Source organism: Hydra vulgaris, chromosome 02 (assembly GCF_038396675.1).
Source record: "Hydra vulgaris chromosome 02, alternate assembly HydraT2T_AEP".
Taxonomy (NCBI): Eukaryota; Metazoa; Cnidaria; class Hydrozoa; order Anthoathecata; family Hydridae; genus Hydra; species Hydra vulgaris.
In genome coordinates this window covers 41,521,468-41,665,646 of record NC_088921.1, presented here as the reverse complement: position 1 = coordinate 41,665,646, position 144,179 = coordinate 41,521,468, and the positions used below count along the sequence as shown (strand labels likewise).

General features: G+C 28.2%; 6 protein-coding genes across 11 annotated transcripts in view; 5 read left to right on the top strand and 1 right to left on the bottom strand.

Annotated features, from left to right (window-relative positions):
- LOC100203771 (26S proteasome non-ATPase regulatory subunit 5) overlaps positions 1–351 on the top strand; it is a 16,307-nt gene extending 15,956 nt beyond the window's left edge. The window contains exon 3 of the mRNA XM_065790961.1: positions 115–351. Coding sequence (XP_065647033.1) covers positions 115–323 — 209 coding nt within the window. The 3' untranslated portion in view covers positions 324–351. The remainder of the gene's footprint in view (positions 1–114) is intronic.
- A 2,429-nt stretch (positions 352–2,780) lies between these two features.
- LOC136076952 (zinc finger MYM-type protein 1-like) lies at positions 2,781–9,371 on the top strand. Of its 3 annotated transcripts, XM_065790959.1 has the most exons (4): positions 2,797–3,083; positions 4,102–4,311; positions 4,386–6,713; positions 6,792–9,371. In XM_065790959.1, exons 3-4 carry the CDS (start codon positions 6,186–6,188, stop codon positions 8,259–8,261), a joined length of 1,998 nt encoding a protein of 665 aa, XP_065647031.1. In that variant the 5' UTR covers positions 2,797–3,083; positions 4,102–4,311; positions 4,386–6,185; the 3' UTR covers positions 8,262–9,371. The 3 variants fall into 3 exon arrangements, with proteins under 3 accessions (XP_065647030.1, XP_065647031.1, XP_065647032.1); XM_065790958.1 differs by having other exon boundaries at positions 2,781–4,311; XM_065790960.1 differs by lacking the exon at positions 6,792–9,371 and having other exon boundaries at positions 4,386–5,590.
- Positions 9,372–13,254: 3,883 nt separating this feature from the next.
- Positions 13,255–13,980, top strand: LOC136076066 (uncharacterized). The gene has a single exon (XM_065789531.1). The coding sequence runs from the start codon at positions 13,255–13,257 to the stop codon at positions 13,978–13,980; it is 726 nt and encodes a 241-aa protein (XP_065645603.1).
- Positions 13,981–24,661: 10,681 nt separating this feature from the next.
- Positions 24,662–34,512, top strand: LOC105845736 (uncharacterized). Of its 3 annotated transcripts, none has more exons than XM_065790956.1 (8): positions 24,662–25,043; positions 25,187–25,322; positions 25,756–25,911; positions 27,497–27,570; positions 29,123–29,209; positions 29,291–29,363; positions 29,439–29,724; positions 34,237–34,512. In XM_065790956.1, exons 1-8 carry the CDS (start codon positions 24,786–24,788, stop codon positions 34,460–34,462), a joined length of 1,296 nt encoding a protein of 431 aa, XP_065647028.1. In that variant the 5' UTR covers positions 24,662–24,785; the 3' UTR covers positions 34,463–34,512. The 3 variants fall into 3 exon arrangements, 2 of the variants coding, with proteins under 2 accessions (XP_065647028.1, XP_065647029.1); XR_010636713.1 differs by having other exon boundaries at positions 24,673–25,043; positions 29,439–29,787; XM_065790957.1 differs by having other exon boundaries at positions 24,673–25,043; positions 29,439–29,769.
- Positions 34,513–45,075: 10,563 nt separating this feature from the next.
- On the bottom strand, positions 45,076–78,376 carry LOC100201328 (dual specificity mitogen-activated protein kinase kinase 7). The gene is made up of 10 exons (XM_065790953.1): positions 78,176–78,376; positions 62,234–62,315; positions 59,775–59,841; positions 57,890–58,003; positions 57,324–57,443; positions 47,694–47,801; positions 46,601–46,780; positions 46,301–46,381; positions 45,536–45,721; positions 45,076–45,334 (listed from the first exon to the last, which is right to left on the bottom strand). The coding sequence occupies exons 1-10, from the start codon at positions 78,351–78,353 to the stop codon at positions 45,254–45,256; spliced, it is 1,197 nt and encodes a 398-aa protein (XP_065647025.1). The 5' UTR covers positions 78,354–78,376; the 3' UTR covers positions 45,076–45,253.
- Positions 78,377–78,434: 58 nt separating this feature from the next.
- On the top strand, positions 78,435–108,514 carry LOC100197762 (WD repeat-containing protein 5). Of its 2 annotated transcripts, none has more exons than XM_065790954.1 (12): positions 78,435–78,557; positions 81,525–81,621; positions 88,013–88,109; positions 101,748–101,821; positions 103,110–103,199; positions 103,315–103,404; positions 103,580–103,766; positions 104,224–104,299; positions 107,463–107,496; positions 107,706–107,780; positions 107,886–107,973; positions 108,052–108,514. In XM_065790954.1, the coding sequence occupies exons 2-12, from the start codon at positions 81,538–81,540 to the stop codon at positions 108,150–108,152; spliced, it is 996 nt and encodes a 331-aa protein (XP_065647026.1). In that variant the 5' UTR covers positions 78,435–78,557; positions 81,525–81,537; the 3' UTR covers positions 108,153–108,514. The 2 variants fall into 2 exon arrangements, with proteins under 2 accessions (XP_065647026.1, XP_065647027.1); XM_065790955.1 differs by lacking the exon at positions 78,435–78,557 and adding an exon at positions 79,832–79,855.
- The last annotated feature ends 35,665 nt before the right edge of the window (positions 108,515–144,179 follow it).

The following is a 144,179-nucleotide window of genomic DNA, read 5'->3' as shown; positions in this document are numbered from 1 at the left end:
TATAAATTATTTTTTATGTAATTAGTCATCAAATAAGTGAGAACTCTTTAGTTTTAACTTCTTATAAAAGAAAACTTCAAAACAGTATTGTATTTCAGTGTGTATTGGTAATAGGTTTTATGGAGTACCTTTTGAATCGAAAAACAGACCGTGAAAATGAAGGAAAGCAATTAAAGTACAATTTTGTTAAGAAAATAATTTCTTCTTCAACTGCCACGAAAAACATTGGTACAGTATTTCATGAACGTTTATTAAGATATGATAAAGAAGGACCTTTTTTTAACGATGAAAATGTTATTGTTTCTTATGATTTTATCAGCTGATGAATTCAAATCCAAGATTATTTTAAAATGTTTTATGACATAGATTGAGACTATGTATCTAATCTGCATTTAAGAAATCCTCTTTTTGATATAAAAAACATTTTATTTGTAATTATGATAATGAATATATAGTAAAGTAATTCCAGAGCGGGGAAAATAGCACAAAAATTATATTAAAAAAAAATCTTTACTATAAATGCTTAACGTACTTATTTACTTCGTTGTCAGCGGCAGCAGCCGTATTCACTACTCTCCGTTACGGAGCTTTTGTCTGAAATTTTATTACAATATTTCTAAGTAAAGAAATAACGAAAACTTTATTTAAATTTGTTTAAATTAAATTAATGCTAAAATAAAACATTTTTCTAAAAAAAAACAATATTTAAACGGTTTTTTTTATTAATGCCGTAAAACGTGGTGACTGATAATTTCGCCTATTAGTTGCAAAAGTATCAGCCTTAAAATGTAATTGCAAAATAAACAACCGATTCTTTCTGTTATATAATTATATTCTGCGTATATTTTTGAAATCATAATGGTTGCAAAGTAATTCTACCTCGTGCAAATGTTTAAAAAATTAACCTGACTCAAACAACAAAAATAACGACTTTTTCGTGTTACCGGAAAATGCTCAAAATCTTATGATTTTAACGGGTGAAGCGGAAGTTATCGGACAAAATAAAGACGTCAATAACTTATTTATAAATAAAAAAACAAACTACTATTATAATTTTTTTAAATAAAGCATTTATCTTTTAATAAAAATATATTATTTTTTATATGAAAAAACACCACCATCTGCAATTGATCTCGATTTTGCTCTGACGCTTTTCATGTGCGACTGTAAAAAGTTTAAATTAATTTCTTGTAGTTTTAGTTTAATGCGATCAATCAAAACTTGCTCTGTTGAAGCTTGCAAATCTCCCTCGTAAACCTTCTGTGCCAAATGTCCCCAAAAATTTTCAATTGGTCGTGCTTGAGGCACATTTGGGGAATTGGATTCTTTATCAACGTAATAGACATATTGGTCCATCTAATTTAGAGAATCTTTAGAATAATGAGAACTTGCTAAATCTGGCCAAAATAAATAGTTAAAGTCTCCATGATACTTGTGAATAAATGGAAAAAGTTTTCTAAACATTCATTAGTATAGATTCATGAATCTATATTAATTTTATATTAATCTATATTAATTTAAGCGATCAATTGATCGCTACAGCCTTGGAAGTGTGAAACAATGGCTTGGACATACCACGGTCAGATAAAGCTATCCACATTAATAATTTTTTTGGAAATTTCTCTTTTCCTATAAAACGAACACTTTCTGGGCATGTCTTTTTGTTGTTTGTGTAGTATCCAGAATTTCCAGGCATGTTGTCCCCTGCAAAACAAAAGTATTTTTCGTCATCGATGACTAGAAGCGATTTTGTGTTATAGAGTTGGTTAACTAGTTTCCTGCTTCTTTTCTTTGCCTTTATTTGTTGCTCTATAGTGTATTTTGGAGTATTTTCACGTTTTCTACATTTAATATTCATTTTTTTTAACTGACGACCAATTGTCGATTGATTTACACCGAATTTAATACCTATTTTTCTCTAACTGACCCCTTTTCGATTGTTAATTCGGCTTTCTTTTCTTAAGAAATTTAACCTCATTTTAAATAACTGTGTTTTAAATAATAAAGTTTATATGTTATAGAACGTTTATGCCTACGCATAAAACCACAAAAACTAATTATTATGCTCAAATAATGAAATTAGGATTTGTCCGATAACTTCCGCATCACCCGTTAACTGTTTGGGATAAATTGCTTTACAAAAATCCATATTCAGATGTTCAAGTGGTACATTCCAGTCATAATACTTATGGAATATACCACTCGTCAGTTTTTTTCATCAGTTATATACTCTTCACTATATCAGATACAGTTTGCAAATGTAAAAAATGTTGATAAAATGTACTAAGTGTATCAGCAGTATACTCACTGTAAACCGCAGAGACCACCAGGTTTTATGTCATGGCACTCAAACCAAATCCTTACTATGTAATAGTATTATCCAGATTGATTCAAAAAAAATTATATCTGAAATCAAAATGCGTTGCTATCGTACAATTTTAGACATAACTATATTCGAAAATTATAATAAATTTTTTTTATTTTTTTGCCGAATCTAAAACTTAAAAAAATGAATAAAAAAATTTTTTTATCACTGAAAACCGCTGAAAAAATTTTAATAAAGGAGGTTTTATAATTTAATTCATGATATTTATTTTTTAATATAATGCATCCAAATTTATACATCTTCAATAATTATATAATAAAAACTTTTATAAAAAATAAATTTAGTTTTTAATTTTTATTTTAACTAATACTAATGCAGTTATTAGATAAAATTTTACCTAATTTACCCCCTATTTTAACTAAACTATCATATTACCTTGATGAGAAAATAGTTCAGTTCGGTAGTTAAATAGTTTCAAATTTCGGAAGTTTCAATCGCTTAATCTAATTGCTATTAGTATTTTTTTTTTTGAATAACTATGAATTCTACTTGTTGTTGTTGCTGGGAAAAGTATGGCGAGAGATCTAAATTATTAAAAAATATAAATAAAAACTTAGAGGAACAAATTCAGCAGTTTATCTTTCCAGGATATTCGATGAACAATGAATGCTATCCATCAGTTTTTTGTTCTGGGTGCAGAAGAAATCTTTATAGACTTAAAAAGGGAAATTCGCCTCGTGGTGAATGGAGAGCAAAAGTAGCCGAGATATATTTAATGATTTTTAAGTCCTAATTTTTATTATTCTTACTTTCTTTTTAATAAAAGTTCCTTTATTTAGGTTGAGTGGAAAAAGTTTCTTTTTTAAGGTTGAAAAGTTCCTTTTGAGGTTTTGAGTCCCGATTGAGTAGAAAACTCTTTTTAGGAGTTCTTCCAGTGCCAGTGTCACTCATCAAGATGAGACAATCAATTTACCTAAATCTGAATCAAGCTTATATTCTTTTTTTGTTATGCATATCTTGCACCTGATTATCCTCATAACTGTAAACTCACTAGTACAATGGCTAATATTATTCCATAATAAAATAACATTAGCCACTGAGATTAAAAGTGGAAAAAGTTTCTTTTTTTATTTAGGTTGAGTGGAAAAAGTTTCTTTTTTTATTTAGGTTGAGTGGAAAAAGTTTCTTTTTTTATTTAGGTTGAGTGGAAAAAGTTTCTTTTTTTATTTAGGTTGAGTGGAAAAAGTTTCTTTTTTTATTTAGGTTGAGTGGAAAAAGTTTCTTTTTTTATTTAGGTTGAGTGGAAAAAGTTTCTTTTTTTATTTAGGTTGAGTGGAAAAAGTTTCTTTTTTTATTTAGGTTGAGTGGAAAAAGTTTCTTTTTTTATTTAGGTTGAGTGGAAAAAGTTTCTTTTTTTATTTAGGTTGAGTGGAAAAAGTTTCTTTTTTTATTTAGGTTGAGTGGAAAAAGTTTCTTTTTTTATTTAGGTTGAGTGGAAAAAGTTTCTTTTTTTATTTAGGTTGAGTGGAAAAAGTTTCTTTTTTTATTTAGGTTGAGTGGAAAAAGTTTCTTTTTTTATTTAGGTTGAGTGGAAAAAGTTTCTTTTTTTAATTAGGTTGAGTGGAAAAAGTTTCTTTTTTTATTTAGGTTGAGTGGAAAAAGTTTCTTTTTTTATTTAGGTTGAGTGGAAAAAGTTTCTTTTTTTATTTAGGTTGAGTGGAAAAAGTTTCTTTTTTTATTTAGGTTGAGTGGAAAAAGTTTCTTTTTTTATTTAGGTTGAGTGGAAAACTCTTTTGAGGAGTTCTTCCAGTGCCAATGTCACTCTTCAAGATGAGACAATCAATTTACCTAAATCTGAATCAAGCTTATGTTCTTTTTGTTATACATATCTTGCACCTGGTTATCCTTATAACTGTAAACCCACCAGTGCAGTGACTAATATTATTTCATTAGCATTCCTACTAGGTTCTCTTCAAGCTGAGCAGGTAAAAAAAGGCTTTTGGTGATATTACATAAATATTAACTAAAAAAGTTATATTTTAGTACAAATTATATTTAGGTTGCTTCTGGAATCATAAAAAGTAAAATGGCTTCAGAAAATTTGGTTGATGAATCTACTTTTTGTTTATCTACAGGAAGAAATCTTCTTAAAGTCATAATTGGCACACCAGAAAAAAAAGCAAAAACAAGTTCTATCCAACAGCTTTCCCTTGAAATAATTAAGCAGTTACAAGTTGTGCTAGAGCTGTCAAATAGAAAAACAAAAGAGATGGTTGCTACTCTTCGCAAAGGTTTAGGAAATAAACTATCCATAGAGCCCAATATTTTTGGTTGTCTTTCTGAATTAGAAGATTATATTTCTAATTACTACTATGTACAGAAGTGTGCATTTGTTGACGGTATAGGCCATGTAAATTCAAGAGTATATGTTCAAAATCATAGACGTAGAGTATGGGGTGCAACGGGGGCAGGCTGCCCCCCTTGAGTCAACTTTGCCCCCCTTGAAATTTCGTTTGCCCGCCTTGAAATTTTATCCATTCTTAAAATAAATATTATTTCAATTTATTATTTTTAAACAGAGAAAGAAATCAAGTTTTTTCCGAAATAAGCGAAGAAATTAACAATCCATTGCTATAAACGTACCCCCTTTTTTTAAATAAAAACTTGGAAAACTTATTGATCGAGGAAATCTTTTTTTTCAGCTAAAAAATGCGTTTTTTCGATAAACTTCAAATGGTCTTTTGATCTTAAATTAAAATTTTTTCGCAGGTATACATGCTTTAAACACGCTCCACCTAGTGTATTAAATTAATTTTTGTAACGACGTTTTTGTTTTTAAATGGATTTTATATAAGTTAAAAAGAAAGTACAAATTAAAAAATCTTTAAAGAAAGCCAGTCAGACAAGGTACCTTGGTGAACTTGACTTAACGGTAATGAAGCTTATTTTATGCAAATTTCAAAGTACCAGTGAATTCGCTTGACAATAACTTAAAGAAGTTATAAAGACTTCAAACACTTCCGTCACTGAAGTTTCGAATTTTAGTCTTTCTTATTTAAATTTTAAAAGAAAATTTAAATCGAATTTTTACTAAGTTAACATTTTCATACAAAGTATTATAAAAAAACTTTAAGAATAGCGGACAACAGCTGTTAAAAAAGTAACTTTTACTTTAAATAAAATTTTAATTAACAGTTCTTTACTTTTACTTGTGTAAATATTATGTGTGATTTTACAAATACAGCACTTTTTACATGAGTACAATTATTGCTATTGTTTTTTGCTTTCGCAATTCAATTATTGCTATAATTTTTTATTTACATTATTATTTGTGTCAATTACAAATTATTGTAGATTACTTATAAAAAATGATTAATTATTTCCATTAATTAAGAAATAATTAATTAAAGTTAAAAAACTAGAAATCTTTTGTGTGTGAAGAACTTACAGCATGGATAAGTTTATCATTCGAACTAAGAAGAATGATTCTAATAATGCCAATGTGCCTATTTCATCTGCCTTACAAGTATCATCGTTTTCCGACAATAAGTTAAAGTTACAAGCAAACAGTTCAGATTTTGTTGGTGATAATAGTGAGGACCAACAAAAAAGGTACCAGCCAACCTCCTTAATAACTTATAATAGATTTTAAATAACAACTTAAAATAAGAGATTTTTTCTTTACAGAATTCCCTACTCCTCTTTATCCAAATCAAATTCAACACAAGGTGCAAACGGAAAAAGGTTGGAAAAAAATATTCGTCGATATCTTTTTAGCTGGGAAGACGAATTCAAGTGGATTAACTATGACGCTGTTAAAGAAAAAGCCTTTTGTTCCTCGTGTGTCAAAGCTACTAATATGAAGCTTCCGCTGCCTACTGAATCAAGAGAAAAAAAATCCGCTCTGGGATTTGTTATAAATGGATTTAATAATTGGAAGAAAGCTCATGAGAAGTTTCGCCGTCATGAAGCTAGCCATTTTCACCGAGCTGCTAACGAAATGATTTTGACAAGCACGTCAGATTCTACAGTTTCCAGTAAACATTCCACTCAACATCTACAAGATATGAAGGACGCAAGAAAAGCACTTGATCATATTTTTTCTAGTTTGATTTTTCTCGGCTGTCAAGGTTTGGCCATCCGAGGCAAGACAAAGGAGTCTTCAAATCTATTCCAGCTCTTAGAACTGAGGTCTATGGATGTACCAGTCTTGAAAAAATGGATGAATCGACCAGAGAAGTACAAGTGGATATCACCAGATGTCACAAATGAAATTGTGTTGGATATTTCGTTAGTTATCCAACGTGAATTATCAAACACGATAAAAAAGAGGGATTTTTTTGGATTCATGATGGATGAATCGTCCGATATTACGGGAAAAGAGCAGGTATTATTAACCAAATCAATAATTAAATGAACCTTATTTTTTTTTTTTAATAATTTTTAAAAGCTTTAAATTTTATAGGTATCGATATCCTTCCGTACTGTGGACGATGAGTTCCAAATTAATGAGGATTTTTGTGGATTTTATGAGACAGCCACAACTAAAAGCAAGGATTTGTTTTTGATTATAAAAGACGTCCTTCTTCGCTCCAACTTAAGGCTCGAGAACTGTCGGGGACAGTGCTACGATGGAGCTGCTGCCATGTCTTCTGAAATAGCTGGCTTGCAAAAACTTGTTCTTCAACAAGAAAGCAGAGCCCTTTATGTTCATTGCAGAGCTCACAACTTAAATTTGGTAATACAAGATGAAATAAAAAACATCCCTGATATAGAAAACATCATGTCACTCGTTCAAAAGTTTATCGCTTTTACCAGAGGCTCACCAAAGAGGCTCGCTTGGTTTTCAAGCCTAAAAGATCAAAATGAAAGCGAAGACGGACACCAAAATGGAACATCATTTAGACCTTTTTGCCCAACCAGATGGATAATGCGCAAGCCATCACTAATATATATTACCAGTAATTACAGATCACTTTTGGTTTGGCTGGAAGACCTTACCACCAACCCTGACTTTACCAAATGCCGAGTGGAAGCAATGGCTTTTTTGTCTTCTTTTCAGGTTTTTGACACCTTTTTTAAGTTGGAATTTCTTCGAATCATTTTTACCATCCTAGAAGATTCAAGCATTCAACTTCAGGGAAGCCAACTAAACTTTAGTAAGGCTGAATCCATCATTCAGACCCTGAAACAAATATTGAGATCTTTGCGTACTGAGTCACGTTTTAAAACACTTTTCGATGCGGCAACTGAATCTGCTAAAATAATGGATTTAGACGAACCAGCTCTGCCCAGGAAAAGGAAAGTCCCTGCAAAAATTGAAGTTGGTTTCAGGGATACTTATTACCAGCCAAATGACCCAAAAGAGATGTACAAGAACTTATACTTTATCAGTCTAGATGCAGTTTTAGTTAGCCTAACCGATAAATTTGAATCAACTGAAACCACTCGCCATTTAACAAGAGTCGAAGAGTTTGTTATTGGATCAAATAATACTGAATGCAGTATTAACTACATAAAAAACTTCTGCAAGGACGATTTTACAAATTATCAAAGACTACAGCTTCACCGGGACCTTTTCATTGACGAAGCTATGAGAAAAAAAGTCCAGTTAGTAGATTTTCAATCAGCTCTAGATTTTATCCGTGCTAAGGAACAAATTGGATTGAGAAGCATTGTCTCGGAAATTGTCCGTTTTATAAAGATTATTTTGGTCCAGCCAGTGTCAACTTGTACAGCAGAACGATCATTTAGTAGTCTGCGTAGACTAAAAACTTTTCTTCGATCGACCATGAGCCAAGAAAGGCTGAACGCTGTTTCTCTAATGAATACCCATAAAGAAATTACCCGGAGTATTAAAATGGATTTTTTGTTAGATAGGTTTATTGAAAAAAACGAAACGCGCCGTAGAATGTTTTATTTGGAAACCAAGTAAATTCTCTACATATATTTCTATATTTCTTGATGCTAGTTAACCAAAATTTTGATAGAAAAAGTTGTTATTTTTTATCTCTATATAAATAACAATTAAAACTGGACAGTTAACGTAAATTGCTCAAAAAAATTGAACCTTCAACTTTTTGCCCCCCTTGAAAACTTGAGTACTCTACGCCCATGTTCAAAATACATCAGATTTTGTGCTAGACTTGTTAAAATTACGTGGTTTAGACCCAACTTTAGCCTTTATAAGAATTTCATTGGATCGCGGTGGCTCATTTTTTAAAGTGATTATCAATATCTTTGATTGTCATAAGAATAATGATGATTCAGATGAGTTTTTGAATAGTGGTGTACAACGATCACAGTTTCTAGCTATTGTTGAAGATATTCCTGAATCTAATTATAATTTGAGGCAAATTATAATTAGAATTATAGAAAAGTTAAATTTGCAGTGTGTCAGTTTTATGTTGTTTTTGACCTAAAATGTGAAAATGCGTTATTTGGCTTATCTGAGCATTCTGGGAAAAGAGCTTGTTTATGGTGTGAGGGAATATCCAAATTAGATTCAGGGACAAAACGAACTCTAGGGAGTATTGATTATTGTTACAATAAGTATTTAGAAAATAAATCAGTTAAATCATCCATGAAAGACTTCATGAACGGCATTAATCTTCGAATTTTGTATATTGATCTAGATCCAGATTTAATTGAGGAACTAGTTCCTCCGCACGAACTTTATTTATTAATTGGCTTTCTTTCACTGCTAGGAAATTTTTTGTTGGATGTCTAGCCAGGATTTGATGATTGACTGAAGTCAAAAATATCATTCAGAGAGGCTATCAAGGTAGAGGCTGGGATGGAAACAATTCAAACAAAATATTAGAAAACTTAGATTCCTTTGAAATAAAAATGTTAGAGTTGTTTACATGTTTGATTCCAATTGTTCAGTGTTTAAAAGATTATCGTAACGTAAAAAATAGTTGTTTTTTTAGCAAGTTACAACCTGGCTTCAAATAGGCAATAACAAATTTTAAAGAATTCATTGTTTTCTGCACAAGAGGTTGCATTAAATTTAAATAAAAAAATTAATACAACATGAAAAGTTTACATTCTATTGTGTCATGTACAACCATATGTGGAATAACATAACCAAGGATTAGGAAACTTTGCTGAACAATGTGGGGGAAGTATTCATGCAAAGTTTAAACCAACATGGACTAGATTTAGGAGACAAAAAGGGCATCCAGATCATGCCCAGTAAACACAGATTGGTTCAGAAGTGGTCAATATTTAGTCGAAATCGGTCGAAAAATAGATAAAACGTTTAGCGATCTATTATTGACTAAAAATCGACGCTTGATTTGAAAGGTATATTTCAAACTTTTATATATATACGTTTACTAAACGTCGATCTAAAGTTTAGAATATCGACTTACATTAGTCAATATTGTAAACCTTTAATCAACCTTTATTAAACGTAAACATTTATAGATTTAAATCTACGCTTTAAATCTTTTAATTTGTACGTTCATTAAACGTCAATCAAACGTTTACAATATTGACTAATATAAGTTGTTATTCTAAACGTTTGATCGACGTTTAATAAACGTTTATTATATTATAATATAGTTATATAGACATTGGTCAGAAGACTCACATAACAGCTTAAGTCACGCGGTTAAAATAGGCATAATTAAAACCAAATTAAAAAAATTAATAAATAATTTCTTTTTATTGGCTAAATAATTAATTTAGATGCGTTTTCAAGATTCACTACCTTACAACAACTGAAAGCAAAACGACTGATTAATAAATAATAAACGAGTGTCGGGAGCGCCATTTTAATTCACGGAAGTTAAAAATCTCTTATCGCGACAATCTACCTTCCTAAATGCCAACAAATTAATGGACTCAGATGTTTTAGAAATTATTGATTGCAACGTTGGCACAGTTAAAAAATATGAGTTGCTGGTCTCTCGTTATGAAAGTCCCGCTGCAATAACTTTTTTCGTAAGCTTTATAAACAGTTTAAATTCATTTTGTAAGCGCTAGTATGATTGTGTAACAGTAGGTTTTCATCTTTGCACTAATCAAGAGGTTTAATAAATAAATTTTTTATTTTTTTTATTTTAGATGCATTTTAGCTTAATTTAGTTACAATTGCTAAATAAAATTGGTGGAACAGAGCTGGTAAAGCATATAATATGACACGACGTTACGAAATTTTTTATGTCAAAAATAAACATGGATGGTACAGGAAATTTTCGAAACTTCCATTCAGAAAATCCTCTTTATGTAAAGTTGTTCAGTGTAATTCCAATTTTGATTTATGAATGTACATTTAAAATGATAACTATTTTACCCTAGCTTTTTCGGTTACAAATCAAGTTACGAAATCAGACGATCAGGATAAGAATGTAGAAGAAGATGTTGCACAAACAGGTGCATGATAAACAAGTGGTAGACAGTGTTCTAGGAAGATTTTTGATAACGCATAAACCAATGATCCAAAATATTTGTTTTGAGTTTATTAGTTTTATAAGTAATCTTTGACTTAATCTTAATGTAAACTTTTATTTTCCGCTAATGAGATTAAATTTAAAAAATATTTGATAGAAATTTTTCAATATAATATTTCCACTGCCAAAAGCTTGATCATTTAATTTTTTTAAAGTATCGAAACATAAACAAGTTTAGTGCACAAACATTTTTTTCTCTAAATCCCCACTATGTGAAAAGGTTTTATATAAGTTTATAACTTTATAAATAGTTTTCTAAAATAAAAGTATAGTATACGTAGTATAGTATAAAAGTTTATAAACATATTATAATAGTTATAAAAAATATAAAAAATAAGACCAGACCTTTTATAAATATATCTTGTTTATAAATTTCACGACCTATATAGCTTTTATTACTTATATAAAGTTTAAAAGTTATAACGTAATTTTAATTTATATAAGTTTTTAAACTTAAATAAATTGAAATTACGTTTACAAAATTAAAGAAAATAATAGACAAGTTTAATGTACGTTTACTTAGACTAAATCTAAACACTTTATATACGTTAATTAGACTAGATTTAAACGTAAATTAAATAAAATCTATACGCTTTATATACGTATAACAATCCTATAATAGACGTCTAAAAGACGTTAGAATATAGACGTTTTATGAACGTTTGTTCTAAACGTTAATCTGGATTTCATTCTAAACGGATAATCGACCAAATCTAAACGTTTTGTTGAAACGTTGTTTTGACGTTTAGTGAACGTTTGTGTGTTTACTGGGTGGCGACAGGCTACTATCAGCAGTGGTGGATTTTGGAGCAAAAAGAATTTAATTTTGATTTTATTTATGTGTATATTTGTACTAATATATATATGTATATATACAAAATAGATCATGTATTATTATGATATAATAATAATACAAATACTCTTATGCGTTTAAGAGTGCTCAATATTATTAAATAATAGAGCAATATTTATTTATTTATATAAAATGAATAAAAACAATTTTTGATGGAACTCTGAGTTTCATGCCTTTTGGCAATCATCAGACATTGTGTATTTCGTCACTTAAAACCCGTTTAAAAATTACAAATTAAAATTACGGTGGAACGAGTTCTGACGTTACAAAACAAAACAAAAACAAAAAAACGTCAAAGGTTTTGGTCCCCGGTGTCGAAAAAGGATACTAAAAATATCTTTGAATGCCGGTACTTTGATATTATTTCATATCTTTTAATAAGTAAGTTTTCTCCCTTATATGATAGTATATGAAATTTCTCGCGGAGACAAAGATTACAAACTTTTGATGTTTAGTTGTAGGGCCTAAATCGTGCTATTATTTTCCATTTAACAACAGGTTTTATAATTTTCGATTTAAGTTTCCATATTTCTTTGGAAAGTTCAGTGTCATACATACTATAGCATATTAATGTGAGCATTTGCTCACTTTTTTGCTTATCTAATTTGATACAGGTTTTTTTTAGAAAAAAAAGAAGGATAATCAATGAAAAGATTACTCTACATATAGAGTGCTTAATGTTCTTAAAGAACAGAGCAATAATAAATATATATATATATATATATATATATATATATATATATATATATATATATATATATATATATATATATATATATATATATATATGATGTATATATGTATATATATATACATCTTATATATATATATATATATATATATATATATGATGTATATATGTATATATATATACATCATATATATATATATATATATATGATGTATATATGTATATATATATACATCATATATATATATATATATATATATATATATATATATATATATATATATATATATATATATATATAAATGATATTTATAAATAAAAAATAAATAATGTATATTTTATATCTATGCATATTGTGTTTACATATTTATTAAAATATTAGTTACATTAAAAATGTAGCTGTATCTTGATGTATACTTATATATTTGTGGCTTATTAAAAGAAGTAGAAGAGATACTTTTAACGGGTGATGCGGAAGTTATTGGACAAATCCTAATTTCATTATTTGAGCATAATAATTAGTTTTTGTGGTTTTATGCGTAGGCATAAACGTTCTATAAAATATAAACTTTATTATTTGAAACACAGTTATTTAAAATGAGGTTAAATGCAGCTAAACGAGAATCTTTTCGAAAGCGACTAAAACTATTTTTTTGTAAATAAACCTAATACTAAAAAAAAAAAAATAGTAAATCATTTTGAAAAGGAAGGGTTTTCCCGAAGTACAATATATGATAACCTATAAAGACTTGAAACTGTTCAATCGTTTTCTGATAGAAAGCACCCTGGTCGTCCGACATCCTGGACTTGAGAAAAGAAAGCCGAATTAACGAGACTTGTCAACAATCGAAAAGGGGTCAGTCAGAGAAAAATAGGTATTAAATTCGGTGTAAATCAATCGACAATTGGTCGTCAGTTAAAAAAAATGAATATTAAATGTAGAAAACGTGAAAAGACTCCAAAATACACTATAGAGCAACAAATAAAGGCAAAGAAAAGAAGCAGGAAACTAGTTAACCAACTCTATAACACAAAATCGCTTCTAGTCATCGATGACGAAAAATACTTTTGTTTTGCAGGGGACAACATGCCTGGAAATTCTGGATACTACACAAACAACAAAAAGACATGCCCAGAAAGTGTTCGTTTTATAGGAAAAGAGAAATTTCCAAAAAAATTATTAATGTGGATAGCCATATCTGACCGTGGTATGTCCGAGCCATTGTTTCACACTTCCAAGGCTGTAGCGATCAATTCATCAATCTATATTAATGAATGTTTAAAAAAACGACTTCTTCCATTTATTCACAAGTATTATGGAGACTTTAACTATTTATTTTGGCCAGATTTAGCAAGTTTTTATTACTCTAAAGATTCTCTAAATTGGATGGACCAATATGTCTATTACGTTGATAAAGAATCCAATCTCCCAAATGTGCCTCAAGCACGACCAATTGAAAATTTTTGGGGACATTTGGCACAGAAGGTTTACGAGGGAGATTGGCAAGCTTCAACAAAGCAAGTTTTGATTGATCGCATTAAACTAAAACTACAAGAAATTAATTTAAACTTTTTACAGTCGCATATGAAAGGCCGCAGAGCAAAATTGAGATCAATTGCAGATGGTGGTGTTTTTTCATATAAAAAATAATATTTTTTATTATAAGATAAATGCTTTATTTAAAAAAAATATAATAGTAGTTTTTTTTTTATTTATAAATAAGTTATTAACGTTTTTATTTTGTCCGATAACTTCCGCATCACCCGTTAGTAGAAAAGATTTTTTTATTTTAACTTCTTTTATCAATCCACAAGTAAAAGTGTGTGTGTACACATATACATGTAAATAATATAAACATATACATGGTACATATAAATATGTAAGTATATATTTTTATGCATACATAAGAATATATGTATATTCATGTCTGTGTGTACATTTATTTAAGTATATGAATAGATGTATATAAATTCATATATAAATACATATACATGTATTGATATGGATGTACTGTTACAGATATTTATAACTATGCTGTTGTAGATGTGATTTATGTATGAAGTTAAATAAAGACATTTATGCCTATTTTATTCAGAGTACAATTTCCCTATTAAAAAATTTAAACAATTTGATGTAACAGATTAACTACAAACAAAAATTTTATAATATTAAAAGGAACGATTTTTAATTTTATAATTGGGCCGAAGACCCCCTCAGGCTTACCCTTTTGCCCCCGTTTTTGACCTTTAGCACTTTGTCCAGATTTTAAAAACTTACTTTTCAAAACCTACAGGACAAATACTATTATGTTCAAAAGGTTTTATATGAGTGCCACGACATAAAACCTGGCGGCCTCTTTGGTTCACAGTGTACTATCAGCAGATAGAATATTGCTGTCTAGTATATCAAACAATAGTTTTTATATTATATATATTATATTATATTTCTCTGTCTAGCATATTAACATTAAATTGTTTTTTTGTTGTTGTTTTTTTTGTCCATTTTGTGGGTATATTCGATAACGAAATTGTTTTCTAAATTGATAATTTTACCAGTAAAACGTTATAAATTTGCTTGTATATTGTGTTCTAATTTAGTAAAACTTCGAAAAAAAATCTTGTGAAGAGGGTTAAATTAATAATTCATAAGGAATTATTAGATTATCAAAGTCACCCCAACAAAGGGGTGATATTGATAGCATATTGTAATTTAAAGAAATAGTTCGATCAAAAAAGAAAAAAAAAGTTTAATGAAATCCTATAAAGGAAAAGTATAATGTTATATCGGGGGAGGGGGGAGTGAGGGAGGGTTCAATTTAAAAGTACATACATCGATTTACTAATTTATCAATTAACCCGCTAATCAATAGAAAAGATAAAATTCTGACCAAAAATCCTAATTTGCCAACATAAAAAGATGTATGGTATAGGCAGTAGAGGGTATAGTTTCCCTCTATGCACTCATATACATGGGCGCCCGCAGGATTTTTTTTTGTTCCAGATAGGACACTTTCACTCATTGTGCAAACTCCAAACCTAAGTATATTTATACCTATGCCAAATGAGGAGACCTTGCAAAAAATTGGGATGGCGGAAGCCTGGGAACAAAAAAGTCTTAAATCGCTTTCCCCTCCTCTTGCCCAAACGTGAGGGCACTAATGTAGTAAATTTTTAACTTTACTATCTAAAACTAAATTAAAATTCATCGACAGATTTTAAATTTTGTAAAAAAATATTGTAAATAACAAAAGACATAACCATGCAAATTTTCCGATCCCCCAAAATGAAGGGAGTGTAAATTTGGCCTCCTCATTTGGCACAGATATAAACATACTTAAGTTTGGAGTTTGCACAATATGTGAAAGTGTCCTACCTAGATCAACAAAAAATCCTGCGGGCGCCCACACACACATGCTACCCCTTATATTCTGGCCTTGAGTAAGGCGTATTTCAGGCAACCTATTTTTTGAGTCGACAAAAATAAGGTTTTAGCAGTGCCGTGGCTAATGGGTCCAAGGCCCCCTAAAGAAAACGTGTCATTAGGGTTTCAAAATCTTCCAAATTTTACCCCTAGGTTTTGCTAAAATAAAAAGCTCCTTAAATTAGCAAAAGGGCACAAAATTTACTGTTTCCCCACTCCCAATTAAGGGGTATGGGTAGCCTATCCATGGCACTGGATTTTAGGGCTTGTTTTCAATATTATCTCAAGTAAGACTTATTTTTACGGACTTACTAAAAAGGGGTGTCTGAAAAAAATGTCCACCTTAAGTATAGTTTATATTTATTTGATCATCATTAAAACAAATAAAAGTACAATAAAACTTAACCTGGAACGAACTCTGGTCTCCGCCGTGGAAGTTTACTTTATTAACCTTTCGGCCAAACAACCACAAAGTTACAATGGAATTTAACTTTATTTAAATTAATATTTATATTTGAAGACGCTTTTTAAATTAGGATCCTGTGCCGCAAACAAAGGACATTGGGATCGTTTAAAGTATCTAAGGTACCTCCTCCACCTTTTTTTTTTGATAAACTTTTTTATTGAAAAATAAAAAAGTTAAGGGGTATTTGAAAAACGTACGTACTTTTTAAGGGGGTGGGGACTTAAAAGTACGCGTGGCAACAGGGGTAGGTGGTGTCAAATTTCAAAATTTTTGGCGTACGTACTTTATGGACGACCCCAAAGGAAAAGAAAATCATCCAATTAAGTAGCAAAAATGTTTAAGATGCGCAATTTAAATGTTGCGTGATTAGATAAATTTCTTTTCCGTTTTGTTCCGCGAAAAATTTCTTGTTTAACTTTTTATGAAGAACATTCGTTATTAGCATTTTTTTTTTGAATTTAATTAGTTTTATAACTTCATGTTAGCTACAATTATAATACGTTTCCATGACATAAAAAGCGATTTAAAATTAAAACAGTTTCTTTTTAAATAATAACTTTGATGTTGAAAATACTAATATGTTGTTGCAAGAATATAATTTGCGATGACAAGATAATTCCTATTGTCTATTACTCTTGGATGTTTATTACACGGGATGGGATGTTTATTAATAATTGCTTAATAATATTTTATTATACGTTTGTTATTATTTACAGCGAACATTCGTTAAAATTTGGATTACGAAGTTTACTGAAAGATGAAGTTGACGGTACCGAATTGGAAATTTAAGTCACAAGTTTAAAATTTCATTTAACTTTCAGTTAAATTAGAAAGTTGTTAACTTTTATTAATTAAAAAAGTCCCAGTTTTAAATTATACGATACATAAATTAAGGTATTTTACAGAATCATCAAATTCGGTTTAAAGATCGTCTTCCAGATAAATTCGGGTTTTAAAAAATTAACTTCGCCTGTATAAAACTTATATAAGCATATTATATCCTATTGAAATTATGATGAAACAGTTGTTTAAAAAGGCGCATTTGACCGCAAGTCATACAAGAATTAATTTGTTTTATTCGCGTTTTTAAAAAATTGCCACAAAGAAGTTTTCTATTTCATCAATTTTTCATTTAAGAAGGTGACGCAGAAATAATTTGGTACCTACTAAATATTAATAATTACAAGTTGTCCTTTTTTTCATAGATGTGTAATACTAGTGATTATAATTAGTGATTATACTAGTAAAATTAAGATCACTTGATTATTTAATCGTTATTTTTATTAGCTTATATACTTTGAGGAATTATTTTACTAAATAGGTAGAAGTCACTGCTTTTATATTAAGAAATATAAAAACAGACAGAATTTTGTTTTTGTATGCAAAGTTTTCAGTTTCTCTTTTGTTATGTTTATTCGCGAACGTTTGAAAGAAGTTTTAAAACCTAAATTAAGATGGAAGTTGTAAAATTGTCCAAGTTGGTATTTGAACATAAATGTTTTAAATATCCATTAAAGCAAATTATATAGGGATTATATAAACAAATTGTATAAGAATCAGAAATAAAAGGGGACCAAAGTTGACGTCTGTTAGACAAATAAACTGATTAAATTTTTTATTTGATGCTTTTCCATTTTTAAAGTAAAATTTTATGTCAAATGTCAAATGCTTTTGATAAGCTTATGATTCTAATGACGGATCCAGGATTTTTTGGTGTTTGAGATAATTAACTTCCAGACATGGAGCAAATTCCAATCATTTGTATGTTTATTCTTATGTCAAATAATGAGGCTTTTGTAAAAAATTGCAATGATTGGAAGCTGGGAATCACAAAGCCCTTCAACTTATCCCCCAAATGTAAGGGGCAACAAGTTGATAAAAATTTTTTTGTACTATTGTTTTTTTTTAATTCCATGTTTTAATAAAATTGAGGTTAAGCATTTCACTTATTTTTGAAACTCTCGTACAAGAATTTTAACTTATTTGATAATTGTAAATTTACCTACTTTTTTCCATAAAGCTTTTTTTGTTTTTCTAAGGTTTCATTAACCTTCACACATGAATTTAATCTGAATTTAAACTTTTTTGCTTAAGATAATTTATTTTTTCATGAAAACTTAGAAAAGTTAGAGAATTGTCTGCGAATTGTTCTTTTACTTTTCCTACACAATGGGCTCTTTCAATTACTATGTCCTCCGCAATTCCTAATTGGTTTTTAAAGATACTTTCGACTATGTTAGCACAGTCACTCCATGTTTCACAGAAAATTCGGCTGCTCCGTCAATTCTTAGATTGTTTTGACATGGTCTATTTTCTAAATCTATAGTTGTTTTTTTTTAATATATCATTTTCATCATTAGACTTTTGGCTTATTTGTGCTAGTTTACTTGTGAATTTATCCGGGAGGCTGAATAAGTGCGAATTGGCATAAGTGTGAACTGGCATAAGTGCAAATTGGCATAATTGCACCAAAAGAATTTGCAAACATTGGCATAAACTGAATAAATGCGAAACTGCAACCATTGGCATAAGTGCGCAATTTCATGATCTGTGCATTATATTGTATATGAGTTAAAAAAATTTTATTAATTATATTTTTTGCCTAATTTTTGAGGTCCCTTTAAGCAGTTACAAAATTAAATACAAGTCATATATATGCAACATTTTATAGGGTCATCAAACACAAAAGGAAGTCAATTATTTACAATAATATTATTGAACAAGATGAATTTTAGTGGGAGATTGTTCTTATTGCGGCAGAAGTCATAGGAGTCATAGGAGGTCTTGGAAAACTTCGATCGCACGCTCGCAGCACTGGTTGCTTCGGGCGTTGTCGATTGGAGATTTTTATATTTTTCAGTGGTTTTGCGAGCATCTGAGACCTTTTGAATAATCATTCAGCACTGTAGATAGTTTATCAAAATCTTCAGCGCGAAACAATTGACTGCGAAATCAGTGGTAGACCCACGAGTAAGATTTTTACGCAGCCTGTCACGGGTTTCAGGCATCAGAATAAACGCAAGAAGGGCTAGAATGGTTTGAGAGTTCCAGCGTACATTGCTGATGTTTGGGGTTATTCATTTGCGAATCTCATTCATCTCAGTGTGGTGACGGATGACACAAGTGAGATGGTAAAGAAACGGCTGGAGAGACAAGAAAATTTTACAACTCTGCAGGAGTTTGTCGAAAGCATAACGTTATACAATATTCTGGAAAATTCCAAACAATTCTCTCGGGGCAGTACCGCTAGGTTTTTTAGGGGGCTCGTTTTTGTAAAACGAAGAAATTTAGATTAAAAAATAAATATTTTGCTAATTTTTTATAACCAAATTTGTGTGAAACAAAGTCCACTTGGTACAAAGAGGGGGGTTGATTGCACCCAACGATTCCCCCAGGGTACGAGCTTTTCTCTATAATAATATGTAGTATATAAATTATTTTACAAGTTGGTTTAATGACTTATATTATGTGTAAATATTGTTGAAACAAATATATATTACGCTAAAATGGCCTATATTATATTTAATTTGTGCGTGACCTTTTTCAATATTTTATTGAAATATAGGTCAATTTAGTCAATAAAAGGCAAAAGTTCATCTATTCCTGTTACAGGAAATGATTTTTAAAAATAAAAGTTAAAAAGTCATCACCCTAATATATATATATATATATATATATATATATATATATATATATATATATATATATATATATATATATATATATATATATATACATTATATATATTTGTGTGTTCGAACCCCCAAAGAAAGTGATTTTGAAGTTATAAGACATGTGCCAGAAAAAATCTGCGCGAGTTCTGATGTGGTGTTTATGGAAAACGTGCATCATTTTAATTAGCTAGTTGTTTTAAAATGTCATCGTATTAGTGTTATTCAAAATTTAAACAACTCTGTGATCAAACAATTAGTTTTAATTTAAATTTCATCAAATCAAGATAAGAAGCGAGAAAAATTTTGCATTTTCTCGTTAAAAATCCTGGTGAATCAAACAAAACAATTTCTAAAGAGTTGCAGATTGCTTTGAGATTATTGCAGAGCGTTATGAAACGATTTAAGGACACTGGTTCAATCAAAAGGAAATCAAGAAGTAAAAGAGAAAAATATTTTGTTAGACGAGATCTTGCTAAAAAAGTGAAAGATGCCTTAGACAGAAAACCGGAGATTTCTGTTCGAACTTTAGCGAATAAGTTTAAGACAAGTGCTTCCAATATAAAAAGATTGACGAGAAATTGTGGCTATAAATCTCATAAAAAGGAAAAAGTTCTTCGTGGTGAAAAAAAGTAAGAAAATTTCGTGGTTTGTTGTTCAAAGCTACTCTATAAAAAATTATTGTGCTGCATATTTCCGATCTCTTCCAGGACACCAATATTATTCAGCTCTTGCTGAATAATATTGGTGTCCTGGAAGAAACAAAAGTTTGCTTAAAAACTTTTAGTTTGGCAAACAATTTTTGAATGTGAAAAGAAAGCTGAAATGTGAAAGAAGCTCTTGGTTTGTGACTACGCGAACAATGAACACCAAAATATATATAAAAGAATGCCTCAAATAACGCCTTTTGCTGTTTTTAAAAACACACACGGGTAATCCGTTATTTTGGCTCAATTCAGCATCATGTCACTACTCTGGGACAACTTTAAACTGGCTTAGAAAATCTAAAGAAGATTTCGATGAAAAATACTGCAATCCACCGAATTGTCCCGAACTACGTCCTATCAAAATATATTGGGTTCTTGTCAAAAGAAAACTAATGTTCAATGTAAAAGAAGCCAAAAACATTAAAGAATTCAAAAATAAAATGGATTAGAGCTACCAAGAAAGTCCAGCCAAAGACTGTGCAAAAGCTGATGTCGAGCAAAGTGCGCGCGTTCTCATGCACAAAACTTCACAAACTTTCCTAAGTGATATTTAAGAATATTAATATACGTACTTTCAAAATATATATAACATTCAATATCGAAATACAATAGTTTAATAAATATCCTTTAAAATGTCCGCGCAGATTTTTTCTGGTACATGTCTCAGTCGGTTTTCTACAAATTTATTCGGCTCGGCAAGTCAGGTATTTGACACAATTCAGTCGGGTAAATTTTAGTTTTGAGGACTTTTTCTTTTTTTTAAGAAGCTAGTCGGTACTTTTTAAGGTGGTTGTCCTAAAAAAAAACATGAAAAAAAAAAAATCAAAGTTAAGTATATATATTTTTTAAATGACATTCTATACTCTTTCCAATGATATATTATTTGAGGGGTCTTTTGAAGTATAAAGATGAAAAATTTGGATTTTAGAATAAAAGTTTGTATTGTTTTTCTTTGTATTTAAGTTTTTAAGTAGTTAAATTCTGTAATAAATAAAATAAATTAAAAAAAAAAAAAATTATTGAAAATATTAAATGTAAAGAATAAAAAATTGTGACGAAAACGCGACATTCTTATAAAACCGCACACTTGAGAAAACATTGAAATTTTTAAATTTTAACTTTTTTTTTATTTTTTTTTTAACAGAACTTATATTTAGGTAACTATTTTAAAGTTTGTACATTTTTTGCAAAAAAAAATTTAGTTCCAACTACATATTTCTTTGGTAAACATATTTCTTTGGTAAACATATTTCTTTGCACAACCGTTCCCAACAAATCGAATTTTCGCATTGCAACATTTTTGTGTGTAACTGTACTCTACACTTTTTACATTTTGCAACTTTTAATCGTATGGCTACTGGTAATTGTTCTTCATTATTGTTCTGCTGTGGTTGCGCAGCATTGTTATGCTCAGGCATTTGAGTACTTGGCATAGAGTCTACGCTTTGCGTTAAGTTTAGCAACTTTCACGGCTTCCTTGGTTGCTTTTTCTTCATCTTTTTATTTGAGGAACTCGATCACATTTTCTTCGGTAATACATTTTCCGCCAAGTTTTGACATGTTGCACTGCTTCGATTTCTTAACATGCGATTGATTTCTTGGTCAACACATGCTTGATACCTATCAAAACTTAAAGCTAGTGTAGTTGAGGAAGATGGTAATTGGTGTGTAGTTGGAGTAGATGCTGCGGCGGCTGTTGAAGATGATGAAGATGTATCTGAGCAAGATTGTGTAGGTGCTGCGGAGATTGCCAGAGTTGATGAATGTAGATTAAACGTTTGTGTGATTGCTAACGCCTTATGATTTATATTGTTTTTATTAAAAGGAAATAAGCCAGTGTACCGGAAACCAGCGATTGCATGCAAGTGTGTAAAACGTTTACCACTCTCGTACAGCACTTTGAGCAACGGTGGAAAATTTTGTTTATCTAAATTTTTACATTTTGAGTCTTTGTAATACTTTGTAAGAATTTCTTTCCATGCTTGTTTGACATGACAATAGAAACCTCTATCCAATGGCTGTAGAATATGGGAAGAATGCTCTGGTAAACAAATCAAGATTATATTGTGTTTTTTGCACAGCAATACCGCCTCTAAAGCTATGTGAGTTGTATGCCCATCTAATACTAAAATTTGAATATCACCAGTTTGCTCAGTTTCGGGTATAAATACTTCTTTCAGCCATTCAATAAATGTATCGTGCTCCATTCAATCTGATTTTGAAATTGAATATCTGGTGCCAACTGGACCACCTTTTGCCCAGTCAAGACGAAAATTTATTTTGGCTTTGTATATCACAAATGATGATGCAAAATGCCCATCAGCGTTGCAGCGTTTACAGTGTGATGAATTTTAGCGTTTTGCAGTATAATAAATTTTTTCATTGTTGCCAGTAAGTTTAAATGCACGTCTTGTCTCTTTTCGACACACTACGGTTGCTTTGCCTTGATCACCCGAAAAACTTATTTCATCACAATTCCAAATATGCGACCCAGAAGTTATACCAGTCTGTTAATATTGCTTGGCGACGCATTCAAAACAACGATCAATTATTTTTGGCGTACAAGAAGCGGCTCTTTTAGATACTAAGTTATCCGCTTTTCTTGTTGAAATTTCTTTTGACCATCTTTTCAAAAAAGCATAAAGCCAGTCTTTACCAGGCTTGTCATTTTTGAATAAGTGCAATTGATCTTCACGTTTAAGGTAGCCACACACAAATTCTAGATTTTCATTTTGAGTTAAACCATAACCCCAGTCACCAAGTAGTTGGAACGCATGCACCATCAATCTTTCTGTTTCATTTGAGAGTACCGTTGTTATACCTGAGCCATGGAAGCCTTTGTTGTTGTTATTTTTGCGATCTTTGAGCGTTGACACTGGAACGCCATTTCTGAATGCAGCTTTTTTCAGTAATGTTTTATTTTCTTTCTTATCAGTTAATGCGGCTAGCATATCGTTTTCCTCGTATGCTTTTGTTTTTTTAGTTGACATGTTAAAGTGTGTGAGTTAAATTGAATTGAGTGAGTGATGATTATATTGAGAAATAATATAATAATTGGCTTTTAATGAATAAGAGTCTATTATATTAACAAAAAACATTATATTTCATTCATAATTAAACCGGAATTAACACTAAGTTAATTAGATAAATATAGGCGCTTAATCACTTGCGAAAAACTAAACTAAGTAATTAATCGAGTGTGCGGTTTTATCAGAAAAAAGAGTTTTTTTTACTTTTTTTATTTTTTATTTAACTTTTTGTTTTAGCTGCATAAAAATTATACTATTAGAATTAAAATTAAATTTCCAACAAGATAGTGCTATTATTATTTTTATATCAGTTTCGGTTCAAGCGCTATTTAGTTTGCAACGATAAAAAATATTTAAAAGATTTTGACTCCCTGTTAAAGTTGTAAAAAAAAAGAAAGAAATGGCGTTGAATCGGCACATAATTTTATTAATTCGAATAGAGGAGATTGTTCTTTATTTGAATCTATTTTTGTTGTTGTATGTTAGCTAAAAATCCTATCCTTTTTGGCTTGAAAAACATTGCATAGAACTATTTAGTTTTGACTTTATTTAAAGATAAAACTAAAAAAAAACTGCCTAAGTTAAAAAGGATTGTAATAAATTCAAATTGCTTGTCGATGGCTTAAAAAAACAATAACAAAATTTAACATTTTGCAATCTGCGCAATGGCGCTATCCAGTTCACGAAATGAGTTAAAAAAGTGCACATTTTGTGAAATGCGCTATTTCACGATTTGAGCGTAAAAGATATGTCAGTTCGCTACTTTATAACTATTAACATATAGATAAGTCAGTTCGCTACATTAATAAAAAATTGCTGAATTCTTTTTTTTATTTATCTCTTGTATAAATAAATTTATAAAAAGTAAAACACAATTATTAAAAAGACATTGTTATATTGCTTTTACTGTGAAAGTTGCGAGGAAAATTAATTACAAAACATTTGCACGTTTAAATTATTTTTTTAAGTTTTATTTGTTTAGTTTTGTTCTGTGTTTTATTTTACTTAATACGCCTTTCGGCGGCATTTTAAAAAACTATCTTGTCAAAGACGTATTTGACGTCATAATTAAGTAAATGGGTTAAATTTAATTCCATCTTGTAAAACTCTTATGGAAATCAAAAATTTATACTTTTCAAGTAATTATTTTTGAAAAACAAAAATGATTTCTTTGATCCGAATACAAGATGTTGAAGTAAATTTACAAGACTTGAAAAGGCTGTATTTACCTGGTAATTACATTGCAAGACAACGCCGGCAAAATTACGAAAACTCGCAAGCGGTTTTTCCGCTATGTCAAAAAGGAGATAACGATTATAAAACTCATTATTCTCTTCAGTTTTGCAATAAGCTAAAAGGCCGACCTTCAAGTCCAAGACCATGCTCGCCCACAAGACGCAACAACCCGCATCCATCAAAAGTAAGTGGACATTTAATTTTATTCAAATTTCAGTAATAAATATTTCGATTTAATAATAACTTATTAACACTTTTGTAGAGCTTTTTTCAACAGTGCAATATTTTGGGGTTTAAAATAAAAAGCTTACATTATTTCAATTTTAGGATTTTTTAAATTGGCGTATTCCTACAAGAGTCTATGATTTTGGAGATAAAAAAGAAGCAAATATCAAATTTTTAAAAATGAATATTGCGGACACACATCAGAGTTTTTATTCTGATTATAATGGTCGAACAGAAAGTAAGTGGTTCACATTATATATATCAAAAGGTTAAGGCTTAAACTTAAATAAATTAAAAAAAGTTCAGTATTCACATCTAATACATTAATACCACTTGAAAAATAACACATAAAAAACGGGTTAAGACCCAAAAAATATTTAGATTGGAAAACTCAATTAGTTTTAAGCTCAATTTTAGTCCATTTTTTTGCTGAAAATTTGACTCATTTTGGGCTTCTAATCAAACTCATTTAAATCGACTAAAACAAAGATTTACTCTGAAACTGCTAAGTGTTTTTGACTCGGATATTTTAGTTGCAAATCCTACCATTCAAAAACAGGTAGTGTTAATGTACGGACTACTCTTATATTAGTAAAGTGAATTAAATTAAAGTATTTATAAGTGCGTTAATATAACCCTGAATTAATAAAAAAATAGTACTTGAATTATAGAGGGAAATGACATTAATTCAACGATGGTTCTCGAGATTGGCAAAGCAAGTGACAGAGCTATTCAAAATACTACACAAATTAAAAAGTCTACGCAAGACTGTTATTTAAATTGCAACATTGGAAAGATTAACTTAAAAAAACACTTGTATCTGAAAGGTAAGTATTTCATTAGATCAAACGATTATAGTTGATAAGACTTTTATCTTTGAAAGAATATTCATAATAATTACATTATTTGAAGAATATTTATGAAAAAAGAAACTATTATGAAGATTATTAATAATCTGAAAAAGAAAAAATTTTAAAAATTATTATGAAGAATCTTCATCGAAAATTATAAAGTATCAATATATAAAATTAATAAGTTTGAACTTATAAAGTTATCTCAAGCCGTAAAAGAACAAAAAGTTCAATCAATGTTTATATATAGAAAATAGTATATATATAATACAGGCGTCATATTTTAAAACCTTATACAGAGGCTCAGAATAGGCGCAGAAATTGTGCAATCTGATTCTGCTGAAAAGAGAGCGAAAATTTTGTTGTAAATCTTTGCGCATTTGTTGAAAAATGAAGTAAAAATCAAAATAAGCAGATATGAAAAAAAGATTGAAGTAAAAGTTAACATGTTTTATTATCAATATATGATATTCATTTTTATTTTTATCAATATATGATATTCATTATTAAGCAGGACTTCAAACTTGAAAGGTTTTAGTAATGTTTATAATTTATACATAGGGTAAATATGATGAAGTTCTTAAAGCAATTAGGCATTATTTTATTAAGTTATTTTATTTTTTTTGCTAGCCAAATTATAGTATTGATGGGAACTTAATGTGAAAAAAATAATATGCAATTTATTTATATTACTAGATAAAATATCACAGCATAGTCGAAATTTCACCATCTGTTTGTTAAAACTTTGATAGTTTTTACATATTGTCTTTTTTATGCTTAGAGTTAAAAACTTTTTAGAAAATAAACAACTTTTTAAAATTTTTTACTTACAAGATAATTTTTTATACTTTGAAAATCACAGTTGTTTCGAGTTTTGAAGTTTTATAAAAGTAAATATACTTTAATGTACAAAATTCGATTAAAAAAGTTATAACTTTATTCAATTTTACTTGTATTATTCAATAAGCTTTTTGACATTTGTTTTGGTTTTTTAATTCAATTTCTTAACAAAGGTATGCATGCCTCTTTTTCAAAATCATTGAATCAGGTTGCACATATCTCACATAGCCTGTATGGTGCAAAACATCATACTTAATGTTTTGCACTATACAGGCTATACTCATCCACTTGAAAATAACAACAACTATGTATTTGCAACCATATTCTCCTTCAAGAAATAATGTGTAGGGAGTATATGAGTTTCACTAACTACACATGAAAATTGATAAAGTAGAACCTTAAAAAATATGGAAATTACTAAAACCAGCATCATTCCCCTTATTTGATTTTTTTCTGACTTAACATTAACCAACTAACATCTGACTACATTTTAATTAACTATTTTTCACTTAACATGAAAGCACAGGTAAAATGAAATTTAAATTTTGTGTAAATTTTCTATGCATTAGCAATTTAATCTGTTTAATCTGATTTTTTGTTTGAAATCTTTGGGTAAAAATATGAGTATTTTACATTACTCATTTTTATTTAACTCATGCCTTTGTTTTTATATATTCACATATATTTGAGTAACTGTTATATTATTTGTATATTGATTTAGTACCAAATCTAGGCAAGTCTTGGTCACCAGATCTTTCATTTAGAGAAAATCAAGAAAGAAAACATCCTGAAAAGGTATATTTTTGATGTATGTTTGAATACCAAACTTAATAAAAAATACATCCATTGTGCAAATAAAATTGAAAATATTAGAAAATTTGTTTTGTAAAAGTTTTTAAAAATTCCCTAAAAAACATGCGATTATTTCATTATCAGCCGTCATTATCAGTGCGTAAGAAACTTATTGTTTTCTATCTGCTGAATAGTTTTAAACTATATTTGTATTTTTCAAGGTTTAGAACCCCAAAGGGGTTCAGAACCCCCAAATTGAAGGGTTCTAGAACCCTTTGTAAACATAAGAGTTCTGGAACCCCTTTCTCAGAACCCAATTTTCTTAAAGGTTTCAGAACACTTTTTAGAACCCCACTTTCATGGTTCAAGAAATCCTGGGGGTCCAAACTATCTTTTTAAATAAGGTGTCTGTTATAAAGAAAAAAATTTTAACTTTGAAATGCTTTTGTTTTTAAGTTTCCAGTTCAAGTCAATTGTAAATTATTCTTTCTTCCTGCTATAACACTTTGTTATAATTAAGGTTCGAAAACCCAATTAAGAGGTGCTCTGGAACCCATTGGGGTTCCGAACCCTTTTTTATATGAGGGGTTCCAGAACTCTAATTTCAGAAACCCAGTTTAATGAGTTCAAAACTCTGTTTTGCAATAAGGTTCCAGAACCCTTATTGTAAAGGTTCCTGAACCCTGGGTTTCTAGAACTCTGAAATTAAGTCGGAGTTCTAGTCCTTGGTATTTTTACTAAAATACTATATTCATTTGTGTCAAAGGATTTGTTTTATTTATAAAAACACCTAATGTATATTTATTTTTATTAAACACTGGAAAAATATTATGAATAAGATGTAGAATGGCATGTTCAGTTAAATGACCTTTTTTTAAATCAGTTAAATGACCTGTTTTAAATGTGTTAAAAGTATTCTAACCAAGTATACCCTTTATGAAACTTTAGTAATCACTCCAATTAACTGACTGGTAAGAGTAGTTGGATTTTACCATATTTTGACAAAGTGTTTATATATTTCAATTGTAAAATATATGTTTTAGCATCTTTTCGGTTCTTACATTTGTGTTTATTGTATCATTTCAAATATTTTATAAAAGGTGACCATTTCATAATGAAGTACTGTAGAAATTTTTATTTGCTATATATGAATTGTTAGAAAAATAAAAATTAAGATTTTTCTTGCATAAGCAAGCATTAATGAGGTTATCGTTGAGTTGTGTATTTTAAGAAGTACTTTATATTAAAGATAAGAAACTGCAAAGCTAGGTTTTTCTGCAAAATTGAACAAATTTAGGTTTTAAATGAAGATATAGAATTTGAATTTGTAAAAAAGAGAAAAAACTCATTTTTTATAATCACATTACAAAGTTATCTTTTTACGAAAAGCCAAATAATTACATTACAAAGTTATCTTTTTACAAAAAGCCAAATAATTACATTACAAAGTTATCTTTTTACGATAAGCCAAATAAATATTGCTATTAGTATACTGCTAACTATTATAGATAACAAGCAATTAGTATTTTGTGTTAATTTTTATATCTTTGTATAGAAAACAACATCCAAAAGTAAGCAGCATGATCTTCAAAATTATCTTCAAGCATGTCAAGAGAAAGAAGAGGAGGAGTTAGTTAAGATGGTATTTTCAAAAATGTTATTAAGTTTTAAAAAAATGAATTTTTTCTTAAAGTTATTTAATTTATATTTCATATCCTTGTAGACGATAAAGAATACTTTAAAACCTGATACAGTTGAAGCAATTCAAAAATGGCTTGGTAATGCAGATGCAAAGGGTGAGTTATTTTGGCTATTTTTTATCATTATCTAATTATAACAATTTTTTAAATATAAAATTGAAACTGATTTAGATAAAGAGTTTGCATTAGAACTTATAAAAACTATCATTCTTGAATCAAGAAATAACACTGACTCCAAATACACAACAAAAAAATCTATGCTCTCAAATATGTATATGCATAATATCCACTCATCGTGTCACAATCACATTCAGGCTCGTTGGTGTGTTTCTCCAAATATTAAACAACATTTTAAAAAAGACCGATTACATAAAGAAAAATTTTCCAGACAATGCAATAACTGTCCGCGCCAACAATTGGAATTAATGCTTCAACAATTAGAGATTGATTTACAAGAGTAAGGAAAACTTTGGTGCTACACATTTTTCTCAAATCTTTTAAAGTATTTTATATTTTAAAGGTTATTTTTATATATAAATATTATTATCTATATATACTATTAACATAGTTTATAATAAAAGATGTCTTCAATCCAGTATAACTTTTACAAAAATTATAGTTGATGTAAATATAAGAATAACAGCTGGATAAGGTTTACCCATTTCAGCATTAAAATCAGCCACTGAAAATAGCTATATCTATTGTACATAGATTGACTTAGGGTTTGGTATCATGAAGTTTTAAATTAAAGATGATAAAAGTTCATTTATGTTTTTTTTGGACCTAATAAGACATACTTTACATAATTTTTTTTTACTAATATTAGGGACCGATTAAATTTTCAAGGGTCTTGGGCTCCTGTTAAAAAATTTTTTATTCAAAAATCTTTAAAATCCAGTGGTAATTTATTATATAGTACACATTAAGGTGCATGCTGCAGATGATTTTTATAATCTATATATATATATATATATATATATATATATATATATATATATATATATATATATATATATATATATATATATATATTATTATAATTATTATATAAAAGCGTAGCGGTTGTCTGTCTGTTTGTGAACATTTTCTTTTCTAAGGTAAACTCGAAATTATGTTACATAAAAAAAAAGTAAGAAATAAACTTTGTTTATAATCAATGTGAAAATGATCTTAACAAAAAAAAAAAACTAATTTAAAAAAGATTTATGGTCTCTTTAATGAGAAAAATAAACATTGTTAAATTAAAAAAAAATGCCATTGTAATGTATTTGATGTCTTTTGATGTCAAATTAATGTGTACAACTTTTGAATTGATAAAAAGTTGTGAAAATCAGGTAATTTAATTCATTATTAATTTTTGTTTTCTATTTAATTTTTTTTTCAGCTTTGCAACTTTTATTTTTATATCACTAAAATTAGCGTAATATATTTTATTTAAATTTGTTTAATACATATCGTATTAATATACTTTAGATATAGGTATGTAGCGGGCTACATGCTTAAGTAGTACCTATGTAGTAGTTATGAGTGGGCTATGTAGTAGCTATATAACAGGATATGTAATAGTTATATATATATTTTTTTTGTTATTCACCTCCTCAAGGTCGATAAAGCCACTACAGATGAGGAGGCTACTTAATAGTGGTTATTACCCTCTCTCAACTCTATAACTCCGAAACACGAACCTTGACGAACAAGGCCGCTGCGCAGAGAAACAAGTTGAGTGCGGTACTACCAGGGATGTTGTGGGGATCGAACTCGGAACCTCTCGCTTATGAAGCGAGCACTTTACCACTACACCACTACCGCATCCTTACTTACCTACTACACCACTACCGCATATATAATAGGTTTTGTTGTAGCATTTGTATAAAAGCTATGTAGTGGGTGAGTACCCCGCTGGCTATGTAATACCCATATATTGAGCTATTCATAACCTATATATCAGGCTATATAGTAGTTATATCCTAAAAAAAATAAAAAAATAGTTACTGCCAAATTAAAACTTGGACTAATTTTTCCTCACAATTGCGCGGGCTATCCTACAAATTAAATTAACAGGGATAACTTTTGACTTTAAAATTAAGCTAAAATTAAGTAATATACTTAACTTAAATGTTTCTTACTTTTGCAACTTTTGTTTTTTACATCACTAACACTAGTCTCAAATATTTTATAAAAATTTTTTAAAATATTAAATTTAATAATATAAATATTATAATATAATTTATTATATTTTATATAGGTAGACATGTAACAAATTGTATGTAGCAGGCAACATACTTATGTAGTAGCTAGGTTTTGGGACACAGGCTATGTAATAGCTATGTAGCTGGCTAGATAGTAGCTATGAGTGTGCTATTAAATAGCTATATAGCAGGTTAATGTTGTATCATAACTATGTAGTGGGCAGATAGCCTGTGGGCTATGTAGTACCTGTATATCAGGCTATTTTAAAGCTATGTAGCAAGCTACATGTATTGGCTATATAGATAGCTATTTAGTAATTATGTCCTAGAAAAAATAAAAATAAATTATAATTTAAAGCATCAACTGATTCTTTCCGCGATAGCAAGGGCAATCGCAGAAGAATTACGCAATATATATACACATATACATATGTACATATATACATACATACATACATACATACATACATACATACATACATACATACATACACATACATAGGTATCAAGGACTATTCTAGGAAAATAATTTTGGCATCAAAATTGAAATTTTGCAGAAACATTGCCAGACATTTTTTTGCAAAAAAAATGTTTTTGGCAATGTTTAATTAAATTTTCCTAATAATTAGAGCTTGGAAGCAAACCCTTCTTCCTTCTGGAAAAAAAAAAACCATCAACTCTAATGTATGGTTAATGGGTTGTTCATCAAAAAATTACTTCACCTCATTTCGTTTAAAATATGTTACTAGATTTATAAGTTCTTCAAATGGGCTCCTCAAATGATTCATTGCATAACTAAAAGTGTCACTTAGAGAACTAAAACATTTTCAAATTAAAAAACAAGAAAAAGAATAATTTACATAGGAACATTTAATGCACCTTGAAAGTTTGTGTTTTTTTATAAATTATGGTATTGTAAGTTTTTTATAAATTATAGTATAATAAGAAATTTACACTTATAACATCATAAGCAGCTTTCTCTCCCAATTTAAAGCATTAAAATAAATAAACCTTTTATTTTAATTTGTTAGTGTATAGTTTAATATATATATATATATATATATATATATATATATATATATATATATATATATATATATATATATATATATATATATATATAAAACATCAGTAGTTGCCCATAAATTTTATTTAGACTTAAATGCTGATTTTAATAATTGTTAAATAAATTTTTGAATTCAAAAAAAAAATTATTTTATATTATTACATTAAAATTTTTTCTAAACTTTAAAAAGTTGCTTTTAAACAATAATTTATTAAAAATACATTTTTTATATGCATTTTAATCTGAATTTAAACTTTAAATATTTGAAAACTTTAATAACGGGTGATGCGGAAGTTATCGGACAAAATAAAAACGTCAATAACTTATTTATAAATAATAAAAACAAACTACTATTATATTTTTTTAAAATAAAGCATTTATCTTTTAATAAAAATATATTTTTTATATGAAAAAACACCACCATCTGCAATTGATCTCAATTTTGCTCTGACGCCTTTCATATGCGACTGTAAAAAGTTTAAATCAATTTCTTGTAGTTTTAGTTTAATGCGATCAATTAAAACTTGCTCTGTTGAAGCTTGCCAACCTTCTGTGCCAAATGTCCCCAAAAATTTTCAATTGGTCGTGCTTGAGGCACATTTGGGGGATTGGATTCTTTATCAACGTAATAGACATATTGGTCCATCCAATTTAGAGAATCTTTAGAATAATGAGAACTTGCTAAATCTGGCCAAAATAAATAATTAAAGTCTCCATGATACTTGTGAATAAATGGAAAAAGTTTTCTAAACATTCATTAATATAGATTGATGAATTGATCGCTACAGTTTTGGAAGTGTGAAATGGCATACCACGGTCAGATATGGCTATCCAAATTAATAATTTTTTTGGAAATTTCTCTTTTTCTATAAAACGAACACTTTCTGGGCATGTCTTTATGTTTGTGTAGTATCCAGAATTTCCAGGCATGTTGTCCCCTGCAAAACAAAAGTATTTTTCGTCATCGATGACTAGAAGCGATTTTGTGTTGGTTTTTTGTTTTTGTTTTGTTTTGTTTTGTAGTTTTGTTTTGTTTTGTTTTGTAGAGTTGGTTAACTAGTTTCCTGCTTCTTTTCTTTGCCTTTATTTGTTGCTCTATAGTGTATTTTGGAGTCTTTTCACGTTTTCTACATTTAATATTCATTTTTTTTAACTGACGACAAATTGTCGATTGATTTACACCGAATTTAATACCTATTTTTCTCTGACTGACCCCTTTTCGATTGTTAATTCGGCTTTCTTTTCTCTAGTCCAGGATGTCGGACGACCAGGGTGCTTTCTATCAGAAAACGATTGAACAGTTTCAAGTCTTTTTAGGTTATCATATATTGTACTTCGAGCAAGTCCTTCCTTTTCAAAATGATTTATGATTTTTAGTTTTTTTATTTTAGGTTTATTTACAAAAAACATTTTGAGTTGCTTTTGAAAAGATTCTCGTTCAGCTGCATTTAACCTCATTTTAAATAATTGTGTTTCAAATAATAAAGTTTATATTTTATAGAACGTTTATACCTACGCATAAAACCACAAAAACTAATTATTATGCTGAAATAATGAAATTAGGATTTGTCCGATAACTTCCACATCACCCGTTATATAAAATTTTATGTATTTAATGTTTTTCCTACTTCACATAAAAACTAGCAATGTTAAGTTAAATACTGCTTTTAATAATTTTTTTAAATAATTTACTTTTTGTTTATTATATTAACAGGGAGAACTCTGCTATTAGCGAATTAATGAACCCATGTACCCTGCCAACCAATCAAACATCCGCTATTCAAGAATTTTTTCATTCAGAAAAAAATCAGCAATTCGATAAAAGTATCAAGCGACCAAAAAAAAAGACTTATGGATTTATACCTAATAAAGGTTCCATATTTATAAACGCTAAGCAAAAAAGGACAAAGCATTACACAATTCACCCCGAATGGCAATAAATCTGTAAATTTATTAAAAAAAAATTCGAGGCAAATTTTTTTCCTTTAAATTTTTTTGTTAAAAATACTGCAATAATACTTGACAATGTTTTAACAATGCTGCTGCACTAAAAAATATATATCAAGTTAATGATAATGTTGTTGCAGTCCCTGACAATCTTGTAACGCACTTGACGATGTCACTTCAATACCTGACTATGTTAATTTCAAACTTGTAAGTTTTTTCCTTACTCTCAGTCATTAATACAAGGAGGAGGAGGGGGTGGGGGTGGGGGTTTAGTCCAGATTTAATAAAGGGGGGGGGGGGGGGTATGTTACAATATAAGTATTTTTTATAAAAAATTTCAGTTTCAAAATCCAAGCTAATATTTTGTACAATACACGCCTAAAAATATTTAAATCTTGCGCGGCTTGCTGTCAAATGCGCTTTTTCTAACAGATGTTTTATAATAATTTCAATAGGATTTAATATGTTGATATAAGTTTTATACTTTGGTGAGAATTAATAAATACTTATAAGAATTTTAAAAATACTTAAAATTCCCACCCTACCCCTTTTATTAACCTCCTCCCCCTCCTCCGTTAATTAAATCTGGCACCCCCCTCTCTCTCTTTTTATTCCCCCTCCCCCATTTGTATTAAGGGCTCAAGAGTATTAAATGCGCAGTATTTTTTTTAGAAACTTGTTTGATTAGCCAACAATACCTCTAGATAATGTGGTAGAGGTTTGTTCAAATAATGCTTTTAGCATCTTCTTTATCACAAAAAATTTGTATTGCGCGATAAAAATTTCAATTTTTATCGCGCTTTTTATAATTTTTGGAAAACTTTCTAAACTATAAAAATTATATCAGCACATTAAATCCTAATGAAATTATGATAAAGCAGCTGATAGAAAATGTGCATTAGACCGCAAGCCATACTAGAATTAAGTAATTTTATTCGTTTTTTGTAAAAAAATAGTAGTTTGGATTTATAAATTGAAATTTAAAAAAAAATGGTAAAATATTGTAACATTTTTATAAAAAATAGTAAAAATATTGTAACACGGGTAAGATCGGAAATTTTCACGAACTGACTGATATGAATTTAGCTTAGAAGAAAAAAATGCTTTAGGCATTGTGTTTTTTGGTCTTTTGTCTTCAATATCTTTTGCCATAATTTTTTGTGTGAAAAAACTTGTTAAAAAGTTTTTGTATTTTATATCAGATTTGTGTCTCTTAAAAGAAAAAGGTCTTCCATTTATAAGATATTTTAAGACTTTCAGATTCTAGGAGGAAAGAGAGGGCAAACCTTTCCCCCTGGACTCGTCCCTGATAGGACATTCCATAATGAAATTGGAACAGGTTTTTGCATAGGATAATCCTATTGAATACATTCTTATAAGAGTTCCAAAATCTTGTAGGAATCCTATCCTATACGACACCCGGTATGAAAACATCCTTTAATTTTGGACCGACTGGAATCTTAAAGTCATCCTGATATATATATATATATGTATATATATATATATATATATATATATATATATATATATATATATATATATATATATATATATATATATATATATATATATATGTATATATTAGGGATATGACTTTTTAATTTTTTTTCAAATAAAATGTTTCCTGTATCATAAATCGATGAACTTTTACCTAAAATCAAGAAAAAAGGCCCAAATAGCTCTCTGCGACAAAAAAAGGTCACCCCCAAAATAAAAATTTGATTTACCATTTTTATACATTCATTTTTGACCGATGTTTTAATCTTAAGCTTAATTCTCAGCTTAATTCTATTTATTTCATTATTTTGTTATGAATTTATAAATATAACGCCACACGTTACCATGGCAACGAAACGGCCGTGTGCCGGCAAATACTTGGAATTGTTATGTGATGACGTCATTGTGTTACCACGGTGATATAGACGACTGTAACAGACTGTAGAAGATTATAGAACTTAGTAGAACATTCTGGAAGCTCTAAATAATTATATAAGCGAGCTGCTGTCAGAGCTCAGTGTTGATAATGTGAATAGTTCTATGAAGTACTCTGCGTGTAACTGAGCTAATAAGGAACTACTGTAGCGAACTAAAGACGCTGTAAGTGTACGAAGTATAAGTAGTCGTAGCATTATCGTTAGGATACGGACTGGATTATCGAACTGTTATCAACATTGACTGGATTATCGAACTATAATTGGATTACTATACAGTTAAAGTATTTTATTAATTAAACGACTTTATTAAACGGATATTTACGCTCAGCTATCCGTAAAGTCGTAACAATATTATATGATGTCTCACAAGAAAAGTCATACCACAGTAACAAAGAACAAGAAGACTTGGACTAAAAATTTGGTGAGATTTCAAGAGTCACACAGAAGAAGAGGAAGCGTGGCTGTAGAAGAACATTCACTCGATGAAAAATCCAGAATACCACTTCAATTGCAGATCGTAGGAAGATACCAGTTTCTCGGAGCATATGTTAAAGGAAGAAAAGAACGAATAGACCAAATTTCTAAGGAAATTACAAAATTGTGGGACAATAAACTGAATTTTCCACGTGTGTCTGATCAAGTGATAAGAGCAAAGCTTATGAAGGTGCTGAAGGTCTATGATGAATGTGTCAAGCGTGGAAAATATGATGTTCTCAATGCATTATTTGACATCACGAAAGTGAATGGCCAGTGGTTATCCTCGGAAGATAAACGTCTATACCACCTACAAAAAGAAAGTAAAGGACAGGTGGGGTACTCAACAGGACAAGTGGCAAGTAAAGAAACCATTCACCCTTCCAAGAGAAGGAAAGTCCAGTCTGGAACAGCAATACCTTCCACATCACAAGTCCTGTCTACCACAGACAGTGGTACTGAATCTGAAAACTGCAAAAGTAAGAGTGAAGATGATGAAGACGACGACGGTGATAAAGACGATGATGAGGACACTCAGAAAAAAACTAGAAAGCACTACAAAAGTAAACTTGCTGTAAGTATGGTTACATCAAGTGGAGTTTCCACAAAGAAAGCTGCTAAAATATGCAATGTATTATCACAACAAGGTATTGATATTCCAACTCCAAGTCAATCAGCAATTTACAAGTCCATATTCAAAGAGGCAGGTAAATTAAAAAAAGAAATGATACAACAACTTAAAATGGAACAGTGGTCCTTACACTTTGACGGCAAACGAATAGATGATAAGGAATATCAGGTAGTTGTACTTCAGAATGAAAGAACTGACGTGAAACTTGATGCACTGCGTTTAAAAGATGGCAAAGCTGAAACTGTTGCTGAAAAAATTGCCAAACTTATTGATGAATACAATTTGTGGAATTCAATTAAGATGATCATTACTGATACAACAAACGTCAATACTGGGAAGAGAAATGGAGTTGTTGTGAAGTTGCAACGTATGTTTAAATTAAAGGGTGTCACAATACCACAATTTATCGGTTGTCAGCATCACGTACTAGACAGGATTCTCCGTCTGGTGATGGACGAAGAACTTGGGGGTGATACCAAATCTCCAAACATTGAATACCCATTTGTGTCTGAACTGTTGAATAAGTATGATGAATTGAAGGATAAGTTTGTGAATGGAACTGTAGAAATTCTTGATAAATCAGGGTGGAGAGACGATATGAAGTTTTTGTACCATTTAACAAGAGTGTTTAGGTTCTATGAAGAACAAAGAAACTTCCCTCTGATTCACTTTCAGAACATTCCTAATATGAGCAATGCCAGATGGAACTCAAGAGCCATTCTCGCCATTCTGGCGTTCATTCTTATGCCTGAAGCGAGAAAGAATTTGGAGAAGGTTTGCAGGTTCATTTCATATGAGTGGGCAGAACATTGGTTTAGTAGTCAAAAGTACAATGACAATGACTTCAAGAATTTATCTGATGTATTGAAGCCTTACAAAAAGGCATTGCAGTCATTCAAAAATCACTGGAAGAAAGAGCCATCCGTCATCGACATACCACGAAGCAATCAGATAGCTGAACGTGCAATCAAGGTGATGCAAGACCTGTATGCTTCCTGCAGAAAGAAAGACAAACTGCAACTTCGATTCATTCTAAGTAATAAGCGCTAGACTCTTTATGAGACGTGAGCATCATGTGACCCATGTACTAAACACAGTAGGCCTATAGACACAGACAGTTATGTATATTGTTGTACTAGACGCTTTGATACTGTTAATTTTGTAATACTTGTATAATTATATATCACATAATGTTTTTTGTTATATCACAGTACATGTTGCATAAATAAATAAAATAACAACAGGAGTATGACTCTTACAACATCTTCAGCCTTTAATATTCATTTACTGTACAAAAGTGTACCTATTGAAAATTCGATTTTTTGGTTTTGGGGTGACCTTTTTTCAAAATATGTCAAAATGAAACATCTATTCGTTCTTTTTACATAAAAGTTCATTGAATTACGATACAGGCCTAGTAGGTTGCAAAAAAGTCATATCCCTAGTATATATATATATCAGGAGAGCCAATAAAATTTAAAAATTAAATTCCATGACTTTTTATAAATTTCTGTATAAATTACTAGCTAACACTCAATGCTCGTCATCGCTTAGCCATTGTCACTTAAAAACATGCAGACTAAAAACCAATTGTTAGAAAGTTCTGAAAACATGTGTAAAAAAAACTCAGATATTTGCATTATAACTAACAAAAATAAAGGCACAATATCTTTTTAGAAACCAAGTAGCAACGATAAAAATGCATGCTGAGCACTAAGTACTTTATTTTTAACTAAGCATTTCTATAGTGCAAATTATGAAAAAATTACTCTTTATGATATTTTGCAAGAAAATATATACATTATTTCGAAAGATATGTTCAAAACTTTACAAAAATAAATAATAGCAATCTTTTTATTAGATTAATTTATGAACAAATATATAACAGCCATATGCACATAAAATGTAATATAATGGCTAATAGGGTGGAGTGAATTTTATTTTTTTTTTACAATTCGTTTTGCCTGGGTGTGCAAAAGTTGTCTATTCATTTCAGAAATACTCTGGAAAAATATCAATGCTCTAGGAAATTATCTTGAGGTTCCTCAAGACCTCTAAAATTTTAATGGGTCCCTAATAATATATAAAAAAAAGTTTTTCAAAAGTATGTCATGTTGGGTCTCAAAAGAAGCAAAATTTTATAAAAATTTCAAAAATAACAATTATTTAAAAAAAAAAATTGTTATTTTATAGTTTATTGCAGAAAAATTGACCTTTTAAACTCAAAATGAAAAAAGTTTATTTTTTTCAATTATAATTTCAAAAAAATCTTAAATAATAATTTTTTTATAAAATAATTGTTATTTTTGAAATTTTTATAAAATTTTGCTTCTTTTGAGACCCAACATGACATACTTTTGAAAAACTTTTTTTTACATAATATTAGGGACCCATTAAAATTTTAGAGGTCTTGAGGAACCTCAAGATAATTTCCTAGAGCATTGATATTTTTCCAGAGTATTTCTGAAATGAATAGAGAACTTTTGCACACCCAGGCTAAACGAATTGTAAAAAAAACTAAAATTCACTCCACCCTAATGGCTAACTATAACTTACTCTAAACATTTTAGATTTTTGAATAAAAATAACTATTAACTATATTTTTTTTGTGCTAGAGTTATTGATATCAATCTTTTGTTTTAATGTTTAAGTGATGCAGTTAAAGATTTTGTTCGAAAATAAATACTAAAAAGTCAAACTACTTTACTATAATAAAAATAAATTTTTTTTTCAAGATATGAAATGACAAAAACTGAAATTAACTTAAATGACTTCTTAATCTGGCTCTAGTTTTACCATAACCCTATCTAGCTTATTAATTTATAAGAATAATATAAAAAGTTTTCTTTTTCTTTTCACCTAGTAACTAACGATCCAGGGAATCAAATTTAACCAACAAGTTCATAAAATCAGATTTTTCTGTTTGAATGCTATAACATTTAATTTCTTCATTTCGGGTAATAATACACGATTTCTCTTTCTAATATCATTATTTATTTATTGATGAGCTTCCATTTTTTTTGCATTATTAGTAGAAACATTTTCTTTTATATTTTCATCCATTTATCACACATATCGAGAATGCTAACATGAAACTTTTTTGTTAAATCATTAGTGATTGTGAACATCCTGCTTTGTTGTGTTTACATAGCTATAAACAGTACACTAACTAACTAAAGGGTTTTTGCAAACTCTTTGTTAACACTAAAACCTTGCTCAACTGCAGAGTGACCATAAGATAAAATAAAAACTGGAATAAAGACTATCCTTAATAAGTCGAAATGTTTGTTCACTTTCAAATAAGGCATTGAATTCTTGTTCAGATGCATTTAAAGGCAATTGAATTAGCTGAACTCTTTATCATTTACTGTTACAACAGATATTGAAAACGCTTTAAACTGATTTTTGTCAGAATCAGCTGTTTGGGCAGATATCAACTTGAATCTTACAACTTATCACCTGTGCAATATGCCTGAAGAATTCTAATTTTGCTTGAGGAGGTTGTCCTTACCAGTACATCAATTTATATTCGGGTCTTTTGCTTTTGTTAAAAGTTTTTAAATGCTTTTTTAAATACTTTCTAAATGCAAAAAATGACGCTATTTAACTAGGAAGTTCACGCCTCCTTCCTTACCAACGTCGCTTATTGGGCTTGAACCTTCAACCTCTTAGCTCTGAGCCAGAAATCTAACTACTGCGTAACGGCACAAAATATTGTCTCTTCCTCTTGTTTTGTTAATTAATTTCTCAAATCATGTTGGTCTTATAATTAATTAAACCAATTAATAATAAATAACAATGGCTCAAAACTACAGGAGAAAATCCGTCACCAATCATAGGGAAGAGCGAATGAAAAAAGTCATTGAGAGTTTACACTTTTTTTATTACCAATGTTGCTTTATTTGGCTAGAGCTAGCGTCGAACCTCGTAGTTCTGAGCCAGAACTCTAACCTATGTGTCACGGGTGCATAACCTACCTACATTGGTGCAGATTCTTGTGATCAGTCGTGGCGCAGTGGTAGCGCACTTGCCCCAGAAACAATGGATCCGTGGTTAAAACCCCACCTCTGCACAGTGGGCCAGTAGGTGGACAAAATGGGAAAAATTTTAGTTGTCTAATCTTGAAAACCTATTTAATTTTAGTATCTACATATATTAGGAGAAATCTATTGATAATTTATTTATATTAAATCCCCTAGTTACCAGGACTCTAAGCATTTGAATATTGAGATAGAAAAAAAAAAAAAAAATTATAAATAAGTAATTAACGGTGACATCAACGTTGTGTTATATTTCAATTACATCTACGTTTTTGAAACAAAAAATTAGTACATGTTATTCTAGAGTATTTAGAGATAAGAAAAACCAATGTGTGAAATAAATTTGTTATAGCATGTTATCTCAGTTATACTTTGAAAATCACCGATTAAAAAAAAAAATTTCTTAAGAAACTTATTTTTTGCCGCACAATAACTAATAATTACCACAACTTGCCATGTGTTGTCTTATATTTATTTGAGCTATATGATGCTTCAATCGAGTTTTAATTGATTGCTCGTCCCCTTAAATCCCCGTTCAGATTTTATGTATGTTTTAACTTAGTTGCTATGGTACTAAATTTTGCATAGCAACAACTCATTTTTACATTAACGTTGTTTTAACAGTATTTTACTTGCGCTAAATACACAATATTGGGGGTATGTATTAAAATGAGATTCAGAATTCTTATGAGGTTAACTTTTTTTGGTTATTATGGATACCTTACTTTGCATAACATAGCAACAACATATTTTCGGTAGTTGTTAGTAATTTAATTACAAACACTGACAGTGATTTAATTACTTTTAATTTTAATTACTAACACTTGTAGTAACTTAATTACTAACAAGTATTAGTAGTCCAGGCGGCATATATATTATAACATTTTACTTTTAAATACAAAATACTAGTTACAATAATTATTTAGATATGGTTTTGTTAAACTTAGACATTCATAATTTTCTCCAAAAAAACAATCTTAGTATTTCAAAACAAAATATTACTGAAGATATATTATAATTTATTCAACGCCAAAAATTTGCTGATTTTAAAGCCAAAATTTGCTGATTTTAAAGACGTTGATTTTAGACATGCTGTTCAACGATTTGTTTACTTGTATAAAAAAAAGTGGAAATCTGCAAACTATACTGTGAAAAATTTTGAAAAGAAGTTTGTGAACTGGCTTAATGAATATTTAATTGTCAGAAAAAAGACAATGAACCAACTGCAAGTAGACGTGGTCGAAAACCAGTTGCATTTGATAATAGTTCTAATAAAACTAAAAAACGGCGTGTATCTTGTTTAATTGAATCTCATTCATCCAATGAATTATTTTTTGCTGCTAATAAAAAATTTAGAGATGAATCTGTTGTTATTGCTGCCAAGAATGTTTTAAATATATCAAATACAGATAAAGCAACTAAATATTCAGCAGACGAAGCACTGGCTTTAATAATTGATGCAAGTCTGACAAAAGCTTCCTATCAATTGATTAGAAGCGGAGCCTTGGAGAAAGAATATAACATCTACCCCGCTTACAATGATGTCAGAGATGCAAAATTGAAATGTTATCCTGCAAACATAACAGTGGAGGACTATTCAGCCTCAGTTCCTTTAAAAGATTTAATGACTCATACTTTGCAAAGAATCTGTGCAGTTCAGGAACCTGTGCTAAGGCACTTGATATTGAACGACAAAGCAATAAAAACAATGACACTAACGTGTAAGGCTGGTTTTGATGGTGCTACTGGCCAAAGCATTTATAAACAAGTTTTATCAGAACCCGACATTAACAGAGATTTAAAGCGTGAAGAATCATTATTTATTACTTGTCTTGTCCCATTGGATTTGACTGGATTTAACAACAGCAACGAAAAGGTGCCTATTTGGAGAAATCAAAAGTCGTCCTCCACAGCCTATTGTAGACCCATAAGATTTGCATACAAAATGGAATCCAAGGAATCTGTGATTGAAGAAGATCAGTACATTAAAAGTGAGATAGAAAGCTTGGGTATGATTTTATTAGAGGTTTGCGGATCTTCTATTGAAGTGAATTGTATTATTGAACTTACAATGATTGATGGGAAGGTTCAAACAATATTATCTGAAAAAAATAACTCATACCAATGCTGTTTAGTGTGTGGTGTCTCTCCAAAAAATATGAAGTCTTGATATCCTTAATATAGATTATACTAACAGAGAGTTCAAATATGGTCTTTCCAGTCTTCATGCATGGATTCGATTTTTTGAGATGTTATTGCACATTGCATATAAAAAAGAAACAAGAAAGTGGCAAGCAAGATCTAAAGAACACAAAGAAAAGGCATCTGTAGCTAAACAAAAGATTCAGACTGATTTTATGAACAAAATGGGACTTGTTGTTGATTTCCCTAAAAGTGGTGGTTCTGGAACAAGTAATGATGGCAATACCTCAAGGCGTGCTTTTGCAGCATACGAACAAACAGCTGAAATTCTGGGTATTGACCAAAACCTTATATTCAGATTTTACATTATCTTGGTAACGCTCTCTTCAGGATATGAAATAGACTGCTTAAAGTTCAAGGATTATTGTTTTGACACTTTTAGACTATATGTGTCCCTTTATCCATGGTATTACATGGCTCAATCAGTTCACAAAGTATTGATACATGGACATGACATAATTAAAAGCCTTACATTACCCATCGGACTTATGTCAGAGGAAGCTCAAGAGGCTAGAAATAAAGACTTTAAATCTTATCGCGAAAATTTCAGCCGAAAAACATACAGAAAAGCAACAAATACTGATCTTATCAATAGACTCCTAGTTTCCAGTGATCCTGTTATTTCATCATTGCGTAAATCAACATCACACCAAACAAATCATAAAGCATTTCCTTCAGATGTTTTACAATTACTTAAACAATCTTCAAACGATATTATTGTTTTATAATTTTTTGATGTAATTTAAAATTGATAACGTTTTCTTGCACTATTTTTTGCTTTTATTATTCCTAAAACATTATTTACCTAAATACTCAATTTTTATTCAATATAGGTGGGTCAAAAATCCGATAAGATATTCAAATATCAATTTACCACTTTGTAACTAAGGAAAGTATCCGGTAACTAAGCAATATAAGTATCCATAACAACTAAATTTAAAAAATTATCACTTTTGTAAGAAGTGTGATCTCATATTGGTACTCATGCCAAATTTAGTGAATATAGCACTTATAAAATATCTGCAGATAACAAAAGTAGGTTGTTGCTAAGCAAAATAAAGGTATCCATAGCAACGAAATAAAAAAATATTACTTTCATAAAAAGCGCAGACATCATATTAGTACTCATACTAATTTTAGTGAATATAGCTCTAATATTAAATTAGTTATGAATTTTGTCCAGTAAAAGTGCATTCTGGCCCACTGTGCTCTGGGCCAGTAACAAAATGATAGATAAAACTTTGGTTCCTTTCGGTCTGTTTCGAAAATTTCTGCCTAATTGTTGTAATATTTATAGTTAACAATAATGTAACGAATACTACATATAAGCCAAAAAATGTATTCTTAAATAGGTATACAAATTAATGTTTATAAGATATAAAATGCAATCTATTAAAACACTTTTAAATATAAATGATGCTTAATTCAAAATATCGACTCAAATATCAGTTACATATTTAAAAACTTATTTTTATCCGTGTAAAACTTCAAAACAATTGAATCTTAAACATAAGAATTGATGTTCGAATACCATCCAGCCACATCTACGATTTCTTTTTCGTAGCGAACTTGAAATGGGTGCTCCTGCAAATCAAAATATTTAGTGTCAGTTTCATTATATCATTTCTGTTCCCTTATAAATTTAAAAGTTTGCAACAAGATAAGAAAAAACAAAAAACAAAAAAACGATAAAAACAGCTTTCAACAGTTACAATAAGTCACAAGGGTTAAAACGAAACTCAACAATAACAGTTATAATAAATTAATTTTTTTTTAGAGCCTTACAAGTAATAAATCAAACTTTGGACGTTTTTTAAGATCTTTTTCAAGACACAAATTAATAAACGACTGAAATTCTTCAGAAAAGCCATCCTTAGGAAGAGAAGGCGATGGATCATGCATTATTTTCATAAGCACTTCAAATTCATTGCGACATCCACGATATGGGAAAAATCCAGTAGCTAGTTCAACCTTGAAAATAACAATAATTAAAATATATAGTGCGATGTTTCAAATAATATCGCTATTTTTTTGTCGCGTATTTTTTAATTTATTTTTTAATTTATAAAAACTTAATCATAAAGTAATAATTTATGATAACTAAATTATAATTTTTCTAGATTTTCTAAATTTAAATATTTATTGCATTTCAGGAATGAGAATTTTTATCACAGTACAACCACTAGAAAGGTGACCACCTTATTTTTACGAGCTCGTTTTCACTCGTTTACCCAATTTTATTGTTTATCAGTTTTGTCTAAAACTAAATAAATAATATTAAAAAAAACAACATATAATTAGATTTGCATAAGAAAATGAATAGTAAAATACTTTTTGAAAATATGAATTTTTTAGAGCAGCCAAGCATTTTTTCATGAATAATAAAAAATAATACCACATAATACCATGAAGAAAACAATACATTTTTTGATGTTCAAAAAGTAAACTCTTAGAATCTACTTTATAAAGATTTAAAAAAAAAGAGGATTTTTGAACCTTTTTTGAAACAATTTTTTAAAAATTTCGGATTGTTAGCAATAATTGAATTACCAATGAAATTCCAAGTGACCAAACGTCTGCTCGCACATCATAATCTGGATTTAGTGGGTCAGGTGGTTCAACTCGTTCAGGCTAAAAAGCAAACATAAAAATAATGACATTAAAGCTACAAAAAAACAAAAAACAAAAAAAACAATCGCAATGAAAATAATCAGGTGACAATATGCTGTCTTTTTTGAAAACATCAAGATAATAATTCATTGATTTAAGCTAAGATATACAGATTAAAACTCAGGATATTGAAGAAAAATTATAAAACTAGTCAAATCAATTTAATATAAAATTATTTACCGCCATATAAGCAGCACATCCAGCACCTTTAGTTTTAGCTTTTGAATCAACTAAGCGTCCGCTGATTCCGAAATCACAAAGTTTTACATTACCTTTATCATCTAATAGAATATTTGAAGGTTTAACATCTCTGTGCATAACACCGTGGACTTGTTTCAAGTATTGCAAAGCTTTAACCACCTTAAAATAAAATTAACTAATTTAAAAATACAACAAATATAAAAATAAATTTTAAATAGTGATTGTCACAAACTGATAAATGCTAACTATTTATGTAAAGTTAAAAAGATTTTAAAACATTTTTTTTTTTTTAATTTTTGTTTAGTTGTTCAGTCAGGATTACACACAAAATTTATTGAAAACATTTTTAATATTTCAGGCTGTCCTTGGTTAACCAAAAAACATTTTTTAATATGAATTATAACATTTCAAACTGTTCTTGGTTAACCAAAAAAATTTAAATATTTTTCTGCATGACTGTTTTTCTTAAATAAAGATCTTTTTTAAAAAAATATATGTTTACTCAATATTCAATTTCTAATTTATACGGAGATATAACTTTAAATGTCTTAAAAAGAGACAATAACAAATGCGTAAATGATAAAAAAATGCGAAATGAATTCTTAATAAAAGTCAATGTTAGTTACTACAAAAAAATATAAGATGTACCATACATTATCTATTTTTAAAAATGTAGTGGTAAAAGTGGTTAAAAATGTAGTGGTTTAAAAATTCAGTGGTGCCTACATATGTAGACACCACTGAATTTACAAATTGTTCTTAATCTAAAATGCTGACCTTAATCAAAAAGTAAATAGTTATGCTAAAAGCGAAATTTTCTTGCAACACAAGGGCTATTACTTTTTTCAGGAGGAAGCTATAGCAACCACTGGTATTCTTCCTCTGAAGAAATTTAGGAAATTTCTGTTTCACAGTTGGTCTTTATTTTTTTATAAAGTTCTTCATAATAAAAAAATTAAGGTTTTAAATATGAAAAATTAAACAGTATAATAATATCATACAAACCGAATATCATACATCTACCTACAAAATCCAAATCTATATATCGAATACAAAATAAAAATTTACATACGGAATATGCAACTTTGCCAAGAATAGGTTCAGGTATAGGAGTTCGCGTTGTTTTCAAAAGTTTTTCTAAGCAAGTTCCCATCAGCTCCATGCATACGTAAACGTCTGACTAACTCAAAATAAATTTAAATTATATTTTAAATGTGATGCAATAATTTTAACCATGAGCGAGACTAGGTTTTTTCAAACCGAGACGAGAAGTTAGTACTTCTCGTGAGACCGAGACGAGAAATTTAACAATTTTTGAAAACAAATTTATTAAAATCCAAGTAAAAAAAAAAGTAAACAAATAGACACAAATGACATTTGTCAAATGTAAACAACTTTTTCAAATATTAATTCAGAATTTTTTTGCCAAACTTTTCCAACAAGACTATGTTTTCTCTGATTAAGATGATTTGTTCTACTTTTTCTGGGTGTAAGTTGTGTCTGGATGATTGGACGACATTTCCAACTGAGCTAAAAAATCTCTCTGATTTAGTTAAACTTGCTGGAATAGCTAAAATTTGTCTAGCTAATGAAGAGAGTTCTGGCAATGTATTGTAATTTTACAAAATGCTTAATAATTGTAAAATTATTAAGCATTTTGTAAATTATAATAATTTTTAATTTGGAAAATAATATAATATTTAAGTCTCGTTCTACTTCTCGCGAGAATTTTTTATTTCTCATTTCTCACAATAAGTCCCATTTCTCACGAGAAATGGGACTTAGACGAGATCTCACTCATGGTTAAATAATTTAATATATCAATTAGTTCATCATTATGTAACTACACAGATAAAACAATTAACTGTGGATTTTTATTTATGATTCTTTCTTTTCTCTTTATCTTCAAATTCATCTTCATGATTGACATGACCTTTTACTTGATTATTATAAATAAAATTTAAAAGAAGATAGTAACAATTTCGATTTTGGAAGCTTTCATCAAAGGGGTTGTCCATAAAGGACATCATTCAGAATTTAAATACTAACCAGAAGTAGAAGTTTATTGGCTATCTTCCGCTGAGATTTTCATTGAACATAAGGCTCTATAATACTCCAAACATCTCTGCGCACGAGAACCAACATTATCCTACTTCTGGCCATTAACCCTAACCCTGACCCTAACTTAGCAGGACATCCTTTATGGATAATTCCAAAGCTCTTTCATTCAAGCTCAAACTATCTTCATTGTCAATATGTCAAGAACAAAACTAAACTGACAGAAAAAAATTTTTTTGTCGAGATATCGAGAACAAAAACTTCTATATTGGCAATTGCAGCAGCACAAAGTGAGGAAAACCATGGAGAAAAGTAAGGCTTGACCTGGAATCTGGTTCTACCTGATATAGCCTTCAAAGATGTTGATCCATTACTTGACATTCATATCACTCCAGCTTCTGTATTTAAAGTGATTTCCTGCTTAGACTCTTCTACAGCTTGTGGCCTGGACAACATACCTGTTATAGTATACCTGTTGCAGAAGTGTTGTCCGGAGCTGTCGTCTATACTTTCAAAACTATTCAACAAGTGCTTATCAGAGTCTTGTTTTCCAGCCTGCTGGAAAGCCGCATCTGTTATCCCTATTATCAAAAATTCTGGAGAGCGATCTGATATGTCTAACTACCGTCCCATTAGTCTTTTTCCTATCATAAGCAAGGTTTTAATCTCTCATCTTGAATCTAATAACTTACTTTCTGATCATCAATATGGATTTCGATCTTCTCGTTCTACAGCTGCTTTGCTAACAGTAATAACCGATAGGTTTTACCATGCATTAAAAAAAGGTGATGAGATTAAGACCATTGCTCTTGACATTTGAAAAGCTTTTGATAAAGTTTGGCATGCTGGTCTTCTCCATAAACTTTCTTCTAACAGTGTATCTGGTAACATCTCTAAGATTATTGAATGCTTCCTTTCTAATCTTTGATAGACAGCACTCTTCTTCTTTTTCTGTAACTTCAGGGGTTCCTCAAGGTTCTATCCTTGACCCTATACTCTTTTTAATTTACATTAACGATATTCTTCCAGATATTCTCACAAAGGTAGCATTGTTTGCTGACGATACTACCATTTATTCTTGTCGTGATAAGAAGCCAACACTCTCTGATTGCTTGGAGGGGGCATTTGAGCTTGAAAAGGATCTTACTTCTGCTACAGCATGGGGCTCACAGTGGCTGGTGAATTTCAATACAGATAAAATTCAACTTTTTTCAGCCAATCATTATCGCAATAATTAAGATCTTCCTATATTTATGAACAGTGATGTACTTGATGAGTCATCTACTCTTCATCTTCTAGGATTAACTCTTACTTCCGATCTTTCTTGAAAACCATATATCAAAATTAGCATCTGCTAAGGTTGCATTTCTTTATTGAGCTCGACACTTTCTTACTTCGGATTCTATTCTCTATAAATCTCAAATTTGGCTGTGTATGGAATACTGTTGCCATTTCTGGGGCGGTTGCCATTTCTGCAATAAGTCATATAATATCATATGATAAGTGCCAAAACCTAAACACTAAATGTGGTTTTATGTAAAATAAAACTAAAACCTTTAACATTCCTGATTTTAGTTTTTTTTAACAAAGTATGAACAATAAATGAAACTGTAAAAAAAAAAAAAAGCAATTTTAAACTGCTGAGTCAGCATAAAAATATACTAGCAAAAAAAAGAGTACAAGAACACAAATATAAGGCTGATGTGATTAAGCGTCAGGCGTAGAACATTTTTATTATGTTACGCCTACAATTTTTTTTGGTTGGTAATATTTAAATAACTCTATAGATACTTTTGAGCAGTATTTTAATAAAATTTGTTAATGATTTAATGAAGTAGTTAACGATTTAAAAACTGCAGACTGTTGTGACAAAAGTTTAAATTACAATACATAAAATATGCTCATTAATTAGAAATATAATAAATTCAAATATAATTTTTTTCCATGTTTTCAACTAATATTTACTTAAAATTTTTTTAACATTTGAAAAATATAACTTTTTAAAACAATCTACTCAATAAAAATTTTAACAGTATTTCAACCACTGATTTTTTAAGAGATTTTTAGAATGTGAAACCACTTCTGCTATTTCTTTATCACTAAATGTAATCACAGGGTTCATCGGCCAAAAAGAAATATCCAACAGAAAAATTAAATTACAGAATAAAGATACCTTAATATATTTGAAACGCAATTCCATACTAACTGTTAAAGTATTCATTATATCAGTATAAATGTTTTACACTGATGCATTTTATCAAACTTTTAAAAATCCCCTCAATTCTGTTTTTTTTGACAGCTGAGAATCTGTTTGCCTAAGAGACTATAAGAAAAAAATATGCACCATAAATATCTAAAGCTATTTTTATTTCATTCCACTTATGATCCAGCCAGCGAGTACTGTATGGTTTTGCTTATTTATGAAACGGATTTTCCCCAAGCTTCTGATAAGTTTTAATTCTCGTTGATGTTTTGATGATTGTTTCTAAAAACAATGTAACTTTGGTAAGAAGTTTTCACAATTTCCAAATGCAGTAAATTTTTCAAAAGCATCTTTTAATTTGAGCTTGTGAAGAAAAATCACAATAAATAAAATACATACACTAATACTTGTTCCAGCGTAGCAATATCACAACTGTCATCACATAAAATTCAATATCTTGACTTAAAAAAAAAATAACTAAATTAAATTTAGCAGTCCTTTTCAAAAATCAGTGTTTTTATTAGTATATTCTTAATAACCTTCCAATTTACTCCAATAATTGAGTAATCCTTAAGTTGTTTACTATTGCAATAACTTCTTACAGTCTTTTTTAATTGACAGATTTCCAGGGCGAATCCACGAAATAGAAAATTTCTTAATGTTTTTAATATGAGATTCATATTGCTTGCAAAGCAATCAGCATAATCATACAACATCATTTTCCTCAACATTATACAGAAATTTTAAATTAAATTCCTTTTCCATTTCAAAACATTATTTAATTTACAATTTTAAACTACTTTCTTTAGTTTTAGATATGAACAATGATCTCATACTTTTCAAACTTAGTTCACTTTATCTCCTACAGTTTCAATTTAATATTAGAATTTCTTCCAAGTTTTTAAGCTTTTTCAATTTGTTTAAAAATGATTGAAAATTGGAGCACCATTTTGCAAATTAAAGCCATTAAAGACTGAAAGCAATGGTTATGCAATAGTTTTTTTTATTCTTTAACCCTTTACTACCATCATAAAATTTTGCAGGTTAACTATTACTAACTGCTACTGACAATAAAAAATAATACCACGCTGGAATATTCAGTGTTCTGTATTATAAGCGTTATAAACAATATTATGTGTTGTTTTTTTAATATCTGTATTTTTGGTATCTTTGGTATGAATAAGAAGTAGGAATGTATTGGAGAAGTTTATATTGTTATATTTTTATAATAAAGATTTTTCATTTACTATTCTTGGAAAAAAAAAGTTTTTCATATAATAAAATATTTTCTTCAAAACATTCCTATATTGTATTATAGAAAGGAATATAAAATTACGCAATTGCAATCTAACTTTTTCCACTCTTATTTGTAAAGTTTCATGTTTCTTGTTTTTACTTTTCAAAAAACGTGCAGTAATTTTTAAATCGACCTATGAAAATTATAAAGTTTAAATTGGCTTGATAACTTATTCAAGCGTGTTTTATTCCAATTACTTTTAGTACATGACATCATTGATTTTTTGTTTGTTTAGATAATGGATCTTTTAAACGAACAAAAAAATCAATGATGTCACGTACTAAAACTCTTAGGAATAAAACGCGCTTGAACAAACTATCAAGTCTGTAGCTTGCGGTGTATATTATGAATACTATTTGGCCTACAACAAAATGGAGAAGGCGATTTTCGACTAAAACAAAAAAGTTAGTTTTTCTTGGTATGCATTTTTTTTGTTTTAATCAAAAAAATTTAGCCCAAGCTTTTTTTTATCATTGTCTTTAATATGAACACAACATGTCTTGAAGGTTTGGCATCCTTTTAACAAAATTATATTTCCTTAAATTTTTGTCATATAACATTAAGTATTTAAATCCTGTAATTATTTATGAGTATATATTGTGTGTGTGTGTATATATATATATATATATATATATATATATATATATATATATATATATATATATATATATATATATATATATATATGTAAATTATGTTAGTGTATTTTACAAATAGAGTGCTCAATGTTCTTAAAGAACAGAGCAATAATAAATTAGTAAAAAACACTTATCTAACTTTTATCTTCTACTTTAAGTTTCACCATTGCTGGATCATCAGGAAGAGTTACTAAATCTCAAAAAAAATTCAATTTATAGAAAAAAATATTTTACAGGAAGTTATAAATTATTATAAAAAATTATAAATATATATATATATATATATATATATATATATATATATATATATATATATATATATATATGTATATATATGTATATATATAGTTGTAACTATATATATTATTTACAACTATATATATATATATATATATATATATATATATATATATATATATATATATATATATATATATATTTATATATATATATATATATATATATATATATATATATATATATATATATATATATATATATATATATATATATATATATATAGTTGTAAATAATACAGGTAAATATTACAGCTGTTTATCTAGCAAGATTAACAGCAGTTTCATACAAGTAATATATTAAACATGCAAGTTATGAGAGTTTCAGTTAAGTTAAGTCAATTAGTTAAATTTGATTTTCAAGATCCATAGTTTTTTAAGAAACTAAAAATTTAAAGAAACCAGAAATATTTCCATTATTTTCAATTCGTTATCACTTAATTTGCCTTTTGCAGAGTTAGCCTCTGTTACATTTGCTTAGGTATTGGAAATACAGCGACAACCAGCAATAAACCATTACCTTGAACCAATTTAGCCTGACTTTTAAAAACCTAGTTGTTTGGTTTCAAACAAAAATTATTTTATCACTTGATAGATGCAGTGTTCATTAAAAGCATCCACACTTAAAATAAGCTAGCTTATGTACAAAATATATTTTACATATTTAATCATGTAATACATAGGTTGAACCTGATTGGTTTTAATTTTTAGCGCAATTATTATTATATATTGTTTAACAAGCAAATTTTTACACCAGAATTAGCATTTCAACCTATATGGCTATTATTCTTTTATTATTTTACTAGTGATGAAATTTCTTGTAAGCATTAAAAATATACTGTTTTGATCTAATGCTAGTGTTTCAAATATATTTTACCTGCTCTTATAGGTCTAAATGCTGGTGTTGCAAATTTATCCCACAATGAGACAATAATGCTGCTAATTCCTAGAACCATCATGCTGACTAAGTATACAATTTTTTCATAGGGATTACAGTAGAATCCATAATAAATACATGGCACAAATGAACCCATAATCATAAAAGCTATTCCTGTATAGTCTAGTCTAAAAACAAAACTCTATGTTGTTGTTCTCGTATTAATAAAAGGTACTAACAGCTTTATTTATAAAACCATCATAATTCTTAATATAAAAAAATCATGGAATATCCTTTAATTGTTTTTTTTAAAATCTTTAAATAACAATTGCACTGTAACTTTTTTTTTTAACCAATTAAAACCAAGTCGGTATTAGGTATCAAAACTATTTATACTTGAACCAAAAAACCATACACGATCTTTAATATCCACTTAACTAAAAATGAAAACACTTTACTAATATATGTGGATGCGTGTTTATAAACAAGATAAAGTTTATGATGATTGTTTAAATATGAAATTTGAAAACAAAAAAAAAATTATTTCAAATTGGACAGCTTTCTTTGGTTAAATGATTTTGAAAAATTTTTTTGATTATAGGTCTTCATAGATTAGCTTCAATTTATAAAGACATAAAACTGCTCTTCAGTTTTTCATATCCAAGAACTAGTAAACTGATTTCATCATCTATACAGGGATTATTTAGAAAACTCTGGAAATAATATGCATTTTGTGTAAAAAAGAATATCTCATGTATTTGAAAAGAAATTCATTATTTGTATGCGCAAATTTAATATAAGTTATATTATTTAATGTGTTATTATAAATTAATTATTTAACATAAAACATAATATTAACATTATTTGTACATGAAAAATATTTAAATATTTTAATTTTTCAAATTAGAAAAATGGCAGCATAGAACTGAAAATGTTACAGTGGTAAAGATGAGGTGCGGCTGGCAAAGTTGCAAGTTCGAACCCTCCATAAAAAGTTAAAAAAATTTTTTTTTTTTTCAAAGTTTTACATTGAAGTAGTTTTATATTTTTTAAGTATTATTGCTGTTAACCATTTTTTTCATTTTTTTTTCAAAGTTTCATAGTATATGTGCATCACAGGCACAGTGGATAAATAATTCGGGTTATCTGAGTCTGGAAAGCAAGTTGGAAAGTTGACTATTTGCTATTATTAATTTATAAGCTATTATTAATTTTTTAAATAGACAAAACATGATTGCATCTAATCTTGAGAAAATAAATAAATACTTTTATACTTTAAAAAACCGGAATCTAAGTAAACACTCAATAACATTATTACACCATAACATTTCTATATTATTTTGATTTAATTATTATATAATAACATTTCTATATTATTTTCAATTTTTTTTTTAATTATTCAATTAAACTACTTTTTTAATTAGTAATTTGCGTTTGTTGACAAATACGAAAAGCAAATAAAAGAGTTTTATGGTGTCAAAAACTCTGAACGTGAATGAGCAATTTTTATTCATCATAAGGTATAAAACATACACACTAATATCTGTGTGTATGTATGTGTGTGTGAGTGTCCACACTAAAACACAGACTAGTATCTTTTCATACTTAGCCTAGCATGACTTGTCATCGACATCATACTAAAATAGCTATTCTGTAAAATAGCTATCTGCAACAGTTTCTAGTTTATTTTATTAAAAAAACCTTTTTGTTTTGTAATCTCAAATCATTCTACCATAATTTAAATGTTTTTAGATTGAACAGTTGTTTTTTAAATTGAACAATTGAATTGTACAGTTTAAAAGTTTAATGATTTGAACAAAAAAAAAAAAAAAATCTCAAAAATTTTATTAAAAAGTTATATAAGTAATTGAAATCCACTCTCAAAATGCAGTATCAAAGATATGATATACTAAAAAAACCAAAATAAAATATCCGATAATCCTATTTAAATAAAATCTTATAAATTTCATTGCCTTTTTAATGCCAATGCGTGCTTGAAAAAGATACCAGTACTTTGCCCTGATTCCAATTCAGAAAAATAGGTACTGCTTCCTGCCTTTAGACAGAAGTTTGTGTAATATAATATTATTCAAACCAGTGTAAAAAATAGATCTAATAAATATAAATCAAATGCTGTTTTCTTGTTTTACCAAGAAAATTAAGTCTAATGACAGTAGATGTTAAACTATAACAAACATTTTTCATTAAAGCGTTTTAGTTTGTTTTTAAAACCATTTACAAAAGTTGCATTAATAACGTCTTAATCTAGGATTTTCCAAGCTTCTACAACACGGTTAGTGCAGAAATTATGCCTAGAAAGTGAGTTTCTTACATATTGTCTTCTTAATTTCTGATCATGCCCTCTCGTAGTATTAGTTATTCTTTCAGGTTCGTTTCTTTCAGGTCAGTGTGCCAGTTTATTTTATTTATATTGTTTTGAAATTTAAACATCTGAATTAGACCACTTCGCAACTCTCTATCAATCAATTTTGAAAGTTTCATATTTTGTAACCGTTGTTCATAGCTAATACCTTTTGGGAAACAAATTTTAGTTGCTCATTTTTGGACTCTTTCTATAAGATTAACATCTTTAGCGTAGTATGAAATACATACTCTAAGTGAGGTTCCACAAGTGATATGTATAATAGTTTATTGTATATTTGTCGATATATTTAAATGCGTGTTTTATTAACCCCAACTTACTATTAGCTTTGTTAACAATAGACTCAATATGGTGTTCCCATTTTAAATCATTTGAAATATATACACCTAAATCTTGTTCTATCGATGTCTCTTAAAGATTTTTTCTAAAGGTTCCTAATTCTTCCGTATTGCATTTTAGTGTGTATTTATTTTTTAGGTTATCATGACCTATGTGCATTATCTTGCATTTATCACTATTAAAGCTGATTAGCCATTTACTCGACCATTCAAAGAGATAATCTAAGTTATTTTGAAGGGAATTATTATACGAATTTTTATTGTTTTCATTTTTGCTATCACTTTTGTGTCATCTGCATATAATTTAGCTTTGTTATTTAAACCTTATGTTAATTCATTTACGAAAATTACAAAAAGTAAAGGACCAAGAAAATAATTTCCTATAAAAACCCATAACACCTAATGGTAAAGTAGGGTAAACACCTTCGTTTTTTTTAAATCTCTATGCAATTTGTAACAGCAAAAAATATAGTCATATAAGTCTAAAAATGTTTGCATAGGAACTCCACAGCAAGGGGAATTCAGCCTTAGTAAATTATAAAAAAAAAAAAAATTAAATTTATCTTATTAATAAAAAATCAAAATTTTTTACTTTATAATATTATTTTTCACCTGTGAAATAAAAAGCCCAAAACAGTTAACTATGTATGAGCAATCATTGCACTTTGTAATAACATCAAGATCCATAAGAATCCTTTTCTGCTCTTCCATTATAGGTGTTCTACTCATCATCTAAAATAAGTAATACAAAAGGTTTTTTTAGGGAGTGCCAACTGTATTTTATGTGTAATTAAAATGTAAAAACTTATTTATAATTTAAAAAAAAAGGATATAATAAAACCTGATAGATATTTTTAAAAATTCTACCAAAATTTAAAAACACTTTTTAAATAAAAAAATCAACTACAAATTAAACTTACAATATTTAAGTTATTTTATGAGTGTATTATAATTGCGTGTTGCGTAAATGTGTAATGTTGTATTGTGTAATTGTCGCTAATGTGGAAATAACATTTAACTACGATTTCCACAAATATGGAACTTTGTCAGATAATTAAGGACTGGTAAAGGTCCATTCAAATAAAAATGTTTTTTGCAATATTTTAATCAAATTTGAAAACATTTAAAACATGCCTAATTATTTATGCAGTAAAAATATAGAAAACAAGCTTTTATACCTTAACTGCCATTATGGTTTTACTCTCTTTATGATACATTTTATTTACAACACCACATGTTCCTGAGCCAATTTCTTCAATATAAACTAAGTCATCAATCGTGAATGGATATTTCTATTGCAAAAGAAAATAAGTTTTAAATAATTTTACCACATCCTAGTTTATTAAACTATGTAAATATCACACCCTCAACTTGCTAATACACCCTAAACTTGATAAACACTTTCAAATTGATAAAACAAAAAATTTTGATAGACAGGGACAATGACAAACTTTGATGACAGGACACGCAAAATTAATTTTCTAAATTGGCTAGCAAAGGCTATTATTTCGATCAAAGCTGAAGCATTTTTACATTGTAGTAATATTTTTTGAAAGTTTCTTTTGTTATGTCGAACAAACGTGGTATTGTGAATTGTAAAGAGAATTATAATGAACCTAATAAATGTCATGTTTGTAAATTACCTAAAGACAAAATTGATTTAATTTACCTAAAGACTTTATTATAGTGCTATATAAATTTTTTATATGCAAAAAATATTGGTCTGAAAATATAGAAATGATTAGGGTTCCTGGTGGCTTACTAGACTAAAGCTGCAGTCTATAATCTAAATGTTAAAAAAGTAAAGAACAATCATTAGAAAAATGCTTTTTTTATAGTTGATGAGGTGAAAATCAGACCAAAAGTAGCTTATTTAAGCGGAATTTTAAATGGGATTACAAAAATTAATCTAGTATCTAAAGCAACTTCTATGCTATATGTGAACTTTTAAAATCTTAATGGTTTCTGTTACTCCTGTTCACAAACTAAAATAAATGTATCAATTTAGTGTTGTGAAAGAAGCTGCTGTTATAGTTAAAAAACATCATTATTTTTTATTCAATAGAATAACTGACTATCAGACCATTCATCCATTAAAAGATCAGCGTGTTTGGTTTCATTTTCTGATGTCAAAAATCTTTATCAATAAGAAAACATTATAAAATTAGTTCCAATATTTCATGCTGCTGTTTATCCTTCTGGAAAGCGTTAAGCTCCATGTGCTGCAACGTTTTTGGAATTAGAGGAAGTAGGACAACCCAATAAAAAAGAATACACATACGATGGTCAATTCAGCTTCGAAGATGTGAGTTTCAATTGAGGATCTTCAATTGAAACTTGCGTCATAAATGAATTCTTTTTAGGTGGAATTCAGACTTAAAAACCTAACAAAAAATGTCTTTTAGATACTATCAAACATCAACTAAAAAGGCACATCTTGCTGAGTAATATTTATTTATAGATAAATTTTTGGTCTGGTGAATAAAAAAAAGCAATTGGTTTTTTTCTTCTCAGTTTTTATAAAGTAATTGCTCAGCTTTATGTGAATAAAAATTTGAGCAAAACCGCTTTCTAATATTCTATATTTTTATAGAGGAAGTTTTTTTTAGGACTTTTCTTATTTGAAAAAAATTTTCACTTTGTTTGATTTTTACTTAAAGTTTTTAATAACTTATTTTCACTGTAAAATTATTTTAATATTATTGGTTCTTTAAAACATAAGAAGTATTGAATGACCTTCGTTACTGAAATCAGAAAATCAACTTTGCGCATTCTGTCTTAAAGAAGACCTTGAGCAAAATCTAAAATTGTTAAATTTTTAAGATTTTCTTTAAGTTTAATTTTTTTTTGAAAAAGGTTCAAGGTTAACAGCCATCATATAGATAAGTAGCAGTAGTATGGTAAGCAGCAGTGATATTTATGGTAAATACTGTAATATAAAGATATTGTATATGATATAAACATGACAGTACTATAACCAGCTATACATTTTGAGTAAACTCTAGAGTTTTTTAAATAAAAATACAAATACTTTTTGTTTTTTCACTCAAAATAAAGTTTTACCTTTCCATCAATATTAAGTATAGATGACTTTTTAATTAGTTCTGATAACTCTTGTTCTATAGCTACTCTATGAATAAAATAAAGATTAAAATCTACTATTCGATAATAATCAATAAAAAATATAATAAAGATTAAAATCTACTATTCAATAATAATCAATAAAAAATATAATAAAGATTAAAATCTACTATTCAATAATAATCAATAATAAAATATAATAAAGATTAAAATCTACTATTCAATAATAATCAATAAAAAATATAATAAAGATTAAAATCTACTATTCAATAATAATCAATAATAAAATATAATAAAGATTAAAATCTACTATTCAATAATAATCAATAAAAAATATAATAAAGATTAAAATCTACTATTCAATAATAATCAATAATAAAATATAATAAAGATTAAAATCTACTATTCAATAATAATCAATAAAAAATATAATAAAGATTAAAATCTACTATTCAATAATAATCAATAATAAAATATAATAAAGATTAAAATCTACTATTCAATAATAATCAATAAAAAATATAATAAAGATTAAAATCTACTATTCAATAATAATCAATAAAAAATATAATAAAGATTAAAATCTACTATTCAATAATAATCAATAAAAAATAATAAACATCAAGTTTCTCATTTGGATTTATTTTTGTTAATTTGTTTTACTTTTTTTTAAATCTAATTATGTTTATACTATTTATTCAAAAGATTTGTTCAAAACTCATTTTTAAGAAAACTAAAAAACACTCTTTTTATCTTTTTCTACTAAATATATTGGACTTTTATTTTATATTATTAAAATATACATGCAAGATTAACATCTTATTGCACTTTGATAATTTATAACTTTTTGTTAGTTAAAAATTTATGTTTGACATTTCAAAAAAATCAAAATTTTTAGCAAAGAAAATAAATTAAAACTCTTACAAAACCACAACTTTAAAACAAAGTTTTAAAGAAATCAATATAATACATAAATCAGTATAATTCATAAATCAATATAATACATAAATCAATATAATACATAAATCAATATAATACATAAAGGTAATGACTAAAATTGCTATCAGTAAGTATTAAGCTTTTTATTCTAAATCTTTCACAGTCAATATCAGGGAGTTTTTTTTCATTTAGTAGTTAGTAAGGAGTACAGCTTGTTATAAAACTCATTAATATTCTTCAGAAATAAATTCTTTTAATGTGGTAAGATCTTCCATCTTCACCACCTTTTTTAAGTGTAACCTTGCTACTTGGGTAAAAAAACTATTCACCTGTGGTACAGCACCAATATGATTAGCCATAAAAAAAGTATGAGTACATTCATTTAATGTAAATATTCATTTCAAATGCGGTAGTGGTGTAGTGGTAGGGCGCTCGCTTCATAAGCGAAAGGTTCCGAGTTCGATTCCCACCACGTCCCTGGTAGTACCGTGCTCAACTTGTTTCTCCGCGCCTTGTTCGTCAAGGTTTGTGTTTTGGAGTTATAGAATTGAGAGAGGGTGATAACCACAAGTAGCCTTCTCATCTGTAGTGGCCTTCTCGGCTTTGGGGAGGTGAATTATTTAAAAAAAAAAAAAAGATCTATATGTATTGAAAATTAAACATTACCTGCACGTAAACTCTGGGTACTTTGTTAGAATTTCATTTTCCTTGTGATTGGTGTATGGTCCCATTAAATGAGCTTGTTTAATCTTGTTATGCATGTACTCACTTTTTTCATTTTTTTTTGACTGGGAATATCATGATCCTCCATGACAAAACTACTTATTATATTGAAAAAAAATAACAATGCAAAACCTGACAGCAACAACTGTGGCAAAGAGTTAATTTTTAGGCCATAGAGAAAAGTAATTTAAAAGGGCGTCTTTGAAGCAAAATTGCCTTTTAAATAAAAAACAAAAGTTCTCAGCTGACTTTACTTGTATAAGAAGGTGACATTCAAATAATCTTTTAAAGGAAACCAATGAAAATATCACCAAAGAATACCAATTATTGACACAATAGATTTTGCCGAAAATGTCAAATCAGGCCCTTTAAAAACAAAAACATGATTCATTTATTTTAAAATAAACGAATGGTGTACTTTGGTGATATTTTCATTGGTTTCCTTTAAAAGATTATTTGAAGGTTTAGATTTTACACGTGTTAACAAGCATAAAACCTTAAAAAGCATTGAAATTATATTTTATTTATGACTTAAAAAAGAAATATAGAAATATGTCAAGTGTCTGAAAAAAATAAATAAAAAAAAAATCAAAAGATATGAAAATGATTATGCATGACATTATACATTTGACTATTAAAAGAAATTAGAAGAAAAAGTTCTATCTTTATTTTAAACAATAGCAATAAAAGTTTTCATACAGTTTACTATTGTGTACTCTAATAAAAAAATTATAATTAAAAAAAATATTTAAAAAAATGAAACAAAAAAATGGACTGACGTTCTTGCACTTTTCCTCTTTTCATTGGAGAATGTAAGATTCATTTTGGGTCTTTCAGATCGTGGTGCAGGTGACTCTTCATCTATAAATAAATAAATTGGACAATTATTGACAATAATGCTATTTGCTAAATGGTAAACAGCCTATCGAAGAAACAACATTAACTACATATGAATATTATTCATTGAAAAAGGAACATCAAAACCAATATGTAATCAATTTAAAAAAAATAGTAACATCTAAAAGGTACTCAAGTAAAACATTGATATATAAGTTTGAACACAAAAAAATAATGTTGAGAAAACAAAAAGTAACATGTTCAATAAAAATGAACTTCTCTCCTACATTAAAAATCTCTTTATTCGAAACAACAATACAAAGATATAAGGAAAAAATTTGCTCAATAAAGATGAAGTTGTTAACATAAATAAAGGGTAAATGCATTATAAGGTATTATAATAATCAAGTAAGTATTTTATTATCTAGCAATAATTTTTTAAATTATTTTTCAAATTATTATTCTTAATATAAAGTACTTTGAAAAGCAAAACTAAAAAAGTGAAACTATTGCTTTAATTGTGAAATTAAAATGGTACTTGTTAGAATCTTAACTAACTTAAAAAAATTTGTATGAATTAGAGAATTATCCACTTTTTTGGATCCAAAATATAAAAGTTTTTAACTTTTTGAAAAAATATGAGAACAAATATTTTAAAAATCTAAAGGAATTTTTATCAGACTTCATTCAAAAAAAGTTTGTAAACTGATTCCAATTGAAATTATCATTTGAATTCTGGAAATGACAGTGAAAAAGTTCAAGGTTCCTTAGTAAACCTAGTTTATTAAATGTTCTATATTTTAAAAACCATAAATACATTTAAGATTTAGTATTATATATAATAAAAAATAACCAACCAACGCAAACTTGTACATAATATTGAGACATAATTGCGTTTATATGTTTGTAAAAGGTAAAACCAAAAGCTCATATAGCTATATATGATAATACAATTATAATAAATTATTAGACGATATCTAATCTTACATTTTTTTAGTCAAGAAAGTTTTTTTACTTTTTTTACTTTTAGCCAAAGTAAGGGAAATCATTTTGAACTTTGACTCCCCAAACTTCATTTAAAAATATTTTCTATGAAATTATTCTTTGTATTTTTGATTTTATGCGTTATGAATTAGATTTGAATGGAGCCTAATAATCATAACAAGAACACTGTGTTTAAAATAACAAAATAGTATTCAACCACTATAATAAACTATTTTAGTATCTTAGATGTCTCAAATTTTAGCGAAAAAATAAAAAGTCGACTAATTTTAGTTACACTAAAAAGTCGAGTAATTATAGTGAACTAACAAGTTAGTCAACTAAATTTAATTACACTAAAAAGTTGTTCAATAATTAAAACTAAAACTAACTTACTTCCATTTTTGTTTTTTCAGGAAGGTTCATCATACATTAGATGAAATCAGTTAAGCAATGTTATTTAATTTACATTTTTTCCTTTTTCTCAAAATAAATTTGTGTTTCTATTGAAAACTTTTTATGATTCTTTTGTTTCTTTGAATTTGTTAACTTGTTGTGAATAAAATTAAAGAAACCAAAGAACTATATTGGTTCAAGAACAAATCTGATAGCATCCAGAGTGGAAAAACTTGTTTATATAAACAAGAACTTAAGACAGATGAAGAAATTTAATGATGTGCCTTTTATAGTCAATTTAGATTCAAATATAAAAATATATTTTATCAATGCATTATTTTATACTAAAAAAAGTAAAGAGCTTAAAAAATAACTATATTTATTTTGAAATTATAGTAAGTTAGAATTTGGACAGATTAACTTGGGTGCCCGAACAAGTACACCAGTGTCAAATTCAACCAAGATATAACTCTCTCTCTCTCTCTCTCTCTCTCTCTCTCTTTATATATATATATATATATATATATATATATATATATATATATATATATATATATATATATATATATATATATATATATATATATATATCAGTAGTGTACACTTGGATTTTGGTCGGTCACCCGGCGGGCGATTGAGAGTAATAATTTAGCTAATCTGGGTCGCCCGCCAATGTTTTCAGTCGTCCCTCACCATTTTTTAACAAAATTCGCATTTTGCGTAATTCTCATACAGTAAAGTCTTGACTATCTCTCCTAAACTCGATTTTTTTTAAAACATAAAATATTTTTTTTCTGACTGTCACAACTGTTTTTTATATTTAATGAGGATTACATTACGAATAATAAGGAGAGAAAAAAGAAATCGAGCGATAATTGTTCAAATTAATGTTGTTGTTTTTTTGCAACGTAATTTGATTGGTAGCAAAGAGACATTAAATAAAAGCAAACTTTTTATGTATTATTTTTTTAATTACGCAACTTGGTTTTTATCTAGGTATTTCTCTTAGAATGTTACAACAAAATAATACGTACGCAGAAAGGGGTGGTCGTTATTATGTTAGATAAAAGTCATCGTCTTTAATTTTGGACGCATAAATTTTGCTTAATTTAAATTTGGACGCATAAATTTTGCTTAATTTAAATTTGGACGCATAAATTTTGCTTAAAGAATTATTGAAATAATAATAATAATGAAAAAAAAAATCTGCATCAAATATTATTTCCAGTAGCCCTTTTGAAGATTCGGATGGCATTTGCCATCGGGCGACCGCTAGTGTACACCACGGATATATATATATATATATATATATATATATATATATATATATATATATATATATATATATTGTAGTAATTGTGTGAATATTTCTTGTTAAAGAGTGCTCAATACCAAACTAGAGCAATATATAGTAAAAAAAACTAAATAATTATAACACTCGATTTATTTAAAACATTACTCAGAGTAATGCACGCAAATAGCGATCATCAGATGTTACAAATCTCAAAAAAAAACAATGACAAAAAAAATATATATTAAAAAAACAGTGGAGTGTCTTCTTTGATGACATTAAAGTTATTCATCATATATTTGTTTTCATGGCGACACTTAGACGCAAGTTCGTTTCGCTTATTTTGTAAAGGCAATGGGGATGAAATTATATGATATTTTTCCATTAAGCATAAATTGCATGACTTACCACCAGGTTTAAACGGTTCAGCCTGGTCTAAAATTTTCCACGAAAGGACAGGATTTAAACCTTTCTTTTTAACACTACACACAAATTAAGAAAGTTCAGCACAGTGGGCCCAGAATGATAAGTTTTGGAAATAGGATCATAACTAATGATTAAGAAATCCTAGAAAACTCATTGAGGACTTTTTAGAAAGATATTTTTTTGTTGGTTATAGAAAAATTAAAATTTTTAATATTAAACTAAATTTGTGGACTGGGTTCAAATTACCATATTTGGTCATTTTTGATAAATTAGTATTTTTGATAAATACTCAAAGTTAAATTTTTTTTTAGATGACAATTAAAAAAGTAATTTATCAGATATACTTAAAGAAAAGAAAATTCAAAAATTTAAATAATATGGGGGTCTGGTTTCTACTATTCTAAAATAATGTAAGTATAATAAAATTATAAGGAAAGAGTTCTAATGAATTGAACTTGCAACATATATTTGAAGATAAAAAGTTAAAATAGTAAAAAATGTTAATAACTTTATAATTAATCATAAATAAGGTTTTCAAACATATCATCAAAATATCTCTTTGGTTTTGAAAACATACGCTCATGAGATCTACTTGTATGCTCATTTGAACCACAATCTTGGAATAACTTTGGAGGATGCAAATGGATAATTTGGTTTAAAATACAAGGATCCGATCTCTCTAAAAGACGACTCATTACATCTGTAAGTTGTTCTAGATATGATGTCTTACGAGAGAGAAGTTTTAAATAGTTTCTAATATCTTTGTTATTTGCTTCAAGACCTTCCTCCGATAAATTACCAAGGCCATAACCATCATTTAGAGTTATTAAATGTAGCATTATTGCATAACTCCTGAAATTTGTCTATTTTAATTTCACGCTGACAAGAAACTATACGAAGTATTATACTGATTTGAGAATGTAGTAATAACAAGCTATCTTTGTACATAGGAGAGCATAGATCATTTATGCTGGAAATTAGTTCTTCAGAAAAAAATCTACAGCCTTGTAACCCTGTTGTAGATGTCCCTCCCTTCTCACCAGAGTTACAACACATATCTAATCGCAGTCCAGTGTTTTCTTTTATAATAGTAATAACCCTGTCTTTTGCATTACGTATTGGTTCACCAAGTGGTCCAGTTTTTGTAACCCAAAGTCTGTAATCTATATGACACCTATAAAGTAGTTTTAAAAACCAGGTAGTGCTGTTTATATATGAAGGTGGTATACATATGCTTTTTTGGTCAGATTTGGTTTGTGGTTTTTTAGTAAGTCCTTTTCGTGTGGCAAAATCTCCAGTTTTAGTTGGAATGATACCATCCTTATTAACTAGCTTTTCGTACAGCATCCAAGTTTCTTCTGATGATCGATCAATTGGAAATCCTTCACTAACTCTCCTAATATCTGTCCATTCAGTAGTTTTTGTTTTGCAAAGTATACAATCTGCACCTCCTAGTCCACTGATAAGTCGTTTAAACTTTAAATCCTTCATTGTATCTTGAATATAAATTTTAACATTGATATAATTTTTGCCAAATAGACAACACATTCCTTTAAGTTTTAACATTGCCCATTAAGTGGACATAAATTATTCTGTCGGCAATTGCACGTTGGAGCATTATGGGTTGAAGAACTTAATAAAATTTAATTGTTATGTGAAGTGATGATGCTGTGAATATTTGGAAGACAGCTATAGCTAACCTTCAGGTTGTTTCGGTTAAACAGCTTATGGAATTTATGAGATTTTGGGAAGTTTTTATCGGTTAAATTTAGGAAAAGTTTGGCTACGTTTGTCTTGACATTAATTGAAAACGGAGGGTTGAACCAAATAATATTTTGTGCACAAGATTTTGCAACTTTTATAGAATCATTGGCAAAGGCAGTAATGTTTTCTTTAAATCCACTAGACTTAAGGGCACTGTTGTAAAAAGTAGCGGCTCGATTAAAAACTTCATTACTTGAAGATATACTTCTTATACGATTAGATATCATTGAGGGAATAATTTAAGAATGTTTGGAGGATGGTTCGAATTAACATTAATATATAATGGGATGTCACCTGCTTTCCTATATGGCTGATAAGAATTGTCAGACAAGTTGAGCGAAATGTCAAGAAAGTTACCAATTTTTAAATTGGAATTTATTGTTATATTTAGTTTGAATTTTTCTTCAAAAAGAATGATAAGGTTTTTTTTTATTATTTCCGATTGCGGTCCACTAATGCCATTGAAACAGCAAAGCCCGTCATCTCTATATAAACCGTTGGTGCATAATCCGTATTCTTTGCTGATGGTATATAAAATAAAAAGGCCTACCAGTTCACACAACTTGGCTCCATCAAAGCTTCCCATTGTCACATCAAAATTAGAAGCTCCTGATTTTTTAACCCACATATTATTTCCTGTAAAAAGTAAGGATTTTCTAGAATGGTAAATAATATCAGTTGTATTATCTGAAATTTGAGTAAAATTTTTGGCGTGAGTTAAAGAATCGTGGAGAAGCTGTTAAGAAATGGAGGGGTAAAAATCAACAATATCATATTGAACAAAAACACAGTTTTTCTTGTCATTGATGCCGTAGAACCATTTTAAAACGTCATTTGTACTATGCCATTGATGGACAAGCGTAGCATTTCTAACTTTCTTGTTAATGTCGTCTAGTAAAGTTTTGCTAACTTTTCCTAGCTCAGGCTTAGCAGGGTTGATTAATCAGCACTGAGGATTATTGGCAAAACTCTCTTTGTGGTCTTTTACAGTAATAAATGCTGTTTTCATATCAAGACGTTCTAATCGATCACCAATACCCAAATTTGTTGCTATCACTTTAGCTTCCATGTTAATATTGTTGTATTGTGTAGTATCAGACTTTTTATATGTTTTATATAATATATATATATATATATATATATATATATATATATATATATATATATATATATATATATATATATATATATATATATATATATATATATATATATATATATATATATATGTATATGTATATGTATATGTATATGTATATGTATATGTATATGTATATGTATATGTATATATATATATATATATATATATATATATATATATATATATATATATATATATATATATATATATATATATATATATATATATATATAGAAAAAAACCTGTTCCTACCCCTTTTCTTTGTTTTATATAATACTAAAACACTAGGTTTAAAATTTTTTTGAACAAAAAATTATTTTAGGGGTAGCTCAAGACCCTTAAAAATTTTACTGGTCCCTAAAATTTTGAAAATAAAAGTTCTTCTAAAGTATGTCAACCTGGTACTCAAAAGAAGCGAAATTATATAAAAACTTTAAAAATAATAATCAATATATAAAAAAATAACTTTTTTCTTAAATAAATGCATAAAAACTATTGTTTTTAAGCTGAAAATAAAAAAAGTCATTATTTTAAAGTTTAAAAAAAATAGTTTTTTTAAACATGCTTTTTTTGTAAAGTGATTACTGTTTTTGAAGTTTCTATATAATTTCACTTCTTTTGAGTGCAAGGTTGACATACTTTAGAAGAAATTTTATTTTCAAAGTTTTAGGAACCAGTCAAATTTTTAAGGGTCTTGAGCTACCCCTAAAATAATTTATTGTTAAAAAAAGTTTTAAACCTAGTGTTTTAGTATTATATAGAACAAAGTAAAGGGGTAGGAACAGGTTTTTTTCAAAAATGTTGTTTTAAGAGCCACCCTAATATATATACACATATATTGATACAAAGGTTTTACCATAAACCATAGAAACAAGGTCGACAATTTTTTGCAGACCTCAAACAAATCAAGGTAAGCAGTTAAGTCGGCATTGCCAAATGCCAACCCTAATTCAGAGGGCTGATATCAGGGGCGTGGTGGCTCTAAAAAGCCCATGCGGGATTTTTATTAAAAGGCCTATATATGCGGGATTTTACCATATATGCTTGATGTAAAGGCCCATACGAAAAATTATATATATATGTATATGTATATTTATATATATATATATATTAGGGGGTTGATTTTTTTACAACTATACATGGGTATAGTGCCAAAATCTGACATTCTACATGAGATTACCAATTGCAAAAGTTTTACTGACTAAAGTTTCAAAAATGTCCCCCGTAAGTAAAAAAATATAACGTAAAAATCGACAAATTAACAGAAAAATAGCAATTTATTTTTACAAAACTTTCTGTTCATTAATATACAAAGATCAATTGTTTGTGCAATTTAAAAGTTGTTGTGCAGAATAAATCTGAAGTTCATCTTGTCAATATCTTTTGCATAAATTTCTTGCATAATTTTTATGGCTCTTTCCGCACAGATATTAGATCTCTGAATTCCTTGTATGCGACTGGGCTTCTGGGACCAAAATGTTTTCAAGGTTTTCATGGCTGTAGTTGAAGTTATTGCTTGCTCTAAATTGTTAAAATTATGTTCTGAGTATTGCATGTCAGAAAACCATATATCAGACCAGGCTGATGTAATGAAGTCACAAACCATGCGAAGTTGATTATTATTCGACTCATTTAAAATATATGCCAGAAGAGCATAGATTGCTTTAGAATTCCATCTGGCATTGTTCAATGATGGCAGACTTTTGAATTTTATAGCCGGATAGCTACCATTCACCTTCATGTATCTTTGTACCAACTCAAACAAAAAGTCCATATCATCTCTCCATTTATTAGTCTTTACTCTACTAATTCTTTCACCTTGCTTAAAGTTTGATTTTAAATTTTAATAGTTTTTTTTCAAGTTTACAATAAATTTGTAATGTATTTCTGGTGATGAGCTTTTTCCTTCATCTAAAATTTCATTCATGGAATGCTTCAAAATTGTGTCTAACACATGATGCTGACAACCAATAAATTGAACTGGTTCAAGATTTTTTCTATCAAACTCTCTTTGAAGTTGGCTTACAACTCCATTTTTACTTCCAGTATTAACACTTGTGTATCAGATATTATAACTTTAATAATACTCCATAGTTGAAATTTATCTAGCACTTCAGCTATTCCACTGTAAATACTATTAGCTTTACCATCACCCAGTTTCAAAATGGCTAACTTGACCTCCTTTTCTGCATTTTTTAAAATCAAGACTTGATACTCAATCCAGGAAATTCTTTTACCATCAAAATGCAACACCCAATCATCATTTTTTAAATGATTAATCATATGCTTTTCCATTTTTTGAGCTTCTGACATTGTAGCTCTATAAACTCTATAAAGCTCTATAAAGATTTGGATGGTGCTTGCACATTAACACCACATTCAGATAAATTTTTGCAAACTTCTGCTGATCTCTTAATACTTAGTTTTGACTTCTTAACTAAGTTAACAGCAACAGTGGTGTTCTCATATTTTTTCTTTGTTTTTTGGCCTGGCGGATTATAATCAGAATCTTGCTCATCATCTTGTTCATTGTCTCCTTTATTGCCATCACTGACCTCTACTGTACCTGTTTCAGCTAAGATAGTTCTCTTCTTGCCAGCTTTAGATGGATGTACTTTAACAATTTTTGATGTGCAATAACCAGCTTGACCATCAGTTTTCACCTGTAATATATAAAATTCTTTATCTTCATTGCTAAGCCAGTTACCATTCACTTTTGTTATATCAAATAAACAATCCCACTTTTCTTCAAAACATTGTTTGGATTTTTGATCAGAATGATATTTCTTAATAAGAATTTCTAATTTTTTTGTTATAGACCTTTCATTAATTTTTGGTAAACTCAGTTTAAGCCATAAATCAGATAATTCTGCGCCAACCATTTTACATCTGGAATACACTGACTTCTCTAAATTTGATAAGTAATTATACCGACCAATAACAGAATAAGCTTTTGGCATTTTATTCATAATGCCAAATGGCTGCAAAACTTTGTGTATGTGAGATCTTGTTGATTTGATTTCTCAAAGTGGACTAGATTTTTTGTCCAGACTTTGATATTTTCAGGTTTTTCAGCTATCTCAGAGCTTATTCTGGACATTCTGAAATATAAAGTAAATTGAAATAATTTTAAGTTACATGCAAAATTAAAATGAAATCTAGTAAACACAAAAAATCACCTTGATTGGAACACGTTTATCTTGACTGCTAATGACAATAATTCAATCTTGTGCTTGCAGAAATTGATAACATCGGATGCATTCAAACAATGTATACTCAAACTTATATACTTATATGTTTGTTTATTTGTATCACACTACACCAATGATATTGTAATTATTATAATTACAATATCTTTGTGCTACACATTAAAAATTGTTAAAAAACATTTACAATTTTTTATTTTCATATTACAATTTCATATTTACAGGTGACATTTTTGCAATCAAATGTCTTAAGGTATACATTTTTATAAATGAATATAAAAATGTCAGCTTTTAAAAATATACCCATTGATTTAAAAAAAAAAGTTGAAAAATCAACCCCCTAATATATATATATATATATATATATATATATATATATATATATATATATATAATATATATATATATATATATATATAAAATTAATATTGTTTGTAATACTTTAAAATAAAAATGGTAAAAACACAATGCAGCGACCACCTTTTTGTTTTGATTTTCTTAAAACACAACTTTACCGCAAGCAAACACGATTAGTATTTTATTGTTTGAAGAACATAGCCTAACACAAAATTAAAAAACAAAGATTTTAATTTTTCTATTACTATATAATGATATATATTTTATTGTACAATAATATAAATTTTTTTAAATTATGTATAATTTTTTTTCTAAAATAAATATTGAAAATCTTGAAAAATAAGAAATTCTTTTTATTTTATGAGAAAATTCATTTTAGTTTATGCTTTTGTTTAATTCGGTGTTTTAACTTTTTTTAACATTTTCGCATAAACAGTAAAAATGCCGCTCTTAAAATGGTGCCATTATTGACATAGTTTAAACATAAAAGTTTTTATAATGTGGTTTCATTTAGCAGTTCATCATTCTATTTTTTATCTGTCTGAGGACAGGATATTACGGAGTGATTTCTTTATTTACATACAATAATATAACTGTATAAAAATAAAAAACTTTATTTATTATAAAACAAGTTTATATCTGTTTCGAAACCCTACAAAAATGCAAAACATGAGTTCGATCCTTATTTATATAAAACTTAGTTTAAAATTTAACACCAAAACATTTTTCTTAAATAAATTAAAACACAATACAATTACTATATAGTAATTGTATTGCGTTTTAATTTATTTAAGAAAAATGTTAATAAATCTTAAAATCTTAAATAAATTAAAAATCTTAAATAAATTAAAACGCAATACAATTACTATATAGTAATTGTATTGCGTTTTAATTTATTTAAGAAAAATGTTTTGGGGTTAAATTTTAAATTAAGTTAAATTAAGTCCAACAATAATAAAAGCTAATATTATTGTTGGGTCTGCGAACTTTCTTAAATTTATTTTGTCAACATTACGATTGTTAAAAACCGTCTATGGGTTCATTATTTTCTCATGAAAAAATATCATAAGAAGTCTCAAAACATCTACTTTGTTTTCAGAGCAATATTATTATGCAAAATACTAATATAATTGCGCTCAAACTCGAAGACTTTTTAAATCAAGCGATTAATAAAATTTAATTTGTGCTTATTTTAAATGATTGTGGAATTTCTTTAAAATGTAGAAACAATTAAAATTTGCCAAAAGGCCCATAGTTAGATGAAAAAGTGAAAAGCCCATGCGGGACTCCCGCTTAGCCTCTGGGGCCACCACGCCTCTGGCTGATATATATATATATATATATATATATATATATAGATATATATATATATATATATATATAGATATATATATATATATATATATATATATATATATATATATATATAGATATATATATATATATATAGATATATATATATATATATATATATATATATATATATATATATATATATATTATATATATATATATATATATATATATATATATATAGATATATAGACACACACACACACACAATAGGGTGTCCCAAAAAACAACATTTTTGAAAAATATATGCAGAGACACCCTTAATGTGTTCTATCTAATACAAAAACTTCTTTTTCAACTAACTTTTTAAACTAATTCAAATTTTTCAAAAATTTTAACTTATTTATCAAAATAGTCATAAAAATACATAAAAAATGCATTTTTTTGTTTTTTGTTAAAAAATGTATTTTTCATGTAATAAAACAAAAATAATAATTCTATATTTGAAATCTATATTATTTTTGAAATTTTTATATAATTTTGCTTCATTTGAGTACCAGGTTGACATATTTTTGAAAAAGTTTTTTTTTGAAAATATTAGGGACCATTAAATATTCGAGGTTCTTGAGGGACCCTTTAAAATATTTTTTATTCAAAAAAATTTTAAATCTAGTGTTTTTGTATTAGATAGAACACATTAAGGGGTCTCTACATATATTTTTCAAAAATGTTGTTTTTTGGGACACACTAACACACACACACACACACACACACACACACACACACACACACACACACACACACACACACATATATATATATATATAGAACCCTTAGATGTTGTCCGAAAGTTTTTTCCATATTTTGATGACAAAAAGTAAAAATTAAAATGCAAGACCGGAATTTTTTTATTAATGATAGACTGGCTGCCCCAACCAAACCCTCAGTCGATGTAGCAGCACTCCCTTGCGGGTCAGGCTATTTGTCAGTCGATGTAGCAGAACTCCCTTGCGAGTCAGGCTATTTGTCAGTCGATGTAGCAGCACTCCCTTGCGAGTCAGGCTATAAGATAGTCGATGTAGCAACACTCCGCGCATGATTTACAGTAAAAAAAATAAAAATAAAAACATTTTATTAAAAAAAATAAAAATAAAAACATTGTTTATATTGTTAAAAACATTCAGAATGTTTTTAAAAACATTCTGGTCAATTAAATTTGCGTTTTTGTGGTTTTTTTATATAACAATTAATTTGTAATTAAATTAATGGTTTTGACTTTCGTCCAACACGAAAATGTTGGACGAAAGTCAAAAGTAATTAAAAGTGACGTATGTGTTGGCGTAAGAATCACTTTTTTCCTTCCGCTCTTTCCAAACAACAAACTATAGATCTCTCTCTCTCTCTCTCTCTCTCTCTCTCTCTCTCTCTCTCTCTCTCTCTCTATATATATATATATATATATATATTTGTGTGTGTGTGTTAGTGTATATATATGTGTGTGTGTGTTAGTATATATATATATATATATATATATATATATATATATACACACACACATATATTGCATATTATATACAAACACATATATTGCATATTTAGCCAAGATGATGCAATACTTGAAAAGTTAGTTGTGAGGGCGTCAGTACATACATCGACTGACTATCTATATAGAACATGCAAGTGAGTGCAGCTATGTCTGTCACTACAATAGTTTTTTCTTTTATTTCCAAAAAAAATTAAATGAATTAAAGACAGCAAAAAAAGTTGACAAATGCATTTCTATATATGCACTAATATCGTAAAAATATGCACAAATATCATAAAAATAAGTTTTTTAAAAGTGTTTCTTTTTTGGTCTCAAATAAAGTGAAAAAATTGTCTGAAAAACTTGTATAAATGCACTTGTATCATTTTAAGCTAAATAAAACAATAAACAAAACTATCAAAAGCTGAAAATAATCAAATAAACACAAATGATTTAAAATATGATAAGCTTGTCATAAATGCATAATAATATCACAGACCTTATTAAGAAACATTATGCTGCTCGCATTTTGCGTGCAAAAAGGCAATTTGCCTACACATTCAGCAGTTTTATGTTACGCAAAAACTTATATCTTTTGGAATATCTAAATTATCTTTCAACCCTTGGAATTAGGGTCAGCATTCGGCAATGCAGACCTAAAAGTATTTGGATCGGCAAAAAATTGCCGACCTCATTTTAATGTTTATGGTTAGACCTTTGTATCAAATAATTTTTGCCGACCTGATGCTGACCTCAAAAAGATTAAGGTGGGCAAATCATTGCCGACTTCATTTTTCCTAATTCTGAGGGTTGATCTTTTGATGTCATTTATGTGACGTTTTATTGAGAAGATATTTGGCTGCAAGTAAAGAATTTAATTGCAATTGAGAACTGATTGATTTTTAGTTAAAAAAAAAGTTTGTTTAACAATTTTTTTTTTTAAATTCAAAATAAGTTCAAGAAAATAAAGTGTTTTAAGTTTAGACTTTTCATCATACTTAATTTAAAAAATACATAAAAAAAGTACTTATGATTAACTGTTTATTAAAGTATTGCCTGATCATCGATTGGCAAGACCCAGGGGGTGGATTCATGGGTAGTATGGGAAGGAGGTTGTCACGCTTCCCCTATCCCCCCATCCTTCTTAAGAAAAGGGAAGAGTCAACATTAGACTTTAAAATTATGAAATAAATGACTTTTTAGTGATTTATTATATCTTTTAAAGATATTACGGAATTTATAAAGATTAAAGAATTTTATTTAGCAAATTTTTACCTACTGAAAAATTCAGGTTAATTAAAAAGTCGAGGCAGCTGCAAAAGGAAATAACTTATTATATTTAAACAAAAACAACTGGAACAAGATTTGTTGGACAAAGAAGAAGAGCACTTTCCAGTCTTCTTGAGACATGGCCAGCCTTTTTTTCAGCTTATGAAAATTACACAAGTGAAACAAAAAATGTGAAAACAGTTGGAAAAGTGTATTCATATCCTAAAGGCTGAGAGTAGGTATGTGGATTTAAATTTTTAAATTGATCAAACACTAGATAGTTATATATCATTAGAGCTTCAATACGGTATTTTAATGGTAAAAAAATAATTAAAATTGAACAATTCTACAAAAAAGTTATAACGCTTTAAGTAACAAATTTTTGATATATGGATTTGTTGAAGAAACTGTAATTCAAAATTTAGTTAATTATTAATTTAGTTAAAATTAGTCATCTAAATTATCATAACTTCTTCAATTTTTATCCAAATATATAACTTGGTATCAAAAGGGAGCTTCCTGATGAACCTACAGAAGGAAAAACTGTCTGCCAAAGAAAGAATTAGATAAGTGTTTTTACTAATTTATTATTGTTCTGTTTTTTAAGAACATTGAGCACTCTATTTGTAGAATATAATAACATATATATATATATATATATATATATATATATATATATATATATATATATATATATATATATATATATATATACATATATATATATACATATACATACATGCAAGTGTATAAATAGAGAAAATATCTTTATATTATCATGTATAATTATAAATATAATATTGTACACTTAAAAGAGTGCTCAATAGATAACCTAGAGCTATATAGTAGATATGTTACTGTTACCTGCAATAGCAGGAATTAGCTAAATGCTAATGTTTATAATATAATATTGCAACTCTGAGTTTGATATGTTAACACAATCTTCAGGCAAGTAGTAAAATTCATATGATAATTTAGTTAGGTTAATGTTACTATTAACTTGTTTTTAGTTAGTTAACAGTTGTAAAACAGTTATATATTTTGATGCTTGTATAAAGGATTCGTTTATATGATAATGCACATTATATATTAAAAAATATAAAATAAAAATTTTACATCTGACCATATCTTCAATGTATTTGGTGAGAACATCAATAAACTTATTATAAAATTTACAAAATACATTTCACATAAAATTCAAGTTTATCTATTCTATTTTTCAATAATAATCTAACTTTATAAACATTTCTAAAAGGAAATGCCTTTAAAAAATGTTTATCTAACACTACCTAAAAAAAATTCAAAAAATGTGGCACAGAATTTCAGCGTAAAATTTGGTTCCATAAAATGAAATTTCCAAATATCTACTGAGGTTTGAGTGACCATTATCCCAGTTTTTACATAGGAGAGTGCAGCGCTAAACTAATTTTAATTAGTTTGGCCCTGCACTCTCATGTGTAAAAACTGGGACAATGGTTACCCTTACTGAGGGAGCCAGTTTTTTTATACATTTTATACAAAATTTATGTAAAGATTTAAAATCAATTAAAAGTAATTTTACTTGCTCAAAATTGATCATTATTTTCAAACTCTGTTTTGCAATTCATAACTTTTTTTTATATATTTAATTATTTGCAGATTATAAATTAAGTTATATAGAAAAAATTTATTACAATATATAACTTAATTAAATATATTGAACCGTTTTAAAACTATTCATGTTAAAGACTACTTACTTTATTTAAAACCTAATTTATTTATCAGACCATATATTAAAAAAAAAAAAAACATGTTATAAAGCAAGTGTGTTTTTTGTCAATATCTGGAAAATACAATGTTTAGTAAGTATAAAAACTTTAAATTTAGGTATCCCTGCAGTTAAGCTTGTTATAAGTTGACCTGAAATAACTTCATTTTTTCGCTTTTCAAAATTAGTATATTTTATAAAAATTTGTTGAATATTTGAAAATAAAATTTTTCTAGTAAAATTTGAATTTAAACTGTTAAAAAAATGGTGCCACACAAGTGAACCACACAAATTCGATTTTCTTTTTATCACATACTATAACCTGTTTTTAAAAAAAAATCTTTTTATGATTACTTTTCTCGTGAATCATTCTAAAAAAGAACTTTAAATTAACTTGGACTACAAGCTTAATTGATAATTTGTTTAGAATTTATATTTTAAACATCATAATAGTTTTATAATGTACAAATGAATTCTATATTACTTACCATGATTGCTGTAAGATGAAAAATCTTCTACTTTGAAGTTTGACTTAAATAATCTGGATTCAGGTAAAGGGAGATTAAAAACATGTTTTCTTTGCTCTTCGTTGGCGGCTGCTAACTGTATTTGCAGGGCGCTTATTCTATCTTGAAGCGATTTACTTTCCCGGAAAACAGTTGCCATTTTTCTCCATTTTGATACTTCAAAATAATGACTTCAGAATCTAACAAGTGGACTTATATGCCTCACCAAATATTACTTAAAATTATTTATAGATTAAATGTCAACTACGCTTAAATTATAAAACTTATTTTCCGGCAACGAAAGCGATGATATCAATACACCAAAAAGTATATACAGTAAAAAACACATGGTTGTCGTCCGTTGGTTAGTGATATTATATTAAGTTAATACATTGTATTATAAGATTAATAGCTATAGTAAATGTTATTGTAGTAATAGTTTACAAAATTTTTTTACATTTTACAGTTGTATTTATTATCTTTTATATTTTCTGTTGTAGCTATATATTTTGCAGTTGTATTTTGTTATGAATGTATGCAACTGTAAATACAATAATCATGCCTTAAACAAAGCTATTTGTCTAAAAAATTATATAGTCATTTATGACGTATTAGTTAAAATTTTTTTCATTAAAGTGCTTTAGTAAAAATTTTTTTTTTTAAGTTGTGTATTATCTAGGTATTTTTTTAAAAATGTAAAAAATAACTAGTGTAATAAAAAATTAAAGTATAATGTTTTTGCCAATAGTATAAATAAACCTTGCTATTTTATTTTTAAATTATTTATTACTTTAAATAATTCTTATTAAACAACTTTTTAAAATAAAAAAATAATAAAACATGAAGAAAATAGATATATTGCATATCTTATTTAAATTTAACATTTAAATAAGATATGCAATATATCTATTTTCAGTGGCTTAGCAAGGATATATGCTGCCAGGTCGGAATCTAATTTTTTTTTTCGTACATCGATGATCCATATGCACAGATTATCACAAATTTCTATTGCATAAATGATTGCTTTATTAACTAATTGATCTTTATTCTCTGTTAACAATAATTTTAAAGCTTTTAGTTTTATAACATGTTGTATGTTTAATCCTTTTGTTTGAATGTAGATCTGTATATTATTTCCCTAAGGGCTGAATCCCACAATTTAGTATTTAAATTTCTTATATAAAAGATTGTCTAACTACCAAATTTCAGGTCCATACCTCATTACCTCATTCTATTTATTAAATATTGGTTTTTAATGACAAAAAATGTAGTTAAAAATGTCTAATCATTGTTATATGCAATATATATATATATATATATTTATATATATATATATATATATATATATATATATATATATATATATATATATATATATATATATATATACATACATATACAAACTAAGTGTTATACTTTAAAATCAAGACGTAATTAATGATACTTACATAAATATAGCGCATTATACAAGTCTTTTTTTTTTACAAAATATAGTCTTTTACCTTACTGGTGTATTTCTTGTTCTTGTTGATCTTGTCACAGGTTGTTCAGTTGTTGTAGAGGGTTTGGTTGTTGTTGTTGGATCAATTGTCACAGGAGAGTTCATTGGTAAAAATGACAAGTGGTTTGGTGGTATTATTGGTTCAATGGGAAAATTCATTGGTATTGTTTTGTGAATTTTCGAGTCAAGTTTCTGATGACACTATAGTAGAATATTTAGAACTGTAACCAGGGATAATAGAGTTTCTTGTCGAGTTATATGTATATAATACATGAAAACTGATTTAAAGCGATTTAAAATATTTGTTGTGTTATGTTAAAATGCTCAAACAAGTGGTGGGCCATATATATCAGGCCTTGTTAAGAAGCGCTACGCAGCTCCCATTTTGCTTGCGAAAAGGCGATTTGCCTACGCGTTCAGCAGTTTTGCGCTACGCAAAAACTTATATCTTTTAGAATATTTAAATTATCTTTTGATTACCGTTAACGTGACGTTTATTCCGAAGAAATAAAGTCGTAAGTAAATTTAACCGCAATTGTAAAATAATAGATTTTTTTGTTAAAGAAACAGTTTGTTTCATAATTTTTTTTTTGTTATTAAAAATTAGTTAAAAAAAAAAGTGTTTTAAGTTTTATCTTAAGGAATTAAATATACAAATTCCTTTTATATGTCGAATATGTTATCGGTAACTGATAAATAACAAAAAAAAACTTTATTGTTTAAAAACATTATTAAAAAGAGTTCACAAATTAAATAAGAAAAAATGTATTAACAGTTAATAATAACCAAAAACCAAATATAAAATCATAAGAAAATAAACAAATATTTTACGTTTCATGAAAAAAATATTTTTTTCAAAATAAAATTTAGTTCATATTTGAAAAAAATAATAAAAATGATTTTTTTTAATAAGAACTTAGATTTTATTTGTAACTTTTGTTATAGTGAGAAAAAAACAAACTGTTTGTATGATTTTTAACGCGTTAATAAAATAACTTTAATTACAATGCGGTACTTGAAAAGACGCTAGTGACGCAATATAACTTCTAACGATGCAAAATATATTTGCTGAGTTGAGTTACTTAGAAATGCGCTACGCGTTTTCGCTACGCAGCAAAATTTCGTAACAAGGCCTGATATATATATATATATATATATTATATATATATATATATATATATATATATATATATATATATATATATATATATATATATATATATATATATATGTATATATATATGTATATATATATATATATATATATATATATAAATATGTAAATATATATATATATATATGTATATATATATGTATATATATATATATATATATATATATATATATATATATATATATATGTAAATAAATATATATATATATATATATATATATATATCAGTCTTCTCCATTTGAAGTTTAATGCTTATATAATTATATATTTTATATTATTAATTTTTATTTATATATATATATATATATATATATATAAATTACTAAAAACACTTATCAAATTTTCTTCAACAAGTTGTTTCACCATCAGTACCTTCATCAGGGAGCTTCCTGATCTATATGATAAAAATAGTAGAAAAAAAACACATTACGGGAACAAAAAAACGTGTCCCCCTAAACACCGACTAAGAGTGTGTATATATATATATATATATATATATATATATATATATATATATATATATATATATATATATATATATATATATATATATATATATGTATATATATATATATATATATATATATATATATATATATATATATATATATATATATATATAATTTAGATATAATTTGATCAATGTTATATTTTAGATAAATTTATTAAATGTCATTACAAGAAGCTGGTAGTCAAATTAAAACAGAGCGTCAATCAACTGTTTCATCTACACAACATGCCAAAGATATAAAGGTTTAGTTTATTGTATTATAATATGGTAAAAACCTAAAAGGTCTAATTTATATATATAATAAATAATATTATCTAATAAATAGGAACTAATTTTTGTTTGGATTGGATGGAAGTTAAATCAAAATTTAAAAAAATTATTTTTTCACACTCTTTATATGTCTAATTCCAAGTATCAAAAAAAAATGCAACTAATGGTGCCAGTTGCAAAAATTTTGCTTCTGCAAATGCTTTCACTACCTCAATTTTTAAATTAAATAATCTAAAAAAGAACAGCAAAACAAATGTTTTATTTAAATTTTAGAAAAAATGAATAATATAAAAACAAAGGATAAAAACTATACAATATATACTTGTTACATTAAAGTTATACAAATATATTTACACACAGATAGCAATTTATATTTTCATTTTCCTCTTAAAAAAAATAAAATATAGGAAAAAATTAGTCTTTTTAATGTTGACTTAAAACTGTTTTTTTGTTGTTGTTGTTGTTGCTTTTTTTGCTGGCCTGATGCCAACCTCTAACAGTTTGAGGTCAGCAATTTATTGCCGACCTTATTTTTCCTGATTCCAAAGGTTGATATATATATCAGGCCTTGTTATAAGGTTTTATTCCATAACGAAAACGCTTAATGCTAATAAATGTAACTTTACCACAGCTTTTATATTTACATTTATTTATTTATAATTTATTTATTCCTTATAATAATAAAAAGTTACCTTATAATTTATTTATTCTTTTAATAATAAAATGCTTCCTTATAATTTATTTATTCCTTATAATAATAAAAAGTTTACTTATAATTTATTTATTCCTTATTATAAAGTTGAGATAGGGTTACAACCCTATCTCAACATGAACCTTGACAAACAAGGTAGCTGTGCTCAGAAACAAGTTGAGCGTGGTACTTCTAGGGGCGTGGTGGGGTTCAAACTTGGATTTATAAGAATTAATAAGAAACAAAAAATGTTAAATACATTTGTTAAAAATTCTCTTAAAAAAAAATTGTAATTTGGTTTGACATATTATAATCTATGATGAAGAAATTTACGTAATGAGTTGATTAGCAGGTGATAAGAAAAATTTGTTTTAATAAATAATGCAAAACTATTTTACATTCCTTTGAAACTAAATTTTGCATACTACATTTTACTATTTTATATTCCTTTAAAAATTTTTAAATTTTTAAAACCATATTTAATTCAAAGTCTTTTTATAAAAAAAAATAATATAAAATGTTCAGTTTCTTTAAATAAAATATTCACAGTTGTGATTAAAATGCTTTTTTTACAACTTTATATTTTATCAATAAACGTCACATAAACGATAATTAAAAGAAAATTTAAATATTCTTAAATAAAAAAGCTTTTGCTTAACGTAAAACTACTGAATGCGTTAGCAAATTCCCATTTCCTATTTAAAATCCATTTGTAACACTTCTTATCAAGGGGCTGCCCATAAAGGACGTCACCATTTATTAGACATTTTTTGACCCTTTCTCTCCCCCCCCCCCTCCTCCTTTGTCACTGATTGATCTTTTTTTCTATAAGCAGAGACAAACTTGATTTTACAGAGGGACAAAATAGATCGTAAGGAGGAGGTTTGAATGATTTTAATGGTCGAGAAATGGTGCTCTGAATATTGGAAGCGATAAGAAAAAGTACAGAAGGAAAACGATTCTTGCTGGCAACATCTGAAATGGATACAGCTTTCAAGCCATCTTCTGACTGGCTGATTGGAATAGGTGGAGACAGAAATCGACCAGAAATAACTTGGAAGTAAAGGCTCCTTTTTAAAGCGCAACATCCGGGATTTTCACATTTCACAATTTGCGTGAAATATTGACTGGTGCGCACATGAGAGGCAAACCAGTCCTGATCCTTTGACAAGAGATGATGGTCATCAAGCTCCGTCTTTTTGTCTGGATTGATATACTCGGCCACCATTGAAAACTGGTCAATAATCAGACCTGAAAAAAACGAGGCACAGCTCTTTCCAGCAAATTCAAAATTCTGTTTCTCCAGAAGAAGATCCACTGTCCGGCCTTAAATAAAATATAGTCGCAATACAGATATTAACTCCTTAAGCCTTGTATATATATTGTATTTTGATAAACAGTTGATATTAAAAATGAATTTGAATACCTTTAGAGTCTAGATGAGGTCCATAATGATCATAAGGTAGGGTCAATCCTACCAACTCTTTACTCAGTGGAGCCACTCTCGGCTTGATTGAAAGCACTCCGTCCTGGTGCATTTGTCATGATAAAAAAGGCATCCAAATCATTTGTGAGGAAATGATGAATTGCTGTAAACAAAATGGATATTTAAATTAAAAGAAACATAACTGTATTGATAGATCGCAATAAAAAATTTGAAAAAGAAGGCTATACCAATTTCGATTTGAAAAAGAAGGCTATACCAGTTTAGTGTATTGTGGATTTTCATCTGGTCCGTCATCAACACTGAAGACAACCACTGGCTTGACCAACTTGGTCAAAGGATCTTTTTTGATAGAATCAAACTCTGGCAAAAGTTGTTCAAAGTCCAATCCGTGAGCATACGCTGTTGATGATGAATGCTTTCCAGATTGAATAGCAACATAAGTGGGACCAGAATAGGAAACTGCGTCAGATTTTCCAAGCCCATCTGGTTTGATTGTAACACCTGCGTAGACGGACGAGATGAGTTTGTGCTTTGCAGTAGTAACCCAATCATGATACATTTCAGATTGTCTTTTCTCGTGGGGAGCAGATCCATGTTCAGCAAGTTGAACAATGACATGCAATATCTCAGATTATTCTACCTCAATAGTAGGGCGACCGATTCCATCATTTACTTTAAGAGCTTTTTTCACTTCCGAGTGGTTAGCGAACACCTACAGTACTGAAAGAACTATACAAATAAGTTAATGTTCATTTTCTACAATATTATTATTGTAACTTATTATTATATGATGCAATAAATATTACCTGATTCATGACAGTTTTCTTTTCAGCCCTTGATTTTTGTTTTGACTTCATATTGCCAATCAATTTGTTTAAATTACTCGTAAGCTCCTGGACATTGGCCTTCTTTTTAATGGTTTCTCCTTTAGCATTGGTCCATAAGCCACTTCTTTTTCTGCTCTTCATAGCAACTATTTCTAGATTCAAAACAACGATCTCTGCTTTGATTGTGTCTTGAGCATGAGTCTTGGCCTTCTTCGTCACAATTTGAACTGTGCTCAGGATGTCGTGTCGAGAGGCATCTGACGTGGTATTAACGACATCTATTGGCTCAATAAATTGATCTGAAAAAGCCGGAACTCTAAAAAGGAAGAACTGGCATAGGAAGGAACAGATTGCTTGGTTGTTTGATGGGCCCAAAATGACATTAAAGAACCTTTTTATTTCAAGACCATTCAGGTATACTTTTGAATCAAAGTCTATACTTGAACCTCCAAATCTTGCTTTTCCTTGATCTCATTATATATTTTATGGACTTTTTTTTTACTATCAGCTTTGAAATAAAAATGGCGAGCCATGCAAGCTGCTCCTCTAAACAGCTTTTTATAAGAGTTTTTAGTTTTTGCATGAGCTATCTGTTTATTCATAAAAAAAGCTCTTATTTAATACAAAATTTTTTACTTGTTACAAACATATACTTGTAATGTTAAAGTTAAAAGAATATATACCTTACAAGCATTGTTTATTGTGTAATGAAAATTTCATTTAAATATTCATCCATTTATTTATTAAAATCTCTACTTATTTGATAAAAAACTTAACAAACAACTTGACAAGCAAAGAGCTATAAAAGTTTTTACTGTTTATTTAAAATATATACTTTCTTGCTGTGATAGAATGCAGAAAGATACAACAATTATTACAATGGTTGAAGGTTCCACATTGTGTTTGTATAATAAAAACAATTTTTTTTAGCAGAACATTTAAATTATATTTTTTTATTTTGCTCAAATTGAGACAAATTTATACAATTCATTATAACTAATATATAAAGTATATAACTCATCGCATTATATAAAAATTATTACCAAATAATTTAGTGCGTATTAAATTTATATTATATGTATATGAGTTTGAGCAAAAGAAAAAAATAGCAGTTATAACATTCAAAAAGATTGTTTTACTTTTTTCAAATGTATTTTTAATAATGTTCAATATTATAAACTTTAATATGAAGCTATAACATAGACTAAAAAAATGATTTAAAATAGAATATTGTCAATTTATTTTTTCATAATGGCATTTTTATAAGCAACTGAAATTTTTTATTTAAAATTTGAATCAGTCCAATCTAATTAAAAACATTTGCATTTTAATTCATTTTGTAAGCAAAATCAAACTTTGTCTTTTTTACTTGATGTAGTTTGTAAAAAAAATTTAAATTTTTCTAATAAGACTAGAAAAGAAGCCATAATCTTAGACAGATATTAGAATATTAGACAGATTAGAAAAAACAATCTATTAAACAATGTTTGTCAGAATAGATTAAAGTGGTTTGGTTATCAGCATGTAGTGAGAGCCAGTAGCAGAGATTAAAAGTAAGTTAACATGAAGAGAGTGGATTACGCATGATATGAATGAACTTTATTTAAAGAAAGAAGATGTTCAAGATTGTTTATATTAGAGAATCAACACAAAAGGGGAAGGCTAAAGCTTGAAAATGATCATGATCGTGGTGATGCTTATGATAATCATATTGATCATGATAATTTTTATATAAAAATATACAAGAATATGTATATAACATAAATTTTTAATAAAAAATATATAATTTAGGATGCAACAATGTTTATGTACCCCCAGTCAAAAACCCGGCCCCTGCTATTTTTTTAATAAAATTCAGACCTAGGCAAATTTCAACCCTGGTCACTTTCTATAATATAAATAAGCTGCTCTATTAAATAATTTTGATAAGCATTTAAAAAATAATAATTGTATCAAATTTACTAATAAAATATAAGTGTATATATAATCAACAACAAATAGATATTATATATGTAGATATAGTAAAAAAAAAAAACAAGATACATTAAGTTACACAGTTTTATTGAGTTAGTTATTCTTATCATTATTTTAGGTTATAAAGCATGCGATTGTTGAATTCAAAACAATGAATTTTGTTTTAAAACTTATCACTTACAAATTAAATTTTTTTTTGTTGCTTAAATACATTAAGTAATGATAGTATTAATTAAAAACATCAACAAACGAGTCAAAATATTTCTTTTAGTTAAAATGTCATTGAAACGCTTAGAAAAACGAAAATATAAATTCTGCACATCTATCTACAAAATCCATCTGCATCATTACTCTTGAGTCCATAATAAAAGAGAGGGGAGGATGTTTATTAAGACCCCGTCCGACTCCCCCACCCCTGTTTATTAATTTTTACTTGTTATCAACAAAAACTTTATACCTCAAAACTAAAAAAAAATCATTGAAAATTGGCCTTAAAAATTAGAAAATAATTCTTTCAATCACTAATAAAAACAAAAACTTTCAGTGTAAAAAGACTTTAAAAATCGCCCAACTAGTAAATCTTGATTTGTCGAAAATGAGCTTTTGGTTTATTTCTCACGAAATTATAAAACTTATATCAGCATATTAAATCCTATTAAAATTATTATGATAAAACAGCTGTTAGAAAATGCCCATTTATCGCAAGCCATGCTAGAATTAAGTAGTTTTAAGCGTGGTTTTTAAAAAATATTAGTTTTTATTTATAAACTTAAGTTTTTTATAAAAAATACTTATATTGTAACATAAAAAAATTCCCAGCCTCTTTATTAACCCCCCCCCCCTCTCCCTTTTATTAAGGACTCGAGAGTACTTTAAACATGGAAGTTGCATCAAGGAATGCTTGCATGCTAGACTAGCCATTTTATTGAAGTCACAATGTCCCTTGTTGGTTCTGGCCTGATCTTGCTTCTTGTTATTATTCTAAGAAGAATGTAGAGTGGTACAAATTATGGGAGATCAAATTCATACCAAAAATCTTGAATCTACCAAACTCCCCACAGTTCTATCCCATTGAGAAATTTTGGGAAATTGGCAAAGGGTATTTGCAAAAGAGTGGTAAAACAATAAGTACCGGTAAAGATTTGATTAGAGAGTGGAAATTATTACATTACATTAGTAGGAAAAAAATAAAAAAAATTAAATTAAAAATCTTCAAGTTCCTTAGATTAAAATAAAGTTTTTGAAGTTTTTGCATTAGTTTAATTACTTAATTTTTTTGAATTTTATATACATAAATATGTATTCATAAATATATTTTTCATACATTTTATTATCTTCAAATAAAGTTTTGTAGAAAGTTTTTAAAAAACTTATTTTGATTTTTAAAATGCTTTTTGCTTATCATTTTAATTTTTTTAATTTAGAAACCAAACTATACTATAAAGTACACATTGACTGGTCACACAAAAGCAATATCTTCTGTAAAGTTTAGTCCAAATGGAGAATGGTTGGCTACAGCTTGTAAGTCTTTAAAAATAAAATAAAATTTATTTTCAAGTGAATATGTAAAACCATATAATATAAAATTCAATTGATTATAGTCAATATAATTATTGTTAAGAAGAATAACAAAAAAAAAGTAAAAAAGTATTTTTACTTTTTTAATTGGTCATGGTTTGAAAAATACTTTTTTTAAAGTATTTTTCAAACCATGACCAATGGATATTGACCATTAAGGGTCAAATGGTCTATATCTAGCAATACAGATTTAAAAAAAAATTTTTTTTTAGAAAAAGTTTTAAAAATTGCAACAGAAATTACAGTTTTTAGACATTTTTATTATTTGTGACACCCATACTAAAATATAGAACATTTTCATTAATTTAATATAATAAAAAATTCATTATTTAAAAAATTTTTATAATAAACTATAAAGTAAAATTATTGTTCACAACAAAAATTAGTTTAATTACCTTTTATTTAAAAGGTTGGATTTTTTACTTTGTTTCTTTTCTGAGTTATCTAATCTATTTGTCTTAGTATATGCTGCCAGCCCTAACCTAAACCCTTTTGATCCGTGTATTAAAGTACTTCTCTGCTATTGTCTTATGTATTATTGCTTTAATAAGTTGATATTATCTTTGTCATTTTATCATGTGTGTATAAATGTATGTGTGTATATATATCACTCCTCAATGACCAAAATTGCTGACCTAAAAGTGTCTGAGTTGGGTGATTTTTTTTTGACCTTAATTCTATGTTTTCATTGCAAACCTTTTCTGATAAAAAAATTGTAACTTAATTTTGATTTTTTTTTTAAATATCGAAACAATTTTTGAAAAAAATTTAAACTGAATACTTAGTACTAAAAGAAGTCTTATATATATACTAAGAGGTTGTTCATAAATAACGTCACACATTAGGAGGGAGGGGGGATAGTGGCTTTGTGATGAATCATATGGAACTTGTTACTAAAGTGTTGTGATGAAGATAGGGGTCTAAAATGGTCAAAAATTGCATGATGTAATTAGTGGACAACCCCTTTCATTAAATAAAATAAAGTTTTTACTAAAAATATAATTTCGTGTAATTGTGTAAAAATGTAATTTCAATGTAGTTTCGTGTAATTAAGAATGTAATTTTCTTTGATTATTAGTAAAATAAAAAGTTTATAATTTTAAACTTTTTAAAAATATATATTTATTCATCATTAAAAATAAATTTATTCATTGCAATTATTTCGCAAATGGCAAGAAAAGCTACAACAAAAATAAATGAAAAGATTGACTTGGAAGGAAAAAAAAGTTTTTTTTTTTACTAATAATCAAAGAAAATTATATTTTTAATTACACGAAACCACATTGAAATTACATTTTTTAGTTACGTACAACAATTGCAAATAATGACAAAATAAGAACTTCAATCTTTTAAGTTAATGACATTGTAAAATTGTTGCACATTTCACATCTCTGCTCATTAAAATCATTTTAAAAATTGCTACTGTTAATTAGTTAACAATAATGTTAATAACACTCGTGCAACTATTTAAATTGAATGCTTAATACAAATAAAACAATCATTTTGTAAAATACTACTATAAAAATTACAAATGTTACTTAAAACAAGATTTTTTCTAAATATATATATTTTTTAAGAAACCCCACCCCTTAACCCCCTAAGGTGAGGTGGCACCAATCAAATATGGCACACATAGTCAAGGTTAGTCTCTATTAAAATTTAAATGTTATGGTAAAGGAATGAAAAAATGCAATAAAGATCTAATAGCCTTAGTTGTATGTTCATTAGAAAATGAATCATGTGTTTCATGTTAGAACATGAATGCTTGTATCTTTGTAAGTTGGTTGCCCCCCTACCCCTTTAATTGGTGTCACCCTAAATCCCTCCCCCTCATCCTCAGCTTCACCTTAGGGGGTGAACAGTTGGGGTCTGGACCACATACAGACCACTGATCACCTATAATAAAATAGAATTTAAAGAAATAAATCTTTCATTTTAAAATTAATTTAGATGTTAAGTATCTAAATATCTAAATTAATTTAGAGACCTTCATTTGAACCATAATGGAGGTCTCTAAAAAGTTACTGCCCCCTTTATTTGTGCCCCTATCTATTATAAAGACCAAATCAAAGAGAGGACAACCAACCACACCTTTTTTTTAATATAGAAATGACTTATAATTAGTTGCACCCTTCATATAGGCCAGAAGATTAGAGGGGCACTAGTAAAAATTCAACTGTTGATGATTGAAAAATAGGATTATTTAAAAATGCTGGCATTTTTGGTTTGAATTGGACAAGTTTATAATGTTTGCATTTTCAAATAGTTGGGTCTAATGATCTTAAATGCTGTTAATCTTAGATCAAAACAAAGTGTTAGAAAAATTTACAACCATCTCAAAATGGCTAAAAATTGGACTTTTTAGGCGAGTGGACATTTTGATTTTAGATATATTTGAATTCTAAACTGCAACAAGCTGCCTATATTTTGCCCATTTAGTAGAGACAGTAGTAGTTAATCAGAAAACTTATCTGTAAAGACTTGTGGATGAATAGAAAAATGCTACAGTTAGTTTCATTTTGGCATATTTTAGCAATTTTAGGATTTTTTTCAAAGTTAAGGAGATCATAATTTTATTCTAATTTAATACAAGTTAATAAAAACCACCTTTTTTCAAAGAAAGAACTATCCATAATACTGTATATATATTATATATATATATATATATTACATATATATATTACATATATATATATTACATATATATATATATATATATATATATATATATATATATATATATATATATATATATATATATATATAATATATATATATATATATATATATATATATATATATATTAGGGTGATAAATAAATTTATTGAAAAATAATTTTTTTTTTTTTTTTATGCTCTCAACCTTTTTTTTGGTTCCATTTAATGAAAAAATGATACTGGGAAACTTTTGACACAATTTGTTAAAGTTTAAGGGTTGCTCAATCCAATATTTTATTTTTACAAAGCTGCTCGAACCCACATTTTTCATATTTTATCATTTATCTTTTCTATTTTACTAATTAAGTTGACAATGCTATCAATATTTTATTATTTGTTAATCTAATGAGTCATGCATAATACACATTGTTTTTTTTAGAAAATTAAAAAGTAAAAATAAAATAAGTTGGCTGGCATTTAAAACACCCATTGTAATATTTCATCATCCAGTTAAGTTACTGCATCAGTATTGCACTACTGCTAAAACTATTGCATTATCCTCTAAATACAAAATACATTTTTAAAACACATTATTAGAGAGATATTTTCAAAATTGATTTATTGTAAATTGAGACAAGTCAAAATGAACTATGGTGTATTGGTCAAGCTACATGTGTGATCAAGCACAAGTTGCCATCTAAAAGGCAAGTTTTAAAATCTTATTTTTTCTTCAAAAATAACAACAATGTAAAAGAAAGTGCAGGCCTTGTGACAGATCAGGTTCTATACTTTTGGCAAAGAGCTAGAATTCCAACAAAACAACGTTATCATGTTATAACACATGTTGAAAAACTTGTTGAGAAATACAGAAAGCTGAAAAAGAATAAAGACAGAAAAACAGAAACTCAGCAAAGAAATGTGGAAATTTTTTCTCAAGAAATTGAAGAACTATTTGATATTGCTCATGAAGATGCTTTAAAATTAGTGACAATAGAAGAAGACAAGACCTTTCTTACACTACAAAGAGAAGGAAGAAAAGGCTATATGAGTTCAGTTGATTGTGAATTATTCAAACAAGAACAGCGTATTTTAAACAGAAAAAAAACAAATGAAGAAAGAGAAACAAAAGAGTTAAAAAGAAAAAAAAAGAAGGAATGTGTTCAACAGTCACAGACCTAGTTTTGACAGAATCAGACTCCTCTCAGGGTACAGATAATGAAGTAGATGACTTTATTCCATCATCAGCAAAGAAACTGAAAAAGAGTGAAAAAACAGAAAAAAAGAAAGTGATTACTCCAGCATTTTGTTCAGCTCTTGATCGTTTGAAAATTCCCAATCGTTCTGGTTCCTTGGTTTTGTCTACAGTTTGTCAAGGGTTAGGTGCCAATATTGAACATTTATCTACATCATATGAATCTCTTCGATGTGCACGTATTGAAAATTGTAAAGAAGTTGCAAAAAGAATTATTTTAGAGTTCAAACCACAGATTCCATTAACTGTACATTGGGATGGAAAATTGTTATCCGATTTGACAAGCAGAAATGAAGTGGATCGACTGCCCATATTAGTGACAGGATATGATGTAGAAAAACTGTTGTCAGTCCCAAAACTGGATAGAGGCACTGGTGAACAAATGAGTTATGCAACAGAACAAGCTTAAAAAGATTGGAACATTTCATATGACAGAATTGTGGCGCTCTGTTTTGATACTACTTCAAGCAACACAGGTATACATTCAGGTGCTTGTACCTTGCTGGAAAAATTAATTGGAAAGTCTTTATTATACACAGCCTGTCGACACCATATTCATGAAGTGATTTTATCCCATGTTTACAAAACTTGTTTTGGAACATTTTCTGGTCCAGAGGTTAAGTTGTTTCAACAATTTCGTGATCAGTGGAGTAAACTTAATTCTAAATCATGGCTCTTAACTGATGCAGATCTCAAAGTATATGGCTCACTTGTACCATCAGCTATAGAATTTACTGTAATTATGATGCAAGGATCAAAACAACATCGCAACGATTACAATGAGTTTTTGCAACTAGCAATAATTTTTTTAGGAAAAACTCCTCCAGGCTAAAAGGGAATAACTTTTCGTTCTCCTGGTGCTATGCACCAAGCACGATGGATGGCAAAAGCACTGTATTCTATTAAAATCTACTTGTTGCGACATCAATTTTATTTAACAAAAAATCAAGAGAAAAATCTTCTTTCTAATATTTTTTCAATATTGATTTACATGGAACATTGCTTTCAGGCTCCCATTTCTTCATCTGCTCCTCACAATGACCTGACAGTGATTAGGAAATTGAATAAATTCAAAATATTTGACAAAGAAGTAGCTGAATCTGCCATAAAAGCCATTGCAGGACATTTATGGTATTTAACTGAAGACCTTGTGAGTCTCTCTTTTTTCAGTAATGATGTTGATAACCAAACTAAAGAAAAAATATTGATTGTGCTTGAAAAGCCAGCCAATAAAACCCAGATAAAAAGGGTTGAAGGTAAAGGATTAATGGATAAAATTGTAAGCATGAACTTAGATGACTTTGTAACAAATAGATCAAAATATCTATTTGAATTGCTTGGAATAAATTGGGCATTTATGAAGAAACATTGCCCAGACAAATGGAGTACAATAACGGAATACCAGGATGCACATAAAATTGTTAATTCTATGAAAGTTGTGAATGACACAGCTGAACGAGCAGTGAAACTGGTTTCAGATTACACAAAAATCTTGACAAAAGATAAAACTCAATTGCAATATATTTTACAAATTGTGGAAGAACATCGACGTCAAATTCCAGATATGCGAAAGTCTACAATTGTTAACGCATTAATAAAAACAAGTGAACAACCTGAATCAAACATTGATTAAAATCATTTAAATAACACTAAACTTGAATAAAATAATTAAATTTTGTAGTAATGAAAAAAATAAAAAAGTATATTCATTTTTACTTTACGTTGACCCTTAAATCTGATAATATCAAGCTCATTGAGCAACCTCTAGATATGAAAATATCCTAATAATATTTTGCACAGTATATTTTTTAGTTAAAAAGAACACAATAAAGGGTTGAGAGTTCAATTTCCAGCACTTTGATTTTTTTTTGTCGCCCTAATATATATATATATATATATATATATATATATATATATATATATACAGGCCTTGTTACGAGATTTCGCTGCGTAGCGAAAACGCGTAACGTATTTCTAAGTAACTCAACTCATCAAATATATTTTGCATCGTTAGAAGTTATATTGCGTCACTCGCGTCTTTTCAAGTACTGCATTGTAATTAAAGTTATTTTATTAACGCGTTAAAAATCATACAAACAGTTTTTTTTTTTCTCACTATAACAAAAGTTACAAATAAATCTAAGTTCTCATTTAAAAAATCATTTTTATTATTTCTTTCAAATATGATCTAAATTTTATTTTGAAAAAAATATTTTTTTCATGAAACGTAAAATAATGTTTGTTTATTTTCTTATGATTTTACAGTTGGTTTTTGGTTATTTTATTAACTGTTAATAAATTTTTTCATATTTAATATGTGAACTCATTTTAATGTTTTTAAACAAGAAAGAGTTTTTTTTTGTTGTTTATCAGTTACCGATAACATATTCGTGATCATAATTTATTTTCATAAATTAAACGAACGACATTAAAACTTTACGTTATTGAATTAACAATAAACAAAATATCTTATTAATAAAACATTTACATCAAAATAAATCGTACATTTTTTAAACTATTATGACTAAAAATAAATTTTATATTTAAAAGAAATTTATATATTTAATTCCTTAAGATAAAACTTAAAACACTTAATTTTTTTTCAACTAATTTTTAACAACAACAAAAAAATTATTTAACAAACTGTTTCTTTAACAAAAAATCTATTAGTTTACAAATGCGGTTAAATGCTTTTACTTACGACTTTATTTCCTCTGAATAAACGTCACGTTAACGACAATCAAAAGATAATTTAAATATTCTTAAAGATATAAATTTTTGCGTAGCGCAAAACTGCTGAATGCGTAGGCAAATCGCCTTTTCGCAAGCAAAATGCGAGCTGCGTAACGCTTCTTAACAAGGCCTGTATATATATGAAGACCTCAGTGGAAAAACCGGCGTTGTCACATTTAAAAAGTATTGAGAAAGTATTTATTGATCATTAATAAAAGTCTTTATTTAAAGCAAATGAAACTAAGGAATTTAAAAAAATTTATATTATAATTATTTTATTTAAAATTTATTCAAAACAAAACATTTTGTAATTTTTTATACAAAAATTAATTTTTTTCTTTGCTTTAAATAAAGACATTTATTAATGATCAACAAATACTTTCTCAATACTTTTTAAATGTGACAACGCCAGTTTTATCACTGAGGTCTTCATATATATATACATATATATATATATATATATATATATATATATATATATATATATATATATATATATATATATATATATATATATATATATATATATATATATGTATGTATGTATGTATGTATGTATGTATGTATATATATATGTATGTATATATATAAATAAATGTATTATTCTTATATTAAAATTTGTTCAAAAGATTTGAGTCATCATTTATAAAAATGAAATAATTTTTTTATTTTTTAATAAAGTTAATTATAAAAAATGCACACTTAAATGATTTATATATCATAAAATAAAAAAATATATACAACTGCCAATTATACTTAAAAAAAAAAATCAGTAAATTGTTACTTTATTTAAAAGCGTTTCGCTAATATAAAAACGTTTGTTAAGAAGTTTTAATGTAATTTATTTCACTTAAGGTATAATTCAAAATATTTTTTATTCAGCGCGTTTTTAAAATGTTTTTTGAAATAGCCACGGTCAAATTGTCAAAGCAAAAAGTAACTTGTCTGGTCATATAATGACATGCATGTCTTGTGTCCTGTGAAACACTTAGTATATACATTTTCCAAAAACATCCTGATTATTTGTCAAACCCTCTTTTTTTGGTCACCAATATTTCTGTTCAAAAAATGTATACATAATGTAGCCATTCCAAAACATTAAGGAATATATGTGTATATATATATGTATATATATATATATATATATATATATATATATATATATATATATATATATATATATATATATATATATATATATATATATATATATATATATATATATATAGATCTATAGTTTGTTGGCTTTGGGAAGAGCGGAAGGAAAAAAGTGATTCTTACGCCAACATATACGTCACTTTTAATTACTTTTAACTTTCGTCCAACATTTCCGTGTTGGACGAAAGTAAAAACCATTAATTTAATTACAAATTAATCGTTTTTTAAAAAAACCACAAAAACGCAAATTTAATTGACCAGAATGTTTTTAAAACATTCTGAATGTTTTTAAAACATTTTGAATGTTTTTAACAATAAAAACAATGTTTTTATTTTAATTTTTTTTAATAAAATGTTTTTATTTTTATTTTTTTTACTGTAAATCATGCGCGGAGTGTTGCTACATCGACTATCTTCTAGCCTGACTCGCAAGGGAGTGCTGCTACATCGACTGACAAATAGCCTGACTCGCAAGGGAGTGCTGCTACATCGACTGACAAATAGCCTGACCCGCAAGGGAGTGCTGCTACATCGACTGAGGGTTTGGTTGGGGCAGGCAGTCTATCATTATTAAAAAAAAAATTTCCGGTCTTGCATTTTAATTTTTACTTTTTGTCAACAAAATATGGAAAAAACTTTCGGACAACATCTAAGGGTTTTAAAATATATATAAATATATATATTTATATATATATATATATATATATATATATATATATATATATATATATATATATATATATATATATATATATATATAGAACTCTTATATGTTGTCTGAAAGTTTTTTCCATATTTTGTTGACAAAAAGTAAAAACTAAAATGCAAGACCGGAATTTTTATTAATTGATAGACTGCCTGCCCCAACCAAACCCTCAGTCAATGTAGCAGCACTCCCTTGTGGGTCAGGCTAAAAGATAGTAGATGTAGCAGCACTCCGTTGCGAGCCAGGCTATTTGTCAGTCGATATAGCAGCACTCCCTTGCAAGTCAGGCTACTTGTCAGTCAATGTAGCAGCACTCCCTAGCGAGTCAGGCTATAAGATAGTTGATGTAGCAACACTCCGCGCATGATTTACAGTAAAAAAAATGAAAATAAAAAACATTTTATTAAAAAAATTAAAAATGAAAACATTTTAATAAAAAAAATAAAAATAAAAACATTGTTTATATTGTTAAAAACATTCAGAATGTTTTTAAAAACATTCTAGTCAATTAAATTTGCGTTTTTGTGGTTTTTTAAAAAAATGATTAATTTGTAATTAAATTAATGGTTTTGACTTTTCGTCTAACACGCAAATGTTGGACAAAAGTCAAAAGTAATTAAAAGTGACGTATGTGTTGGCGTAAGAATCACTTTTTTCCTTCCGTGCTTCCCAAATGCAGCAAACTATAGAACTATATATATATATATATATATATATATATATATATATATATATATATATATATATATATATATATATATATTTATATATATATATATATATATATATATGTTTGAGAAATGCAGTATGTTTTGGATTATCCCATTGGAATATGATATTGTTTCCCATTTTTTTATTTTTGCGGTAGATAGTTGTGAGTTGGCTTTAACAATATCAAGATACATTGAAGAATCCATTGTGTTATCAATAACTCAATTTTTCCACTCTTTTTAAATTACCCCAAACCATTATATTTTCTCTTGCATGCTTCACAGTGCAAACAAATTATTTTATATGTTTTTTATGCCAGACTTTTTGGTATCAATATGTTCACAAATCATATTGATACCAGAAATATCAGCATTTTTTTTTTTAGTTATTTGCAAACTCTAATATAATTTTCATTTTAATTATCTACTAATTTATTAGTAAGTGAAAAATTTGATTTCAGTGATTTCAGGTGAGACAAAGGGTACTTATGGAGTGGCATTTATGTACAATTTATGTACAAATCTTAGCCATTTAATGTAAGCAGTAAGCCATGTAAGGTGTGCCATTTATGTACAAATCTTAGCCATTTAATGTAAGCCTGTTAACATTTAAGTAAGCCATTTTAGTTAAACCACTTTTATCATTTTTTAATATTTAAACAAGTCTGAAGATATTGTTTAAGCAGTAAGTTAAAAGAAGTAATTAACTTTATAAAATCTGCTTATGAAGTTTGAATGACGATTACATAAAAAAGTTTGATTGACAGTTACATTTGATATCAGCGCTCTATGCAAATGTAATAAGTTAAGAAAAAACAATAAATATTTTATTTTTATTAACTTTACTTTTCCATCAAACAAATCAAATACTTTTTCAGCAAAAGAGTAAAAAAAGAGGTTGTATGACATGTAAAAAAAAGAAATCATTAATGAAATTTAATTTTAAAAAAACTTTTCTTTATCTCTTGCAAGTGCAAGAATATTTATTTAGACAATTTCTTATAACAAACAATAACAAAAATAATTACCAAATTTAAAAAAAAAAATTAAAAACAAAACAAAAAAATATTGGCTAAAAAATAGTTAAATTTTGTTTTATATTAGCGCCACTTTTAATATTTTAATTTTTTTGTTTGTTTTGTTATAATGATTGATCAAAAAAAAAAAGGAAAAAATAATAATTGTTACAAACTTTAATTGACATATGTAAATAATTTTTTTTTTATAATTAAAAAAAAAAGACTTATATGGATATAACTCTACTATTAATTTCACATTGTAACTCTTTAGTAACAGGTTCTGTATGAGTCATCACAAAACCACTACCTGCGCCCTCCCTCCCTTTCTCCGCCCCCTCCCCCCCTAAAGCGTGATGTAATTTATGGACAACCCCTAGCATAGTTATATCTATAGAAGTTTTTTTTTAACTTAATTATTACAAGTATTTACACTTGAAGCTCTGAATGAAGCTCTTGCAATATCTTCGTTTATATTTAAAAGTTTTATTTTGCAAAAAATTATATTTAGAAAAATAATATTTTATAATGGTTACATCAGCTTTATATAATTAACAGATTGTGTGATATCAAAAAAGTGAAAACAGAAATTTCCTTATAATTTAGAAAAAATTTTGATGAAAAAAGTAATTTAAACTCCTTGTAAACATGTTATAGCACTGCATCAAAAATTAAATCAGGCCTTGTTATGAGATTTTATTGTGCAATGAAAACGCGCAGCACTAATAAATGTAATTTTAAAACAGCTTTTTGATATTTACATCGTTAAAGTTAAATTGTATTATTAGCGTATTTTAAAGTACCATGTTTAAATTTAATTTAATTTTAAACCATGTAAAAAATCATTTAATCTGATATAACCAAAAAGTACTGATGAAATCTAAATTCGGTATTAGAAAAAGATTTCATTTCCTTATTTCTTAAAACAATCTTATACTTAACATAATCTTTTGTTTGTTTATCACAATTTATTTCAATTTTAAATACATTTGTGAAAAGAATTCTTTTAAACAAAAACACTTCTTCCTTTTAAAGAAAAAAAGTTTATTATTTTCTTTTGCATTTAATCTATGCTAGCTGTGTAGCGCTGCTTAACGAGGCCTGATATATATATATATATATATATATATATATATATATATATATATATATATTTACCTTTGCAAATGTGTTTTATTGTTATGGCTCTAAGTTTAGCTACTCTAACAACATCTGCTTTGCACCACAAATACTTTTTTTTTGTCAATTTTTTTAATATATGAAGAACACGCCCAAATAAATAACTGGAGTTTTTGATAAAGTTGGCAAAAACTTGATATTATTTTGTCTTGCAAGGTGTAACATCCTAGATTCCTTTAATTTTGTAAATAACTCTTTCCAATTAAGTTATTACATTAGTTTTTTATCTAATACTTTGTTAGTGTATGCAATTTGCATGTATAAATGACAGTCACTAGATTCTCCAACAGTTTGCTTGAATTCAAATCAATTTGCTTATTTCCAGAAACTTTAGTTTTGTAAAACAGCTAATAAATATTTTACACCCATTACATAGCGATAAAAATCTAAAAAATTTTAATAACTTGTTTTCATAAGGTTTTCCTAAAGTATTATCTTTAAAATTTATGGGCATACATATAGTGCTTATACAGCTGATACTACTACTATTAGCTAAACTTGTGATTTCAATTGAATATGAGAAGTTGCTTCAATTGACATGTAATATTTTTCAACACTATAAAAAGTTGCTTCAATTGACATGAAATGTTTTTCTACCGATTTTGCATACAACCATAGTATATACTTAAATTGTTGAAATTTGGCATTTGGTTTTGTTTAAAAGAGTAGATCCAGAAATCATTTTCTGAATCTTTGTTAGTTGTTTTAAAACACATAAAAGACCTAATGTTACCATGAACAAGCTCATAAGATACCTAATGTTACCATGAACAAACTCATAAGATACCTAATGTTACCATGAACAAGCTCATAAGATACCTAATGTTACCATGAACAAACTCATAAGATACCTAATGTTACCATGAACAAGCTCATAAGATACCTAATGTTACCATGAACAAGCTCATAAGATACCTAATGTTACCATGAACAAGCTCATAAGATACCTAATGTTACCATGAACAAGCTCATAAGATACCTAATGTTACCATGAACAAACTCATAAGATACCTAATGTTACCATGAACAAGCTCATAAGATACCTAATGTTACCATGAACAAACTCATAAGATACCTAATGTTACCATGAACAAACTCATAAGATACCTAATGTTACCATGAACAAGCTCATAAGATACCTAATGTTACCATGAACAAGCTCATAAGATACCTAATGTTACCATGAACAAACTCATAAGATACCTAATGTTACCATGAACAAGCTCATAAGATACCTAATGTTACCATGAACAAGCTCATAAGAAAATGTATGACATGTATAGACATGAAAGACATTTTCTATCCGTTTTATACAATTATATTACATTGTATCAATTTTAAATTGGAAAAAAGTTATATTCAGCAATTCATGGAACAAGAAACATTGTTTATACTAAAATCTCTAACTGCTTTACAGATGAGAAGAATATTATTTGACAATGTTTATACAAACCTAAACATAAATACTTTCTTTCACCAAAAGTTTGTGTGGAATGTGTTTATGATGCAAAATAATTTTGGGAAAATATTGTTGAAGTATCTGAAGAAAATTAAGAAAATGTTCATGAAGCAATATTTTTTCTCAAAAACTTTTAGTTAGCCACATATTTTTATATAATAAACATATTTGCTCCAATGGCACATTTTATGCATAGTTTTGTCTTTTAAAGTTGAATGCTGATTGCAGGTAGATGCTATGAACTATCAACCCAAGAGGCAACTGAAATTTTACATTTGTGCTATAACATAGTTTTGTAATAACATGATTATTATTTAGAATTTGATTTATTTGGTTTTTATTTCTCTATTTTCAGTATGCGCTTTTCAAAGTAAATTAATTGTTAGATTTGAGAATCGAAGTATAATAAAGATTTATAACTGCAAAAAATAATTTTCCATTATTAGTTGTATTTTTCTTTATTAGTTGTATTTTTATCCTTTTTTCCTTAAAGTTATATAACCTATACTTCTTTTTAATGTGTTGATATATCTCAATTAGCCTAATTATCTTAGTACCAGATTTAATGTTTGCATAAAAACTAAATGTTTGCATAAAAACTTAATGTTTGCATAAAAATCTTTAAAATCTTAGGGCATTAAAAAAATTTTGAACTATGCAGAAAAATTATTTTTTAAACGTTCTTTATGTTTTTTTTTAATTTTATTTTAGCTGCAGATAAACTTATTAAAATATGGGGTGCATATGATGGTAAATTTGAAAAAACAATTGCAGGGCATAAACTGGTAAGTTACTTAGATAATTTGATAAAGTAGTTACCATAGTTTTTAAAGAATATTGGTTTAAATTTTAATGATTTATATAAATATATAAATATAAATATTTATATAAATATTTAGAACCAAAATGATGAATGCCAAAAAGTGCTTGAAAAATGTTTTAAAATTTTATTAAACATTAATAGTATACAAGTAAAACTTTTGAATTCAAATGAGTCCTTTATTCTTTTACTATTTATTTAGTTGTATCTATTTATTCTTTTACTATTTATTTTGTTTTATTTATTTATTATTTTACTATTTATTTAGTTTTATTTATTTATTCTTTTACCATTTGTTTTGTTTTTTTATTTTATTGTAAAATAATAAACACATTTTTTTAAACTAGTTTAAAAAAATCAACTAGTTTTTCATGCAGTAGTGGTGTAGTGGTAGAGCGCTTGCTTCATAAGCAAGAGATTCCAAATTCGATCCCCACCACATCCCTGATAGTACCATGCTCAACTCGTTTCTCCGCACAGCAGCCTTGTTCGTCAAGGTTCATGTTTCAGAGTTATAAGTAGCCTCCTCATCTGTAGTGGCCTTCTCGGCCTTGAGGAGGTGAATTAACAAAAAACAAAAGAAAGAGTATCCTGTGTCTTTGTATCAAATAGTTTAAAAACCACCTGCTAATTTTTTTTGTTTAAAAGTTAATCCTCATGGTCATTGCATTATGCATTATTTGTTGCACCTTTTAAAACATTTCATACATAAACTTAAACAATCAATGATTACTGTTGTGGGTCTATATTCTTTAAAGCATTGCCACAATTTTAATTTGATGTCCTTAGAATGATAATTTCTCTTAAAAAATAATTTGCTTGTTTAATAGAAAAGAACAATATTTTTATCTTAAGTAAAAAAGGTTTTGTTTATTAACTTTTTAATATTTTATGATATTGTTTAAAAGTGTTTATGACTGAAATAAATTTCAAGTGTATTACATATTTTTGACTAAGGATCGTCTATAAATTATGCAACGCTAAATTTCACTAATAAGAAAAACAAAAAAGATCAAAAGTTTTCCCTCACAGAGCCTTAAGTTAAATCAAAATAGCGCATTAAGGTTAATGAAACTCGCTGTGTAAAAGAGCTTAAGATCTCCTACTACCTAGCATTGCATAATTTATGGATGATCCCCTAGATATTTTTTAAATATGTTTTTTAGTATGTATTTATAATTTTGTAATGTTATTTTAACATAGCATCAAAAAGTAAAGAATAAAAACAGTAAAATAAAATACAAAATATTTAGGGTATATCTGACTGTGCATGGTCTTCAGACTCAAAATTGCTTGTATCAGCTTCAGATGATAAAACATTAAAAATATGGGCTTTAATTACTGTAAGTTTGATTTTTATTAGTTTATAATAAAGTTTTTTAACTAAGAATTATTTTTTATGAGTAATATACAAAAAGATTTTCAAGGTAAAAACATCATAAAAATTAATTTTTTTAGGGTAAATGTTTAAAAACATTAAAAGGTCACAGTAATTATGTGTTTTGTTGCAACTTTAACCCTCAATCAAATCTTATTGTATCTGGTTCTGTAAGATTTTCTTTATTACACAACTTTTGTTTTTCTATTTTCTAGATATTAAAAAAAAAAATTTGTTGCTTTAAAAAAATGTTGCTTTAAAAAAAATGTTGCTTTAAAAAAAAAAATTTCTTCAGTTAGATGAAAGTGTACAAATATGGGATGTAAAATTTTTTTTTCTCTTCAGTTTGATGAAAGTGTACGAATATGGGATGTAAAAACAGGAAAATGTCTTAAAACACTTCCTGCTCATTCAGATCCTGTATCAGCAGTTGATTTTAACAGAGATGGTGCATTAATTGTTTCAAGTAGCTATGATGGATTATGCAGAATTTGGGATACAGCATCAGGACAGTGTTTAAAGACTTTAATAGGTAACATTTTTTTTAGTCTGATATTTAAAATGTGATTTTAAATAGTATTTAGAAAATTATCCTTGGGTTTTATTTGTTCAATACAATTTTTTTATAGATAAAATTCACATAATTGATTATTCATTTTAATCTTTTATAAATTATACAAGTTTTAAAACTGTTGCTCAGGTAGATATAGAAGGCAAGGCTCAGGTAGATATAGAAGGCAGGCAGACTTGGAGTTTAAACTTCTTCAATCCTAAAAACATATTCTATTAGAATGGAAAGGGGAAACAACTTCATCAGTTTCCCTCCCTTTAACTTCAGAACAACTTCATCAATTTTCCTGTGTGCTCTGATAAAATCATTTTCTCTCTGTGTGCTCCATGTTAAAATCATTTTCCCTGTGCTCTGCGATAAATTAATTTTCTTAGCTCCTTAACTAAAACAAACAAATATATTTGTGTATTCTTTATAGATGATGAAAATCCTCCAGTTTCATTTGTGCGTTTTTCCCCAAATGGAAAATATATTCTTGCAGCTACATTAGACAAGTAAATAATTTTTATATAAAATAAAATTCCATTATGTTAAATTTTATTTTAGAGGTGTTTGTGTTTTTATTTTATTTTATTTTTGAAATCTAAATTGAAAAAAAAATATAAGGAAAATTTGTTTTATAAATTATAAAATAAAATAGTTGAATCATGGTGTGCTTCATCTAAACGGAAAGATAACTTGCTTTTCTTTAAAAAAAAATTTCTAGTATTATGGTTGATTAAATTTACTGTGATTAAAACATAGTATTATGATTGGTTACGCTTATGGTGGTTAAAACTGTTTTTCAGAGATATTTAAGCAAATGATTATTTTCTAGAAATCCAAAAAGTAAATGTTTTCTTGAAACAAAATTGATTTGGTTCTTTTGCTTTTTATAACCAGGTTTATAAGAAACTAAAGGACAGGTATTGATTATTTTATAAATATTTAAAAGACATTTGAGAATGAACAAAAAAAGAGAAGTCAAAAAGTTACTCTTTAAATTTTTGCTTTACAAAGCAAGATATTTGGCTGTGTATTTATAGTAGGTGATGATTGGATACCAGGGAAGCGGAGTCATAAAAAAAGTACAAACTCCAACTCAAATCGTTTAAATTTTCAGAGTCTGACTCCGACTCCAAAGCAAAATTTTTGAAAAATTCTTTGGATTCTTTAAAAAGTATTACGCAATACTTAAATTTTTTTTTTTTTTTTTTTGCCAAATGTATGAAAAATTCTTAAATATTTTGTACATGCATGTGCAATACCAAGAAGTTTTACTATTGAAGTTGGAGTCACGGTTTTGTTTAGCGGTTCTGACTCTGCTAAAAATGTTGCAACTCCGACTCCATAGACCTGTTGGATACAAAACATTTTAAGTTAAAAAAAGGTTTTCAAATGTTTTAGATTTTTGGAAAAAAAATCAAGTTTTTTAAAAATTAAAAAAAGGAGCTTTTTTATTTTGAAATCAAAATCAAAATCCATGGAACTACGTGTTATTTTTATTTAATAAAATAATTTTGAAAGAAAAGATTTGAAAAACTTTTATATATAATTTAACAGCCTTAATAGAACAATTTTTATTTTGCTTATTGATTAATTATGTTAATGAGAAAAATTAGAAACAATTTACTATTTTTTAAAACCTAAATTTTTATATGTACTAAATCATTAATAAATAAAAAAATAATAGAAAATTGACTTTTAAAAATATAGTTTAGTTAAGCTTTTGATTTGATTTTAATATAAAGTTATCTATTTGAAATTACTTAAATCAAAAAGTTCTATATTTGATTTCAAAGGAGAAAAAAGTTTGACGCCTATTTGTTTATCATAGTTATCTTTTTTTTTTCTTTCCCAAAATCCTATAAAATCTATGGAACTTTTTGGTGAGAAAATAAAAACAGGTAAAGTGGTAGCATAACCATATATGGAGGCACAACAGTTTTTTAACATTTCCTTATGAAAAATATCTAATATGGCAACAAACATACCTTGCGCTAGTAAAACTAACGTTAACCTCATTTTGTTTATGTAAATAAAAGTGCCTGTTGCGTTTCTGAGAATTGTACATAGTATTGCTTATTTTGATAAAAATATTACATTTACATCATATTTTTCAAGACTTTTCTTTTTTGGATTAAGCAATATTTGATTTTAGTATTAAAGATATGTGTTATCAGCGTTATTTCATCAAATGAAAACTATTTTTGATATCAACATAGCCTATAAATAGGCAACTGTATTCTTTCTAAAAACTCTGGGTAAAATATAAAGCTAAGAGTATAATTTTTTTTTTTTTTTTATATTTATCTGGTGATAGTTTTCACAGTGCAAACGTGCAACAAAATCAGCAGATAGACTGAGCTGTGACAATTGTAAAGAAAATATACACGGAAAGTGTACTCCAACAACTTTTGTGAGAGTGCGGTTGTGCCTCACAATGTGGTCACAACTGTTTTTTTTACTAAGTGTAATTTTTGTGTAATAACATTTTCAAAACCTGTTTTATTTTTTTCTTAATTGTTGCAATTCAACGCTTATTAATGTGATAATTGAATTAAACTGTTAAAAACACATTTTTATTATCGTTTTTATTTTCATTTAACATCAATCCAAACGTTACAGGGGTGGTTAAGCCACCACTTCCCTCATAGAATGTTTAAATTAAAAAAAAAAACAGGTGTAACAAGACATTCTTTGTAACAATGTATGGTTTTTTATTTTGTGTAATGATTTGTGTAACAATGTAATGATTGTGTAATGATTTGTGTAACAATGTATGATTTGTTATTTTGTGTAACAATGTATGATTTGTTATTTTGTTTAACAATGTATGATTTGTTATTTTGTGTAACAATGTACGATTTTTTATTTTGTGTAACAATGTATGGTTTTTTAATTTGTGTAATGATTTGTGTAACAATGTAATGATTGTGTTATGATTTGTGTAACAAGGTATGATTTGTTATTTTGTTTAACAATGTATGATTTGTTATTTTGTATAACGATGCACGATTTTTATTTTGTGCAAAGGTGGGATAATCGGAGTATACTGATAGCGATAGCAATATTGATTTATATTGAAAAAATTATATCGCACTTGTTTTTTTGATGCTGATAAATCAAAAATGTCATCTTGCATTGTCAAGATAACATTTTGTCATCATTGTCATCATTGATTTAAAAAAGATTTTAAATTGTGACATAAATCTGTTAAAAATTTGTTCAAAACTCTATCAGCTAAACTAATATGAAATATTTAAATTCATTTTTATTTTTACGAGTTACTAAAGTTTTAATACTTTAATTTCAATAAAATTTTAAATTCATTTGATGCACAAGTTTTAAGCGATAGAAAGCCTTGGTTCAAGTTATAAGTTTGGAACGTTTGCTTTTGTATTTCAAATTATATTGATTTATATCACAACAATATCATCAATCTTTGCATCATTTCACACGGCCTTTTTTCGATACCAATTTTAAGTACTTGAGAATCCCTATGTTTTTTATTTTATATTATTTAAGTTTTACTTATGCGATAATCTTGCAATTTTGCAATATTGGTGTTGCGATTATCCAACCCTTAATTTTGTGTAACGATGTATAATTTTTTAATTTGTGCAACAATACTTAAATGATTTTATTAATTACTATAACCACTAAAAATCTTTTTAGTACATTGAAACTTTGGGATTATAGCAAAGGAAAGGTAAATATTACTTAGTTAATAATATCTTGTTTTCTAAATAGTTTCTCATATATAATTTGAAGGAAATATTGAATTATTTAAATAGAACAGTGTAATATATTAAGTATTATAAAAAATTTACTGAAAAATTTAATATTTTGATTGGTCAGTGTTTTTGTAAAAGCACTGACCAAAAGATGATAATTATTGTATTTTTTGTTTGTTTTTAGTGTCTAAAAACGTACACTGGCCACAAGAATGATAAATATTGTATTTTTGCAAATTTTTCAGTGACAGGTGGAAAGGTATATTTTCATTTTAAATTTTCTTTTATTAACTTTAGTTAATTAGATTTAGTTTTTTTATTTTTTCGTTTATTTTAAAAATATTATTTCGTTTTTTTTAAAAAGTGGATAATTTCGGGTTCCGAAGACAATCTCGTTTATATATGGAATTTACAAACAAAAGAAGTTGTGCAAACGTTGGAGGGACACACAGGTAGTTGTTAATATGAATGAATTGTTTCATAAAATTATTTATATATTGTTTTAAAGTTATTATATTTTTTGAATTAAGATGTGGTCCTCTGCTGTGCTTGTCATCCAACAGAAAACATTATTGCCTCTGGCTCTCTTGAAAATGATAAAACTGTTAAAATCTGGAAATCAGACACCTGAAGAAACTTTTCAATATTAAATTTTCAGCGAGGGTTTACTTGTGCTATTTGATATTAATACAAAAATATACATACATACTAATAGGGAAAACTGGTATAAATAATTCTTAATTACTCTATGTATCCATCATGTAAATGTTAATTCAAGAAAGAAAAGACTTTTTGAGGACTCCTGAAAGACTTCATGAGGCTCTTTTATGAAAGAGACCTAAAGACTTTAAATAAATTATTCCGATTTTAGATGAGATATTTGACAGGGGTGCAACTATGCGCTTGGTGATGTCATGTGTTTCTCAATAAAAGAAGTTTTGTCAGAAAATGGACGCTGTAATTTAAATAATAACTGAATATGTTTTTTTTTTAGCTTATTAGTATTATTTTCCTTTTAACTACTTATAAACACTCCTTCCTTATAATATATTTTTTTAATCAAAGGTTTCATTTGTGGGTAAAATATCGATAAGGGTGGAAGTAGTTTTTTAACTACAATGTCAAATTATAAAATTGTAATATATTATGACAACCAGTTAAAAACATTTCGATAAATTTGAAGAAACTTAGGAAGTGAACTCCCTAATATATATTTTTTTCTATATAAATTATTGATATTTTGTAAAATTACCTAATAATTTTTAAATTAAATTTTTATAAATAGTTGTAATAAAATTTAATTTTTTAGTGTGTGTATGAAATGGCACCTGCAACTGTTGCCACAAAATGACAAAAATTTTAAAATTCCCTGGCTGATAGTAATCGAATTCTTGAAAAAATTCTAAGCACATTTATGCTTGTAAGGTCGGCCTGTATTATGAGCGGAACCGAATTTTTATATAAATTTTGAATCGGCCAATATATTGGACTAATTTTTCCAAAGCTTTAAATTTGGAGAATTTATTAACCTATTCCTGGACTGGATTAAATTTTAGAAAAAATTGTCGTGCTTAAATCGCAGAAGAAAAAACGTGTTTTGTCTGAAGTTTATAGCTCTACTAAACCAGGTTTTTAGCTAGATATGTTTGGCCGGTATCTTTTAAAAAATAGAGAAAAATGTTTATATAAAAAATCAGAAAAAAGAATAACCAGTAATATATGGTTTCTTCCTTTATAAGCGATTTATCATATTGAGTCTTTACCACGAATTACTTGTATACGTTCTATTTTTTTTAGAGCTGGATAAGTTATAGTCGTTGATTATTTTTTTAGTATTTTTCTGGTCATGCGTTTATTTTTTCTAAAACAAATAATTGATATTTTCCGACTAAAGAGTTTTCAAAAATTTTGAAAAGCATGTCAATATGGCTTTTATTTCAGGCGATCAGTGTTTTTGGATCAGTAATTAATAATCAGTAAACACCCTGGAGCTTTTAGTAAATGGAATAAAACTGAAGAAATCAGGCTGTTTTCTTGCACTAGATTTCGAGTGCATCAGGGTTAATAGCTTCTGTAGAGATAATGTTCATATAACAACCAATTTTGCCAGCTCTTCTTCAATATTCAATAATAATTACGTGGTTGTAGGCTTGTAGTAGAATTTTCGACTCACAACCCAGAGGTTAGTAAGGTGTAGAGTAGATTTGAACAGCGTTCAGAACAAACAAAGTGCAACGCTTAACCTTTTTTCCACGCAGCGTACTAGTTTATCAAGCTTTGGGTTTCAAAAAAAAGCTTCATTTTTTTTTTGAACATCTTCGCTTCCAAAAAGGCTGCAAGCAACCACTAATTAGAGTTGGAAGTTACTGGAAGATAAAATATGAAGATTGTAGAGTAAGATAACGATTGACAAACAACTTAAAGGATTGCAGATTATATGAATCAGGAAAGCAAGATAAAGGAAGCGAATTTCAAAGAGCTGATGTTCGAGGAAAAAAACTTGATGAATAAGAGTTTTGAGAGCAATTAGGAACAGTCACTGAAAAAGGATGACACTTAATCGAATGACGAGTAACACGAGAATAAATTTTAGTAGATGGTACAGGAGACGCTAGCTCTTTTAGAGCAGTGCCCATTATAGTATTTGTAGAAAAGAGAAAGAGAAGCAACATTACGACAATGTGATAATGGTTGGAGGTTAGCTGCAAGAGCAGGTCCAACTTATAATGCGTTTTTGCACGTAGTCTAAAATAGAAAGGGCAGCATTAGAAGATCCGCCCCAGATATGGCAACAGTATTCCATACAATGCCGGATTAGAGACTTATAGAAATAGAGAATAGAATCCGGAGTAAGAAAGTGTCGAGCACGATAAAGAGATGCACTCTTAGCAGATGCTGATTTTTTAACGGATTTGATATATGGTTTCTAAGAAAGATCAGAAATAAGAGTCAATCCTAGAAGATGAAGAGTAAATGTCTCATCGAGTACATTACTGTTCATAAATATAGGAAGATCTAAATTATTGCAAGAACGATTGGCTAAAAAAAAAATGAGTTTTATCTGAATTAAAGTTTATCAGCCACTGTGAGCCCAATGCTGTAGCAGAAGTGAATCCTTTTCAAGCTTAAATGCCCCTCCAAGCAATCAGAGAGTGTTGGCTTCTTATCGCGACAAGAATAAATGGTAGTATCGTCAGCAAACAATGCCACCTTTGTGAGAATATCTGGAAGATCGGTAATGTAAATTAAAAAGATTATAGGGCCAAGGATTGAACCTTGAGGAACCCTCGAAGTTACAGAATAAAAAGAAGAGTGCTGTCTAACGAGGACAACTTTTGTAGTACGATTGGAAAAAAAGGATTCAATAATCTTAAAGATGTTACCAGATACACCGTAAGAAGAAAGTTTATGGAGAAGACCAGCATGCCAAATTTTATCAAAAGCTTTAGAAATGTCAAGAGCAATGGCTTTAATCTTTATCTAATGCACGATAAAACCTATCGGTTATTACTGTTAGCAAACCAGTTGTAGAACGAGAAGATCGAAATCCATATTGATGATCAAAAAGTAAGTTATTAGATTCAAGATGAGAGATTAAGTGTTAGTTAATTAAAGATTCAAAAACCTTGCTTATGATAGGAAAAAGACTAATGGGACGGTAGTTAGGCATATCAGATCGCTCTCCAGAATTTTTGATAATAGGGATAACAGATGCGGCTTTCTAGCAGGCTAGAAAACAAGACTCTGATAAGCACTTGTTGAATAGTTTTGAAAGTATAGACGACAGAATTAAAGATTCAAAAACCTTGCTTATGATAGGAAAAAGACTAATTGGACAGTACTTAGACGAATCAGAACTTTTGAAGATAGGGATATCAGATGCCGCTTTCCAGCAGGCTGGAATGCAAGAATCTGATAAGCACTTGTTAAATAGTTTTAAAAGTATGGACGACAGCTCCGGAGAACACTTCTGCAAGACAATAACAGGTATGTTGTCCGGACCACAAGCTGTAGAAGAGTCTAAGCAGGAAATTACTTTAGATACAGAAGCTGAAGTGATACGAATGTCAAGCAATGAATCAACCTGTTTGACGGCTATATTAGATGATATTTATGAAAAGTTCTTAGCAAAGAATTCGGCTTTGTCTTTAGATGAGGTGACGAAATCTGAACCACACAAGAGTGGTGGAATTACAGATTTGTCCTTATTATTGAGTGTTTTTTTTTCTTTTTTTTGAATTTTTTTTTGTTCCATAGTATACATTTTCGTGATTACATTATAAAGATTCGTTAAAATTGAATATACATATAAATATAAAAAAAAAAATAGACAAACTTCTGTAATACGAACTGCAAGAAGAACGCGGGAAACTTGCAGAAGACCAAAAGGTCTTACCATCAAGAACCGATTTACATTGTCATACATATATATATATATATATATATATATATATATATATATATATATATATATATATATATATATATATATATATATATATATATATATATATATATATATATATATATATATATATATATATGTATATATATATGTATATATATATATATGTATATATATATATATATAATATATATATATATATATATATATATACATATATATATAAATATATATATACATATATATATATATATATATATATATATATATATATATATATATATATATATATATATATATATATATATATATATATATATATATACATATATATATATATACATATATATATATATATATATATATATATATATATGCATATACATATATATATATATATATATATACATATATATATATATATATATATATATATATATATATATATATATATATATATATATATATATATATATGACATATATATATGTATGACAATTTTTATACTTTAAAATACTCTTTTTAATAGTTTTTTTAAAGCCATTTAAGTTTTCAAGGTTAATAATATTTTGATTAAGTAATAAAAACTTATTCCCGATATGAGGTACACGATAAGTAATTTTAAATTGCTCAAGCTTAGTTTTGCATGAAGGCTCTAAAAGGGTACTATTTGTGCGCAACAGGTATTTATACTCTGGCTTTTGTTTATAAAAACTATAGAAAATTGAAAGAATTTTTTGCATTTTACTATTATACATAAGACTTAGAACATTATATATAATTAGTTCAAACAATGTTAGTAAAGACATCTGTTCAAAAAGTGTGTTCTTTTTTGTTTTTAAAATTAATTACTCGTATAGCATGCTTCTGTTTACGATAGAGAGGTTCTAGTTTGCTTTTATAGGTACTACCCCATGCTGTATTACCGTAATTTAAATAACTTTGAACAAATCTATAGTAGATTTGTTTGAGTAGCGGCTTTTTCAATAAATGGCGTGATCGGTATATTATTCCGATACTTTTAGATATTTTACTATCTAAATAGACGATATGTTTATTCCAATTTAGATTTTCGTCAATAAAAACACCTAAAAATTTAGCAACATTATCCCTACTTATATTTCTATTTTCAATAAACAATTTTGGAAGAGAAGATTCGACTTCTTTTTTTTTTATAAGAAAGGATGAAATAAAGAAAACTTCGTTTTACTTGAGTTATTAGAAAGTTTATTGCCCTAAACCACCCAAATATTTTTTCTAATTCTTGATTCATTTCTACACACAGTTCGTTTATAATTTTTCCGGAGATAAAAAGTTGCTATCATCAGCAAACATTATAGTTGAAATTCTTTTTGATGCCCGATAGAGATCGTTAACATAGATTTAAAAAAGCAAAGGCTCAAGTATTGAGCCCTGAGGAACACCACACTTTAATATAGAAGGATTAGAGAGTTTATTATCTCCATAGTATATAGATTGCACACGTTTGTCTAAGTAGCTTTCTATCTATTTGTTCGTTCTATCCCTTATGTCATACATGTTAAGCTTTGATAATAATATTTTGTGGTCGACTGTACCAAAAGCCTTAGAGAGATCTATGAATACACCAAATATAACTTCTCCGTTGTAAAAGAGTTTTTTATTTCATCTACTAGGTGAAGGATTGGGTGTTCAGTTGATGTATTTTTTTGAAAGCCGAATTGCTTGGAGTAAATAAAATTATTTTCTTTAAAAAAAGTATATACTCTATTGTGCATAATTCTCTCAAGTATCTTAGAGAATGTAGAAAGTATTGATATTGGTCTGTAATTGCCTATTTCACTTGTATCTCCTGATTTAAAAATAGGTTTTACTTTTGCAGTTTTCGGTTTTTCAGGAAAGATACCTTCCTCTAAGGAGTGTTTAAATATTTTAAATAAAGGAACTTTAGGCTCGTTTTGGTAGTTAATTATAATGTTGCTGTTGGTATCGTCGATTCCGGTTGCTTTGTTTCTTTTTAGGCTTTTAAAAGCATTGTTAAGTTCTAATATGATTAATTTTTCGTTATTCAATTCATTTTTATTACGATCTAAATATTTATCAAAAGATTTGTTTACACTAGGAACTTGGAATGCAAGTTTAGATCCTATATTAACAAAGATGTTGTTAAACTCATTTGCAATGACGTTTTCATCATCAATTGTTTTGTGGTTGATTTTTATAGTTTTAGGAAAGCACGGTTTGGTAATTTTTGGTTTACCAATAATTTCATTTAATAATTGCCATGTTTTCCTAGAATCTGTTTGACACTTTTCAAGTAGTTTATTATAATAACTAGCTTTAGCGGCTTTTTTAATTTTCTCAAAGAGACTTGCATAACTCTTGTATTCCGATTTTGTTTTATCGCATTTTTTTTAAGGTACTTTATATATAATAGTTGTTTCCGCTTAGATGATTTTTTAAGACCTTTACTCAACCAAGGTGAATTTATGTCTTTAAATTTGATTGTTTTTACTACTTTGGGGAAGTTTTTATCATAAAGAAATAAAAAAATATTTATAAACGTAAATTGGTATCATTTGAGGATTCTAAATTTGACCAGTCAATATTGGCTAACTCACTTTTAAAGTTAACCTGACTATCCAAGGAAAAATTTTGCCTTGTGATTGTTTTTTATTTATTTAAATTTTATTTGAAGTATTTATTGAAATAAATATCGGAAAGTGATCCGATATAGATGTTTTAATTACTCCTTTCTTTAAGAAATTACACCAAATAGAAGTAAATTATTGTAAAAACTTTGTGTTTCTTTATTATTTTCATAATTTAGAGCATTAAGATTAAAATCTCCTAGGATAAATAAATTTTTTTTTTCTTGTAAGCTTTTCAAAATAATATATTGAAAATGATTTGAGAATATTTCTGTTGATGTTTGTGGCGGTTTATATTGCATGATATTAAGGTGGTACTACCCTACATTTTTTATTTTTTTAAATTTGATATTTTTCTTAAAATTAAAAACTTTGTTAGATAGTAGTTAAACAACTAAATATAAAAAACATAATTAAAATAAAAAATTGTTGTCAAAAGATGCTGAGTCAGCATAAAAAAGCAAAAAAACGCCAGTTACAAGAACATAAGTAACTTGAGTAATATTTGAGATTTAAGCCTCAAAATTTTTAAGCATATAGCTAAATGGTTGGTCGAGGGCCCCTAGTAAAATCTTTAAAAAATATTAAGCCAAACTAAAATGGCAGTTATAGAGCTGCAACCGACATAAAAAAATGGTCTACCAGGTATGTAAAATAGGGGATTCTCACCAAAATAAATAATATCTTTTATTTATTCTACTACCAGCCCTTTCTACAATATCAATGAATAAACTGTGAAAATTTCAAACAAAAAGAGTTAATAGTTTCTAAGATATTCGTGTTCTAGTTTTAGAAATATTCAAAAAGTAGAAAACTGAGAAAAACAACTTTTAAAATAAAAAAAGTTATAAACTAAAAAAATCAGTCATTGAAAACATCAAAACTGGCCAGCACAATACGATTGACCACCCTCAACCTCTTGCTCTTTGTCAAAATAACCTTTTTTGAGTGATCTTAATGTCTTTCTTCTTTGTTTAGCTCTTTCACTTGACTTTAACTCAATATTTTTTAGACGTTTTTTGTCAAATCGCTGTGCACTAAGATTGAAATAGTATCCTGGTGAAATGTCTAGCAATTTAAAAACTTCAGCAAGTCCTAATATTCCTTCATTGTGTGCAATAACAGCAGAGTTTACTGCAATTTCAACAATTTTTTTTGATACAAAGATATTTTTTGGACAACGATTCCAAATTAATTGATTGAATGACTCGTTACAATTTTGAGTCAAGCCATGCAAACACTTTTTAAGATGCTCCACTTTAGACAAGTCTTGAAAAATTGGTTTTAATTTGCTCATTATAACTTCTGGCAAATTTACTTTACTTTTATATGTATTAAGTTTGGTTACTTTATCAGACTGCCATTTGCACCAACTACTTTTGCCTTTAGTACAAAATAAGTAACGTGTTTCTTCTGAAGCAAAAGCAGTGCAGTGATACAATGTTGCAATGACAGAGTTACGCATCTCTAGTAAATTTGATGTATTTTCCCTAATTGCCATGCCTACATAATTTTGAAGTGTATTGATAGCTTTATCCGTTAATCTTTCCTTTCCATATATTTTTTTACCATCCGATAATATCTCGCTTTTCAATTCTTTTCTCAATTGCCGACATCTATTACCAGTTCGTTTTTGATAATGACCTATGCATTCTAGTTTTTCTGGAATCAATGAATCTCCATATGGTTTTGACTCACCTACTTTTGTAAAAGAACTAGTATCTCCGTCACCTAGATACTTAGCATAGCGAAGCTTGTATTTTTGTACAGAAGAAGAAAATATTTCAATGGCTCCAGCTGCTTCCATTGACCCTGCTGATCCAGAATGGTTTATCTGACAAATATGTTTCAACTTTCACTCATCAAATTTTAAAGAATTCTTTTTTTTATTCCATATTTCACAACTTTTGCAAAACTTGGACATCACATAAGTGTCGATAACTTTTTTGTTTTTATGCGCTACCACAGCAACAACACCATTAAGGGAAGAATATCCCCTTTTCTGCCAAGTACCATCAACAGAAACAGAGCAATCAACAAGACTTGATGAATCATTATTTAGTTTTAAAAGTCTGTCTTACTTCCATAGCAGAATTTGTCATACTATAAATTGCAGCTTTCTGATATGCGATATGTAACTCGTCATTACCTCTGTTAATATTTCGATAAGTCATAGGGGGTGGCATGTTCATAATATTTGCAAAGCGTATCATTGATTCTCTGCCACATCCTATTTCACGAAATGCCATTAGACTGCGAATGTTGATTTCATAAGATTTATTTCCACACTTTTCATTGTTTACTACAGGAGATGTAAAAAAATTATCAATGTTATCACAATGAATACATTTAACTTTTAAAGACAAAGAAAATCCTTTACGCAGCAGCATATTATGTGATATTTCCAGCTTGCTGGTACAAATTTGACAACAAGAGTACTTTTCAAAAATTAATTTTAGCTGTTTAAAATGCATTATAAAGTAAAAGTCATTTAAATCATAATATTTTTGTATATTTTTGTTCATGACTTGAATTTTTTTTACACCACTGGTGTCACCAGTTGAACAAAATTCTGATACAACTTTGTTAGTGTGAAAGTTCCCTCGAAATTTTCTCTTTCCTTTTCTGTTGTTGTTTTTTTTATTTGCCATAATTAATACCAAACTTTAAAAATAATTATCTTGACAATTATGAAAAACTTGAAAGTTTATTTAAAAGAACAATTATTAACATGCTTGTTTAACTAACTAAAATAGTAAATCACATCAAATGTTGTTTCAGTTTATGACTTATCTCTTCGTAGAAACAAAGAGCACAACTGAATAAGTCATTTTTGAACTTATATTTATGGAACTAGACATTAAATTAGGGCTAAAACATAAACAGACACAGTTGCTAAGGTCGTTGCTAGGGATTCGAAAATTACCTTTTTGCCTTTGAATGCTAATTTAGGAACTTTATATTAATTTTTAAAGAAAAAAAAAGTGATACTCATGATCCAGGATGTTCAATTTTCTGAAATTTCAAAAAAAAAATTTTTTTGTTTTTTGATGTTTTTAATAGGGTAGTACCACCTTAAGGTATTTTTAGAATCATTGTTAATGATTTCAATAGAAACAAATTCCCTGTTGTAATCAGATGTGCATAGGTCGTTTCGTAATTTATACCGCAAGCTATTTTTGATGTAAGTTACAACACCCCCGCCTTCTTTTTTTCGATTTCCTCTGCAAATGCACTCCTTCATAGTTATTTAATTTAAAAGCGTGCTTTCGTTAAATTCGTCATCAGTTAACCATGTTTCGCTTAAACAAATAATATTAAAAATAACAATGCTTTCCTCTAAAAATATTTTAAAGTTTTCAAAATTTGCTTTAGCACTTCTAATACTAAGATGAACAAGAGAAAGGCTCTCATAAGGTTTAACATCTTTTAAATACTTATTTATTTCATCTGGAAACATGTAACGTGTTTCCATATTCATTAATTAAAAGTTATCAATAAAGTATTTGTCAAGGTCATATTTATCAAAAGTGTTTTGATCATTTATTTTAAAAATCTTATCTGAAATGTTTTCAAAAAGACTTTCGTATTCAAACGTTTTCGGATTCATTTTAAAGGGCTTCGTTATTAATATATTATCAATAAAAATATTCAAAAAATTAAATAAACAGTAAATAAAATAAGTAAAAAATTTTTATTTGTCTTCCACTCGCGTACAATAAGCTTGTCGTATGATATGTAAGCAAATTTTCCCAATTTTCTTTCAATTTTCATTTTTTCACGCAATTCCATTCTTATTTTATTCGTCTCCATGCAGTAATCTTCGTTAATATATATTTTTTTTCCTTTTAACTTTGAGGCATTTCTTAAAATTTCCTCCTTATCTTTAAAGTCCAATAATTTCAGAACAATCGTTCTGTTCTCTTTTACACCTTTTTTACCGGCTCTATGTGCTTTTTCAATTTTTACATTTTCTACACCCAAGTACTCATTAAATATTTCTTTTACTTTTTGTTCGCTTTCCAGCCAGGTTTCATTATTATCTTCTTTAATTCCGTCAACTCTTAGATTGTTCCTCCTTGTTCAATCTTCAATTTCTCTTAGCTTATTGTTAATTTTTTTGAGGTCAGTGTTGTTATTTTTTTGTATTTCATTATGGTTAGATTTATTTTTTATGAAAATATCTAACGCATTTTTTATTTTTTTTTTCAATAAGTTCCTCATGAAAATTTAGACTAACCTTTATTTCTTCAACTTCTGTTGCCAGTGTTGATACTTTTTTAGCGTTCTCTAAAATATATTTTTCTACTTTGACTTATCTTTCGTTTAAGATTTTGATGTTTGCACTAACGATACTTATAAAGTTGCTTTCTTGTTGCTTTAGCGCAGTTTACGTCTCTACTTTGTAGTTTGTAAACAAGTCTTTAATCATTTTTTTAATTTCAAGTGTAACTGCCATAATATCAATAATATTTTTTACCACTATTAATTTAAAAGATTTTTGTTAATATATATAAAACAATTTTTGTCCTAAGTTATTATTATTTTTGTTATTATTATTGATAAAGAGAGAGGGCTTGGTCAATATGTTCAGAAATAACATCAAAAAGAGTGCAGTCTTGAGACGAAGGAGAGCAATATAGAACAAAGAGAAAGGTGATAGAATAAATTGGTGCTAAACGAAAGCACATAAAAGAATAGTCTGTGGATTCAAACCTTGTTTCCCGAAAAATAGGTGAATTCTTACGAATGTAAATGCCCAGGCCAAGCATGTGAGTTACCTTGTCATAAAAACTGAGACAAGAAAGCCCATGTTTAGTTTTAGTCAAGAAGATCCAGCATTCAAAATCCTAAACTGGAAACAATGTATTAAAAATACATCTGCGCTAGCCTAATAGATGAAGAAGGGGTGCGAGGCTGATCAACAGATAGAATCTGTTTACCCCTTAAGCCTTGACATTCATATGCTTAAATGAGTATATTTTCTTTAATAGAAAATATACTCATACCAGCATGGGAGGCTGAATAAGAGCGAGTTGATATAAATGCGTCAGAGGAATTTGCAAGTGTTGGCATAGGTGCAAAATGGTTGCAAAAACTGGCATAAGCGCAAATCAGTATATTTGCGAATTGTTAAAAGTGTGCAAATATTATGCAAATATTGGCAAAAGTGCGAGCTGGTATAAGTGTCGATTCGCAATTAACTCATTTCACACTTATGCCAGTTTGCACTTATGCAGATTTGCTGTGACGAAATTCGCACTTAATCAGTCGTGCCTTTTATTTTTAATTTAATTCTTAATTTAACCTCTTGTACTGAATCGATTCAGTATAGTTATAGAGCATGAGTCAACAAAACTCGTATAATTAATCGAGAGATTTTTGTTGACTCATGCTCTTTAAATCTTTTTTTTTTTACATTTTTTTTTGGTTTCTGAGCATCCAATCTAAATATAAGCTGAATCTTTTTTTTGAAAGTTTTAGTAATTGTTTTTAAACCTCGTAGTCAAAATAGTTCATTTTGTACAAAAAAAATGAAAAGAAAAAATAGCCATAGCATCACTTTGTCAAAAAATTTTTTTATTATTAGCAAGGAAAAAAAAAGTATTTTATTAAGCAGCAGTTAAATTGAGATTATTTTAAAAGTTATGATAATCCGACACAGAAATATTTTCTCACGGTAATAGGTTTAGTTTAGGGTAGCATAGAGGTTGAGGAATCTGGGTTGGTTTCCTCAATTATGGGGGCATCAAGAAAAACAGAAACGAACAAAACTGTGAAAACATCCTTTTTTTAATATTAGGAGTCTAAAGAAATATAAAGTAAGTTTTTTAATATCTTTAAAAAGAAACTGAAAACGAGACCTTGATCTTGGAACCGTTATTATTTTTACTTTATATAAATGATTTATATTCAAACTTATTAAATTTAATCTTATTTGCGGATGACCCCGATAATTATTATTCACATAGAAACATTAAGAAAATTTAACAAGTTAACAAAGAATTAATACAAATAAACGAATGATTCAGATGTAACAATCTCTCTTTGAATGTCAAAATGACCAAATTGATCTTATTTCATAAACCAAATAAAAATGAAAATATTTCACTTAAACTACCTGACCTAAAACTAAACAATACTAATATAAAAAGAGAAACTTTCATAAACTTTCTTGGTGTGGTTTTGGATGAAAATTTGTCGTGGAAGCTCCATATAGACACTTTAGAGAGAAAGCATTCAAGAAATATTTTGTTGATGTATAAAGCAAAACCTTTCCTAAATATCATTTTCCTAAAAAGTTTATATTTTTCATTAATACATAATCACCTACAGCCTCTTGCAAAAGTTTAGAATCAGTTAAGTATTTTGGTAAACCCATAATTTATTGAAAATGACATACACATTGTGTATGTCATTGTGTATTACACAAGCTAGGATTTAATTTATGTTATATATATACTTGTGTATGTATTTTTTAGGTAAATCCATAAATTATTGAAAATGACATACACAAAACTAAAATTTAATTTATGTCATATACACACATCTGTATGTATATAACATGAATTAAATCTTAGATTTATGTATGTCATTTGTGTATGTCATTTTCAATAAATCATGGATTTACTTAAAAACTACTTAACTGGTTCTAAACTTCTGCAAAAGACTGTAAGTTATGGTAGCATGGTCTGGACAAGCAGAAGTTATACTAAGCTTAAACTCTACAAAAACGTGCCTGTAGGATTGTCTTTGAAGTAAGTAAAAAAGTATCTTTTGAACCTTTCCTCTGCAAATTTGGAGCGTTGAATTTATACAAAATTAACATACATCTTATTTAACAGTTTATGTACAAAATAAAAAATCTCCACCGATATTTTAATCCTATTTTAGCGAAAATAGCTATAAATATCCTACTAGGTACTTGTATATGCTTTGTCATCCCAAAATTTTACATGAAAAGTAAATTCATACTCAGTCCAACACCGCTAACCTTACGCGTAAAATTTTTTCCCTCAGATTGTTATTTGGTCTAGGAATTAATTCGTGCGGTTTGACAAGGGATTACGAAACTAGCTTATTGTCTCAGCGTTACGTTTAGCCACGCATGCGCGCGAAGATCACTGGTATTGCGCATCATTTTCATTATAAATCATTTGATTTAAGCGTAAACAACACTATTTTTAATTTAACTGATAATGTCGATTTTTGTTCCTGATAAAGTGTTTTTGCGGGGGATTTTTCTTCATTACTTTAACTTGAAGAAAATTGCTACCGAAAGTCATCGTATTTTGGTTGAAGTTTTAGGTGACTATGCTCTAGCTGAGCGAACGTGTCAGAAGTGGTTTGCACGGTTTAAAAGTGGTGATTTTTGTTTGAAAGACTAAGAGCGACCAGGACAGTCGAAAAAATATAAAGATGCAGAATTGACAGCATTGCTCGATCAGAATTCTTGTCAAACGCAAGAGGACCTTGCAAAATCGTTAGGAGTTGAACAATCAACAGTTTCCAGACGCCTCAAAGCCATGGGTATGATTCAAAAAATGTCTCATTGGGTTCCACATAAATTGAAAGACAGAGACGTGGAAAGAAGAAAGACCATTTGTGAATTGCTGCTTAAAAGACAGAAAAGAAAGGGATTTTTGCATCGAATTGTTACTGGTGATGAGAAATGGATTTATTACAAGAATCCATATTTGATTGGATTACAAGAATCCGATTTGATTGGACAGCGCTTCACTTCTTCCGAAAATATCAAAAAATGGGTCTCTGATTGGATCACTTCTAAGGATGAAGCATTTTTTCGACACGGAATTCGTAAATTGCCGGAAAGATGGGCAAAAGTAGTGACTAGCGATGGACACTATTTTCATTAATGTATTCATCCATTTAGTTTTTGAAATAAACCTTCAATTTTCAATTAAAAAGCGCATGAATTAATTCCTAGACCTAATACTATCAAGAAAAATACACTTGAACAGTTTAAAGTGTTTTTTATTATCTATGGATTTAAATTTTCTTTTTCTTTTTTAGTAAAGTATAGTAAACCAGCACAACTTGCTTCTTTTATTTGCCTTTTTTTATTTGCTCTAAATTTGTTTTTCATAAAGATTTTTTAACAGTTATATAAACTTTAGTTAATATAAGAAATAGTTTTACACATTTTATTTTTTAAATTTAGGAATTAAATTTTCTTTTTCTTTCTTAGTAAAAAAAGTTTAAGCTAGCACATTTTTTTATAACATACATTTTCACGATTTTATATATTTTATTGTAAAAAACGACCTGTAATAAAGCCATAACGGGTCTCGGTGATAAGACAAACTGATGTTTGTTTCTTGCTCCAGCCATTTTTTTTATTATTTATGTCATTTTATAAAATGTAACTTTCTACGGCAAAATTGAAAATAAAAAAAAAATAAATATATAAAATAAAATACTTATGCTATAATTAAGATCTTTAGCATAAACGTGCTTCAAATAAAACCTTTTTAGTTTAAGCGTGCTTTAGATAAAGACTTTTAATATAAACCTGCTTCAGATATCATCAGTTTATAGGTAACTGGTAAATGGTAAAAGTAATAGACAAGCAACTCTTAAGTTGATAACAGTATTTTAAAAACCTTACATATTTTTAAATGTAATGATGTAAGGAGGAGCACTGTAAAGCTGCAAAAGTCCACCATACTAGTTTTACAAATATAATGTTTAGTATCAACAAAGGGGTACAATAGACTAGCTGGAGAAAGAACGAAACCGAAAAACGTTTAAAATAGTGGTTACAGCCTTAGTAGTATAAATATTCCAGCAGCACGTCGAAATGGCGTCTTTGCTTTGAAAAAGGAAAATTTTGAAATGTAGTTTACAACCTTTGAAAACTGTAACCGAAGTGAATTACTCTCTTAAAAGTTGAATGGATAAAAACTGTTGATTGGATAAGCTTATAAAAACTGTTCGAACTATCAAGAAGCAATCACAACAAAAATCACAATCTACGTAAAGTAATTGATTTTTTGAATACCTCGATAATACAAATATCAAAGTTTTAGACTCTACTACTTGTATAAAGCTATCTTTTGCTTCCCTGTTTAGATTTGTTACGTTCTTAAAATCTTTAAGTTAATGAATGTGTTTTTTGACAAAGATCTTTTTTATATCTCTTCAGGATTTTGTTTTGTGTTGTAGTATTTTTGCTGGATTTAAAAACAATTTGCTATATTTTTAATTTAAGTACATAAAAACCTTTTTGTAAATCCAGCAAAAATACTACCAATTCTTATCTAGACATTTAATAATTCAGATCTGGTCTGGAAATTTATTATTAGTCGTTTCAAAAAACACAACAAAAATATAAACAATAACCTCTAAATAATTTTTATGAGTTTTCTAAAATTCCATCTTTTATTTGCAAGTTGCTTGTTTCATCTTTTTTTGATTTGTAACTTCCATCTTCTATTTGCAATGGTTTGATTGCTTATGAAATTTTGAAACAATATTATTGTATTGTTTTTAAAAAAAAGTGATAGGTTAACTTTAAATTATGATAACTATATGGTATTTAATTGAAAATTATGCTACTACAAAGACAGTTTCTTGAAAAATAACATATTTATACTTTGTTCTCACGTGTATCATAACTCTCGAATATTAAAAAAAACTTTACAGAAAATTTAATTAATTTAGATAATATAGCAGTTATAAAATTCTGCATGATATTGTTTGATATTTTGGAAAGATTTGCAGATGTTATAATATACGTGCATGTATTGCATACATGAAAGTTATTGTTCAAATAACAACATAACTTACCTGTTTTCAGTTTTTTAATAAAATCGTAAGTATCAAGCAATTACTTTTTCTTTTTGTAAATCAATAAAGTTTATTTTATATAATCATTTAAATATTTCATTTCTCTAATTTCTTTACGATTAAATTGTTACTTTAAACAACAACAAAATTAAAATAAAATTACCGAAGGAATTAAAAGAATTTAATTCCTTCGACATGAAAAGAATTATCCGCTGGAAATCAATTCAGCAATTACCTAGTTTCAGTTAGTAACTATCGAGATGGAGATTTGGCATCAAGGATAGTGTAGAGATTTGTTTACGAGATTAGTTTACATGGGCTACATGTATACTAACCTAGTCTGATTAGTTATGTATAGTTAACAGCATAAACTATAAAAGATAAAGTCAACGAAAGGCCACAAGTCAACAATTACCATTAAAGGTATAGTCAGTGATATGTCTACAAGTCAACAACTACTGTTACAGATAAAGTTAGCAATATAGCTACACTGATTACAAGCTCTATTTTGGTAGTAACAAAAACATAAACTCTCTCTTTCTCTCTCTCTCTCTCTCTCTCTCTCTCTCTCTCTCTTTATATATATATATATATATATATATATATATATATTTTTTTACATTAATTAGTTTTTAAGTTATTTTTGTGTACAACTTATTGATTTTTATGTATCACTTAAATCCTGTAGTTAAAATCGATGTTACACTTTACAAGTTTTAATGCTAAAAATTAAACAGAAACATATTTATTGTATTTAATGATTTCAATATTAAGTTTCTTATGTAACTCTATTATTTCTGATTTTTCAAACTAGAGGAAGAGTTGAACTTGGCAAAGTCTTTTGCGAGGTACTTGTTAATTTTCTTGAGAAAGCAATTATTCCTTTTCAAAGTTATTTCAGATTTTATGTTTTCTAGATTTTTGCATAAACCATTTCTTTTAGGATACTCTTTTGAACAACATTATAGGATACTAAAAACAGCTTTGGCCACATTTTTTAGCAGGGCTGTACCGAGCCAACATTGTGCTTCGAGCAAGCAAGGAAAATTTAAACTCTCTCCCCCCCTCTTCCTCCAAAAACAAAAAAACATTTAAAATTAAAAAATTATTGATCACAAAGTTTATCACATCAAGTGTAAAGTATAATTTTTTATGAATGTTACACAAACTTCAGTTCAAGTTCACTTTTCTGGCTTTTTAATTGATTTTGATAATATCATTAGTGAGTTTTCCTTTTTCAACTGGAGGCAAATTCACTAATGATATAAACAAAATCGAAGGTGTCAGTTTCTTCATGTTCAATTGTAACTATAGCTAAAAAAACGTTCTTGACCCATAGTTGAACTCATGTAGTTTTTTATGAGTCTGAATTTACTGAAACTTATTTCACACATGGCAACTTTGACTGGTATGGTGAGGAAGATGCGAATAGCAATCGCCGTGTTTTAATAAGCATCAGTCAATGAATATTCATAAATGAGCTGCAAAATGTTTTTATCATTGCAGCAATTTTATATTTAAAACTTTTTCTGACTGAAAATTAGAACACTTTAAATCTGTTTTGTTTGAAAGTGAATGCCCACATTTGAAGTCAAAATCGTAGAATTCAGCCTCAAACCGCCACTTAGTTTGTGTAACAATGCTGTCAAACACAAGGTTGCACTGGGATCCGAATTATGTTTCTGCTTTGAGGAGTGAAAGTTGTCTTCAGCTTCATAAAGTGCCATCTTCTTTGCTTTGCACTTCCTTTTTGGTTGGAAAGCCACCTTCAATTCCATTTTGGTGAGCTGTTTCTGCGACATTTTTGATGATGTTGTCAACTCCAACATCTTTCAAATTCTGAATGGAAGCCTTCAACCCTTTGATATTTTTTTGGAGCAATGTCAATTGAAATGTTTCAATACTGAAGCAGTTTGTTTTTATTGTTAATTAAAGAAAGAACTTTACACCAGAAATCAAACAAACACAAATAACTAAAATCCATTTGAATCATAAGATCTTTTGCACTATAAAATGTGACAGCATTTGTCATGGGATTGTGGATAATGGATTCCGAAACTTGAAGAATTTTTTTAATTTGTCAATGCAATGGTGTGATTGTTTATTAAGGCAAATTACCTTGTGTCTTTGTTTTCATTTAATAAGAATGCCAATGTTTTCATCAGTTTTTCCCATCTATATGTAGAACTTGAAAAAAAGTTAAAGATGATTTGATCTTTTTCAAAATGTAATCATGAGTAGGGAAACCTTAGCACCATGATCCAACACCAACAAGATTTAAAGTGTGAATTGCATACGGATCAAATCTTGTTGAATCACAGAGAATAAATGTGAGCTTGGACGCCGTGAAGTACAACGGCCTATTACGGCTGTTTTAATCGATATAAAAGCGAGCCTGACTTCACGAGTTTATCAAAAAATGTATTACCGCATAAAACATATAAAAATTCACTAACTTAAAAAACAAAAATTTTTTTTTTCTATAAACGTTTTCATCTTCAAATAAGAAAAAAAAAAAAAAAAATGTTAAATAAATATTTACTTTAACGGAATAAAAATAAAAATTGTAAAAATACTGCTTATAATTTGGGATCACTTTTCTATTTTTTGCGATTTTTACAGAAAACCTGTCTTAGGCCAACCAAGATTTGAAAACATAGCTACATGCTAAATGGTTTAAATTTGGAACACCTGTTAATGAATGTCTGTTCTATCTAGATTTCTGCAGACTTTGATAATTATTTTACAAAAAGATGCATTTATATTTTTGTTTTTAATCGTTTTAAATAAATAACATAATATTTTTGAAAGTCTGTGGAATTTATAATACTTTAACTTTTTATGAATATGACAATCAAAAAATTATTTTCTGTTCCTCAAGCTATGTTATCATATATATTTTCAAACTTAGGTGATTTAGAAAAAATTTATCTATTTTTATGCGTAAACTTTTGTTTTCACTTTAAAACAATCACGTGACCTCAAATACTTTATTTCGTTTGTAAAAGTTTGTAAATAAAAACAATCGTACGTATTTACAATAACCGTATAATATATTTATACTTTACAAATTATTTATTGAAAATTTAAATGTAAAAAATAAATAACAATTAGTTTAAGAAATACTTCACAAACAAAATTCATGTTAAAAGTAATAATCAAGAAAACAAGAAAAATCGAAAGAAAAGGAAAAAACAAGAACAAAATAAATAAATAAATGAATTAAAGAGCAATTTATTTTTCAGTATTTTGCTACGGAAGTTTTTATAACTAAATGCTAGTAGACTACCAATAAATGATAGCCGGAAATTCAAATTTGAAAGTTCTCAAATTTCTTTCAAAGATCTTACAGAAGGTAATTATTGCTAAGCTATCTCGAAAAACAAGGGGAGGGGAATCTTTTTATTGCTTGATGAGATTTGTATTTTAAAAATATTGTTATATCTTGCAACATTATTTGGAAATGCAATAGACGACAAGCGGCATAGCGCATCAAAAGAATTTGCAAACACTGACAAAAGAGCAAACGTAAAAATAAAGTACATTTAACAACTGATATATACTCGCAGAATAATTTTCACTAATGGGTTTAGGCCAGTTAAAAACGTTTAACGCACTTACAGCAGCTCAAAAAATACAAAAATTGAAATCTTTAACAATGGTTATATTGTACCTTATTGCAAATTTGTAATCTTAACTTGTTGAAAAAAAGGATTTATTTGATCAAAAAGTAAAATAAATCAGCATGTGCAGACTTTAGCATTAGCTGTAATGAGCATAGTTTACATCAACATAATTACACACATAAAAACCATTACAAAAGCAACCCTTAGGATGTGTGTGTTCGAATTGCCTAATTAATAGATCATACGGAATTTACATAATATGCCGTTCAGCATGCAACTAAGGGCTTTTGTCATGTAGAAGAAGGTTATTAAAGATCCAAAAGGTGTCATATATGTTTTTATAATAAAATTAAATTTCTTTATATCAATTTTCTTGAAAACTCTTAAAAATACTTAAAAATTGTTAAAAATACCTCTTTCATATCATAAAAACATAGATTATTAAACATTACGTGCTAACGCCCTAAGAGCAGAATTTTCAAAACATTAAAAATACAAATATAAAAATGTAAGCAAAAATAAAAATCTAATGCTGCTGCAATTCTAATAAATTCTAAACTAATACTCTTATTCAAATTGCATATGGTTATAATTATTTTTTACCACTGTTATATTTATTTTGTTTATTATTGTAATCAATATTTTATAAAACTTCAATAAAATAAAATATCAAAACACAAGAAGAATTATTAGATAATCATGTCAAATGCTACAAAATTGTTAATAGCAACTACAAACTGTAGATTACTAAACATTCTAGACATGGCTATTCAAGAATCTCATTTTCTGAAACATTTTCTAGCAGGCCTTGAAAAATACCATGAAACCAATCTTGACAGTTGTTACACTGTACTATATCCCTAAATCTATTAATATCAGTTTTTTATTTAAATCATTATTTCATATTTAAAATCAATCATAACAAAGTTTAATTCAATAACTATTCTATTATTAATAGTTAGTTGTTAATGAGACATAAATTAAAAAAGAAAACATTAAACCATACATGAGACTTAAATGACTGATTAAATAGACTTTAGATTAATTACCAACTGACTTAACTTTTTTATGTCAAATTTGTCTAAAAGCACCCACAACTGCCTACAAATACAATGTAAAGAAAACACTTTTTCCTTGCAAAACTTTACTGATTTTGTAGTCCTAGGAAAATCCTTTAAATGATTTTCTGTAATGCTTTGAATTAAATGCTTTCTCATCTCATCAAATCAAATGCTTTTTAATCTCATCAAATCAAATGCTTTCTCATCACATCAAATCAAATGCTTTTTAATCTCATCAAATCAAATGCTTTATCAACTCATCAAATCAAATGCTTTCTCATCTCATCAAATCAAATGCTTTCTCAACTCATCAAATCAAATGCTTTATCAACTCATCAAATCAAATGCTTTCTCATCACACCAAATCAAATGCTTTCTCATCTCATCAAATCAAATGCTTTTTAATCTCATCAAATCAAATGCTTTATCAACTCATCAAATCAAATGCTTTCTCATCTCATCAAATCAAATGCTTTCTCAACTCATCAAATCAAATGCTTTCTCATCTCATCAAACCAAATGCTTTCTCAACTCATCAAATCAAATGCTTTCTCATCTCATCAAATCAAATGGTTGCTCATCTCATCAAATCAATTTCTCATCTCATCAAATCAAATGCTTTCTCATCTCATCAAATCAATTTCTCATCTCATCAAATCAAATGCTTTCTCATCTCATCAAATCAAATGCTTTCTAATCTCATCAAATCAAATGCTTTCTCATCTCATCAAATCAAATGCTTTCTCATCTCATCAAATCAATTTCTCATCTCATCAAATCAAATGCTTTCTCATCTCATCAAATCAATTTCTCATCTCATCAAATCAAATGCTTTCTCATCTCATCAAACCAATTTCTCATCTCATCAAATTAATTTCTCATCTCATCAAATCAAATCAAAAGAAGGAATTGAGCTAGTACAAGCAATGCGCAAAAGCTTTTGCAAATCACAATCGACACCATTTATTTGCTGCTGCACTGGGAAAACGCGTACCGTTAAAATATCTTTTGGACAGTTCACAGTTGAACAAATTTTTCTGATAACATGCTTTTTTATGTATTCATGAAACATACTATTTAAAACACATACCTCATCTTTCTTATCATTTTTTGAACTGTGAATCATGTTGTCTGATAACATCTGTTTGGCTAAAATATCTTGCAAATCAGCTGCAGAAAGCTTAGATGTTAACAAGGTGTCACAATTTTTGTGTAAAAAATTGTGACATCTCATTACTAGATGAAAGTTCAGCTGGATAGATAGATAAAATTTAAAAACTGGTTAGATAAAATTTGGTAAGATAAAAACTGGGAAGATAAAATTTAAAAACTTTGAAAATACAAAAATGAAACACCAAATTATGGATGTAACACTTGCAAGTAAACATTTAATTTCAAAATAGGAAACTCATTGAAAAACAAATATCTAACTGCACATCATTGAACAGTTTTTTTTACATAAAACTTGATTACCTTTGATTGGATATTAAACTCATAGATTTCTTATTTATAAACAGCTTTATATAGCAACTTTCTTTATTTATAAACAGCTTTTGCAAAACCAAGCTTTGCTCTATGGAGCAGCATTTAAACCGACACACTTTCTATCAAACCAATTTAGACAATGATCACAACATATCACAAATGTGTCACAGAGTTCGTTGTCACAAGCTTGGTACAGCCAAAGGCTCCTTTACTTGATTATTTCAAACTTACTAGTCAGATATGACCAAGAAACCGAAGAAAAATACTTTCTTTTTATTCTATTCTTTTTATTTCAACTGGCTCATATGTCACTTTTGTTGGAATTTTCAGCCAAGGTAGAATATAAACAATATCAACAAGTTGCTACCCACTGAGGACTGATACCATGATATTTGGCTTTATTAACCACCCAAGCAGCACTGAAACAGAATTAAAAAGTTATAAAAGCATTATATAAATAAGTATAACATATTTAGTTTATATACAATATTGAAAAAACTTACGACATTTAGGTAATATAAATCTTTTTATTAATTAGGTAATGTAAATCTTATAAGATTATTTACTCTATCATTATATATTTTTTATTATTACTTGAATCCTTATTTGTTGGGGACATCTTTAAAAATGACAACAACTTAAAAATTACAACAACTTAAGAGTAAACTCTAAAAAAATGAACAACTATAAATTTTAATAATTTAATGAGGAAAAATACTCACCTAGAATAGACTCATCAAGTGATAGTGAGTAAGCTGCAGTGTTGTGGTTCAATAACGAAGTTTGTAAATGTAAATGAGGAAGCACATTTACTTTTGACTCATTGGCTGATAGGCTGATTTTTTTGCTTTGACTCACAGATGTATTGTGTATGAATTTGGACCAAAAAATTGGAGATCGACTCATCTCTAGAAACTATTGGATTTTGAAAGTCATCAGCTTCACTGATATCTAACACCAAATCATTTACTTCTTTATTTGGAAAAACCTGTAAAGAATTTTCAAATTCTAACAACTTTGATAGTAAAATATCAAATTGCTTTCCCTGTGCTTCACTAACCAATGCAGCAATTCTCTGAGGTATCAAGAACGCTTTTCTATATTTTGCCTGTTGTGACAGAGGCTTTCTACAATCTTGCTGAATAGATAAAACACGAATAAAATTTGACTGCAAATACATAGTGGACTCGGTTAAATTCTGGGTCATTTGATAAAAATCTAATCTCCACCTTTTTAAAAATAGGCACTCTTTAAATAAGCTCTCTCCACTATTCAATCGGAATCTAGAAATATGTTTGCATGGCAGGTCCATTGAAGTAGCAAAACTACAGTTGCATGAAATACTGGTAGTTTCCTGCTGAATTAAATCAGACTTCTCTGCAGCTAACAACTGTGCATTTATGTGAATCATGGCGAAAGGTGTTACTAAAGCGGCATACTCTTCCTGTGAACTGCTGGAGATCAAACTAGTGGATGATTTATTAAAAATACACATGGCTACAAATACTCTATGTCTGCGCTTATTTTCTAAAACTCTTATGATAACAATCAAATTCGAAAAAAAAAACATCCAAGAGTGTTTGGATATGACACTTTTTAAATTCTGGTTTACATTTTCAACATGGTTTATTGTGCTGTTCATTAGGTACAACTTTTTCTTTTTTAAACTTCAACCAACTGCATTCTAAGGTCATGCCAATTTACATTAAAATAGTCCACAACAGGCTCCAATTTAAGAGCCTTAATATCATCATGATGCCTATCATAGGCAACCTCATTATCAGAGTAAACTAATTGTTGCAGAATTTCTAAGACAAGAAGTCTCTGCTCTGCCTTTATACCCATTTTTTCAACAGTTATTTCCCTGCGAAATGTGTGCAAGGTGTGAAAAAGACATAGAAGAGAAGCATTTGGAATTTTGTCACTAATCACATCTTTCTCAACCATCTCTTTGTCTGTCACATTAGCTTGAACACCACTGGTATCGTTATGTTTTTTAAATGTTTGTTAACGCTTCTATGGTTACTCTCTCCTCATTAGCAACAATCCAGAGTGCAACAACTACTCCTTTACCATTTCCATCGACGCATGTTTAAACATAAAGTGGCATACGCAAGTTGTTAAGCTTGTATATTGCATCAAGGAGAAGCAGTTCAGGATAATATGCAAATAACTTCATTATCTTGTTTTCCTAATAATACAATGCCTGAAGTTCATTGTCATCATTAATAATAACCTCTGTTACAGAATCCTTCTGTTTAAGCATTTCACTTAACAGAATTGTTAAATTGTTATCATCCTGATTTGTTGGAGATGCATAAATGATTCCTGCAACAAATTTATTTAAAATTATTTTGTAAGACATTATATCGCTATTTTATAAAACTATTACAAGTAAACCTCTGTGATACAATAAGAGTGTTCTTCAATCATTTTAACAATTTGAAGTTTCTTCCCATCATCACTCAGTTGAAAGTTAATGCATGCTTTGCAATTTTGTCGGAATGTTATGGAAAAGTAAATAGTTTTTTTTGTTTGTTTTGTTTTTATCTCAAAATGTACCGAATCCAAGATTTTGCCGAAGCTATAGTTACCCATAGTAACAAGGCTGTATACACTGATGATATATATAAGACACATATTCTGAAGCACAAACCATTTTTAGAATCCCAAAGAAATGTTATAGGCTTTTAGGCTGTAGATAAGCCTTTTGGTCAGACTTTTTTAAATTAAGATAAAAATAGTTGCAAAAAAAAAAGTAAAATATATACATGTCAGCTGACAGCACACAGGCAGAATTTCGTTGACAAGTGCCATTATGCAGCGGACAAAACAAGTGCAACTTTTTTGGTTTGTTTCATTTTCTTAAGCCTGGTCCGTGTCAACGTCACAAAAATTTTTTAATAATTAAAGAAAGTATCCAGAAGTTTCCAGAAGCATGCAGAAGCTTCCAGAAGTTTCCAGAAGAAGCATCTGGAAGCATCCAGTAGCATCCAGAAATATCCATAAACATTCAGAAGCATCCAGACGCATCCAGAAGCTTCCAAAAGCATCGAAAAGAAGCATCTAGAATCTTCTAGAACAGGTTCACACAGGTTCATTTTACTGTATAAGAGACATGTAAATCGACATGTAATTCAGTCAGTATATGTCAATCAGTCAGTATTATCAAGACAGTTTATCGAAGTGAGTTTTATCAAAGTGTTTTATTGAAGAACATCAATACAAGAAGTGAAACACAACAAGTGTTTCATTACATCAATACAGTCCACATCCAACCAAGACGTTGTGTTTCACAGAGCATTATTGTATCATCACAAGGTAAATGTAACACGGTAAGCCTTGAGAAGCGTGATTATTTATATTTATTATTTTTATGACTTCAAGTGCAAAAATGGCTCCCGACAGTCTTGGATTGGAACTAAGAAAGAAAATTATTGGTGATTACGTAAGTGGAATGTCACAAAAAAGTATTTGTGATAAATATTGCGTGAAAAAATGGACCGTATCAAGACTATGTTCCAAATATCGTTCTACGGGGAAGTTGGCAGCAGATAACAAAGGTGGAAGACCGCGTTCCACCACTTCTAGAGAGGATTCTATGATCGTCAGAATCGTCAAGAAGGATCCCTGGATATTATCAGTCAAGATAATATCAGGATATTATCAGTCGACAAAATATATATATATATATATATGTATATATATATATATATATATATATATATATATATATATATATATATATATATATATATGAATATACATATATTTATGTACATTTACACTTTGACTACTGAAACTAACTCTCTAAATTATGATACCCAATATCTGTATCTTTTCACTCTATTTGCCTAACCAACCTTAATCTTTCCTCATGCGTCCTATCAGATACACTTACTATTATCATCCTATCAGATACACTTACTATTGTCATCCTATCAGATACACTTACTATTTCCAATATTTGTCTAGATCATCACTTGTTTTCTTATCATTTAGATTCACACCATAAATTTGATCCTTAGCTTTGTTTGTTCCAGACACTATACAACATTAACCCTCATGGCTAGTGTTTCACTATCACTCATCTTAATACTCTGGATTCATGTAGTACATAACTTTCCTTTAATCTGTAATAATGCACCTCATACTGTAAGAAACATAGATAGTTTTGTAAACTTAGCCCATACTCTTTTCATTGAAACCATTTCTCCACCGGCTGATCTAATTTTATCTCTAAGATTAAAAAAACTTTCCAACACACTTTATCTTTCCTTCACTCTTTTTTTTCAATCAAATTTTTTAACTTTTACATTATGCTAAAATCCATTATAATATGATGACCATTTTGATAATAATACTAAGAGCACATTGTGTTCTTAATATTAGGAAACAAAAAAGAGTTCTCTAACACTCTTTCTACACACTTCACTCTTCAATATTTTTTACTTGCTCATTCTTCACTTTGCATAAATTTCTCTTATTTTTCTAATTTAAAATCCTTAGCTCTCATTCTATCTTTGCAATAATGTAATCCTAGTATTAATTCAAATTTGCCTCTGAAATCAAACATAAATCATTTATGAAAAAACTTAATAATAATTTAAAGAAAATATTTAAATTTAAGCAATTTATGTTGATATAATTGAGTATAAAATAAACTTTAATCAATACCGAGCTCTACTGTAAATAATTTATTAAATTTCAGTAAACTAAGGTAATATTAATGATAAAATTATCACTGATGAAATTGTAATTTAATACATAAAAGTAGATATAAAATTAATTAAGTTAAGTTTGTATAACTTAACTTATTTAATTTTATATAAACTATATTAGGTTGTATATAGAAAACAGTTTTATCGCTTTTAGTTGTAATATAATCAATTGACTTACCTTGATAATCTTGATTTCTTTCTAGTCATCTGTCTAATATTTTATTATTACCTTCTAAAATTCTATAGCTTTAATTTTATATTTCCTGGTTCGTGTTGCATAAAGGTTAAGAGAATTTTTCTGTTTATCGCCATATGAGAAGTATACAACCCTACACTGTTATGGGGTAGGTAGATGCAACAGGACCAATAACTTTTTTTGACAAATAAAAATGACAAGTACAAACTTTTTATCAAAAAATGTTGTTTGTCTCTTTATTTTCTCTTTAATTTTAACATAATTTCTATTTTACTTTTAGTCTTACATAATAACGAATCTTAACCGTATTAGAATAACATATATGATCATGATCATGATACTATGTTACATTACTGATTTACCGAGTTGAATGAAGGTAAACAGACTTTTCCTATTCATCGCCATATGTGAATTTAATACATATAAGTATATAAAAAATTAAATAAGTTAAGCATACCTTTGCTTTAGTCTTGTAATAGCGGTTGATTTATTAAATAATTTCAACTGCATCCACGGTGGGAAGAAGTTTAAATGATTTAAACTTCTTCCCACCGTGGATGCAGTTGTATGATTATTGCTATTATATATATATATATATATATATATATATATATATATATATATATATATATATATATATATATATATATATATATATATATATATATATATATATATATATATATATTATATATATATATATATATATATATATATATATATATATATATATATATATATATATATATATATATATATATATATATATATATATATATATATGATTATCACTATTATGTATATAGATAAATATATAGTAAAATATATATCTGTATATAGTAAAATATATATACAGATTATACTTTTTATATTACTGTGTTTTATTTCTTGACAGATCCAAAGAAATGTTCGATTTTATTAAAGCTTTTATTTTTGATTCAAGAATACCAATACAAATAATATCACAAACTTAATATTTATAGTACAATAGAAAGTTCCTAGAAAGATACAGAATATTCTGGAAAGTTATTATATATCTAAAGGGTTCTATGGAAGATTCTCGAATGTTCTGTTGTATCTAGAAATAACATCTCCTCGCCAGCTTGGGTTTACGGAGAGCAAGCGTTTTGATTAATCTTTGATTTGCATCTACTAGATTGTCTTGCTTTAATTTTTTTTTTTTATCTGGACCAGTAGGTTCACATGATAATAAAGCGGGCGACACTATTATCGATTCTTCTATTTTTTTGGAGTCATAGCGATGCCTGAGTTGTTCAATATGACGATGCCAGACTAGACCATCAGGCTCTGTCTTCACTATGACAGATCGAGGACCGCATACTTCAGTGACAATAGCCATAATCCATTTTAAGTTGTAATAATTATTTGAGCTAAAGTATCTGGCATAAACCAAGTCTCCGACTGAAAACTTTACAACTTTTGAAGAGTCCACAGATTGCTTTGATTGTTGTAAATGAACAGGGGATGGCAAAAGCAGATCGATATGTGCCCGAATTTGTCTGCCATTGAGTAATTCACTAGGGGACGATCCATTTGCTAAAGGAGTTCGACGGTAGACCATGATAAATTCTTGAAGAGCAATCCTGGGAGGTAGGTTTGATTTCTTCATGGCTTTTTTGAAAGTTTGAACTAGATTGTGCGAGTTGTTTCATTCGTTGAATGCCAAAATGACCTAGGTGCAGTATCTTCAAGACTTGATCTTGAAGGGTTTTGGGGACGACAACACGTGGACCATAGAACAAACATTTGCCTTAAACTGAGAGAGCTTCGGAAAGTTTTTGGAATTCTCGTATCTCGTCATTATTGTCGGATTCGACCCAAACATCTCGAACATTGCGAATAACTGCAGTGATAACATGATCTTTGCTCGACTCGCGGAACAGGATATTCGGATCATGCATATTGATTTGACAGCTAACGGTTTTCACCGCACAAATTATTAAATTTTCTTCACTACTTTCCACCCCATCAAAATTGCGATCATGGTCAACCGGTAATCGACTGAGCGCGTCAGCGTTGCCGTGTTCAGCTGTCTTACGAAACTCAATTTCGTAATTGTATTGGCTGAGAATTAGAGCCCATCGAGCCAGTCTATTTGCTGCCATAGCTGGGTAGCCTTTGTTGGACCAAACAGAGCTAGTAGTGGTTTATGATCAGTGACGATGGCAAAATGACGACCATAAAGAAATCGATGAAACTTTTTAAACCAAAAATTATTGCTAATGTGCCTTTGTGAATTTTGACTGTAGCGACGTTGAAAATTAGTTAAAATCTTCGATACATTTGCAATTGGATGTTCAGAGCCATCTGCCAATCGATGAAACAATATGGCACCAATACCAACTTCTGAAGCGTATGTTGCAATTCCTAACGGTTCCGAAGGATTGAAGTGAGTCAGAACTGAATCAGATGATAACAACTGTTTCACAGTTTCAAAAGCTGACTGTTGTTCGGATGTCCGCTGCCATGGCACATCTTTCTTAATTAGGCGATAGTGCGGGTCTAATGTCATAGACAAATTTGGAGGAAGAAATTTGCCGTAAAACTGTACTTGACCAAGAAAAGATTGCAGTGTGTTAATGTCCTTAGGAACTGGCATAGCCAAAACAGCATAAATTTGGTTCCTTTAGCAATACCTTCTGAAGATAACGTATAGCCAAGATATTTGATCGAAGAACTAGCGAAAATACATTTTTCTAGACAACAGCGTAGTCCGTTTTTATTTAGTCGTTGTAGAAGACCACGCAAGTTGGAAATGTTATCGGCTGCGTCGTTGCCACTGACGAGAATATCATCGAGATAGACAGCCACACCAGGTAGATCACTTGTTAATTTATCTCTTGTCTCTTAAAAGTACCCCGGTGCTAAAGTGATACCAAATGGAAGACGTAGTTGAAGAAGAACACCAGTATGTGTACTAGCTAGTAGCTAGTCGTCTAGTCCAAACGAATTTGATTATAAGCGTCAGCTAGGTCAATTTTTGTGTATTCATAACCGCCACACAGTTAACGCAACAGGTCTTCCGGCAACGGCATTGGGTAGCGATGAGGTTTTAGCTGAGTATTAATGGAGACTGAATAGTCGCCACAAATTCGAATATTTCGTCTTGTTTGTCCCGAAAGCGCGTTCTTTTTAATAGGAACCACAGGTGTACCTTCGTCGTTGAATTGAGTACGTTTCCAAACGCCATGCTTGATACCAGCTTTGTAAGCGTCAACCAGATCTTCTTGAATAGCGAAAGGTACAGGTCTTGGACGGCAGAAGATAGGCTTGTAGTCAGGCTTGAATTTTATTTCAACTGAAAGATCAAGTAGCCGAATGCCCGATCGGCCAATAAGATTTAGTCCAGGAACAGAAGTTACGTGGAACCATATTTTGCAACAGGTTGTTGGAAACTGATAGTTCAACTTTCCCTAGTATCGGAAGTTGATGTTTGCTTGCTGACTCGAATTGAAAATCTGATGATTGAAAATGTGGTTTACCCAAACTTTGCCATAAAGTACGGGTGATGAAATTGGTAGGAGCTCCAGTATCGAGTTCGAATCTTATCGAATGCCCATTGATTTGGAGATTTTGTGTAATTTCATCATCAACATTGATTTGGTTGACTTGGCGAAGTGCTTTAGTCTGTCCATAAATGAACATAGGCTTGACCGTCTTTCGGGATTCGGCCTTTTTCTTGAAACAAACAGCTTCAATGTGACCATTTTTACCACAAAAATTACATTCGGCGTTCTTGAAACGGCAATTTTTGCGTTCATGGGTTGATGCCACAACTTCTACAAGCGGTTGACTTAGTCTGAGACTTGTTTTGTCGAGGAGTTGAGGATTTAAATTCCGATTGATGTTGCCGTAACTTATTGGTTGAGAGAGACATCGGAGACTTTGAGGGACCAACAGCAGTTTCTTTGGCTACCTTGGCGGCTTCCTCGGTTTCGGTTGCTATTTCTACGGCCTAGGCGAAAGTTAGATCTTCGTTTTTGCACTTGAAAAGAGCTTTGAGCACTGCTTCATTTTTAACAGAGCAGATAAAATAAGCTTGAAAAGTTTCATCCAGTGGAATAGTGATGTTAGCAAAGTCGCATGTTGCAGCCAATTGTCGAATTTGAGCAACCAGTTGTGAAACAGATTCACCTTGATTTTGACCAATGCTTGACCAAAATTCGAATCTTTCGCGAACAAGGAATTTGGTTGGATTGTATTATTCTTTCATGAATTGAGCAATTTGATCATACGAAAGATTGTTGACTGTCAAAGAAGTCTCTTGTTGACTTGCAATATTGCATAACTGTTTGTAGAAGACTGGGATTTGAAAACTGAGAAAATAAGCAGCTTTATTATTTCTTGTTATACCCCGCGCTTTAGCGAATGTTTCGAATCTTTCCTGATAGTCGATCCATAATTCCGCTGTTGAATCAAAAGCAGCAAAATCTTGAGTGACCTTTGATTCATTGGCTTCAAGCAGTTTGGACAATGGCGTCTTGTTGCTCTTTGATTTGTCGCTGTTGTTCGGCTAGTTGTTGACTAGCTTCTTGCAGCTTCTGCATTTCTGCCAATATTGCTACCAGAGTAGTACTGTGTTTTTCTTCCATGAGTAGTTTTTAGAAAATAGAGAGATCTTCGTCGCCAAAAATCTGTTATATTTCTTGACAGATCCAAAGAAATGTTTGATTTTAGTAAAGCTTTTATTTTCGATTCAAGAATACCAATACAAATAATATCACAAACTAAATATTTATAGAACAATAGAAAGTTCCTAGAAAGATACAGAATATTCTGGAAAGTTATTATATATCTATAGGGTTCTATGGAAGATTCTCGAATGTTCTGTTGTATCTAGGAAGTTCTAGAATGGACCATAACATACTGTATTTAATATTATTATTACTACTTATTATTATTATTATTATTATTATTATTATTACTTATTATTATCATTATTATTATTATGCAATAATTTATTCCATCATAGGTCTTTACACGTCATCAGTTTATAACTGTTTGTAAATGTCCCGCACGATTGTATATATATACAGTTATTATTAAAGTGAAAATATATTGATTTGATTTGATTTGATTTGAATCCTATTTCTCCATACGTATGGCAGTCAGGAATATCAAGCTGTTTCTTTGATGGAAAATGTTTTCTGAAACCGGATATAGTTCTTGTATTTCTTTTATAATATTGGACATGATATTTTTCATGTAACTTTTTAAGTATCCTGGATTTCTTTAAAGTGAAGTAAGTTGGTCACGCACGTGAAATTCTAACACCATCTTTAGAATTACTAACGCGACGTATAAATTACACAAATTACACTTTTTACGGCGATCACGTGGTACAATCACCGGACAATTAGTGCTAAAGATATTCGTCCGGTCGACGGACGTCCAGACACTTCTAATATAAAAATAATAAAAATCAGTTAAAAATTAGGTTTAAGTAAAATTATTTTGATTATTAGTAGTTGTAAAATGTGTATTATTTAATAATAAATATCTGAAGTATATTTTTTTAAATTTTTTTTGATAAAACAGGGCCGACGATACGGGTTTCGAAGTGGGAGCACAATCGTCCATTTTTAAAAAAATCTACTATATCTGGAATTTTCTAAAAAAAAAAGAAAAAAAGGGGGGGGGGGGCACGTCTCCCCCGGTTTTCGGCTCTCTAGAAAGTGACAAATGATTCTAAAAATTTAGCCAAGTTTTTTATTTGCCGCATTTAACCTGAAATCGAAGAAAGTTTTTATTTATTCATTTAGTGTCACAAAGTAAAACATTGCATTGGTGTTTATAATGTTTTTAAAAAACAAAATTATCTGTAATAATTCAAAAGTTAAAAAAGTTTTAGTAACACCACTTGAGTAATTATTTGAAAAAAAAATAAGAAGCCGTAAGGCTTACTTTGAAATAGCCGTGATTTTGCAGATATATATTGGGTCCATTGTCATAAATTTTTCGACATCCTTCTCAAATTTTTCAGTGGTCTTTGTTGCAAGACCTTCTCCGGTTTTTTGATGAAATTCAATGAAGCCCACAAGGCTTTCCTCAATTGTACAGTTTTTATCATTGATGTAGACATGCTCTTTGTGTGAGGCATTTGTAGTGCAGTCAAACAGAACAGAGTAGCATTTAAGTTCTTTGTTGCTTTACAATATTTCATTTCTGACTTTCTGGCCAAGTAAATCAATTAGCTCATTTTAAATTCGCGAAGAAAAGTAGGACGCTGTGGTTTTCTTTACTTTAACAAATGTAATGTGCTGAACCATTAAAAGATAATAATGGTTTATGAACTCAATCAAGTTCAGAAAAATTCTACTGTTTTGCTGACCAATAATTTCTATTGTGCGCTGAAGGGTGAGATTTGTTGCACAGAACAAAACTGTATCAACAACCACTTTCAAGATGTCTCTAAACTTTTTCATATCTCCTTTGATAACTCTCTGCTGATCAGAATCCATGATCTTTACTTCTTAAAAGTTTTTTTTGAGAGTTTTCCAATCAGAATAGCATCTTTGGTGTTCATTGTTATTTTCATGTTCAGGAATTCTTGCTTTCCGGTCACAAAATCATATACAAATTTCCGAGAAATTGTTGGTTTTCGTTGTTGAAAATAACAAACAGCAAAAACAAAACAATGAATCTTTTTTATTGCTGTACAGCAACCAATAGTCAAAATCGCACAACTTGTTTTGGAAAAATTATCATCTTTTTTGGTCTGGCCCATGCTGAATCAAAAAGCATCTTATTCTGTCCGTTATTTAGGCCATGTTGCTTGATTGGCGTGTTGAAAGTTTTCTCCTGAGATGGTGGAAAGTCTAATATTTCCGAATGAAGTTCATTGTCAATCATTTCAGCTAGGTCAGAAATCTGGAAAATTTTCCCTTATTGTTTCTGAATCATTTGTACAAAATTTTTCTTGACTGTGGCTGATGAAAATCTTCTCTCCAATTAATTCCAAATAATGTCCTGAACTTAAGTCATCAACTTATGCTGATCGGTAAACTTTACTTTTTTTAATTATTTTGCTTACATTAAAATGCCACAGTACAATTATATGCCGTATAAATAGTGTTACAATTCAAAAAATTCCAATATCAGCATAATTAAAATAAGAAAAACACTCACATATATAAATATAAGCTTATATACACTTACAAATGTATAGATTCACACATATATAAACTGCTATCAATTAAACATAAGCTAGGATCTGAAAGAAGATCACAAGATCTTGTCGTCAGAACCTTATAAAATGTAAGCAAGCAAAATAAAGACAAGTATAACATCAAATAAAATAAATCAAGTATAACATACAATAAAATAAAGTAAAAATTAAAATAAAAAAGTAATAAAATCCAAGTTAAATAACAATTTTCAAAATATTAGAAGTTTCTGAGTATTTTATCAAGTAAAAAAATACATTTTTTTAGATTGAGCTTGAAAAGATAAAAGGAAGTTGGTTGATCAAAATTCTGCAGAACAATGTTATTCCATAGATGGGGTCCACGATAAGCAATGCAAAATTGATTAAATTTTGTGTTATCGTACTTAATTTTATCTGTTGAATAGTCATTAAATTCAACCCAAATATCATCTGAAATAGTTTGTTTTTCCTCTGCAGAGTTTGTTACTAACCACTTCTTGAAACAATTTTGTTGTTTCTCGACACTTTCTAGGCGCTGTTTTCTTTTTTTTTTTAATTGAGCGTAGTAAACGATCGGGGCTTTGGCCGTGCCTAGGTTTGATAACACAACCGCGACCAGGGCCAGGTTTATGACCAGGGCTGCATAAATATTGATAGATCCTATAAAAACGTTATTTTTAATTAAAATTTATGATATGAGTTATAATTAAAAACAATACTTTTATAGGATCTAATAATATTAATGCAACCCCGGTACTGAATTGAACGGCCGGGACTGAATTAAAATTGATAGATCCTATAAAAGTATTGTTTTTAATCATAACTCATATCATAAATTGTAATTAAAAATAACATTTTTATAGGATCTATCAGTATTTATGGTCATAAACCTAGCCCCGGTCGCGGCTATGTGTTATCAAACCTAGCCCCGGCCAAAACCCCGGTCGTTTACTAATTGAGCGCCATATAATTTTTTAGCGCAGTTTATTATCGAATCTTAATGCTCACAAGTTATTAGCTATGTTTTAAGTTTTGGAAACCAAAATTTGTTTTTTGAAATCTAAAATGTTTTTTTTTCCTTTTTTTTTAACGATTTTTTATTTTTAATGATTTTGTAATAATATTTTAACGTTCTTGTCTTATGATAGGACTATCCATATAGTTACGAAGTATAACAAACATATGTAAAATTGGTATTTAATATTCTCCATTAAGAGAAAAATATATAAACTATGTTAGTGTTAAGGGGCGCTCTTCTATTCAGTAAATGAGCTTTTATAAGTTAAAGTTTATGTAAGGAGTCGCAATTTTAATTAATTGTTTTATCAACATTAAAAAGACGCCATAAAAATTTGTTTCCGAGTGATAACTATTTTTTTGGTTTGTTAATTAGTTTAATTCGCCGTTAAAAATATTTACAATGTACAACAATATAAAAAATACAATTGGCTGGATCACGAAGAAGGCATGAATTAGACTTATCACCGAGCCCCAATAGCCCAAATAAATATCCGTAATATATAAGCATTTAAAAAAAGACAATTTTAAGATGTTAA

Excerpts from the sequence above, each read along its gene's own strand:
- LOC100201328 (XM_065790953.1), bottom strand. The coding sequence starts at position 78,353 with ATGGCAACTGTTTTCCGGGAAAGTAAATCGCTTCAAGATAGAATAAGC. Across the intron at positions 57,444-57,889 it reads AAACCATAATGGCAGTTAAG|ATGATGAGTAGAACACCTAT; the intron begins GTATAAAAGCTT and ends TACTTATTTTAG. Across the intron at positions 45,335-45,535 it reads CAAAGTTTGATTTATTACTT|GAGCACCCATTTCAAGTTCG; the intron begins GTAAGGCTCTAA and ends TTTGATTTGCAG.
- LOC136076952 (XM_065790958.1), top strand. The coding sequence starts at position 6,186 with ATGAAGCTTCCGCTGCCTACTGAATCAAGAGAAAAAAAATCCGCTCTG. Across the intron at positions 6,714-6,791 it reads ATATTACGGGAAAAGAGCAG|GTATCGATATCCTTCCGTAC; the intron begins GTATTATTAACC and ends TAAATTTTATAG.
- LOC105845736 (XM_065790956.1), top strand. The coding sequence starts at position 24,786 with ATGATTTCTTTGATCCGAATACAAGATGTTGAAGTAAATTTACAAGAC. Across the intron at positions 25,323-25,755 it reads TTATAATGGTCGAACAGAAA|AGGGAAATGACATTAATTCA; the intron begins GTAAGTGGTTCA and ends CTTGAATTATAG. Across the intron at positions 27,571-29,122 it reads AAAGAAAACATCCTGAAAAG|AAAACAACATCCAAAAGTAA; the intron begins GTATATTTTTGA and ends ATCTTTGTATAG.
- LOC100197762 (XM_065790954.1), top strand. The coding sequence starts at position 81,538 with ATGTCATTACAAGAAGCTGGTAGTCAAATTAAAACAGAGCGTCAATCA. Across the intron at positions 88,110-101,747 it reads AGAATGGTTGGCTACAGCTT|CTGCAGATAAACTTATTAAA; the intron begins GTAAGTCTTTAA and ends ATTTTATTTTAG. Across the intron at positions 107,781-107,885 it reads TTTCAGTGACAGGTGGAAAG|TGGATAATTTCGGGTTCCGA; the intron begins GTATATTTTCAT and ends TTTTTTAAAAAG.
- LOC136076066 (XM_065789531.1), top strand. The coding sequence starts at position 13,255 with ATGAATATTAAATGTAGAAAACGTGAAAAGACTCCAAAATACACTATA.